Source organism: Pistacia vera, unplaced genomic scaffold (assembly GCF_008641045.1).
Source record: "Pistacia vera cultivar Batoury unplaced genomic scaffold, PisVer_v2 Contig163, whole genome shotgun sequence".
Taxonomy (NCBI): domain Eukaryota; kingdom Viridiplantae; phylum Streptophyta; class Magnoliopsida; order Sapindales; family Anacardiaceae; genus Pistacia; species Pistacia vera.
Window position 1 is genome coordinate 501639 of NW_022195716.1, and position 118585 is coordinate 620223.

General features: G+C 32.2%; 6 protein-coding genes, 1 long non-coding RNA gene, 1 other non-coding gene and 2 pseudogenes across 8 annotated transcripts; 3 read left to right on the forward strand and 7 right to left on the reverse strand.

Moving 5' to 3' along the window:
- The first annotated feature begins 11389 nt into the window (after positions 1–11389).
- Positions 11390–14040, forward strand: LOC116125360 (purple acid phosphatase 3-like). Its single transcript, XM_031411099.1, has 7 exons — positions 11390–11619; positions 12591–12747; positions 12822–12929; positions 13082–13209; positions 13314–13442; positions 13521–13588; positions 13677–14040. Exons 1-7 carry the CDS (start codon positions 11425–11427, stop codon positions 13888–13890), a joined length of 999 nt encoding a protein of 332 aa, XP_031266959.1. The 5' UTR covers positions 11390–11424; the 3' UTR covers positions 13891–14040.
- A 7114-nt stretch (positions 14041–21154) lies between these two features.
- LOC116125351 lies at positions 21155–26615 on the reverse strand. The gene is given in 11 exon segments (XM_031411085.1): positions 21155–21400; positions 22264–22604; positions 23309–23680; positions 24249–24299; positions 24721–24816; positions 25654–25726; positions 26193–26268; positions 26356–26392; positions 26394–26480; positions 26554–26582; positions 26585–26615. Coding segments are annotated over 11 exon segments (1221 nt in total). The 3' UTR covers positions 21155–21372.
- Positions 26616–31622: 5007 nt separating this feature from the next.
- Positions 31623–44673, reverse strand: LOC116125337 (RNA demethylase ALKBH10B). The gene is made up of 9 exons (XM_031411074.1): positions 43993–44673; positions 37823–38264; positions 36998–37123; positions 36700–36797; positions 36491–36608; positions 34185–34304; positions 33962–34074; positions 33723–33877; positions 31623–32645 (listed from the first exon to the last, which is right to left on the reverse strand). The coding sequence occupies exons 1-9, from the start codon at positions 44446–44448 to the stop codon at positions 31916–31918; spliced, it is 2358 nt and encodes a 785-aa protein (XP_031266934.1). The 5' UTR covers positions 44449–44673; the 3' UTR covers positions 31623–31915.
- Positions 44674–60642: 15969 nt separating this feature from the next.
- Positions 60643–64151, reverse strand: LOC116125367. Its single transcript, XR_004127315.1, has 5 exons — positions 63983–64151; positions 63185–63314; positions 61047–63075; positions 60909–60952; positions 60643–60816 (listed from the first exon to the last, which is right to left on the reverse strand). It is a non-coding gene; the product is annotated as an uncharacterized LOC116125367 (long non-coding RNA).
- A 5000-nt stretch (positions 64152–69151) lies between these two features.
- LOC116125338 (anthranilate synthase beta subunit 1, chloroplastic-like) lies at positions 69152–72441 on the forward strand. Its single transcript, XM_031411075.1, has 7 exons — positions 69152–69359; positions 69486–69643; positions 70105–70175; positions 70298–70335; positions 70439–70549; positions 70734–70833; positions 72348–72441. Exons 1-7 carry the CDS (start codon positions 69269–69271, stop codon positions 72439–72441), a joined length of 663 nt encoding a protein of 220 aa, XP_031266935.1. The 5' UTR covers positions 69152–69268.
- A 2641-nt stretch (positions 72442–75082) lies between these two features.
- Positions 75083–78887, reverse strand: LOC116125339 (annotated as a pseudogene).
- A 7085-nt stretch (positions 78888–85972) lies between these two features.
- On the reverse strand, positions 85973–89567 carry LOC116125340 (annotated as a pseudogene).
- Positions 89568–90919: 1352 nt separating this feature from the next.
- LOC116125363 (anthranilate synthase beta subunit 1, chloroplastic-like) lies at positions 90920–95198 on the forward strand. The gene is made up of 8 exons (XM_031411103.1): positions 90920–91073; positions 91200–91357; positions 91819–91889; positions 92012–92049; positions 92153–92263; positions 92448–92547; positions 94063–94195; positions 94940–95198. Exons 1-8 carry the CDS (start codon positions 90983–90985, stop codon positions 95045–95047), a joined length of 810 nt encoding a protein of 269 aa, XP_031266963.1. The 5' UTR covers positions 90920–90982; the 3' UTR covers positions 95048–95198.
- A 1330-nt stretch (positions 95199–96528) lies between these two features.
- LOC116125362 (probable xyloglucan endotransglucosylase/hydrolase protein 28) lies at positions 96529–98900 on the reverse strand. The gene is made up of 4 exons (XM_031411101.1): positions 98598–98900; positions 98402–98502; positions 97995–98203; positions 96529–97387 (listed from the first exon to the last, which is right to left on the reverse strand). Exons 1-4 carry the CDS (start codon positions 98791–98793, stop codon positions 96889–96891), a joined length of 1005 nt encoding a protein of 334 aa, XP_031266961.1. The 5' UTR covers positions 98794–98900; the 3' UTR covers positions 96529–96888.
- Positions 98901–111553: 12653 nt separating this feature from the next.
- LOC116125382 lies at positions 111554–111659 on the reverse strand. The gene has a single exon (XR_004127322.1). It is a non-coding gene; the product is annotated as a small nucleolar RNA R71 (small nucleolar RNA).
- Positions 111660–118585: the final 6926 nt, after the last annotated feature.

A 118585-nucleotide genomic window follows, 5' to 3' on the forward strand; every position in this document is an offset into this window, starting at 1 on the left:
TAATGAAAAAAAAAAAAAAACTTAACAGTGGAATGACATGAACAGAAACAACAATTGTGAATACAGGACCAAGTTTCAATTCCTAGGGTAAAGAAGAGGAGATTGAAGGAGGCTCTAATACCATGTCAATAAACACAACTGTGGAATAATTTTCTGATAATTTCATTCATTGTAATTCTACAATAGATAGGATAGATACAACAACATTTACGAGGAAAGAATAACATTTACAAGGAAAGAATAAATGAATTAATTACAGAATATTACATAAAATGTTCTATACTTATTAAAGAAAAAATATCCTATAATTAAGAATATTGACCATATCAATCTCTTAATTATAGGATATCTTATAATTATTAAAGAAATAATATCCTATAATTAAGAATATTGACCATATCAATCTCTTAATTATAGGATATTCTAACACTTTGTAGAGAGAGTATTCAATTAAATAGCATTAGAAAAATATTTTAGTTAACAAATCTAATTAGAAAAACAATAATGCTATGTACACTACTGATTCTTACTAACCAGTTTACAACATGACATGCAGATGACATGGCAATGCCACCTCATCTGCCACGTCAATCACTTCCTAGATAAGTCCCAAAAAAGAAAAAAAAAAATCAAATGTAAAATCCCATTTTAGCAAACGAAATTTTGCCTACCCTAATCCCAAATTTCAAAATCTAAATTTTGAGTTCTCTCCCAAATAATATCAATCCCTAAACCCAAATTATAAACCCTAAATTTTGAATTCTCTTCCATATGCTTACTAACCAGTCTTCAAAACTGTTCATAGCAAATCTCTGACATTTAGATGAAAATATTTTATTTCTCATTGCTCTAACTGCACCCCTTTTTCTCTTTCATTCCCCCTTGGAGTCACTGAATCGAATCCAAAATTGATTTTTGTGATTGGGCAATATGAGTTTAGAATCACAATTGCAATCGCAATTACAATCACCATCTCCTCCTCCTCGGCGACGGTTATCGTGCATAAAGTGTTTCGACGCTCTTGGGTTCTGCTATTCACCTGTTGATCAGATGCTGCTCTTGTAGACTTTTTAATTCTCAAAACCAAACCCGCTTCTTGCGTTGAGATAATCAATTATTCTCCTTTTCCATCCTCATTTTCATTTATGATGGCCCTGGTTCATGGGGTTATGGGATGAGGAAGAAAAAAAAAATTACTTATTTGAAGGATGTCTTCTGATAATTTTTTTCTTGCTTTTATCTTATACAACACATGTTTGCTTGAGAGGCATGCAATTGGTGACCAGAGTTTGTCATTGATCCTCTCTGCTCTGCTTTTCTTGGTTATTGGTATGATCTTTAGAGGAAATTATGAGGATGGATGACATATAAATAATTGGACCAACTCCTGACGAGTTGAAGTGGCCTATTTTGATTTACTGGTGTGAGGTGTGAGGTCGTTGTTGAGCTGTCCTCTGCAGAGCACTACCTGTTGTGCTTGTTTTGCAGGAGCTGTTCTTGAATTATGTCGATTCTTGGTTGTTGTTTCTTCTGGCTTATGGAATTGAGTTAGGCTCGGTTGAGGGCAAGTGTCCAGCAGTGAAGGTTGTATCTGGCAGTTTGATCTTCTTGTTGTTTGGGGGCCCTCCTTTGCATAGAAAGTCTTGCTTTTTTTTTTTTTTTTTTTTTTTTTTTTTTTTTTTTTTTTTTTTGTTCTCTTAAGAAGTTTGGATGGTGGCATCTAACCTGCTACTTTTTGTTTTGTTGGTCCTTTTGCCTTGTGGATAGCTGATGTTTTTAGGTAGGATGGTTTTTATGTATAACACGTGTATATTGTATATACTTTGTGATTAATGCATTTACCGTAATTGAAATGTGAAATGATGTTTTATTTATTTAGTCCTTGAATATTCATCCACTTGACTTTGTGATTGCTTAATTATTGTCTGCTATTTATTTATCTATCTCCTTTGCAATTTAGTATAACAGAATTGATGCTTTTATGTAGATTCTTCCAAAGAAACATAACGACAGATTTTCTTAATATATTATCCACATATTCACTTTGCACTAATTTCATCGTAATTAACACAAAAAATTCAGCACCATTTCCATTCCAAAAGATTTACACAGTTCAATTGTTTCCAAATTTAATGGGAGACAAATGAAAGAGAAATGGCAGTTAAGCTTATCAGCCTATGCCACTTCATCAAGCCAACATAGAAATGAACTACCTAGGTGTCAGCCAGAAGTAATCAAACTAATTGTGGTAGTTTCAAATATAATCAAATTGAATAACACTGAATAACAACAAAAGTTTTTGCCTAGACTTGCAATTCATCCTCAAACCAGCTGCTCCACTTGTTTGCTGAGGAGATTTCAGTTCAGGACGGCACTCTCACAAAAAGGATGGTAATAAGCTTTCAATTTCTTTCGTAAAAAACAAGCATCCAGAATTTCATCATTCATTCATTCATTTTATTTCATCTATATGTCCAAGTAGCCTTTCCAATTAAATGTGGCTTCTTCTGGCATTCGGAATGTCCACATGTAGGGCTTCTCCTTCTCAAATGTTTCCAGAATTTCCTGCAACAGAGGTTCTGTTTTTGTTACTTGGAGGGCATAGCCAAAAAAGAAAGGTAGCCAAAGACATAACCAAAAGTTATAATTTGAGCAGATATTTGTTAATGGTAAAATGGAACTAAAGCAGCTTGATATGAAGATAGATTTTTGTTCACGTGAAAAACATGAATAATAGCAGCATTTTATTCAGGAAGGATTGAACTTCACAATTTTCCCATCCTGGAGAGGTTTGTGATAATCAATACACAGTCCCTCAAACATCACATTTCATCAACAAAGAAAAGATACACAATCCACCAACAAAACATTGAAAATGCAAATTCTTTTTCTCACAATAATACAAGTACCAATAAAACATTGAAAATGCAAAATCTTTTACTCAACAATAATACATCAATAAAAGATGGATTTCAAAACTTGTTACAACTTTAGATCCTACGTTGAACACCCAAAAGAAAAAGAAAATAAAAAATAAAATAATGGATGCTCAAGTTGAAAATTGAAGAAAATAAATCACAAGCAAGATACAATGTGAATTGGTTGTGAAAAAATTAAAGTCCAAAAAGTATATTGATTTGGAAGTAAGTTTTTCCCTGGAGATTGAATATAACTTAAAACAAGCGATGCGATAAAAATATAGTAAAAGAAGAATGGATCCCAAAACAAATACAAAGTGAACAGCTTAATAGATAGAAAATGAACCAGTGCCATCAAAAGTATGTAGAAATTATTTAGAGTATATGAAAATGGGGATGGAAAAGGAGAATAATTGATTATCTCAAGTTCTCAACGCAAGAAGTGGGTTTGGTTTTGAGAATTAAAAAGTCTACAAGAGCAGCATCTGATCAACAGGTGAATAGCAGAACCCAAGAGCGTCGAAACACTTTATGTACAATAACCGTCGCCAAGGAGGAGGAGATGGTGATTGTCATTGCGATTGCAATTGTGATTCTGAACTCTTATTGCCCAATCACAAAAATCAATTTCTGATTCGATTCAGTGACTCCAAGGGGGAACGAAAGAGAAAAAGGGGTGCAGTTAAGGCAATGAGAAATAAAATATTTTCATCTAAATGTCAGAGATTTGCTATGAACAGTTTTGAAGACTGGGTAGTAAGCATATGGAAGAGAATTCAAAATTTAGGGTTTATAATTTGGGTTTAGGGATTGATATTATTTGGGAGAGAACTCAAAATTTGGATTTTGAAATTTGGGATTAGGGTAGGCAAAATTTCGTTTGCTAAAATGGGATTTTACATTTGATTTTTTTTTTTTTTTTTTTTTGGGACTTATCTGGCAAGTGACTAACGTGGCAGATGAGGTGGCATTGCCACATCATCTGCCATGTCATGTTGTAAACTGGTTAGTAAGAACCAGTAGTGTACATAGCATTATTGTTAGAAAAAATACTATTTATTATAGTTTATTAAAGAGTAAACGACTTCTTCCCACCCAAGGTTTGCCGTAATGACCTTTCCCAACCAAAAAGTTTCAAAATACCACTTTCCTACCCAAAGTTTATATTCCGTTAATACCCAAATACACTTCACTTTCTTAGCTAGCGTTCAGCAAGTTACCAAGAGCTAGGGTAAGAGGAGTTTTGTAGAGTGGAGGCCGGTGAATTAAATGGTGATGACCGATTGAATATTTGCCGCTGGAATCAGTTAAAAATTAGCTAAGAATAAGAAATCCTAGCCTTGCGGCGGCTGACAATCGATGAGAAATTAGGTGCTGAAGTTAGAGGGGTTTTTTAGAGCGAAGATCAAAGGTTCAAATGGTAGTGACAGAATTTTTGCCACTGGAAATTGGCCAGAATTGGTTCTGGGTAGTAACAGAATATTAACTTTGGTTGAAAAAATGGTATTTTGAAACTTTTTAGTGAGAAAGTGTCATCAAGGCAAACCTTGGGCAGGAAAAAATGGTTTACTCTTTATTAAATTGAAACCCTAAAGGCTTCTCTAACACAATTGTTTTTTCTTTAATGGCTTATATTAATTTTAATTATACATTAGAAAATAAAAACAATTCAACAGGAGAAATTATTTGTGCAAATGAGGACCATATGCATGTCGTTAACTAAATTATGTGTTTAATATTTTGTTCATTCGACGACAAATATCCTTCAAAATGTTGATTGGATGTAGTTAGAATATTAAAAATGGTTGAGACATTAAAAATAATAACATAATTTTTTGGTTATCAATTTATTGAAACCATCAATTTTTGGAGGGGGAAATTGAGACATCCCATGTTATAGATAGGGGTGAGCGGTTCCGGGTACCCTGCGTTTTCCGGGGGAACCAGAACCGGAACTGCACAGTGCAGGTTCCCAAAAAAAGGAACCGAAACCAGAACCACACAGTACAGGTTCTTCAATTCAAGGAACCGGAACCTAAAATGCAGGTTCTGGTTCCTTTCCGAGGTGCCCTATAAAAAATCAATTACCCCCCTATTAGTTTAAAAAATAACAAAAACACCTTATAAGTTTACAAATACACCCCTAACAAATTTTCATTATTCATTCATTTGTGTCCAATGTAACTCATAACCTGTAATCTCTAGCACACTTGAATTCAATCAATCATCACAATTCACATATAATTCGTCAATCAAAACCAAAAGAAAGCACCAAATAATGAAGTTATTAAACCATTTAGTTAAGTATTGAGATTATTAAATAAGCACATACTATAAAGGAATTTTATAAACGACCAAGACTTGCAAATTCTATAGACATGCGGTGAATAACCAACTCTCACTCTTCAGCCACTCACCGCCCACTCTCTCCTCTTTTCTCAATGAAGACCCGTAACCATCAACTAACTCACTAATTTTATTAAAGGCTAACTCTCACCCAATTTTGGAACTGCTACAATTTGCAACGTTGCTGCTGCAAATCACCTGCTGCTCTGCTGCAATTTGCAATAGCAGCTTGCAACTACCGTAAATTGCAGCAGACATGCACCCTTTAATCTAAGTAATAAATTTATCAATACATAGCAACAATCATAATTCATACATAGCATTGTGCTTCGTTTCATATCACGCAGATACGCACCTTCAATCTAAGTAATTGCCGCGAAGAATCAACACTTGAAGTTCTAGAAAAGTAGGAAACACAAGAGAAAAGACGGCAGAGAGAATGGAGAGGAACCAGAAAAGTAGACAAACAAAAGAAGACGGCAGAGTCGTAGAGGCCAGAGAGATGGAGAAGAGGAGAATTTGTCAATTTGAGATACCCTAATCGAATTGGCATTTTGCTTTGTTGTAAATGTAAAATTACAAAGATGCCCCATTCTTTGTACTAATTTCTAACATTGCCAGGTGCTTTTGAAAATTAATAAATTATTAAGTTTTAAATTTATTAATTTAATGTTATAATTGGTCAATTGGGTATTTATATATACCAAATATAATTTATAAATTAATATTAGAAACTAGTAATGTTATAATTAAATAAGTAGCATACTACAAGGTAAATTATAATGTTTAATTAATTAAGTGATCATACTACAATGTAAATTGTAATGTTATAATTTTAAGTATATATTATTATTATATATAATATTATAATTAATTAAATTGTTAATTATTTAATTAGTATGTAATATTGTTTATCATAGAATGTTATAATTAATTAAATAATCATACCATATTTAAATAATGTTATAATTAAAATTATAATCATTGATTAGTATGTGTAAATTAAATTACTAATGTTTATTATTAATGTCATAATCAATTAAGTAATCATTTAATTATGTAATGTTATTAATTATATGACATACTATAATAGTATAATGTAATGTTATAATGTTAAGTAATCATACTATAAATCTATAATTTAATATTATAATTAATTATTTCAAATCATTTATTAATAATAATGTTTATAATGGAATGTTATAATTGATTAAGTACATCATATAAATATAATAGGTAATGTTATATTAATTAAATTTTTAATCGTTTAATTAAGTAATGTAATAATATAGTAAATCTAATGTTTATAATTTAATGTTATAATTCATAACTATTGTAATTATGTAATCTTTAACTATGTAATGTTATAATTAAGTAAGTATCAAATATTTAATGTATATATAATATTATAATTTAATTGTTAATTATTTAACTATAATGTAATGCTTAATTAATGTTTTATAATGAAATGTTTATAAGGTAATGTTATAATTAATTAAATTTCTTTCTTTAATTAAGTATTATGCTAATGTTTTGTAGTAATTAGTAATTACTAATATCTTAAATATGACATAATCTTAAGTAATTATTTAATTATGTAATGTTATAATTAATTATATAATCATACTATATGTAATGTTTAGTGGATTAACTATTAAGTAACATACTATAAATTTTTAATGTAATATTACAATTAATTAAATTTTTAATCATTTAATTAAGTTTGTACTAATTGTTTATAATAAAATGTTATAATGACTAAGTAATTATAATATAATCTATAACTTAATGCTATAATTAATTAATTTCTAATTATAAATCAATTAATTAACTATTTAATCATGTTATAACTTAAAGTCAATTAATTAGTAGTAATCAATTATGTAATGCTATAATTAATTATCTAAAATCATAAGTAATGTTTAAATTATAATTAATTAAGTAATCATTTAACTATAATATAATGTTATAATTGATTAGTACGATATTTAACTGGTAATTAAATTTTTAATGTTTAACAATTTATCATATATAATTAATTAATTACTAATTTATTATAGATATCGTTAAAACTTATAATTGAAGTAAATAACTAAATATATTATTACTCAATCAAATATACTATTTTATTCAAAATAATTCTTTTAATAACATTAAAAGGTAAAAACCTTTTAATTGGATCATAATTCCATTATTCACTTAATTGATCAAAACTTAATATTAATGTATTATAATATATTAAAGCTTTTAATATGGTGTAATTTATATGTAATAAGTATAATTGTATTTGTATTTTTATTAATTAGGTTATTCTAAAAATTTAACTTTTTCTATTTTAATTTTCTTATATGTAAATAATAGAACTCCATCATTATTTACATTTCACAAATATTTCATTATAGTCCAGGTTCCAAAATAGGTTCTAAACAGTTCTAAAACAGGTCCAAACAGGTTCCAAATAAGTTCCAAAACAGGTTCCAAATAAGTTCCAAAACGGTTCCAAACAGGTTCCAAACCGGGTACCCCCTACATTTTCAAACAGGGTACCCTTTTTACAGGTTCCGATTCCTCCACATACAAGAACCGAACAGAACCGCACAGTAGCGGTTCCAAAAAATTGGAACCGGAACCTACCTGCACAGTGCTGGTTCCGGATAGTTTCGGTTCTGGTTCCGGTTCTTACCCTCGGTTCCGGTTTTACCCCCGCACCCGTGCTCACCCCTTCTTATAGATATACTATGTCCAATAATTCAAAAGCACAGACCTTCTTTAAGGCTTTTCCTCTCTTCAAATCCATTCTTTATTTTATTCATCCATTCAAATAATTATTCGACTCTTCGGTTACCTAACTTTGTATATATCATTTTTTTTCTTCACGAGAGATCGTTATCCAGTGTAGCAGTGAATACAAATATGAAATTAATTCTTTTTTTTTTTTTTTTTTTTTTTTTGCTAATAAAAAATTGTTATAATATTTTAACACACACCAGACATCCTAATTAATCATTGGACCTTAATTTGACTACTTTATACTCAGCTTGCAATTATAACTATAATTATTTTTTTTAATTTATAAAATTAATCGGACAAACTATAAATTTACTTTAAAATCTCGGAATTCATTCGTTTAATGATATTATAACTCAGCTTGCTATTTATACTTAAAGGCCAAATAGCTTGTAGTTTATTATTTTTAATTTTATAAAATTAATCGACAAACTATAAATTTACTTTAAAATCTCGGAATTCATTCGTTTAAATATATATATTAACTATCATACATTGAGACGCTTGAATTTATTTTTATATATTTATTTATCATACATCGATCAGAATTTATTTTTATATATTTATTTATCATACATCGATCAGTACTTATTTTAATATATATACATATATATATTAAGTAAAGAATAATTCATAATCAATACATTTACAAGAAATTATGCCAACTATATGGTTTTGTTTTTATTCATAAGCACCATTTTGAGTTGTTATATTTAAGTTATTAATTCACCTAAAATTTAAGCTTGTAAGTACGGGGTTCAATATTAACTGGCAGACCTAGAGCTGGGCATTGGGACCGGGCCCAAAGCCCAGCTCTAAACACTCGGTCCTAGGACCGGTCCTGGAGAGGACCGACCTAGGGGGCCTGGTCCCAAACGGACTAGCCTAGGAGGAGGGCCCGGACCCTCCACTGGGCCCTCCTCCAGGCCCGGGCCTGGGACCGGTCCCAGGCCGCTGGGCCCAAAAAAAATGTATTTTTTTAATGTATCCTGCCAAATTACATAAAACCCCCGTTAATTTTAAAATAAATATAATTACAGGGTTAAAATAAATATAATTAAATAACAAATATAAAAAAAAAAATCTTCCAGGTCTAAAAAATTATAAAATTTATAAATTTTACCTCTAAAAATACTAAAAACCCCCTTAAAATTTTGTTTTGCCCCCAAAATATAAAAAATTGAGGAGGAAAATAAAATTATCCAGGCCCATGGGACTGGTCCTAGGACCGGTCCTGGGCCCATGGGACCAGTCCCGACCAGGCCTAGGCCGTTTCGGTCCTGGTTTTCTTAGGGCCTGGGACCGATCCCAGGCCCATGAGTGACTGGTCCCATTTGGGACCAGTCCAAACGCCCAGGCCTGGGCCCGCAAGGGACCGGTCCCTTGCCCACCTCTAGCGCAACCCAAATTCAATCTTGATGGGGTTGATCCTTATAGCGGAGCTAGCTAGGGATGGGGCCTGGGGGGGCGGCAATTGGCCCCATGATTTTCAAAATGTTTTTTTATATTTATGCCAAAACATTTGATATTTCATTTTAAATTTTTTTCATTTTCTTAATTTTTATTATATTTTAAATTATATCATTCAAATCCTTTTTGTTTTATTTTAGTAGTTTTTTTTTCAATAATCTTATAAATTTTTATTTAAATAATTATTACTAAATTAAAAAAAAAAACATTATTGAATTGACAAAAGATAGAGACAAACAAAGAAATTAAATTTTCATTTGCCTCATAAGTCATGTCAAGTGATACAATACTTTAAAATAGTGAAATTAATAAATAAGTAATGATTAAACAATTTGGCTTTTTTTTCTAATAATCTTAATATTTTATAATTGTCCCTCTTATATAATAAAAATATTTTATAAATTTAATGTGATTTGTTCTAAAAAAACTCCCAAAATCTTTAGGGGTCGCAATTGAATTTCATCTAAAATTATACATAATTTTATTAGAACCCCGGGCTTAAGGGGTTGCTCCAGTTCCACCGTTGAATATTAATATTCATTCCAAATTTCTAATAGAAATCAAATCGGCTCAAACATGACCCGAACTTGATTTTACTCTCCCCTAAACATAAGAAACCTTAGCTTCTTTTATTTATTTATCTTCAACAGAAAAATATCATATACATGTAAGTATTGTAAATGATAAATACTAAATTTTTAAGTGGAAATTTGAAATATAAACAAAAAAAAAAAAAAATTGTTTGGTTCTAATTATATAACTTTCGAAGGTGCAGTGGCCCATTATGTGACAATGGTAAGCTAAATCATTTTGAGATTAATCCTACTTTTACCAACCGAGGGATTGATGATCTAAAACAGAAGTGTAGCGAAAGAAATGAGAAGAAAATAGATAATAGAACACATACCTACTTTCTACTTTAAACTTTAGAATCATCTTTTAATAATAAAGAGCCACGTCTACAGATTTTTTCATTGTGCTTCACTTTATGATAAAGATTCAAACCAACAAAAAATAGCATGCCTTCTTACCCACCTAATATTAATAATCAAAAACTAGGTTAAGTTTTATAAACAAATATATATTCTCAATTATTTTGACAAAACGTCTCAAAGTTTTGTATCTCAAAATTATTATAATCTGGCCCAATTAATTAAAAAAAATATAAATCATTTAGAGTCTTCTGGATGGCAACGTGCAACATGTTTACAGAAAAGGCCATACTATTTAATTTTGATTTTGACTCATCCCCATATCCTGTGTGAAAAGTTGAATGTTGAAGGACAAAAAACACACAATTAATTAATTAGTTTTTAACTCAATTATGGCCTTCCCCCTGTACATTGAGATGATATATATATATATATATATATATATAACAAGAAAACACATTATCCATAAAAGAAACACAAATAATGCAATCTTGTCTGGTGACCCAGCCAAAACAAAGAAAATTATCCACAATGTGTGGTTTTCAATGCAGAGAAATTCGAATATGGGTTCCTAGCCAATGAATCAGTAAATAAATGTATGCATAAAATGTATATGGTTATCCAGAATATAAATAAATAAATTCAAGTAAAAGGTCTGTGGAAATCTCTTATGGATCCTAGCATCTGAGGGCACCTTCAAATGGAACCCATTTCTGGTATGAATTTTGTTTGTCCATTTGTGAATTAATGCCGCTTAGACATCAGGGCCCTGGAATATCATGGGCTAGCGTAACACTATTCATGTTATTGGCATTCTTGTTATTGTCACACCCCTTTCACTTCACCCCCTCTTATTATTTTAATTAATTATTGTACCTCATTCGAGCCATATATAAATAAAGGAACTTTTGCCTTAAAGTTCCCCATACACATTCAGTAAACCAAAGTTTCTTCTCTCTCTGTATTTTCTCATGTCTGCTCAGTGGAACAAAACCATGGCCTTAGCTCTCATGCTCGCCGCTCTTCTTCCGTTGTGTTTTGTTCCCTGCTCGGCTGAGCTTCAGCGATTCGAACAAGACGCTAAAGCCGATGGATCGCTTAGCTTTTTGGTCGTCGGAGACTGGGGAAGAAGAGGACTCTACAACCAAACAAAAGTTGCTCACCAGGTGATCATCCTATTTGATTTTATTTCCTCCTTCTATACAATAGTTTTCAGAATCAAAACATAAGTTTTTTTTTTTTTTTTATCATTTTTAACGCATTAATGTTTCTAATTCAAGAACTCGGAAGCATAGATTATCTTTCCTTCTAAAAATCAATTACTTAGAACATTATTTAATTAGCATTATTAGTTTATCATATTATTTCAACTGGTGCATAATCTTCTGGGGATAATCTGAACGGCCTAGTTATTTACTAGAATCAAAGCATTATATTTTAAGAGAATAAATTCTTCTGACCAATGATGTAACAGGACGTGACATCCAAAGGGATGACACATCATCACTGTCAATTTCATTCTTTATATTATATCAATTTATCCCTCGTCTTTTCTTTTGTTGTTTTCGAATAAGTGTAAGTATAATTCCATATAGATTCCAGATCCTCTCATTATACATAAAATAACAAAAAATAAATAAATTTTATAAATAATTAAGTTTTAAATGATAAAAAGACATTTTGATAAAATCTATTAATTTATAATAATATAAATTTAATGTTTAATTAATAATATGAAAAAAAATATATTTCAAAAATCTCAAAATTTTTATTATTATATCACACCTCGGTCTATGTTCATTGGCAAATTAATTAGCCAACCAAGGGGAAACGATGCATAGCCTGTATAATTGGCTAGCATGCCAAAATTATTTATATCATAAGTCCAAAATAAAATTGATATAAATCCAGTCAAAGTTTCTGTTTCTTCTTCTTACATTCTGACACAGCAGAAGGAATAGAAATAAAGAAGAGATGGCGTGTACTTGACTAATTACTCAGAACCTTTAATCTGAAGATGAGATGAGAGCCACTAGATTAATATTCTCACTCCAGTAAAGCTTTCTTATCAGGCTACGTGAGATATATTTACTTTATTAGAACTTACTTTTTTCATGAATACAATAACTCTATGCAGATGGGAATAATTGGAGAGAAGCTAGACATTGATTTTACAATCTCAACTGGAGATAATTTTTATGACAATGGATTAACTGGTGTGGATGATGCTGCATTTTTTGAGTCGTTTGTCAAAATATACACAGCTCCAAGCCTCCAAAAACCATGGTACACTGGTAATATCCGGACCTTATATTATTAATTAATTAGTTTTAACAAATAATATTTCTTTATATCTATTGAGTTTCAGTTCTGGGAAATCATGATTATCGTGGTGATGTTGAGGCACAATTGAGCCCTATCCTTAGAGAAATAGACAGCAGATGGATTTGCCTCAGATCTTTCATTGTTAATGCTGGTAAGGCTTCACCATGCACCTTTCAAGTTTCCAAATTAATATTTTATCTATAAAATTAATCATATGTAACATTTTTAATTATACATTAAGTTCCATAAAGAAAATACTGATAATTTCTTATTTTGTTGTTATTTCTTTTATGAAATTGGCAGAAATTGCAGAAATTTTCTTTGTGGATACCACTCCTTTTGTTAAGAAATACTTCGCAGAACCAGAAGACCATACTTACGACTGGAATGGTATAAGACCCCGAAAGCAGTACCTTTCAAACTTCCTGCAGGTAATTTTCAACTAAATTTACCACAATAATATATAAATGTAACATGTATAAATAACATAAATTAAAGATTTAGTATATATATTTTGTAATTTGTATTGTAATAGGATTTAGATTCAGCTCTGAGACGATCAACGGCTAAGTGGAAGATAGTAGTTGGTCATCACACAATCAAAAGTGCTGGTCATCATGGTAACACTCATGAACTTGCTCTGCAACTTCTCCCAATCCTTCAGGTAATTAATAATATAACCAGTTTTCACACTTAATTAATATATAACTTGTACGCATTAATTGTTGTTTTAATTCCTCAGGCAAATGATGTCGATCTTTACATTAATGGACATGACCATTGCTTAGAACAAATTAGTAGCACTGATAGGTACGTAATATTTTCGTACTGATCAAGTATCCATCTAATTTTTGATGATATTATTCCTATTAATAATATAAAGTTTTTTTACGTGCAGTGGAATTGAATTTTTAACGAGTGGAGGAGGATCAAAGGCATGGAGAGGTGATGTAGGGTGGTGGAATCCCAAGGAAATGAAGTTTTATTACGATGGGCAAGGCTTCATGTCGGTCCAAATTATCCCTACACAAATCGACATAATTTTCTACGATATTTTTGGTAATGTTTTGCACAAATGGTCTACTTCGAAACAACTTTACTCTACCATATAGAAATCCTAACCTGTTCAAAATGAATTGCTCATCTTTCTACTGATGTTGAACATTGATTGAGATTGTCATTCTAATGTAATGGGTATTTTTATTGATCGAGTTACTTGACCCTCGAAGTTTAATTCAATAACAAAAATCCCTCTTAAGATTTTTGAAATAACAAAATTCCTCTAAGCTAAGGAAATATTTACTGCAGTTACTCCAACTTTCAAGGGTAAAATATAATCAAATCATTTACATATTATAAGACTGATATCTGCCCTGAATTTATGAAAATAATGCACATAAAGTTCCTACTAATTTAGTAATTAACAGTATTCTAATTTGACACCCTTTATTAAAGATTAGGGCACTATAATTTGGTGATGGTTTATGAGTCAGATTAAATTAAGAAACGTCAATTGTAAAAAGGCATAATCCAAGCATATTCTAAACAAATTCCTATATGTTTAAAGCCGCAATATAATTTCTCAACATATCACTATAAAAGTTCACATCAACGGACCAAAAGGAGATGCACAATGAATAATGATGTATTTGTAACGACGAAAAGGATTATCCCATTTAAAGGTTGAAATCAATTAATTCAGTTTCCCTACGTCTCCGTATAACTTTGCGTGCTATATTAACAATATTTCTTTACGTGCCAATCCCTTATTGGTTTATTGAGTACTGTCCATAAACGAATGATGTTGATGTATATCCATGCAAATTGTTTTTGCGAAAGTAATTGAATATATAAAGATTAATAATATTATCAAACAAATAAAAATGTAATGTCACACCAATTTAAAATTAATTTATATAGTATTATATGGGTAATTTTGCCACTTTTATGCTTTCCAGCCCATAATATAAAATTCTTTGCTGAGATAACTTGTATTACGAAAAGAAATTTAATCCAGTCCATAATGGTACAGGACAATATTTTAAAAAATGTGCAAATGACTTAAAACAGAAACTTTAAGAACTGAAATTAATTAGTGTAATCCCAATTACTCTACAAATCATAAAAATTATTTAAAGTTGGTATTAATTAATTAGACTTATTTTGATATACCATTTCCATATTGGCATCAATGTTGATGTTAATACTTAATAAAGCATATTCTGATGTAGATATATACATCAATTTGTTTAGCTAACCTCAATCCATTATTAATAAATTCAATTGTATATTTGACTTTCTAATCTTATATTTATGAAAGCTTGAATCACCACTATTTATGATATTGATTGTTTATCTGTTTAATTACTTAATTCACCTAAATACATCATTAATTCCATATAACTTAATTCTTCTAATTAATTAAATTTAATTAATATCATTAAGTGGATAAAATTAAGTTAGCGTAAGGCTGAAGAAATATATGTATAATAAAAATAATCAAAACCATTGAAGTTTTCTTTTAACTTCTTATAAAATTCCGATTTAAATTATGATGATTTTCTTGCTTTAATTATTAATTTCATTATACAATAAGACCTCTCTATAGTCATAATGATGGGATTAACCAATTTTATTACTATGAGGAGATTATAACTTAATGAAGGTGTTATTACAAAAATTATTGTTTTGATTTTTTATTTTATAATTCATATTTTAGTAGTATATTATTAGGATTTCAATTTATATTTTAGTAGTATTAGGATTTTAATTCAGTGGTTTAATTGTCCACTTTTGAAATGGATAGAAGATCATATCTTAAAACCAGTAAAGAAAAGTATCATTGATGAAATTATAAATGCAGTTGATGCATGGTCAATTAATGTGAAGCCACAAACAATTGTCAATGGTTTTAAGCATTACAAAATTAGAACTCTCAGTGTCGATGAATTGCAAGTTATAAATGAAGTAGATGAGAAGAATAAAAGAGTCATTGCAAAATTGAGGGATCAGATTCGACAACTTCACTACACTAATCGAATGGATATTAATGTCTTCTCGATCATTCAAATGAGCAACAAATCGTGTATGTTTTAACAAAAGAAGAAATCATTGCGACAATTAGACAATAAGAGAAAGGAAATAGTCCTAAGGATGATAGTATGGAAATACAAAAGTTTTCATGCCATGAAAGTCTAAACATGCTTGAGAAGCCAAAAATATTTTGGCTTTAACAAGAAAATGTCCATGTTAGCGAGTTATTACGTACTCGCAAGGTAAAAAATATGGTAAGAACTCTAAAACATAAATCATTGTCTCAAACAACTTTAGATAAGTATTTTATTTTATCTTAAATCTTTAATGTAACGTAACATATATTTTTTTATAATATACATATAATTATTACTATATAGAGCCAACTTTCCTTAAGACAGGAATTAAAAAAATTATAACTTATTATAATGTGGCGTTTATTCTTATTTATAACTATCCCAAATTGGGACTATAATTTTTTATAACTATGTAGAATTTATTCTTATAGAGAATACCACTATAAAGAGGTTTTACTGTATAATATTTAAATTTTTGCTATCGACTGCTTGCCTTCCATAACACATTGATCCTCAAAATCTTCAATACATAAAATATGGATTATGCTTGTTATAATAAATAGTAGCCCTCTGATTTTACTATTAGTACTTTAAAAAAATATAAATATATATATGGGAGATGCCATTGCTTGGTGAGGTTATTAAGCCAATAAGGACCACTTGATCATGGCCAAAGGTTTAACAACAATTTAATTGTGATAATTGGGCCAATGGGAAAGTATGCCCCTAAAAATAAATGATATATATATATTGGGTAAGTAAATTGTTATTAATATATTGTTTTGATTGTTAATTGATAGCTTTTGAAATGTAAAGGAAGTGAATGAAACATTAAGGGAATCAAACAGCTAAATGGAAAATAGTAGTGGGTCATCATGACCATACAATCAATAAGTGCTGGACATCATGGTGTCACCCAAAAGATTCAGTTTCACCTTCTACCAATCCTTGAGGTAAATATTTTCAAGACATTTTTAACAATTCATAACGTAAGAACAATAACAAAATCTACCTATCTATCTTATAAACCAAAATTCTCATACATATATTTTCATTTTTTTAGGAAAACAATGTAGATATGTATATACATTGTTTGGAACATACAAGTAGATGTTCCAAAGGCTTGGAACATACAAGTAGCTCAGGAATTGAATTTTTAACAACTGCAGGAGGATCAAAGGCTTGGAGAGGAGATGTAAAGTGGCGGAATCCAGAGGAATTGCTATGATGGACAAGGCTTCATGTCTCAGCAAATCAATCAAAGTGAAGCTCATATTTTAAATTATGATGCTTTTGGTAACATTTTGCACCAATGCAGCATCTCCAGAAAGCTTAATGAAGCTGCTTAGAATATCTGATTTGCTAGTTGTGGCCTGTGGGAGATATTGGAATATCAAATGAGAGAATTTTAGATGTTATATCTATGGAAAGCAAACGATACATATATAAGTGAATTTTATAAGTACAAATAAAATAAAGGAAGATTAGATAAATTTCCTCTAACCTCTGCAATTAGTCACTAGGGGGGAATTATGACAAATTTAATAAACACAGCCCTTGATTACTAACACCCGATAAGTCTGTCACCTTTAAAATTGACTATTTTGTAGCCCACAAAGATTTACAATCATCAAAAGAATCAAACCATCTAACCCTCAAAGGAACATCTTATAAGTCAGCCATGGCAATAGTAGAAGTTCATATATGCTACCAATTTTAAAGTTCACTTCTTGACAGGACCGGGATTTGATCCCTCTCTCTCTTGCTTCGACAACAAGAGATTGAAACAATTACGGTATTCCCTTCACAATAAACACATTGTTTTAATTTCTAATCTTCTCATGCAAATTTGTTTCCTAAAAATCCTTACCTTATGGTTCATTGTCAACGAGATGGTTCCTAATTTCAATTACAGGAATTCACAGTTAGAACCTCGTCAATCACATGAAACTTATAATTATATTAAGATTTTTATGTCCAAGCACAATTTTCATCCTGTCACCCAGTGGTTTGTTCAAAAATTCCTTGTTCTGTTAAGCACAAAACATTATACATTAGAGCACACGAAGCTTCAAAATGAATGATGAATCTAAAATATTAGAACCGAAATTACCAAATAAGCAACAACATTCAACCCTAATATTCAAGCATTTTCACTCATTAGTAACAACACAAAAGATTAATTTGATTAGAGATCAGACCATCGCACAGTCCAAGTAGCTAACAAGAAACTAACCTTTCTTCTCGAGACCCATTAAATGGAATACTGAAAATTGATTGATGAGTTCTCCAACATGGTAAACTAAATAGTAGTTCTTTATGTAACTTGCAGATATAACCTTCCCATGCCATAATAGCAGCAGAAAATTTAGCCCAATCAAAGGAATGGTGCTCATTCTCATCGATAGAGACAAGGTGGAAAGCTGACCCAGCACATAGATCATCCTTAAAAAAAGTAGACTTTAGCCCACTGATTTTCTCCCGCTGTGATTGTGATAATTGTAACACTTTGTCAGCTCCTATTTCAACTTTGGAAGTTGGGAATTCAGACGCTTTCCAATGGAAAAACTGCACTACCTATTTAGCATTACAAATTAGTTCAAGTCACTAGTGGCAGAATACACTTCATCGAAGTTTCTGCTTTTTCTTTTAAAAAAATAAATATTAATAATTGAATAAAAATGTTACAACTTCTGGTAGGGCTAGAGCACCAGCCCCACTTGCGCACTTACACATAACTAATATTTCAGGAGTTAACTAATTAAATATGGGTTGTCTTAACATGTGTCCTAAGACCACTAAAAAACAAAATGTTTACTTATCTCGATGTCTATATGTACAAAAAGACAAAAAAAAACTCTAATGCAGTGATATGCTCATTTTTTTTCTACTGTAATGTCACACCAATTTAACATTAATTTATATAGTATTATATGGGTAATTTTGCCACTTTTATGCTTTCCAGCCCATAATATAAAATTCTTTGCTGAGATAACTTGTATTACGAAAAGAAATTTAATCCAGTCCCCGTCTGTTCTGTCCATAATGGTACAGGACAATATTTTAAAAAATGTACAAACGACTTAAAACAGAAACCTTAAGAACTGAAATTAATTAGTGTAATCCCAATTACTCTACAAATCATAAAAATTATTTAAAGTTGGTATTAATTAATTAGACTTATTTTTATATACCATTTCCATATTGGCATCAATGTTGATGTTAATACTTAATAAAGCATATTCTGATGTAGATATATACATCAATTTGTTTAGCTAACAAAATGCCTCAATCCATTATAAATAAATTCAATCATATATTTGACTTTCTAATCTTATATTTATGAAAGCTTGAATCACCACTATTTATGATATTGATTGTTTATCTGCTTAATTACTTAATTCACCTAAATACATCATTAATTCCATATAACTTAATTCTTCTAATTAATTAAATTTAATTAATATCATTAAGTGGATAAAATTAAGTTAGCGTAAGGTTGAAGAAATATATGTATAATAAAAATAATCAAAACCATTGAAGTTTTGTTTTAACTTCTTATAAAATTCCGATTTAAATTATGATGATTTTCTTGCTTTAATTATTAATTTCATTATACAATAAAACCTCTCTATAGTCATAATGATGAGGACTAACCAATTTTATTACTATGAGGAGATTATAACTTAATGGAGGTGCAATTACAAAAATTGTTGTTTTGATTTTTTATTTTATAATTCATGTTTTAGTAGTATAGTATTAAGATTTCAATTCATATTTTAGTAGTATTAGGATTTTAATTCAGTGGTTTAATTGTCTACTTTTGAAATGGATAGAAGATAATATCTTAGAACCAGTAAAGAAAAATGTCATTGATGAAATTATAAATGCAGTTGATGCATGATCAATTGATGTGAAGCTACAAACAATTGTCAATGGTTTTAAACATTGTAAAATTAGGACCTTCGATGTCGATGAATTGCAAGTTATAAATGAAGTGGATGAGAAGAATAAAAAAGTCATTGCAGAATTGAGGGATTAGATTCGACAACTTCACTACACTAATCGAATGGATATTAATGTCTTCTTGATCATTCAAATGAGCAACAAATCGTGTATGTTTTAACAAAAGAAGAAATCATTGCGACAATTAGACAATAAGAGAAAGGAAATAATCCTGAGGATGATAGTACGGAAATACAAAACTTTCATATCATGAAGGTCTAAACATGCTTGAGAAGCCAAAAATATTTTGGCTTCAACAAGAAAATATCCATGTTAACGAGTTATTACGTACTCGCAAGGTAAAAAATATGGTAACAACTCTAAAACATAAATCATTGTCTTAAACAACTTTAGATAATTATTTTATTTCATCTTAAATCTTTAATGTAACATAACATATATTTTTTTAATAATATACATATAATTATTACTATAGAGAGCCAATTTTCCTTAAGATGAGAATTAAAAAAATTATAACTTATTACAATGTGAAGTTTATTCTTATTTATAATTATCTCAAATTGGGACTATAATTTTTTATGACTATGTAAAATTTATTCTTATAGAAAGCATCAATATAAAGAGGTTTTACTGTATAATATTTAATTTTTTACTGACGCTGCTTGCCTTCCATAACACATTGATCCTCAAAATCTTCAATACACAAAATATGGATTATGCTTGTTATAATAAATAGAAGCCCTCTGATTTTATTATTAGTACTTTAAAAAAATATAAATATATATATGGGAGATGCCATTGCTTGGCGAGGTTATTAAGCCAATAAGGACCACTTGATCATGGCCAAAGGTTTAACAACAATTTAATTGTGATAATTGGGCCAATGGGAAAGTATGCCCCTAAAAATAAATGATATATATATATTGGGTAAGTAAATTGTTATTAATATATTGTTTTGATTGTTAATTGATAGCTTTTGAAATGTAAAGGAAGTGAATGAAACATTAAGGGAATCAAACAGCTAAATGGAAAATAGTAGTGGGTCATCATGACCATACAATCAATAAGTGCTGGACATCATGGTGTCACCGAAAAGATTCAATTTCACCTTCTACCAATCCTTGAGGTAAATATTTTCAAGACATTTTTAACAATTCATAACGTAAGAACAATAACAAAATCTACCTATCTATCTTATAAACCAAAATTCTCATACATATATTTTCATTTTTTTAGGAAAACAATGTAGATATGTATATACATTGTTTGGAACATACAAGTAGATGTTCCAAAGGCTTGGAACATACAAGTAGCTCAGGAATTGAATTTTTAACAACTGCAGGAGGATCAAAGGCTTGGAGAGGAGATGTAAAGTGGCGGAATCCAGTGGAATTGCTATGATGGACAAGGCTTCATGTCTCAGCAAATCAATCAAAGTGAAGCTCATATTTTAAATTATGATGCTTTTGGTAACATTTTGCACCAATGCAGCATCTCCAGAAAGCTTAATGAAGCTGCTTAGAATATCTGATTTGCTAGTTGTGGCCTGTGGGAGATATTGGAATATCAAATGAGAGAATTTTAGATGTTATATCTATGGAAAGCAAACGATACATATATAAGTGAATTTTATAAGTACAAATAAAATAAAGGAAGATTAGATAAATTTCCTCTAACCTCTGCAATTAGTCACTAGGGGGGAATTATGACAAATTTAATAAACACAGCCCTTGATTACTAACACCCGATAAGTCTGTCACCTTTAAAATTGACTATTTTGTAGCCCACAAAGATTTACAATCATCAAAAGAATCAAACCATCTAACCCTCAAAGGAACATCTTATAAGTCAGCCATGGCAATAGTAGAAGTTCATATATGCTACCAATTTTAAAGTTCACTTCTTGACAGGACCGGGATTTGATCCCTCTCTCTCTTGCTTCGACAACAAGAGATTGAAACAATTACGGTATTCCCTTCACAATAAACACATTGTTTTAATTTCTAATCTTCTCATGCAAATTTGTTTCCTAAAAATCCTTACCTTATGGTTCATTGTCAACGAGATGGTTCCTAATTTCAATTACAGGAATTCACAGTTAGAACCTCGTCAATCACATGAAACTTATAATTATATTAAGATTTTTATGTCCAAGCACAATTTTCATCCTGTCACCCAGTGGTTTGTTCAAAAATTCCTTGTTCTGTTAAGCACAAAACATTATACATTAGAGCACACGAAGCTTCAAAATGAATGATGAATCTAAAATATTAGAACCGAAATTACCAAATAAGCAACAACATTCAACCCTAATATTCAAGCATTTTCACTCATTAGTAACAACACAAAAGATTAATTTGATTAGAGATCAGACCATCGCACAGTCCAAGTAGCTAACAAGAAACTAACCTTTCTTCTCGAGACCCATTAAATGGAATACTGAAAATTGATTGATGAGTTCTCCAACATGGTAAACTAAATAGTAGTTCTTTATGTAACTTGCAGATATAACCTTCCCATGCCATAATGGCAGCAGAAAATTTAGCCCAATCAAAGGAATGCTGCTCATTCTCATCGATAGAGACAAGGTGGAAAGCTGACCCAGCACATAGATCATCCTTAAAAAAAGTAGACTTTAGCCCACTGATTTTCTCCCGCTGTGATTGTGATAATTGTAACACTTTGTCAGCTCCTATTTCAACTTTGGAAGTTGGGAATTCAGACGCTTTCCAATGGAAAAACTGCACTACCTATTTAGCATTACAAATTAGTTCAAGTCACTAGTGGCAGAATACACTTCATCGAAGTTTCTGCTTTTTCTTTTAAAAGAATAAATACTAATAATTGAATAAAAATGTTACAACTTCTGGTAGGGCTAGAGCACCAGCCCCACCTGCGCGCTTACACATAACTAATATTTCAGGAGTTAACTAATTAAATATGGGTTGTCTTAACATGTGTCCTAAGACCACTAAAAAACAAAACGTTTGCTTATCTCGATGTCTATATGTACAAAAAGACAAAAAAAAAAATTCTACTGCAGTGATGTGCTCATTTTTTTTCTACTGGTCTCAACGTATACCCTAAGGGCACACGTTAAGGCAACCCATCAAATATTCAGGAGGAGACCTATCGAGACTTCACCTATTTGGAAAGTTCATTTAATAATTCCTACATGTAATATGAATGAAAATTCAGCAGGCTTATTAATATTTTCTTGGTTAGGTACAATGCTTCCTGAATTCTCATAAAATGGAAACTAAATAAATCTCTACAAAGGGATAGTGAGTGAAATGGTGAGGAGACACAGAAGAAAGCATAGCTTTTCGATATCGACAAGAATGTTAGATGAAACATACATGACATCGTTATGGTGCCTCAAGTCAATATATGCATCAGATTAAATCTTCTTTTATCTACAATAAACATTACAAGAGGAAAAACTTAAAAGTACCTGAAGTGCATGCAAAATGTTGACGAACTCTTTGCTGAACAACTCATCTGCCCTAGCTAATTGCAGTGGCTCCAACAGTAGTTCAGAGAAATCTGAGAAATTGTCCATATCTTGAGAAAAATAAATACTATATCCCAGAACAAGCATTCTTGCCCAGCATATGTTAAACCCTAGCTCCTGATCAGAAGATTGATTGGGAGCAAACCAGTACATGTTACTGGATGCTGGTAAAGGTAGGCACGTATCAAACACGTTATCAGATCTATGCAGAACGCTTTGTTGTGAAAGAATAGAAATAAGTTTAGCATCCTCATCGTGGGAACTATCACGACTGAACCATAATGTAAGTGTTAGTCTTTCCCCATCCGTTACCTGAAAAAAAAAAAAAAAATTAGCATCAGAATACCATGAGATCCATAAACGATGCAGTTAGAAACCAAAGTGCAGAACCATAACTCTCTGGCTTTGAAGAATAAAATAAATGCTTTAATGATTTATACTGATAGAAGATTATCATCAAAGGAATAATAAAAAGTACAGTGCTAGTTTATCGTGTAAAGTTTGTTTGGGTCCCCCTCTTCAAGAAAAACACTCAAGTCATTCTGATACAACATTCTTCTAATATGTATCAGTGCAGAAATAAAATTTCATAATTTCCAATCTACTCCTACTACTAGTAATAATCAACATGCAGAAGAACCATGAATATGAGTGAAGAAATAAAAAGATGTAAAAATTAAAAAACCACACTCATAGATAGGAGCATTATACGCATAAATTTTCATCACATTACCATCATATGCCTCACCATTCAAAGGATGCTCACATATTGATACCAAAACAAACCACTTAATAATCTTTTACTTAAAAAAGTGGAACATAGTACATAATAATTGGAGAAAGCGATGTACACGAGAGAGAAAGAACGAGAAAAATGAACCTCATCAACGGAATGAATATTGCGGCTGTCAGCTGTGTACATCACAACATCCTGATAAAAGAAAAAAAAAATCAACAAGAATAAATCCAGTGGATTGGACCTTACATGACAAGCTACCAATACGATGAGAACCAAAACAATTACAAGTTTCTACTATAGATGATTAAACCACTGCATTAAAATGTCACCTAAGTCTAAACATGTACTTTCACTTACTAACAAAAACTGCCACATTCTATCTGCTTTTTCGGAAATTCTCATATAGGCATGTGTTATCATACTGTATTTTAATGTTGAAACATTACTGAATAAAAGGTTACATTTTGTGCTCTTTCTTCCCTAGAAAATGGTGTACTAAACATTCTTAATTCATGATTACGTATGAACATGAAAAAACCCTCTCTTAAGTCTTCATTTATACTTAATGTGGTGAATGCAAATATCTTGAGAAGCATTCAGTGACATCACTTACTCCAGCCATAGGTGCAAAAGTTTTTGGTTCTCCTTCCTGGAAGTTAAAAAGTCCTCCTTCAAAATCCTTTCCATAACTATTCAAATAACAGACTGCCTTTTCAACAACAGAAGCATGACAACTGTGAGAAGGAGTCATAAAGATTTATATAAAAAAGCAGATGCCACAACCATGAGAATAACTTAATTCATACATCACTATAAGAATATATTTGATCTATGAGGAGAGTTATAATTGATGCAAACTACCGAGGCTAAAATGAAAGATAAAATGATGTTTTTCAGTAGATAGCTGCAAACCATGGTTTAAATATCACCTACACTAATTAAATTTGACTTAGAATACCAGTCTCTGGTAGAGAATATTAATCTTTATTTTCATATATTTTCAGCACCATATAACCAAGCAGACTATTTTTCCGCACTAATCTTAAAGATTTTCAGACCATCTAATAGATTTATTAAAATGAAAATCAGTGAAAAAAAATGTAAAGATATTGATATCTTTGTTCCTGCTTATTTATTTTTTCTTGTTTGTTTTTCAGATTTTCCTAACTTCAAAGTATGTAATAGCATTGAAAACTCAAGTATTTTGGCAGTTAAAATCTCATTTACAATGGATAAATCTCCTCAACAAACAGTATTAAGCCGTGCTTCTCATAAGCTTAATTGCACAAATCACTAGTACCATACTCCCTGCCATTTCCAAATTTATACATTTCTTTTTTTCCCTTTTTTAAAAGATGCATTTCATGAAACAATATTTGTAAAGCTCCAACAAAATTTTGTTCATTAAAATAATAACTTGAATCAGTACCTATCACTTCCTTCTCATATTGATATATATACATCATTTTGAATCTCAATCTATCCCTTGACATCAAAATTCAAGAACTTGCTAAAAATAAACAAAGTAAACACGAGCTGCACTCACCGTAAAGTCCCGTTGTTTGAGATAGGGTCTGTTATCATCACTGTGCCACCCAATGCTAGCTCCTCTGGTCCAGCTGATCATTGATAAACGCTATAATCAGATTTTTAAATGGTAATCACTAATAAAAAAACTAAAAGAAATATTACTACTCTCTAGGGAAAGCACGATCAAACACATAACTATCACAACATTGCAAAAGAATGCAGATGAAAAGACATCACAGTATAAACCCAAAAAAGAAACTATATTCTCAATAAGTCAGCTCAAATAAGAGCCACCATGTCCACATTTCCACAAGTAAATTCTTTGTCTGCATAAGGGTTTTTCCTAACAGCATCTCACTACAAGGTTCACTAATTTAAAGCTTTTCACCAGTAATACTGAATGCAAAACTTGTAACAATTTGAGCTGAAAAAAAAATTACAAATCTGATTAATGCTATTAAAATATGAGCTTTAAAAATAACAACTGCAAAAAAAAAAGAAAATATTACTAGAATATAAAAAATAAAAAAAAAATAAAAAAAAATAAAAAAAGACCTTATTAAGCCGGTGAATTCCACAACAAGCTCATACTCACAGCCAAAAAACTCCTCAAGTTTTTCTTTCAATCTCTCTGCCATTAAAAACGAAAAAAATAATTATTTATTTAGTAAATAAAAAAAAGAAAAGAAAAGGATGGTGTTAAAGTAGATGGTCTTACCTCTGATGGGAACAAAAGGCATGATGAAATGAGCAGAAATTAGTGGCGATGAGATGAGAAAGAGTGGTTGAGAAGACGTTGGGTCTATACCCCATGTGCTGCAACTTGTGGTATGAATTCAGTTCCTATAAATCAAATTTCGGAAATTCAAAACAAAAAAAATGAAAACCCATAAAAAAAAGTTGTAATACTAATGACCTTGCATTCTTCAGTGCTTAGGAAATTCTTAGTATCAGTCTGGGATGATCGCTCTCCGCCATTAACACCGTTCTGGTCTTTCTGGTTCGTTTGATTTCAGTGTTATGAGGAAATTTAACTGTCGGCCATCCCAAGTTTCCATTAACAAAATGTCATAAGAATCTTTTTTATTTTTTTAGGTTAAAAAATATGACGTGGCATACTTAAGTGTAATTAAAGCAGTAAAAAGGATTAGGGTGAAAAGATTTAAAAATTTAGGGTTAGAGTATAATAAAGAGAGTGATTTAAAATTTGAAAGGCAGAACACATTTCTCTATGTTCTTTCTCTCTCTCTCGTTTTTTTTTCCAATTTTCTGCAATTTCTCAATTCTTTGCTCTTGCATTTTATTCATTCATTGTCATTCCGATTAAGTTATAATGGCTGAGTCCTTAAAGAAACAGAAAAAACCACCATATACTCCCAAATTTTAGGCATGATTGGGTCTACCAAAAATGGAGAAGAAGAAGTTGTGGTGGGAGTAACTTCCGATGACTGAAGTTGCTCCACTAGGAGAGGAGACGGTGTCGACGGACGAATATTCTATGGTGAAACAAGGGAGGGCAAGAGTTGAAATTGAAACTGAAGAGGAGGATGCTGACGCAAATCTAAGCGTCAGACGTCAGACATGATCGCTTAAGCGATCTAAAATCGCTTAAGGACGACCAAGAGTAAAAGCAAAGGATCGCTTAAGCGATCTGGTATATGACAGAAGATCGCTTAAGCGACTATAGTATAAGCGATTTTAGATCGCTTAAGCGATCATGCATGGGCAGAAGTTGATTCTGCCTCGGACATGATCGCTTAAGCGATTATAAATCGCTTAAAGCGACCAACGTTAAAAGCAAAGGATCGCTAAGCGATCATGCGTCTAGGCACTATTTATTGTCATTCATGATCGCTTAAGTGACCAACAATAAAAACGAAGAATCGTTTAAACGATACTTAAGCGATCCTGCGTCTCGGCATTTTTTATTGTCTTGTTCATGATCGCTTAAGCGACCAATAGTAAAGCGAAGAATCGCTTAAGCGATACACTTAATCGCTTAAGCGATTGTGCATCTAGGCAGAAGTTTATTCTGTCTCGGACATGATCGCTTAAGCGATTTGTAATCGCTTAAGCGACCAAGGTTAAAAGCAAAGGATCGCTTAAGCGATAGAATAAATGCTTAAGCGATCGTGCGTCTAGACACTTATTGATTCTGTCTTGTTCGTGACGCTTAAGCAACCAAATGTAAAAGATAGAATCGCTTAAGCGATAACATAAATACAACCAGATCGCTTAAGCGACTAAGTCTAAATACACAGGATCGCTTAAGCAAGAAATGAAATCTCTTAAGCGATCCAGTGTATTTGGATTATTTTTATTGTACTTCACTAGATTGGTTAAACGATTAACGCTATCTTAGACATATAAGGTGTACGATTCATTCAGTGGACCATTACCGTTATTATATTTTGATTAAATTAGTTCTTTTACGGCTATATTAAACATATATTGGAGAAGTTTATGTCTATATAAACATATCAGGTGTACGGTTTGTTTAGTGGGGATCATGACCGTTATTATATTTAATTAAATTAGTTCTTTTACGGCTATATTAAACATATATGGTGTAGAATGTTTACGTTATATTAAACATATCAGGTGTACGATTCATTCAGTGGACCATGACCGTTGTATATTTTAATTAAATTAGTTCTTTTACGGCTATATTAAACTATATGGTGTATAATGTTTTACGTCTATATAAACATATCAGGTATACAATTCGTTCAGTAGACATGACCGAGTTATATATTTAATTAAATTAGTTCTTTTACGGCTATGTTAAACATATATGGTATAGATGTTTACATCTATATTAAACATATCATGTTATGTTCAATAGACTATGATCGTTATATATTTTAATTAAATTAGTTCTTTTAAGGCTATATTAAACACATATGGTGTAGAATGTTTACGTCTATATAAACAATCAGGTGTACGATTCGTTCAGTAGACCATAAACGTTATTATATTTAATTAAATTAGTTCTTTTACGACTATATTAAACTATATGGTGGTATAATGTTTACGTCTATATTAAACAATCAAGTGTACGATTCATTCAGTGGATCATGATCGATATTATATTTTAATTAAATTAGTTTTTTTACGGCTATATTAAACATATATGGTGTAAATGTTTAGTCTATATTAAATATATCAGGGGTACAATTATTCAGTGGACCATAACCGATATTATATTTTAATTAAGTAGTTCTTTTACGGCTATATAAACATATATGGTGTAGAATGTTACGTCTATATTAAACATATCAGATGTACGATTCGTGCAGTAGACCATGACCGTATTATATTTTAATTAAATTAGTTCTTTTACGACTATATTAAACATATATGGTTAGAATGTTTATGTCTATATTAAACTATCAGGTGTACGATTCGTCCAGTGGACCATGACCGTATTATATTTTGATTAAATTAATTCTTTACAGCTATATTAAACATATATGATGGAGAATGTTTAAATCTATATTAAACATATCAGGTGTACGGTTGTTCAGTGGTCATGATCGTTATATATTTTAATTAAATTAGTTCTTTTACGGTTATATTAAACATATATGGTGTAGAATGTTAAGTCTATATTAAACATATAGGTGTACGGTTTGTTCAGTGGACTATGACCGTTATAATTTTAATTAAATTAGTTCTTTTAAGTCTATATTAAACATATGTCCATAAACTGGAAAATAAATATTGAAGTAAATTAACTTAATCGTTTTAAGCGATCTCGTCTATTTAGCCTGGTCTACAGAGTGCAGAATAGATGGTTGCAGAGTTCAATTTTATATCAATATTATATTTTTTTATATTACTTTCTTGCCAAGAACTAACACAAAATAATAGAATAACAATAGATTTTTCAGTTTTATGTATGGTGCTTATGACAAAGAACGAAGTGGTTCTTTTCACATTCTATTGAAATGAAAAAAATAATTAATAATTAATAAAAAAAGACTAAATATTAAATAAACATTATGGAATATATTTCTTACCGAAGTATATTGCTTACTGCATGGCTAAATTGCTTACTGCATCGCTTAAGCGATCCAGTATATCGCTTAAGCGACCTAGTACAAATAAGTCTGATCGCTTAAGCGATGCTGCTATATACTGATCGCTTAAGCGATCTGTTGCATATACTAGACTTTAACCAGATCGCTTAAGCGATCTTCATCTATACCAGATTGCTTAAGCGATCTGGTACCATATACCAGACTTATACCAGATCGCTTAAGCGATCTCTGTCATATACCAGATCGCTTAAGCGATCCATCAGATCCAAAAATACATTTTCAGCCATCTCCACCTGCAATCGATCCATCATACCCAGAACACATACCCAGAACAAATTTTCAATAAATTTCACTCCTTTCAACTTGCATTACATCAAATACAACCCAACAACCTAAACAACTAAATCAAAATCATAACCTAAACCCACCATTATAAACTTTGTAAATCTAAATATAAAATGTAAAGAGAAGATACACATATTTACACGAAATGTCAGGAGGAGGGGGATTGCGGTGAAGATATAATGGTGGAGGAGAAGAAAGTGTTAATGGCGGAGGAACAAGAAGAATAGAGGAAGGAGGAAGAAGAAAGATGTAGAGGAAGGAGTAAGAAGAAGATGTAGAAGTGAGAAGAAGATGCAGACGAAGAAGAAGATGTAGACGAAGCTGAGAAGAAACAGTAACCAAGGTGGAGATGCGTTAATGGTGGGAGGGGAAGAAGAAGATGTTTGGGTTTGTTTGCAAGAATTTCAGATTTTTGAGAATATAGTATAATTTTTAAAAGATTATATAATACTTCATTAATCCTAATTACCCTTAATCAATAATATGACTATCTAGTAAAACTTTAAAACTTGATAGCTTTTTAATTAAATCCAAACTTAAAAGGTTGTTTTAATAAACTGCCCCTTCAGTGTTAAGTATATAAAAGTATAAATGAGATTATGAGAAGACGAAAATACGCCTAGAGGAGTTTTATTTCATTATAATTATTTATTTATTTTATTTTTTGGGAAGGTAAATTATCTTCAATCCACTGATATCAAATTATGTGGTTTATAATAAATGATCAACTGTCCTTATTTAGTACCTTTGGATAAACTTTGATATCCATAACTTCTTATAATTATATCAAAATAATTTTTAATGTAAAAAATATAATTTCAATTTAACAAATAAATTTATATTATTTCGGTCCAATGAATAGACATTCAAACATATTGTCTATTGTGGGACAATCCTTGACTAAAGAATTGCCTATAGATATTAAAATATATATCTACTGTTTTATTTAAGAAAGTTTTCTTCTCGTTTTTGATTTTATTAATGCTTGTTATGGTGCAATGAATGTATCCCCTTGATGAAACCAAGAATCATTCTCATATTATAAATTTGTTATGTTTTGGAAAAAAAAAAAAAAATGATATCTTTACAAAGACTCATACAAAGAATGTTACAAAGTGACATCATCCAGAAGAAAAAAACAAAAAAAACAGAAAAAGAGAAAGAGAGAAAGAGAGAGAAATCATGCAAATTAAGGGTAGAGATTGTCTTTGTATGCCCACTTTGTATGTGTCTTTGTAAAACTAGCATTACTCTTTTACAAAACAGTCATATTTATAGTAACAGAAGAAGCTTTGCACTGGGTCATGTTTGGTTTGGTTTGATTTATAAAAGTTGCATCAGAAATAAGAGTGGTGTTGGATCCCTCCCAAACTTGGGAAGAATGTCACCCATCACCAATAATGAATAACTAAAATACCTCTTCTTTAAATTGTGATCTCTCATTTTACCCCTAAATCAATTTATTTTATAATTCAATAATTATTTTTATTAAAATATTAATAATTAAATATTTTAGAATCTTAAGAAAATTTCAAAAATCTTTAAACATGAAAATGCACATTGCAAGGATTATGGTGATGTATCCAGCAACAAAGAATGAAAGAAGAGGCACATCTAAATTAAGAATGACTTGTTCCAACAAGTGTAAGAGTTTTAATATAATAAGACAACAAAAACGGAATAGAGAACTACAAGGGAAGGATTTGCAAGGAAAACTTTGCAGTTCGCAGTTCCTCCTCCCCTTTGTGTCCTCCATACAAGTATGAAATCTCAAAAGTCATGAATTTCGCCGCTCTTTACATTTGCTTCAAACTCATTGAAGTTCGCAGCCTACTCCGTTTCCCCTCACCTTTCCGCAAACATATTACTCTCTCTCTCTCTCTTTGTTCTTTATACTGTACTTGCTGTCTTGCTTGCCACAGTACCGTCAACATTTTGATGTTCTTCCTTCATTGCAGCTTTAATGCCACCAGTTCCATCGTCACTTCCGTTGCAGTCTTGTCCTTGTGTTTTTGCATCTAGCTTCTCCTTTGGAGAAGCATTATGATGGTTGGATTTCTCAACACCATTTTCTCTATCTGGCAGGGAAGCCATTTCTGTGGTTGAGTTCATCTCGGGTGCAGTTGTTGATAGTTGTTGATGAGATGATAAACTAGCTGAGCCTGGTGGAGGAAGGAAAACTCCGGTGCCAGGAACAGGAAGGCGAGGAGCAGGAGGATGCCTTGGTGGAGCTGCAGCCCATCCAGTTGATCCAGCTGGAATGGGGACCGGTGCTGGGAAAGGCATTCCTTGGGCAACTGGGGTGGTAACAAAAAGGGGCTGAACACCATTTGGTGGAGGAATTTGTGTCCGAATTGGAGCTGGCAATACACCAGTTGTTGGAACTGGGGTATAATGCTTGGGGCCAACAGGCTGGCGAATAGGATTTGGGGATCTACTGGGTGGTGGACCCCAGTGCGGCAACGGGGCTAATGCAGATGAAGGAAGACGCTGACTATCACTTGCGGTAAATTTCTTTGGTTGAGACTTGGTGAAAGTAATAAGTATGCGTTGTTTTCGGATGGAAGGAATTGCATGTTTAGCAAAATCTGCAGATTTTCCTTGCATCACAAGCAGAGATCTGTCATAAAGAACGAGAGAACCAAGAATGTAAGGCATCAAGGGAAACTAAACTAATGAATTAACAAATAAATAAAGATGCTGATACCAAGTAATTAAATATCAAATCAAATCATTGATAAAATGTTAATTTATACGCGCCTTGGTTCAAAAAATTGAACACATTTCTAAGCTCCATTCTACGGAAAACCTGATAGGACAGCTCTTAATTAGAGCTAAAACTGAATAAAGGGGATGGCTTAAATCGGGTAAGGATTTTGTTTTTTACCAAAAATTCCTGAACTTTTCCTGTATGTTCACCAAGTTCTAAAACTAGAGTTACTTCCAAACTTGACAACTTTGATAGCCAAGAAACTACTAGTGGGATATAATATCCCAAGTAGTCCCAAGCAGATTTTGAACCCTTTGCCCTCTTTGTTGAAACCAAAAACCCAGTAGGTTCAGGACTATAATTGTGTCACTGGCTACCACCAAGAGAAACAAAACAATGGTAGCAAATGCCTCAAATAGGAAGTTTATGGGATATATTGCAGCTGTGGTTCAAACTTTAAGGAAAATTTAAGAGCTTTTTGTTGAGAACTTCAGGGATAGTGATCATACAATCATAGGTGATTTCTCCATCCAGCCTTCATTGATTGCACAAATCAGTAGATGACTCAAGGTACTGATTTCACAAGAAGAAAACGTTGGGTTGTGTATCTATTGGAAAAAGACAAATTTCAAAATGTCTAATGACTACAAGGCATTCAATATTTGAAAATTAGGTTCCATGTCATGATATGGGATTCATATAAAAAAATTAAATAAAAAAAATTGTACAATCTTAAGGCCCTGGGAAAGCAAGCATTGGGGAAGAATGTATTTCGAAGGCCCCAATCAAGGATGTAGCACCTCTGACACTGATATGCAATATTACCTGCTCGGTTTAAGACTGAAAACCATTAAGCTAGTTCCAGATATTGGCCCTAGGTTGAGAAACGTCAAACATTCAAGTTATGATAATTCTTTTTCCAAAAAAGCTCAAGTGTTACAAACAGCAACAAGCTAGAAAGGCAGAGTAGAGGTTTAAGATGAATACCCAGGAGCAAGAGAAAGCTTAAGAGCGCCTTTATAATCTCCAGGATGGTCTGCTCCAATCATTCTGCCAAAAGTCATTTCACATTCTGTCAGGAAAAGGGTGCTAACTGGCCGTCCAAACCAATGTGGCCAAATGTGAGGCTGTGAGTGATCACCCTACAAAAATACTAACATGATTAGCTTCGCTTTCACCTTGTACGTTTATCTTTAACCATTAAGCAAAATCCTAGAATTAGCAACCTCATTATAGACATCAATGATGCATGAATCTGGCTTTACTGTCATAATTTGCATGCCAACTAAGCGTTCAATAACATCTTGCAGCAAGGCAGGAATGGGTTCTATTCTCCGATCTGAAAAATTTATTGATGCAAAATTGTAAAACAAAGATTAATGGGTCTTTATTGTTCAAAAACTACGAATTACAGAACAGAATAGAAGCTCCTCAGAAAATGGCACTTGCATTTAGAGGTCCCCACTGCATTTTCATCTTCTGGAGGTGCATCTGCAATTGGGAGGCCCAATTGAATCATCTCTCTTCCATGTCCCTTCATTGGCCTCTTTGAGACCACATATGCTTGACCTGTGTTAAAGGATTGACTTTTTAACGGTTTACAACCAAATCTAAAGCTTTAGAACAAAAATAATTATTAGAGGAGCAATTGTAACACTATCAAGCTGTCCGTCATCAGGTTTCAGAGAGTGCACATGAATTATCAGCATCAGGATTCAAATTGCATGAAAAAATTAAGTGTTCTAGCCACTGTTGCTGCAAAATCGACATACTATTGACTTCACAAGATACAACTTTTACATGCCATAACATCAATAAAAAATATTCATTAAATGGAACAAGACAAGCACACCATCATTTATCACATGCCTAGATTCTCACTTCAGTGAAACTATAAGAAAACCTTTAATAACAATCGATCAATGGCCTTAAAAAAAAAAAAAGGAAAAGAAAAGGCCTAAATGAGTTCTTTTTCCTAGACACAGAAAAGAAACGTTCAAACCTAAAGACAATGGTAAGTAGCAAACACGAAGCATTGAATCATACTGCTGAAACTTTTTGGGATCAGTATGTGGCTAATACATACTAGCATGGGCATGAAAGAATATATCTTTTGCTTTCTCTAAATCAATTTACCATCTATTTGCAGAACTTTTTACTATTCTAAACACCATTGCTTACCTGTCACCGCTTTGACAAAGGGTGGGCAGAATAAAGTGTGGATCCCATACCAGAAGACGAATTTTAAGAAAACAGTGATAGGATGGTGCAAATGGCATGTGCAAAAGTACTTATTATGAGAGTAGATACAAGGCTTATCATGCCAAGACTGGTTTGGAATATCAAGGGACACAACTACTCAGCTCAAACATTCTTACTGAGCATCCAATCTTATTTCAGGTAATAATATAAGTGGATCCATTCTTCTTTCTTCTTTGATACAACCACCCCTTTCTTACAATTGGATACATTTTGAAAAATCAAAGTAATTTCTCAGGGGCTTTGGGGCTGAAAATCCAAGAAATTAATAGACAAAAATATCTAAAACACATAGATGTTTTTGTAGGAAATTCTTTAGGCTCAAATCATGCACAACTACAACTCAGTCTGATGCCACCACACAATAGTTCTTAGGTCCATATCACCAAAGCCCACACTCTCTAGAACCCACATAATGGATAATAGATAAATATTCCCACCACCCAGTGCTATAGCAAACTATAGTTACTCATGTCACCACCAGCCAAAATAAAAGATAGTGTCCAATGCTTCTTTATCAGGAAAATTTCAGGATTTGTCTTCGACATCCTAGAAGCAACATGAGGAGAGGCATATGATGACATGGGAATAAAATCTCATGCAATACCGGACATGGCAGCACAAGCATTGAATCTTTCTGATATCAGAATCAACAAAAGTGTACTTACCGTCACTCCTTCAATAATGTATGCCTTTAGAAAGTCCTTTTACTCGAACCACTAAGTCTCATACATGTATCAAAGTGTTAACTAGGAGCAAGTATGAGACTGTAAAATCAAGCACGTTAGAACTAGAACTATATATACCACGTTTAACCAAGTTCAAACAAACCTTATGACAAGTCTAGACGAAATAAATCTGCCCGAGCAATCTTAAAAATAACTTACTAACAGAGCAAAGCCATGGAGGGGGTGTTAAAAGGATAGCCCGAATCACTGTAATGGAATGTGAATCATACACAATATTTTTAAATTTTATCTTTCTATAAAAGTAACGGCATCCATTAGCCAAACTATGTTTCCAGAGATAAAACTCTCATGTCTTNAGAACTAGAACTATATATACCACGTTTAACCAAGTTCAAACAAACCTTATGACAAGTCTAGACGAAATAAATCTGCCCGAGCAATCTTAAAAATAACTTACTAACAGAGCAAAGCCATGGAGGGGGTGTTAAAAGGATAGCCCGAATCACTGTAATGGAATGTGACTCATACACAATATTTTTAAATTTTATATTTCTATAAAAGTAACGGCATCCATTAGCCAAACTATGTTTCCAGAGATAAAACTCTCATGTCTTAACCACCACCGGGTGGCCTAGAGGTAAAAGAACAAAAGGAGGTTCCCTAAGCTCCTGAGTTCAAGTCCCCCTAGACCCTAATAGGGGTGACCCCGGGAGATTAGTTAAAGTGCATGCAATCTGGCCCGGACAATCCCGGTGATTAAAAAAATAATAATAATAAAAAAAAAAAAAAAAAAGTGAGCAAACTTGCCTTGAATTTGACCTCTTTTCCCTGCAGCTCTTAAATCATTAACCATTGAAACAAGCTTTGAAACTTCTGAATTAGCACATAGTTCTTCATATAATTTCAGTCCATCAACCACATTAACCTTAAAAAATAGAATACCGTAAGAGCTTAGCAGCAGACAAAACAAAAGAAATTGTACAATTATATCCAAGAAATGTGTAAATTCTCACTACCGTCTTCCCATCAAACATCTCTGAACCAACAAAAGTTTTTGGAGCTGCAGTGAGATTCTGCTTCTCATTCTGATTTTGAACGGAATGTGAGTCACTCTCTGGGAGAACATTCAAAGATCCATGTAAGTGGAATAAATAATGTTATTTTGCATAACAACTACAATGCCAAAGAAAGCCAGAGCGTGTAAGGAGCATATAGACACACACATAACATACGAGTTTAAAATAGAATGTGTTATTAAGTAACAATCAAAGTTGAAATTAAACACATGATGAAGATAAACAATAGTAGGTATACCTTTAGGGCTTGGGGTGCATCCATCATCTGATGCCTCAGCTTTAGGATCCAAATTGCCAGATTTAGTCATTTCTGAATCCCCTAAATTCGTTGAGCTGCCATCTTCAGCAGCTTTTGTAACAGCATCTGCTCCACACAATGATTTTATAAATTAAAAAAAAAAATATGCTTAAATCAAATTGATCTAACACACTCTGAAAAATTGAATTTAATTATTTTCTTCTCTTAGAACTTTCATCAAGTGCTTAATAAACCACAAATCATGCAATTTAATTTTATTATACAAACATACAATTACATGATATACGGTTAGAAGCAAACTTCATGAAAAGATACTGCCATTGATGATTGAATTTAAGACCATAACTAGGCTCTGAAAGGTGAAGGTATAGGTATCTTTCAAATGAAGGAAGAAGAAAAATTAAGAGAAGAATAAACTTAAAATGATACAACACAAGAAACCAATTACCATAATAGAATGTCCTATTTATTAAAATAAACTTAAAAGGATAGAACACAAGAAACCAATTACCATAATATAATGTCCAATTTATTAAAGTTGCTTCAAAGTAAGATAGTAATCCACAGGTAACCCAATTTACATAACACACAAGCTAAATTAATAATTAATATAAATAAACCAAATCTACTTTCCAGAATTGTAAAACATAATAACGGATAAGAAACATACAAATATAGTCAAAAGTTAGTCCCGCAGTCAAAAGAACACAGATGAAAATCACAAATCCAAATCCATCTCTAAACCATTAATCAAAACAGAGCAAAATAAAATAAACCCATTTACATTATCCAAAAAGCAATTACCTTTCTTATAATTACTATCCAAAGCTGAAGAATTTGCATCAACGGAATGATTATCCTTATCCACACTAGAATTATACACATCCTTCTTAACAAAGCCACTAGATCTCTTACTATTCTTGTTATAGGTGAATGGATCAAAGAACCTCGATTGTTTTTTCCAAGTCACTTGTTGCAAAGCAAACAACACATCCCCAACAGAAAAATACTGCTGCATATGGAGCACTTGGGACCAATTAGACCTCCTGTTCTGAATGTAATTCAAAACTACATCATACTCTCCACCCTCACCAACTGAACGCAAATGCTGACAAAGAGCGTCAATTATAGCATTAGCAGCGGCGAACTCACTCCTCAACCAAAAAATAAACCCATCTCGCTCATCAGGGAACTGCATTTTGTTATCGGACAAAACCACATTCCCGGATGGCATTGCCATAGCCAACTAAAACAAGAACATAAATTTAGATCCAAGTTAAACCAAAATGAAATCTTGGGATCAACCCAGAATGAGGAATTGTACAGATCTGAAAAGGGTATGTTTGGAAGAGTGAATAGTTGAGAGTGAAGAGATCTAGGGTTTGGGATTGAATGGAAATGGCTTATGAAGCACGCATGTGTATTGTCTTAAATGGTGGCTCTCTCTCTCTCTGGAGTTAAAGTTTGGTTTTGGCTTTTGGGAGCTGAGTACCACACAGAATATTCTTTTATACGTAGGGGTGATTTCGGGATTTCCTTAATGTTTAATCAACACTTAAACTACTCAGTTAAGAGTTTCCAACTTTGTTAGAATTTCTTTTTCGAATTTTGGAATTTGGATTAGAGATTAAATTTTGTTAACTTATCTTCTTCTTTTAACTTTCAAATTTACAACTTTGAGATGTAATATTTATTTCTTTTTAAGTATGTATGATATTAATATTGGATTCCATTCAATATCTTTGGTCGGATTTATTTTAAGAAAATAGATATTTCATAAGATCGAATATTGTTAATTTTGTGTATCTTTGATATTATTGATAGGATTTGATATCTGATTCTATAAAAAATATGAATTGCAGACTAAGAAGTCATTCAAAATTTCGAGTATATTTTAAGAAATAATGATGATATGATACAAGTAACATGATTTATACTTCTAAATTCTAATATGACGTTCAGAGTTACACTTTTATTTAAAGTGTGTATGATATTAATATTGGATTTGATTAGAGATATGTTTTTGTATGAAAATGCATCTCATGAGGTGAAGTTGTAGTTGTTCGGATTCATTTTAAGAAAATAGATGTATTATAAGATATGATATTATTGCTAGAATTTGAAATCTAATTCTACAACTATATATACATTCTAGGACTAAGAAGTCATCCAAAATTCCATATTGATGATAAGATATAAATAATACGTTTTATACTAATGATGTAACGTTTAAAGTTGCACCTCTCGACAGCATAAATGTCATATTTGATTTTGTTAATTTGAAGTATGGATGATTTTTTACTAGAATTTGAAATCTGATTTTATATTAAGACACATATTAAGGGATTGCATAGATCCATTTTGAGAAAATGTTTTCTCATTTTCATTTAAAAAAAAATAGGCAAAAACTTGTGTTCAAATTGGTGTTTTGGAAAAATGTTTTGACAAAATGCAATCCCAATAGACTATTTTTAATAAAAGAAAGACAAAAACAAATATATGCATTTATATCTTCAATGTTCATTTCTCAAGCTCTATACTATTTTAAAAACAATACCAAACATATTATTTAATATTGAAAAATATAAAATTAAATCTCTTCTATCCATTTATTATCTAGCATTAATTAAGAGCAAATTGTATAATTTTTTATCCAATCACATGAAGTCAAATTATATATAGATGATAATCACGATTACCTAGTGTGAAACAAATGTTATCAACACAATCCAATGCGTAATTGCAAACAAAATAATTCAAAGTAAACGATAAACTTTAACCAATTTCAACTATTTGTTGTCCAAACTTACAAAATTAATGCACCACTAAATATGGAATTTGACATTAAGCCAAACTCATTTGCAAGGAATAATAATAGTAACTACTTTTAGTCTAAACCAGTGTTTCTTTTATAGAACTTATGTAATTAATGTGTATTTTTATGTAAAAGTTCTTTTTATATAATACACTAAAACAAAATTTTGAGTTAATTAATTATTCCATTACTTGTAAATCTTTTGCAGTAATATATTACTAAAAAGGAGCATTAGTATAAAGAAGAAATAAAGTAAACGTTTTTAAAGAAATATAAGAATAAAACTCATTTAAGAATAAGTTTAAAGGGAGCCAAAATATTTATTGTGCCAGGATATAATGACTTCAATTTTGACTTAAAATGGTGACACAATTTTTTAGCCTTTGGGTGCATTTGGTTCAGAGAATGTTGTATTATTGAGAATATTAGAGCATCTCCAAATGACTTTTTATATGACCCAAACTCTTTATTATAAAAAGTCTATCCATAAAAACAAAAGTCAGAGCATCTCCAATGATGCTCTTTATTTGAAGAGCATCTTTTATATAAATAAAGAGCATCTTTATTAATTTTTAAATATAAAGAACATAATTTTTATTCAAATCCAATAGACTCTTTAAATTTAATGAAGATGTTCTTTATTTTTAAGAAAGAGACTTAATGGGAGAGAGAATTAATAAATAAAATGCATAGAAACTTGTAGTATATTAATTAAAATTAGGATAGAGAGTAAAATTTGACTCTCTAAATGTGAAGAGTCAATCAAACTCACTCTCTAATTTATATTTTAAAGATAAAGAGTCTATTGGAGTCTTGTTTTTATGAATAGACTCTTTATAATAAAGAGTTTGGATCATATAAAGAGTCATTTGGAGATGCTCTCAAACATACTCTTTATCCTTTAAATATAAATTTAAGAGTGAGTTTAGCTCTCTATATCTAGAAAGTCAAATTTAATCCTAATATTAATTAATAAAATACAAGTTTCTATACATTTTATTTTTAAATTCTCTCTCCTATTAAGTCATTTTCTTGAAAATAAAGAGCATCTTCATTAAATTTAAAGAGTCTATTGGATTTGAATAAAAAATTTGTTTTTTATATTTAAAATTAATGAAAATGATATTTATTTATATGAAAGATACTTTTTAAAATAAAGAACACTATTAGAGATACTCTTATATTACGCGATAGAAAGATTATCTTGAAGATTACTGGGAATATTTAAGAAAATGTGTTTGGTTATGTTGGAATAAATTTATGAGTATGTTATATTGATATGTTTGGTTGGAAAGATAAATGGGTGGGTAAGTTATATAGATTACTAAATTACCCTCCTTTTTAAATATTAATATAATATCATTTTTATTAAAAAAATTTGAATCATTTCTTTTAACCCCCTCCATTTGAAATTTTGTTAAAACACCGTAGCCATATAAAATTTAATTTGTAACAAAATCACCCCCACCCACCCAAGGGACTGTCGGTCACCACCTTCGGCAGTCGCCGTAACGGCACACTACCGACCGAATCTGGCTGATTGTGTGTCGTTCAGGTCGTTCAGATCCATGGCCAGATCTAGCTGTTTGACGGCCAAAGATGTGGCTGTGAAATGGTCAGATCTGGTTGTTTCTGTGTGATCCATGGCCGAAAGCAGCCTGACTGGCGCACGACTAGCCAAATCCCCCAACTGTGCATCGTTCCAATGGTGGTCGGCAATCCCTTGGCTGGCTGAGGTGGTGGCTAGGGGTGGCTGTGGCCTTGGGTAATTTTGTCTTAAAAATCCTAAGTATGAGGTTAAAGTTGTCCATAAATTTTATTGTAAATTATTTAGTTAACAATGGCATTTTTGTCCAAAATTTATATTAATAAGGGATAAAATTATAACAAAAATAAGATTACCAAGTAATCTTAAAATACCTAAAAAAATGGAGGTAATCAAATTATCTCCTATATTACTAGCAGTAATTACTATTGGTTTTGGAAGATTATTGGAATCTTATACTACTTGACAATCAAATGTGATAATCAAGTAATATAAGATGACATTACCTCAGTAATCTCATACTATCCCCAACCAAACACACCCTTGATATTTTACAATCTTGTTGATGCTAAAAAATCGTACTCCTAGCTCCATCAATAAAGATGGAGTATTTGAGTTTAGGATCTGGTGTTATAGATCTTTCCCTTCTTCTCCAAAGTTTTTGAAGAAAATCCTAGGTACTATAACTTTGAGGAAGCTCCAACAGTGGCTTTAATGGTAGAAAATGAGAGAACAAGTGGTTAATAGCTCAAGTCGGTAGGGTGTTTTACTGGTGTAGGCCCTCCAAAACTCAAGGTAGCACGATATACAATGGAGAAGCTTGTAAAAAGAGCATATAAAGGATAATCAATAGTAACGGAAACTTAGTAGGTCCAAAAATGGAAGTGCAATAACTCCACAGAGACATGCAGAGAATGTTTAGTAAATAAGAAAGGGGGCAACCTCCAAATCTAGAAACTTAATCCAAAACATACCTTCCAAGGCAAACAACTTTTAATCCTTCATATAGTGCTAGGGATTTGGTGGTTTGTTGCCAAGTGGCTCGCTTGAACACTGACAAGTGGCATTGTGAGCCTTTTAGGGCTAGACCACCAAAGATTCCCTAATAATGTTGAGTTGTGTAGATGATGATGTGGTAAACCCCTTGTGGAGTGTCTATTGACAACTCTACACATGTTAAGTGTTTTAAGGAGATAAAGGAGTCTTGCGCTCCAAGTAACATGTCAGTGAAAGCCCATTAAATCATGGAGTGATAATTGGAGCAACCCTTGCGGTGTTGATGATGTCTGGCAACGAGGGGCGACTAGTGGACTAATTACCGTTTTGGCTCTCTCTACTATAGCATAACTTATGGTGCTGGTAAGGCAACAAGTGCAAGTGGGCAACGCCGCACTTAACTCAATAACAAATTATTTCATGTGCACTTCTCTGCTATGGTAGATAACGAGTGGAAGTGACATTTACACACTTTTTCTGTCATTGATTTTCTATCGATGTTGGGTGACCAACAATGTTGGTATTGATTGGGCGATCAACAGAGTAATGCTACTAGAGCGATGTTCATTTTTCAGCAACAAACGACATTTTCTTAGTGCTTGGAAGATTTCACCCATAACAAATCTAATGGTCGTAAATTAGAAGTAACAAGTGATTATTTCTTATGTTGTGTTAATACCAAAAAACTGCTACTCTAGCACTAATAACAGAGGTGAAGTAATAAGCATAATAATTATTCCATTACTTGTAAATCTTTTGCAGTAATATATTACTAAAAGGAGCATTAGTAAAAGAGAAAAAAAGTAAACGTTTTAAAGAAATATAAGAATAAAACTCATTTAAGAATAAGTTTAAAGGGAGCCAAAATATTTATTGTGCCAGGATATAATGACTTCAATTTTGACTTAAAATGGTGACACAATTTTTAGCCTTTGGGTGCATTTGGTTCAGAGAATGTTGTATTATTGAGAATATTAGAGCATCTCCAAATGACTTTTATATGACCCAAACTCTTTATTATAAAAAGTTATCCATAAAAACAAAAGTCAGAGCATCCAATGATGCTCTTTATTTGAGAGCATCTTTTATATAATAAGGCATCTTTAAATTTTAATATAAAGAACATAATTTTTATTCAAAACCAATAGACTCTTTAAATTTAATGAAGATGTTCTTTATTTTTAAGAAAGAGACTTAATGGGAGAGAGAATTATAAATAAAAAAGCATAGAAACTTGTTGTATATTAATTAAATTAGGATAGAGAGTAAATTTGCTCTCTAAAGTGAAGAGTCAATCAACTCACTCTCTAAATTTATTTTTAAGATACACAAGAAACCAATTACCATAATATAATGTCCAATTTATTAAAGTTGCTTCAAAGTAAGATAGTAATCCACAGGTAACCCAATTTACATAACACACAAGCTAAATTAATAATTAATATAAATAAACCAAATCTACTTTCCAGAATTGTAAAACATAATAACGGATAAGAAACATACAAATATAGTCAAAAGTTAGTCCCGCAGTCAAAAGAACACAGATGAAAATCACAAATCCAAATCCATCTCTAAACCATTAATCAAAACAGAGCAAAATAAAATAAACCCATTTACATTATCCAAAAAGCAATTACCTTTCTTATAATTACTATCCAAAGCTGAAGAATTTGCATCAACGGAATGATTATCCTTATCCACACTAGAATTATACACATCCTTCTTAACAAAGCCACTAGATCTCTTACTATTCTTGTTATAGGTGAATGGATCAAAGAACCTCGATTGTTTTTTCCAAGTCACTTGTTGCAAAGCAAACAACACATCCCCAACAGAAAAATACTGCTGCATATGGAGCACTTGGGACCAATTAGACCTCCTGTTCTGAATGTAATTCAAAACTACATCATACTCTCCACCCTCACCAACTGAACGCAAATGCTGACAAAGAGCGTCAATTATAGCATTAGCAGCGGCGAACTCACTCCTCAACCAAAAAATAAACCCATCTCGCTCATCAGGGAACTGCATTTTGTTATCGGACAAAACCACATTCCCGGATGGCATTGCCATAGCCAACTAAAACAAGAACATAAATTTAGATCCAAGTTAAACCAAAATGAAATCTTGGGATCAACCCAGAATGAGGAATTGTACAGATCTGAAAAGGGTATGTTTGGAAGAGTGAATAGTTGAGAGTGAAGAGATCTAGGGTTTGGGATTGAATGGAAATGGCTTATGAAGCACGCATGTGTATTGTCTTAAATGGTGGCTCTCTCTCTCTCTGGAGTTAAAGTTTGGTTTTGGCTTTTGGGAGCTGAGTACCACACAGAATATTCTTTTATACGTAGGGGTGATTTCGGGATTTCCTTAATGTTTAATCAACACTTAAACTACTCAGTTAAGAGTTTCCAACTTTGTTAGAATTTCTTTTTCGAATTTTGGAATTTGGATTAGAGATTAAATTTTGTTAACTTATCTTCTTCTTTTAACTTTCAAATTTACAACTTTGAGATGTAATATTTATTTCTTTTTAAGTATGTATGATATTAATATTGGATTCCATTCAATATCTTTGGTCGGATTTATTTTAAGAAAATAGATATTTCATAAGATCGAATATTGTTAATTTTGTGTATCTTTGATATTATTGATAGGATTTGATATCTGATTCTATAAAAAATATGAATTGCAGACTAAGAAGTCATTCAAAATTTCGAGTATATTTTAAGAAATAATGATGATATGATACAAGTAACATGATTTATACTTCTAAATTCTAATATGACGTTCAGAGTTACACTTTTATTTAAAGTGTGTATGATATTAATATTGGATTTGATTAGAGATATGTTTTTGTATGAAAATGCATCTCATGAGGTGAAGTTGTAGTTGTTCGGATTCATTTTAAGAAAATAGATGTATTATAAGATATGATATTATTGCTAGAATTTGAAATCTAATTCTACAACTATATATACATTCTAGGACTAAGAAGTCATCCAAAATTCCATATTGATGATAAGATATAAATAATACGTTTTATACTAATGATGTAACGTTTAAAGTTGCACCTCTCGACAGCATAAATGTCATATTTGATTTTGTTAATTTGAAGTATGGATGATTTTTTACTAGAATTTGAAATCTGATTTTATATTAAGACACATATTAAGGGATTGCATAGATCCATTTTGAGAAAATGTTTTCTCATTTTCATTTAAAAAAAAATAGGCAAAAACTTGTGTTCAAATTGGTGTTTTGGAAAAATGTTTTGACAAAATGCAATCCCAATAGACTATTTTTAATAAAAGAAAGACAAAAACAAATATATGCATTTATATCTTCAATGTTCATTTCTCAAGCTCTATACTATTTTAAAAACAATACCAAACATATTATTTAATATTGAAAAATATAAAATTAAATCTCTTCTATCCATTTATTATCTAGCATTAATTAAGAGCAAATTGTATAATTTTTTATCCAATCACATGAAGTCAAATTATATATAGATGATAATCACGATTACCTAGTGTGAAACAAATGTTATCAACACAATCCAATGCGTAATTGCAAACAAAATAATTCAAAGTAAACGATAAACTTTAACCAATTTCAACTATTTGTTGTCCAAACTTACAAAATCAATGCACCACTAAATATGGAATTTGACATTAAGCCAAACTCATTTGCAAGGAATAATAATAGTAACTATTTTTAGTCTAAACCAGTGTTACTTTTATAGAACTTATGTAATTAATGAGTATTTTTATGTAAAAGTTCTTTTTATATAATACACTAAAACAAAATTTTGAGTTAATTAATTATTCCATTACTTGTAAATTTTTTGCAGTAATATATTACTAAAAAGGAGCATTAGTATAAAGAAGAAATAAAGTAAACGTTTTTAAAGAAATATAAGAATAAAACTCATTTAAGAATAAGTTTAAAGGGAGCCAAAATATTTATTGTGCCAGGATATAATGACTTCAATTTTGACTTAAAATGGTGACACAATTTTTTAACCTTTGGGTGCATTTGGTTAAGAGAATATTGTATTACTGAGAATATTAGAGCATCTCCAAATGACTCTTTATATGACCCAAACTCTTTATTATAAAGAGTCTATCCATAAAAACAAGAGCCAGAATATCTCCAATGATGCTCTTTATTTGAAGAGCATCTTCATTAATTTTTAAATATAAAGAACATAATTTTTATTCAAATCCAATAGACTCTTTAAATTTAATGAAAATGTTCTTTATTTTTAAGAAAGAGACTTAATGGAAGAGAGAATTAATAAATAAAATGCATAGAAACTTGTAATTTATTAATTAAAATTAGGATAGAGAGTGAAATTTGACTCTCTAAATGTAAAGAGTGAAACTCACTCTCTAATTTATATTTTAAAGATAAAGAGTCTGTTGGAGTCTTGTTTTTATGAATAAACTCTTTATAATAAAGACTTTGGATCATATAAAGAGTCCTTTGGAGATGCTCTCAAACATACTCTTTATTCTTTAAATATAAATTAAAGAGTGAGTTTAGCTCTCTATATCTAGAAAGTCAAATTTAATCCTAATATTAATTAATAAAGTACAAGTTTCTATACATTTTATTTATAAATTTTCTCTCCTATTAAGTCATTTTCTTGAAAATAAAGAGTATCTTCATTAAATTTAAAGAGCCAATTGAATTTGAATAAAAAATTTGTTCTTTATATTTAAAATTAATGAAAATGATATTTATTTATATGAAAAATACTTTTTAAAATAAAGAATACTATTAGAGATACTCTTATATTAATGGATAGAAAGATTATCTTAAAGATTACTGTGAATATTTAAAAAATGCATTTGGTTATGTTGGAATAAATTTGTGAGTATGTTATATTGATATGTTTGGTTGGAAAGATAAATGGATGGGTAAGTTATATAGATTACTAAATTACCCTCCTTTTTAAATATTAATACAATATCATTTTTATTATTAATTTTTGAATCATTTCTTTTAACCCCCTACATTTGAAATTTTGTTAAAACACCCTAGCCATATAAAATTTAATTTGTAACAAAATCACCCCCACCCACCTAAGGGACTGCCGGTCACCACCTTCGGCAGTTGCCGTAATGGCACACTACCGATCGAATCTGGCTGATTGTGTGCCGTTAAGGTCATTCAGATCTATGGCCAGATCTAGCTATTTGAAGCGCCAAAGATGTGGCTGTGAAATGGTCAGATCTGGCTGTTTCTATGTGATCCATGGCCGGAAGCAGCCTTACTAGCGCACGACTGGCCAAATCCCCCAGCTGTGCATCGTTCCAATGGTGGTCGGCAATCCCTTGGCTGGTTGAGGTGGTGGCTAGGGGTGGCTGTGGCCTTGGGTAATTTTGTCTTAAAAATCCTAAGTATGAGGTTAAAGTTGTCCATAAATTTTATTGTAAATAATTTAGAATAACAATGGCATTTTTGTCTAAAATTTATATTAATAAGGGATAAAATTGTAACAAAAATAAGATTACCAAGTAATTTTAAAATACCTAAGAAAATGGAGGTAATCAAATTACCTCCTATATTACTAGCAGTAATTACTATTGGTTTTGGAAGATTATTGGAATCTTATATTACTTGACAACCAAACGTGATAATCAAGTAATATAAGATGACATTACCTCAGTAATCTCATACTACCCCCAACCAAACACACGCTTGATATTTTACAATCTTGTTGATGCTAAAAAATCGTACTCCTAGCTCCACCAATAAAGATGGAGTAATTTGATTTGAGTTTAGGATCTGGTGTTATAGATCTTTCCCTTCTTCTCCAAAGTTTTTGAAGAAAATCCTAGGTACTATAACCTTGAGGAAGCTCCAACAGTGGCTTTAATGGTGGAAAATGAGAGAACAAGTGGTTAATAGCTCAAGTCGGTAGGGTGTTTTACTGGTGTAGGTCTCCAAAACTCAAGGTAGCACGATATACAATGGAGAAGCTTGTAAAAAGAGCATATAAAGGATAATCAATAGTAACGGAAACTTAGTAGGTCCAAAAATGGAAGTGCGGTAAATCCACAGAGACATGCAAAGAATGTTTAGTAAATAAGAAAGGGGGCAACCTCCAAATCTAGAAACTTAATCCAAAACATACCTTCCAAGGCAAACAACTTTTAATTCTTCATATAGTGCTAGGGATTTGGTGGTTTGTTGCCAAGTGGCTCGCTTGAACAGTGACAAGTGGCATTGTGAGCCTTTTAGGGCTAGACCACTAAAGATTCCCTAATAATGCTGAGTTGTGCAGATGATGATGTGGTGAACCCCTTGTGGAGCGTCTATTGACAACTCTACACATGTTAAGTGTTCTAAGGAGATAAAGGAGTCTTGCGCTCCAAGTAACATGTCAGTGAGAGCCCACTGAAGCATGGAGTGATCATTGGAGCAACCCCTACGGTGTTGATAATGTCTGGCAATGAGGGGCGACTAGTGGACTAATTACCGTTTTGTCTCTCTCTACTACAGCATAACTTATGGTGTTGCTAAGGCAACGAGTGCAAGTGGGCAAAGCCACACTTAACTCAATAACAAATTATTTCATGTGCACTTCTTTGCTATGGTAGATAACGAGTGGAAGTGACATTTACACACTTTTTCTATCAGTGATTTTCTATCGATTTTGGGTGACCAACAATGTTGGTATTGATTGGGCGATCAACAGAGTAATGCTAATAGAGCAATGTTCATTTTTCAGCAACAAACGACATTTTCTTAGTGCTTGGAAGATTTCACCCATAACAAATCTAATGGTTGTAAATTGGAAGTAACAAGTGATTATTTCTTATGTTGTGTTAATACCAAAAAATTGCTACTCTAGCACTAATAGTAGAGGTGAAGTAATAAGCATGAGTTTTGGATTTGATGCAGCAGTCCCTTCCTTCTTCTTCTTCTTCTTCTCCTCCAAAGTTCTTGAATTAATTTTCCAAGTGTTGTAACTTCAAGGAAGCTCCAATAGTGGTTGTAATGGCTGAAAAGGGGGAAATAAGAGGTCGATAGCTCAAATCGACAAGGGACCTTGTTAGTGTAGTTTGTTTCTCCAATGCTCAAGTCAACGTGATACTTAATGGGGAAACTTGTAAGAAGAGCATAAAAAAAAAGAATCAATTATGTCTAAAACTTAGTAGGTCTAAAAATGGAGGTACAGCAAGTTCACTGAAATTCCAAAGAATGTTCAATGAAGAGGAAGAATATGGGCAACCCCCAAGTTTGGAAACCTAAAGATTACTTACCTTGCAAGACAAATCATTTTATTTATATATGACTAGGGTTTTGGTGGTTGGTTGCCAAGAGGCCCATTAGATCAATGACAGGTGACACTTTAGGGTATGACCACCAAATATTCCCTAATAATCATGAGATGGGTAAATATTAAGGTGCCAAAACTTTAATTCACGTCAGCTAGCAATCATACACGTGTACAATGTAAGATGGAAAGGATGGAGACTTGTGCTCCAAGCAATTGGATAGTTAGAGCCCACTGAAATATAAAGTGAGCACCAAGGCGATCCCGTTGTGTTTATAATGGCTAGCAATGAAGGGTGACTGGCAGAGTGATTACCTTTCCAGCTCCCTTAGCTACAACTTAAATTCTGGTGTTGTTACAACCAATGTTTTAAAACCCAACCTGGGGTGAATCCCGGCAAAGTTGTCGGGTCCCAGGTTGACTGGTTTAGTGGTCAAACAGGTTTACAAAAACTTTTAAAATTCAGCAAATGCACCTTTAAAAATTCGTTAAGTCCCTATAGGTTTGAAATTTAGCAAACACACCCAAATACAAATCGGTCGGTGACTGGTTGGCGGCGACGACACCCCAGATGCAACCTCAATCGTCCCTTGAGTCCATTCCCCTTAAAATATACCCAAGATCTGGTCGAAATATGTTCGATTTCGGCCAGATCTCACCGATGCCTACATTGGCATTCTAGGCCAGATCTCATCGACGCCGGCGTTGACAACCCTCCCCATCATCCAGAAATTACTCCCTACTTCCTCCCAACCAAAACCCACTTCACTCCCCCCCCGTTAGCCTCGCCAATTGCCAGCAAAAGCCGGTTGTTGTCGCTGCCAATTTTGTTCAATTTTCAGTCGATTTACTCACGAGAAATCAAATCCATCACCACCATTGCATTCACCGACACTTTATCTTCAAAAGCCCCAACATCCCAGTCGTCAATTGTTCACCGATCATCCTCTCAAATCTTAGGGTTTTGGGTGAATGGGAAAAATATAAACCCGATCCGTTGAAGTTTCTGAGTCCCGGTTAAACCGGTCGGACCGGGTTTTAAAACATTGGTTACAAAGAATAAGTGCAAGTGAACAACCGCTACACTTGACTTGACACTTTTATTTTGGAGATGTCTTCTTGCTACTACAAATGATAAATGAGATGATAATCAGCGCACTTTCTAGTGTCGTTTATAGAGCGGTTAGTAGGGTACCACCAATAGGGCGATTAGCGGAGCCTGGTGGTACTACTTTTTAGGAGATGAGCCAGACGTAGTACCCTTTCGGTGCTTGAAATGCTTTGCCCAAAATATGTCACTAATCACCTTTTCAACCTTAGGATCACAATTCATGAATGACTATAAATTAGTGTCTCAAAATAAGTAAAAAAATTAAAGTTACTATAGTATGAAACATGCATGTGTATATAAATAAGCGTCAAGTTGGTGTAACTTGATTTTTTATACAAATTTGTGACACAGTTTGATTCATGATAATCCAATGGCTTAGAACTTAATTGACGTAAAAAATAATTAATTGTATTTGATAATGTTATATTTTATCATATGTAATCATGTTACTTTAACAAAAATTCTTAGCCCTTGATTCAATGTAATCTAATGAACTTGGATGAGAAGATTACCAAAACCTCATTACAATGATACACATCTCATGTTATAAACTAAAACGAATTAGGAAAAGATTGAGTAATACTACAGTTACCGATGGGTGTACACCGAATTTGTACACCGAATAACGTGACAAAATCCTGACCGTTGATTTATTATCAGTTAATATTAATCAACGGTTAGGATTTTGTCACGTCATTCGTTACACAAATTCGGTGTAAACTTTTCGGTAACTCTATCATTTTCCGAAAAGATTACGTGATTTGATCTTAAACTCGTTTTGCTTTTAAATGTAATTGAGTTATAGTTTCTGTTGATTTATTATATATATTGTATAAATAAGATTGCTGTAGACATGATTAGAAAAAAAAATATATGTTGTAATCATATTGTATTGTTATGAAGAGAAGAGTTTCTAGGTACAAAGGAGTTTATAATTGTTATCATGGAATACATTATCTTGTCTAGTGTAACCTTATGAGAGAAACATTCTAACAAGAAATAATCATAACAATAAAAATGTTTAAGAAATCATCACAAATATCATTCATATTAGAGATTGTTCTGTAATTTGAAAACTATAATACAATTGAAAAACCTTATAAATGCATTGGAAACACCCAACATTGTCCTTACCTTGTAGTACAAATTAAATAAATTTTCTAATCGTATTATTTTCATGTTGTGCTTATAACAAGTTGATATATTTTTTTATAATATAATATCAACTTGTTATAGATGAAGACCCTCAAAACATATTTCATGATTACTATTAGGTGATAGATTTAAAATAAGAGTCTTCACCTTCATGATATTTTTGAAAGCACAAATGCATATGAATACTTTTTATCTTTAATTGAGAATTAAATAAAGGCACAACAAAATGAAAGAAAGAGAGAATTATACAACAAACAATACTCACAAGAATAAGGAAATAATTACAATGGGAAAGAATCATACAAATGGTGCATAAATTGTTGTAATTAGAATTTCACATGTTTCATCCTACCAACTAAATCAAAGCATTTGTTTAAGGCAGTACAATCTATATATATATGATGAGTCCAGTTGATGTAAATCATCATAAAAAAATTATAATATAATATGGTTTAATTTACTTATCAAATTGATTTATAAATAAATGACAAAAAAAAAGAAGTTTTGAGTAATCTTTAAACTCATCAAAATTTTGCTAAGTTCACAAACAAATTAAATTTTTTAAATCAAATCAACTTTCAACAAAGTTTGTGGTTCTTATTATATTTTGCATTCAATTAAGTGTTAATTTATTGGTTTTTTTTTTTTTTTTTTTGGTAAAAATCATAAAGATATATTATATATATATATATCTTAGAGAAATTTAATTATTTATTTCTTTAAATAACAAATGGCACTTTTAAGATTAGTTTATCACTATTTTTTAGACATAATTCATTTATAGTTTCATAGTACAATGAAATTCATTTCATAATTTAAATCAAGGAAAAGAGAAAGAAAAAAGTGCAAAAAGAAAAAAAAAATGTCAACATATCTATAAATTTCATAGTTTTGATATTCTATAACATTTAAATTTTTCATAATATTAACATTTAAATTACTTTCATGCTTAAACAAATCAGTTGCATGGGTAAATTACTTTCAATTCATGTAAATTGCTAAATACTTGTTAAACCATTCACTTTGTTTTGATCCTTAAACGTTAATATTATGAAAAATTGAAATGTAAAGCTATGTGTGATGCGTTGTACTATACAATACAATATTGTATAGCATTTGCATCTAAATTTATACTTTAAGCATCTAGTTTGCTAAGTACACACGTAATTAAAATTTTAATAATATTTTAAAGGAAATTTCAACAAAAATTGTAGTTTCATTATATTTTTTATTTAATTAAACATAAACTTCAATGATTTTGTATTTGAATTATTAAAACATGTACATAAGGTATAAATCTTATTTTCAAAAGTTTCTTAGAGGAGATTTGTTTTTCACATGCAAATAATCTCATCCATAAACGTTTATGAGATTTTATTATTAGTTTATGTAAATATCAAATTGTACACTATTAGAGTTAATTTATCATTATTTTTTAAACATAATTCTCTTATCAGTTACTTGGTACAATGATATTTAATTTTCATAGCTGTGATATTTTTTAACATTTAAGTAAAAGAAAAGAGAGTGGAAAAGGAAAAAATGTCAATATATCTATAATTTACTTCACTTTAAATTACTTTCATGCTTAAATTACCAATAAAATTACTCTATCATAATATTTTTAGAGAACAAAATTGTAATAATTCTGACTGGTTGAAGAAAAATGTTTTACACATGGATCCCAAAAGAAATAAGAAAATTATTAATTATGCACAAGTAGATGCATGTGCATTGGAAAACAAAATCAGATTATATTTTGTGATGGACATTTTTCAGTTCAGTTTGGTTTCACTAAACTTGTACCCAATCAACAACCATTAGAAAAAAAAAAATCGAACCGAACAATTAAAGAGTTAAAAGATTAAGAGTCCGTTTGATACGGCTAATTTGAATAGAGCTTATGAAAGAAAAGCTTATTTAAAAAGAGTTTATGAGAGTAGAACTTTTGTAAAGTTTTTGTTAGCTGTTTGGTCAAGAAATTATAAAAAAGCTTTCTAACATTAATTTATTAAAAAAAAAATGTTTTAATAAATAAAAATAAATCACGCCAAATTTATTAAATATATAAGAATATTTTTGAAATTTCTACATTTCAAATTAGCTCAAAACGAGCTTATGGCAAAAGCTTCAAATTTGAACTTCTCCCATATGCCTTAAAATATTTATGAGCACTTTTAAAATGCAACCAAATAGCCTAAAAAAAATTCAAAAGTGCTTATAGCTTTAAATAAGCTCTTTTAACTATTGTAGACAGTTAAATCTACGGTCAAGTCGAATGAATATTATTCTGTAAAGATGAGGTCACTAACAATCTTGTAGACTTGCAGGGACAAAGAAAAATGAACGCAAAGGACTCAGGGGACACCGGTGTGGTGTTGGCCCACTCTGATGCTCAAGTCATACACAATGAAAGGAATTTAGTAAAGCTGGGAGTGGGAAAGGGTTTATCGAAGTGTTTGGCTAGGGCACAACTTATCGGTGTAGAGTGGTCGCAACTCGGCTCCACAACAATTATTGGAGTAGAGTAATTGGAACTAGACTCCATGACGAGGAAAGGCGGTGGTTTTTCGAAGTAATAACTTAGTAAACTAAAGAGAGGGTTGTGATTAAATGAATAATGAGAGGTTTGACCTCTACTTTTATAGAGAGCTCAAAGGGGTTGAGTCCTTGTAGAATTAGGTGTTCTCATATTAGGAGTTTGAATAAATAGGAAACCGTAGTACTAGTCTAAGTAAGACTAGAAGTACTAATTCAGGTTCGGGGTGGGGATAATCCGATTAACCGAACCGGTTATTCGGTTTAGAGAAAATGCAAACCGAAAACCGGACTGGTTTTGGTTATAAACCAGTTGTAAACCGAACCGAATATTCGGTTCGGTTACCAGTTAACCGGTTTTCAAATTAATCCCTAAAAGTCTTCAATGTTTCATTTAAGTCCCTAAATTCAAATATTTATTATTTTATATATAATTTCATAATATTTTTCCCTTTTATTTTGGTATTATTGTTGTATTCTTCATATGAAAAATACATTAAATTACTTATTGCAGATACTAAATCCAGAATATGAAATAAAAATATAAAGAATTCAATTACACATTACTCAATAGTCAATACTCATTAAGAAACTCAAATACATAACATAAATTTAATTTGGCAATATTAAACTAAACATAACATAAAATTACAAATTAAAAACTTAACATAACATAAATCATCTTCTTGGTGATAGTGGAGTCTCTTGATTCCACACTCCCCAGATTAATTAATGGCACACGAAGAAGATCATCATCTGCAATTAACAATTATAAATATTAATAAATGAATAGCAAATACTCCCTAAATAAATCTAATGACAATGAATTGAAAAAACTCTATAAGATGAAGCAATGATTAAAACAGAGCACAGACAAGCAAAGCAAGGAGAGTGTATTAACAATTGAGGCATCTAATAACAGAGAGGTGACATAAATTAAGCAGTATTGTCCGCGGCCGATGACATCTACAATTCCATCAAATAAAAATACGCATTAAGTAAATAAGACATCCATATAAATCATATTCTTTTATTTATTGACAATAACTAAAAATAAAAGAGAAATTTAGGGTATGTAAATTATAAAGACATCCATCAATTAATAATAAAACATAAGACCACCAATTTACACATAGTATGGCAAATCATTTCCTTTAATTATTGTGCCACCAATTTACGTATTGCCGAACCGAATATTCTATTATTTTACCATAATATTATAATATAAGAACAAAAGCACGTATCAATTTAAACAACTAAGACAACATAATATTATATTTCAAAATGAATGTTTAATTATTTTTCCATTAGAATAAAAGTACTACAACTTATTAAACACCGATCTTGATAACATAAACTTAACATAATAACTATTACCAGACAATTCATTGCAATTTAGAATCATTTCAGGATACTCTAATCACCATTACTCTCCTAAACTTAGTTTTATATAATCACCAAACAAAGAAAACAAAACAAAAAATTTACAACCACAAACCAGCTCACAGACCACAGCAAACAGGACACCAAAACAACCAGCAAAGAAACCATCCACGAAGGCCTTACGCTAGCAAAAAACAGAACAAACAGCCAGGACAAAACTGCCAAAACCCCAACAGCCCAGAAGAAGAACCTACAGCAGGCAAGATCACCCAAAAAACCCACTATACCAACAAACAACATCATCAATTCACCCACATTGAGCTCACAATACAGGCCAATCATCAATTAGATAGACAAACAAAGATAGACAACCAGCAGAGAATGCTTTTTTTACTTTTTTATGGTTTTTGTCTTTGTGAATTAGATAGACAAACAAAATTAATATTGCTGGGGAATTGTATTTATTGTATCCATGTTTGGTATTAAAGAATTTCGATCATCAATTTTTGTCCCGTTAAGGTATTAAATTAACTGTAACTTGTAAGTGCTCGAATCTTAGCAACAACGGTGGAGACTGCTGGGTGAGTGGGTGCTGGGTGGTTGTTGTGGACACTACTGCTGGCGGCATGGCCCTGCTGGGTGCTGGCAAAGTGCGACGATTGGAGACTGTGAAGTGTGGACTGTGAAGATCGGAGCTTGGAGAATGGAGTCTGCTCACGATGGGACAGTGGCGTGACTGGAGAGCGGAGTTTGCTGGGTGCTGGAAAACGTGCGACGATCGGAGCTTGGAGAGTGGAGTCTGCTCACGGTGGGACAATGGCGTGACTGGAGAGTGGAGTCTGCTAGGTGCTGGCGAACGTGCGAACTACGAAGAAATGAAGAAAGAAGATGGAGTGGTGACTAGACAGTGGAGTGACTGATGAAGATTGAAGAGTGGAGTATTGGAGTCTGCTCACAGTGTGGATGGAGTGTGCACTGTGCACTGTGAAAGACTAGAAGTGTGGAGATTTAGAGGCGGAGAAGAGTCTGAAGAGAAATAGAGAAGAGTAAAAAAAAATTTTTGTTTATATAGTTAGGGTAAAACCGATTTCGGTTAACCGGTTTGTAAAAAAACCTAATTTTCGGTTCAATTTCGGATTGGTTACTAGTTCGGTTCAGTTTTCAGATTATTTATCCCACCCCTAATTCAAGTAAGACTAAGAGTCTTGGATGAACTAGGATTTGTATAGGACTTAGAGTCCTATTGTGGGATGAGTATAAACTAATGGGCTAGAGTCTGGTTTAGCTTAACCTTTAGAAAGGTCCAACTCATGGAATGGCCTAAAATGTAGGTTGACCCAATTCGTAGGGTGGTCTTGATCGTAGAGTGATCTAACTTGTACAGTAGCCCAACTCATGGAATAAGCTGACTTGTGGTGTAGACCACTCGTATTAATTAATTACAACATTATATTATAAACATTACATTATAAACATGAATAATTTACTACATTAGTACATTACTTAATTAAATGATTAGAAATTTAATTAATTATAGCATTACATTATAATACTTAATTAATTATAACATTACATTATAAACATTAGTAATTTACTACATTAATATATTACCTAATTAAATGATTAGAAATTTAATTAATTATAACATTACATTATAGATTTATAGTATGATTACTTAATTTATTATAACATTACATTATAAACATTAGTAATTTACTAAATTATTATATTACTTAATTAAATGATTAGTACATTATAGTATGACAACTCATGCCTCATAAGTCACGTTATATTAAGAAATCATTAAACAAACTTAAAGTTAGAGTCATACTAATTATTTAATTAAAGATTGATAAATCATATTAATATTGATATTTAGTTTTATTCTTTTGTCACAAATTTACAATTAATTTTAATTTAACTTTATTTTCACTCTAGTAATTATAATATTATATAATATTTGTATTTTAGGATAATAAAGTTTTCCAAAATTTAATTCCCAAAATTATTTCCATAACTATACTTTGTCAAATATATATTGTTATGCCTAAAAAATCATGGCTGACGTGAGCTTGCATCAGTAAGCGCCAATCAAAGTTCAGGAAGGTTTTGTGTCATCCAAGAGCTGTCATGTTGCCTGAAGACAGAAAGAATATAGTTGTCATCAACTTAACAAATTCAGGTTTTGTCTATGAGTGAATAAGGGGTGCACACCTGTCCAAGCCCCACGCGATTTAAGGATATCTCCTATGTAATCAACCAATGTGAAGTAAGGTAGAAATTGTACAATACCTGCTCACTTGCAGACTTGTAATCATTACCTTGAATCCCTCGACTATAAATAGAGGACTCCCCCTCTCATTTTGGGGATCCTAATAGCAAAAAACTATACTCCAATTGTATCTCAGCTCGCTATACGCAACCTGATTGTAATCTCTCATATATATACAAAAAAACAGTGGACGTAGGATTCACTTTGAGCATCCTAATCACTTTAAAAATCATCTTCCATTTATTTACTACATTAATCATTCACGTGTAATTTCTAAGAGCATATTAGCACTTTGCACGTGCGAGTCATTGGTGTCGAAATCAAGCATCAGCAGTTTGGCGTTAGAAGGAGGGCGCATTTAGCATCCGCTCTTCATCAAGAATCTCTGATCAATCAGTTCTACTTGCTAATGAATGGCTCGTGGTTTTGAAACCGAGCAAACTAGTACCAACATCGAGGAGATCCCCTGGGGGCAGAATGATCCTATTCCCGAAGTGCCTCATATTCCACAGAATACCGCAGCGGATTTTCCCTGAGCTCACAGCTCGATCCAGTTATGAGAAGTTACTTGGAGAGGTTCAACAATACTCTCCAAATAGTTAGCCAAAGGCTAGATCGTTTGGATCAGGTCGTACCACCCGAGTCATACAAGAAGGTGTGTTTGTCATTTTTTAAACTAATAGGGGGTAACTAATTTTTTATAGGGTACCCGAGTAAGGAACTAGAACCTGCATTTCAGGTTCCAGTTCCTTTCCTAGGAACCTGCAGGTTCAAGTTCCGATTCTGATTCTTCCAAAAAACACAAATTACTCGAAACCACTCACCCCTATTTATGCATACCACCTCTTATCTTTATTACTTACATTCCAGAAGAATCAAAGTGGCTGCTGTAGATCAACAATCGTTAGATAGAGATGCAATGCTCAGATTGTTAAAAGATAATTTAAACCAATCCTAAAATAGAATGAAGCAACAAGCTTATAAGCACCGATCAAAACGAGAATTTGAGAAGGTGACATGGTTGTAGATGCAACCTTTTAAGCAAACTTCAATGGCTTTAAGAGAAAATCAAAAGCTTCTCTCAATAAATTTTTGGCCATATAAAATTTTGCAAAAAGTTGGGAAAGTAGCTTGCAAGTTAGAGTTACCTATTGGCAATAAAATCAACCTAGTTTTTCATGCTTCTTGCCTTGAGAAGAAAGTTGGAGATTATGTTGGGCCTCAAATGGATATGGATGGACGAGTATGATTAGAATCATCTGTTTTTTTGGATCATTGGGTGGTTAAGCAATCTAACCGTCTAATTACTCAAGTGTTGGTTCAATGGTCAAATTCTTTTTCCTGAAGATGCCACTGGAAAATTTTGTTTGAGCTATAGTAAAGGTTTCCATATTTTTAGCCTTGAGGACAAGGCCTTTTTTTTTTTTTTTTTAAAGAGGAAGAGATTGTAACGTCTCTTTTCTATATAAAGAATACAATAAAGATAGGCAGACAAACTCTTCTTATTAACTTTCTTTCACAAACACGACGTGACGGCTCGTAATTGATCAAATCACAATTGATCAAGAGGGATCCATTGTTGGGCAGACGGGACCCATTGTGAACTGACCAATTGCGAGCTGTCACATCGCATTTATGGGAGAAAATTAGTGAGAATGATTTGTGAGCGTAGTATTACCTTAAAGAATAAGTGAAGTATTTTCTACCTAATTCCCTTACTATAATCTACACTTGTTTTTGCTAAAGTTTGGGAGTAAGTCTTGCTGTAAGTTGAGAGTGTTATTGCTTAATTCTAAGTACTCTAGACAAGTACAACATGTATTTATTAGAAAAAAGTCTGATGGTTGTATTCAGTCTGTTTATTAATAACAATTCAGTATTTTTCTAGTTTGGAAGTGTGTTTCTTCTCTTTGTTCATAACAGGTCCCAATAATAAAAAAATTAGAAAAAAAAATTAAAATATTTTATCCTCATCCTCAAATCTTTTCATTTTCCAGATCTAAGAGCTGAAATGGTGTGGTTAATGATGGATGTCTCAGCTGAAACGCTTGGAGCAATACCTTGCCAAGCCACATGGACCAGTGCTACGCCAAGCCACATAGAGCAGTGCCACGCTAGGCCACGCGATGGCTAGACTAGACTAGGCCTGCAATCGAACCGAACATGAACGAACAGCCCTGTTTGAAACTCGTTCAATAAGCATGAAGGAGTGTTCGATTTCGTGTTCGAACTTGAACGAACACAGGATGACTGTTCGTGTTTGTTCGATTAACAAAATGCCAGTTCGTAATCATTCGACTAACTTGTAAATACCTGATCGAATAACTCGTTCGAATACATGTTCAAATAAAAAATATACAGCAACTTTCCAATTCATGCTCTAAAAACAAATATACAACAATTTATAATTCATACCCATTTAATTTAACATTTGAAAATAAACCAACTCTCTATCTATATTTATATTTTAAATAAATCAATAAAAACTCAGTAAATTAAAATAACTAACCATCATAAATAATAAAACTTCAAAATAAATTTAACATAACAATAAATCGTTCAAAATAAATTTGGTTTCATATCAAACATGACACAAACAAAAGGAATTTGCATTTTGCATAGACATTACAGCACAACCAAAAGGATTCCAAGGAATGAACATGCCACTATATGGTATATAGTGTGAACCTACAAAAGAAAAAAAAATTGAAAATCATTAGTAATAATAGACTTATTTTAAATATGGCTACACTTAAAAAAGTAATCATATATCAATATACTTGATTCAATCGATGGAAAGATCAATCTCCAATTTCTCCTCTGTCTAAAATACACAAAGGAAAAAAAATTAAGTTAGAATAAACATCAAACCATTAAAATAATTAAATACTTATATAACTTATAAACATGGATCTTACTTTGCTCTTTTTCTTTACTCCATGGAGATTGCGACACCAATCTCTACCACAAAGTAGCACTTCTACAGTTGTCGGAGACAAAGATGATTGATAAAGGTCAATAACTCTGCCACCAGCACTAAAAGTCACCTCCGAAGCCACCATGGTTATAGGAATGGGTAGTATATCACGAGCCATCCTCGATAAAATCTTATGCTTCATGATGTTCCCCTTCCACCACACTAGTGCATCAAATGTGTTTGGGCCTGGTTGACAAACATAATGTGACTCCTCCAAATAACAATCTAACTCTGACTTTTCTGAATGAATATCTTTATCCTCAATAAGATAATGTTCTAAATCAAATTCTCCATAAGTAGGAGCTCCGGTTCCTACATTCATCTGAGTAGACATGTTCATTCCAACATTTTCTTCATTGTTGGAAGAATGGAATTCCTCCACATATTCCTTGTACAACTCATACAATGCATCCCATACTTTGGCAATATTTGCTCGTGCTTCAGACTCGGGATACAGTCTAGGGAAAGAAATTTCAATCACCTTCATTTTATATCTTGGATCCAAGACAACGGCAATCGACATCAACAAATTACATTCACCTCAATATTTATCAAACTTCTCTTTCATCTTTTTCACCATAACTCGAATGAATTCATTTTCATCTGTTGCCTTTTTATCAAGCATTTTTTTTATCTAGAAAACCTCATTCAAAAATATATTAGAAGTAGGGTAATCACTCCCAGAGATTAAATTGGTCACCGTACTAAAAACTCCCAAAATATCACATACCGTCTAAACTTTCTCCCAATCCTCGTCGTTAGGAGAATAAACAAACCCATAGTCTCTACATTTGAATCTCAGAAACACATTTTTAAATTGTAGTGCAATTACCATCATCTCATACGTCGAATTCCATCTTGTTTTACAATCTAAAATCAACTTTCAACTAGGCAACTATAGCTGTTGCACAATCTGTGAGAAAATTTGGAGCCTGCTCTCCGATTGGTTGATGTACCACACACTATCATGGATTTTTTTTAACAATATCCTTAATTTTAGAAAGGCCATCTTGAACCAAAAGATTCAAGATATGTGCACAACACCGCACATGGAATAGCTTCCCTCCACAAACCAACCGCCTGGTTACTGAAAAATTCTCTCTTAATGTTTTGATTGCTACATCATTACTGGAAGCGTTATCAACAGAGATAGTGAACACCTTGTTTTCAATACCTCATTCCTTTAAACATTTGTACACCAAATCATCAATTTGAATACCCGTGTGAAGAGGATTAATATGTACAAAGCTTAATACCCTTTTCTGCAACCTCCAATTACCATCAATAAAATGTCCAGTTAGAACCATATATTCTATATTCTGGTTACTTGACTTCCATAAATCTGTCGTCAAGCTTATCTTGTTGACATTCTTCAAAACATTCATTAACTTCTTCTTCTCAATCTCAAACACAGACACACAATCTTTTTTATTTATTGTGCGCATTATTTTTTCCCCCTCAGGCATCTCAGTTTTTTGCATTAGATTAAAATCTTCTTCCTTCACAATGGTAAAAAGATGCTCATGCATCATGACCCACTGCGCAGCTATTTCCCTCATCCTCGCCATATCAAATTTTCCATCCCAAAGAACAGTGGGTTGTGAGTCACCACTACTTGAACTTGGCTGGAAAAATTGTTGTCCACTACTAACTTGCCTTTCGTTAAGTCTTTTCTTGAGACATTCCTTTAATGTCATTTAAGTTGAGTAGTGGGCCTCGTTTTTGGTAGCACATAGATTACCTTACAATGAATGCATTGTGTCTTTACTTTTCCGTCGGGCAGTTGTAACACATCTTTGAAATCATTTCACATCGCCAATGTCTTTGCCCTTTTCTTCCTTCCAAATGAGTTAAGATCACCCCCCTGGACCTCCTCTTGTTCTTGACTTGTTTCTTGAGTAACCAAGTTAGAACTAGTTGTATTTGAATCCCTTGTGGTTGGGGCTTCGATGGAGCCTTCCATTATTTCACTGATATTTATATCATGAGAGAAAGAATTCACAAATTGAAATGATTTACAACACTTGAGCTGATGATAACACAAAAATTGGAAAATGATTTCGAAATAAAATTTAATACCTTCTAGAAGCAATGGATGTTGAAAATGCACAAGCGAAACACCCTCCTCTTGGCCTTCTCGACTTGATCTACATGTCACAGTGCTGCGTTGATTTCTTTTGGCCTCTGAATCTCCTTTAGTTTCTGTAGACTGATACAAGAAATAATATTTTTATCACTCATGCCAAAAAAACTAATAACAGAAGTACTTCTAACTTCATCTAATTTCTTCACTCAAGTAATCAAATGTTGAATTAGCTTTAAGTGTTGTGTGTTTCATTATCAATTCCAGGTTTCCAGCTACTGTAGTAGGCCTCCCCTCCCAACCGCATTGATTGCTTTATAATTTTTTTCTGCACAGCCTTGATTAACATATGATGTATATCAATTATTAAATAAGCAAACACATAAATCTGAAGCATAAGTCGGACTTCTATTCAGAGAGCATGAAGTACTTCAGAAATCAAAAGCAAGAATGTAATTACCAGTAAAAATTAAATATATAATAAAACATGTAAAACCAGAATATTGTAGTTTCATCTTAAATCGCCATTAATCCAGCTAAAACTAATTAATCAATGGTATATTATGATTCATCCTTACCTGTAACAAACCTCTAAAACGAAGTAAAAAAATAAAAAAGACATCGAATGTCTGACTCTCTGTATATCTAGCTCACATAATTTTATAGCAATACAGATATAAAAACTGAATTCAAGATCTGTTTGTTCCGGAGTAAAATGAGCGAAATTAAACGAATATGGACTTTTCTCAAGATCCAAACAGCGATTCATGAAAACAGAAAGCGAAATAACTTACGAGAATCAACTGCAGCTTCCTTGAATCTGAGTTTACGAATTAAAACTGAAATCTCTCTCCTTTAGTCCTTTATACTCTGTCTCTGTTTGTTTGATTATCTTATTCCCGCCTAACTGCTGAGTGTTGAGGCAATGGGGCTATCGCGTTGAGCAAGCTCAAATTACAAAAAAAATTAGGGCTGTGAAGTGTGAACTGTGATGTGAGTGAGGGCTTGAGGCTGTCGCAATTAGGGAAAGGAAAAAGGTGGAATTGGATTTGGACTTTGGGCTAGGTATGGGAAAATGTGGAATTGGGTTTGGGCTTCGAATTTTTGTTTTAAAATTTGGGCTGGGCCTGGTATGAGAAAATGTGAAATTGGCTTTATATATATATCTCTGTGTGTGTATATGTATAAAATGTGTAATTATGTATATACAAAATTATTATCATACATATATTAATAATAAATAAAATATGTTTAATATATTAAAAAATTACCAAAATGATAGGTTATCATATATTTATTATCATTACATAAATTATCATAAATATTTTAAATGTTTACATATATATTTTGTAGGGGTGGAAAAAACCGGTTAATCGAACCGGTTTATCCTATATTTGAACCGAACCGAATTCCGGTTTAAGTAAAAAACCGAACCAAAACCGAACCGATTTTTTACTTAAATCGGTTTGTAACCGAACAGAAAATCCGGTTCGGTTAACCAGTTTTAAAAAATGGTCTGGACCAGTCGGCCCAATTCAATAGAACCCTCCAATTTGGCCCAATTTATGTTTTTGCTATCTGGTTGATATTTGCTAGATATGCTATAGTAGAAGAACTAGCAGGATTTGGAGCAATAGTACACACATGTTCACGTAACCAAACAGAGCTCGATGCCAGAATTCAGGAATGGATGAGTAAGGGGCTAAAAGTAAGCGGCTCAGTTTGTGACATGGAAATTAGAGTTGAGCGAGAGAAGCTGATGGAAATTGTCTCTTTGATGTTTGATGGCAAGCTCAACATCCTTGTAAGTTTTTAGCACCCAAAAGTTGTAAGTCTTCCACTATATATGGCAATCGAGACAACTGAAAATTCAACCAAAAAAACAACCGCTGGTGGTAAAGAAAATCATAAAGTATATAGGCTTATGGTTTTGACGATGAAGTTTGGTAGCATGAATAGTAAGGAACATTGAAAGTTGAAATGAAGTTGTAGAGAAGGAAAAGATACAGAAATGGTGGATGCGTATTTGCAGAGAAAGGGAGAGAGAGAGGAATTTAATAAAAGAGAGTTTAAAAATAAGAAGGAGAAAGAGAGGTATTTAATATAAGTGGAAGATGAAGATTGAAGAGATCGAGAAAGAGAGAGAGAGAGAGAGGCATTTAATAAAAGAGAAAATGAAGAAATCGAGAGAAAGAAAGAAAGAAAGGCATTTAATAAGGGAAAAAGGTGGAGAAATCGAAAAAGAGAGAGTGGTATTTAATAAAATAAAATATGGAGAAACCGAGAAAGAGAGAGGGATTTAATGAAAGGAAATAATTATTTTTTTTTTGAAAAAATTGGTTTCATAATCCGGTTTCGGTTAATCGGTTTATTTTTTTTAAAAAACCGAAACCGAATCGAATATTCGGTTTACCCATTATTCTAAACCAAAATTAAACCGAATTCGTAAAAAAACCTAATTTTCGGTTCGATTTCGGTCTGATTTTTGGTTCGGTTCGGTTTTCGGTTTTTTTTTCCACCCCAAATATTTTGTATCAACGCCCATAAATTCATAGTAGAATGAGGGTCTATTGTAATATATAATCAATACATATGTGTGATTAATTTGTTATATATATATGTGTGTGTGTGTGTGTGTAATTGTGTATATACAAAATTATTATCATACATATATTAATCATAGGTTAAATATGTTAAATATATTATGAAATTACCAAAATTATAGGTTATCATATATTTATTATCATTACATAAATTATCATAAATATTTAAATATTTACATATATATTTTGTATCAACATCCATAAATTCATAGTGGAATAAGGGTCTATTGTAATATGATCAATACATATGTGTGATTAATTTGTTATATATATATGTGTGTGTGTCTAATTATGTATATACAAAATTATTATCATACATATATTAATCATAGGTTAAATATGTTATTAAATTATCAAAATTATAGGTTATTATATATATTACTATCTATATATATATTTTGTTTCAACACCTATAAATTCATAGTGGGATAAGGGTTTATTATAATAAATGATCAACACAAATGTGTGATTAATTTAGGTTTAATTAAGTTATTATGTTATTAAATTTGTTATGCTATATATCACTTGATTATACAATATGTTATGTTCATAAATTTGTCATATTGTATTTAATTAAGCTATTATATTATTAAATTTGTCATGCTATATATCACTTAATTATACAATATGTTATATTCATCAATTTACCATATTATATTTAACTAAGCTATTATATTATTAAATTTGTTATGCAATACATCACTTGATTATACAATATGTTATGTTCATCAATTTACCATACTATATTTATTATTTATTAATTGAAATGATATATTATAATATTTAATTATTGATTACATTTGGAAAAGTACGAAGTTATTATGTTATTGGATTTACTATATTATATATCACTTGATTATACAATCTATTATGTTATTAAATTTGTCATCCTATGTATCATAATAATTTATTACTTTTTAATTAAAATGATATCTACTTATATATTTAATTATTGATGACATTTGGAAAAAAAAAAAATCTAAACATATTATATATATAAGAAAAAAAAAAGTATCATAATATTTTATTATTGATTACCATTAAAAAAAATTCATCCAAACTAAACCAAACATAATATAAAAATAAAAATAAAAATGAAAAAAAATATAGAAATTATAATAATGCATACCATGTTTTTCGAACATAAACAAACGAACAATCGAATAGATTGTTTACGAACGGATGGATCAGTCGAATGTATAATGTTCGTGAACATAATCGAACGAACAGCCCCTGTTCGAACTCGATCGAACATATTATCGAACGAATATCGAACTGTTCGCGAACAATGTCGAACAGTTATCGAACGAACATCGAGTTGTTCGCGAACTGTTCTGTTCCTTTGCAGCCCTAGACTAGACCACATAAGACCATTGAGCAACACCAGGGTAGATCGTGTCTCTATCTTGTTTAGGTTCGATAATGATTTTGATTCTGAGTTTGTATATGTTTCGACTTGATTTTGGTTTTGGTTTTCATTTTGGTCTTGACTTTGTATGGTAATATGTTCTTTGAAGAAGAAAGGGGAGAGAGAGAGAGAGAGAGAGAGAGAGAGAGGAAATGAGGTTTGAGTATTGAGTATTGAGTATTGAGAAAGAAGAAGAAAATGAAAAGAAGATTTGAGGAAGAAGAAAGGAATAATAAAAACAAATGTTTTATGTATTTTTGTCGTTGTTGGGCTCCGAAAATGTAACTCCCGTGATCTATCTTTAATTTCGGACATTTTTTGTTTGATTGTTAAGTAATAAAAATTAAAGATTACCCATTTTGCTCTTAATTAAATACCATTTCAGATACAATTGCCCTCAAATGTCTACCAAATAATAATCACCTAGACCCCCTTCATTTGAGAATTTAGCTAAAACACCTTATCCATAAAAAGTTTAAAAATTAACAAAGTACCCCCAGCCACCAAAGACCATCACCGGCCGCCAACAACCACTGCCGACCACCCGCAATAATTGTCAAATTGACGCACGACCAGCAGGATCTGGCTGACCATGCGTCGATCTGGCTATTTCCGACCAGATCGAAGGCCAAAAGCGGCCAAATCGCCATGGATCTGGCTAGAAACAGTCATAATAGATCTGGTCGTTTTTTACCAAATCCACGTGGATTTGGACGGAAATAACCAAATCGCCATGGATTTGGTCGAAATGGTCAGATCCACGGTGATCTAGCTGTTTTTGGCCTTCGATCTGGCCGAAAACAGTCAAAACGGGCATGGCTAACTAGATCTCACTGGTCGTGCGCCATTTTGGTGATAATGCCGACCGACGGTGGTGGCCGGCGGTCGGCAGTGGTCTTGGGTGGCTGGGGGTATTTTGTTAAAATGTAAACTTTGTTGATGGGGTGTTTTAGCTAAATTCTCAAATATAGGAGGTTAAAAGGAATTTAATTAAATAATAATGATACTAAAAAGGAAGGGCAATTCAATAAAAGCCTTTGTCGATAAGATTTTATTCTTTCCAACCAAACATCTTAATTATTTATACCCACTAATCTAACCAAACATATTGATATAACATTCCCTCGTAATCTTCAAGATAATTTACTGGGTGGTAATCCTACATTTTCAACAATAAAGCATTCTCCGAACCAAACGCACCCATAATGTTAATTGCAAGGTTTTTTAAACTTGTGGAAAAGTTTGAGGTGTTAAGAAATAAGCTATTTCTCAAAGAGGAATTTAGAATTAAGAACCCCTAAACAAGGCGAGATTATCATAGACTACCCTTAAGATTTCTAAATTTATCATTCGGATGACAATTTTTGCATTTTTTACCATAGACTATCCTCAAAGTTTGAAATTGTATCACGGATACTTTTTTGCCATAACTTTTTTATGTTGTCATTTGTAGTAAATGTGTGAAATGGTAACTTTGGTGTTATAAGAAAGTGTTAGAGTAAAATGGTAAGTTTAATCTTATTAGAAAGTATTCTGCAAACCTAACGACAAAATGACGGGGTTAGTGCAAAGGGGTAAAAAAAAAATAAATAAATAAAAAAAAAATAATTCCTTTGAGGGTCCATTTGATGACAAAAAGGGGTATTCATGATATGGTTTCAGACTTTGAAGGTAATCAATGATAAAAGCGTGAAAGTTATCATCCAATTGATAAATTTGAAAACATGGCCTATGGTAATCTCCCCTAAACTGGAGGTACGACCCCCAACCTCATCCTCATTCCCTTAGCCCCCACCTTAGCATCGCTTATTATTTATAGATTTTTATTTTATGCTTTATGTATTCCAAATAAATATAGGTTAAATAAGTCTAAAACTAAAAATTGCAATAAATAGGAGGGTATTTATTGTCACTTTCGTGAAACGGTTCCATCCTTAACTCTCTCACAAGAATAAAAAACAAAACCAACAAACTAAAGCTAAAATGAAAAGCACCCTTTTTCTCTTTCAAACATCAAAGCACGTGCTTGTGAAATCAATTTCTCACTCCCGCACGCTCTGTCAACAGTGATGGCTGCTGCTCTGCTTTCTCATCCCAGGCACTCTCTCTCCCTCGCAGCTCATAAAAAGCTTCAATTTTTCACTTCAACACCACCTTCAGGTAACTTTCTTACTGTTTTTTAATGTGATCCTAATGGTGAAATTTTTAATGAAACTTTGAGGGATTTCTAATGAAATTCGAAGTGGGTTTGTGTTGGGGAGTGTTAAAATTTGTTGATTGTTGCAGGAGTGCCTTTGGTGGGCAAGAAGGGAAATGGGTTTGGAAAATTGTTGATGGCAAGAGCAAATTCTACATCTGTTGTTTTGGATGACAATAAGAAGAAAAGTAACAATCCCATTATTGTCATTGATAATTATGACAGTTTCACTTACAATCTTTGCCAGGTTTGGTCTCTTTTTTATTTGTTTCTTAATGGCGAATTTTTTTTTGTTTTTTTCCATTTGAATGGTTGTTTGTGTAATATATGTATTTTACATGGGCCAAATGTTTGAGTTTAATAGCCATGATTTGGTGAATGTTGCTGGGAATTGAAATTCATTTGTAACCGTATTATATTTTAAAGTTCTATTTTTTCTATAGTCTACAAATTATTGGTTTTAATTATTTGAAGTTTCTCTATATGGTCCCATGCGCCTTTTAATTTTTACTGAACTTCTAAGGAAATTCTGGTAGAATGCTGCTATTAGTTATGTTTATTGTCATAATTTGTAAAAGTTCAGGCGTAATGTGTTTTGAGACAATTTCTTTACCATATATTTTTCTTGGTTATTCTCTTTCTCCCTCTCTCATATTCTATTAATAGATCAAAACTTATTTTCTGATACTTTTTCCTATGATTTTGAAGTACATGGGAGAGTTGGGGTGTCATTTTGAGGTTTACCGGAATGATGAGTTGACTGTGGATGAGCTAAAGAAGTAAGAACTTGTGCTTTGGCAAATACATTATAGTTGCCTATCTCCTAGATTAGTTCTTTGGTCTGACCAATTAATTATGTGTATCATGCAATTGGTGTTGACTATTTTATTACTTATTATAGGGAAAATCCAAGAGGAGTGCTTATTTCCCCTGGACCAGGTAATTATATTTTTAAATGTATTCTGTTTAACTATATGCACCAACATTCCCACTAGTAAAAGAAAAAAGTTGAAGATTGTCATACTCCATGTCCTATATGTAGGTGCACCCCAAGATTCTGGAATATCATTGCAGACTGTTTTGGAGCTAGGACCTACTGTGCCTTTATTTGGTGTGTGTATGGGTTTGCAATGCATTGGAGAGGCTTTTGGAGGTGAGTCTTCTGGGATGTGTAAAGCTCTTAAACCTTGTTTCATGTTGCATATATTTTTACATGATGTACTACCTTTCTATATGACATGGAAAAATAGATTGAGCAATCTAGTGCTTCTAATTTATTGTTGCTGCTAAGATACTTGCATGCTGGTCTCTAATCATTTGGTTCTGATGTGTTTTAGGGAAGATTGTGCGATCTCCTCTAGGTGTCATGCATGGAAAAAGTTCTCTTGTATATTATGATGAGAAGGGGGAGGATGGCTTGTTCACTGGATTATCAAAGTATGTGAGCATTTCCTTCTGCAACATTCAGTAATCTTCATAATAAAATGTGTTAGATCCACTTCCTATGTATAATTTTGCTATTAGAGTATGTCCTTTTTCTTATCAAAACTGTTAACTAGAGACATCTTAATGTCTTTTTATGCTAAGTACCAGATTGTTTGCTGGGTGTATAATCAGCTAACCCATGGCTCCTTGCCTTCATTTTTGCCACTTTTTCAGTCTCCCTTCCTCCAGAATTTCATCTGTAGGATTTTTTATATGGTTAGGAATCTTGTAGGGATGTATGCGCCTTTTTGAACATCTCAAAATTTGTACTCAGCCTAGCATGAAACTTCTTAAAGTAGGTTATAGTATGTTTGATAGGTTCCTAGATTTGGAGCTTGGTTCTCGTTTAGCAAAGAAGGTCATTTTTTTTAGTGGTCTATATGTTCTTTTTATTTGCAGGTGTTAAAAATCATTGATTTACTAGTGAATATTCTGTCAGTTTTTTAGCAACATGCTTATAGGGCATGCAATATTTTATGTCAAGAGTAACATTGCCAGTAATGACAGCAACTTGTGTCACTCATCTAATTGATGACTTGATGATCCATTGCTTATAGCTCTGTATTTGCCTAGATCGATTTGATGATATAACTTGGACCTTATTGCCATATAGTTTGTCCTTGAGAACAGCTCAGTTTGCTAACTCTATGTTGTGAGATAATATTAGTATTTTACCTTTACCGATTACTATATGCAGTGTTAGGGAATAATTGAGAAGCTTTTTGCACAGTTTGATTCTAGTTTTTGATTAAAAAAAAAGCAAAAATCTAATTACCATATGCATTTTCGTTATCAATAATTACACTGTAGGAAATAGCAGTAGGATTAAAATATGAAAAAAAGTAAAAAAAAATTCCTCAGATGTGCTTAGATCATTATGTCTTCAATAGTCAAGTTTTTAATAACAATAACATCTTCAGTTCTTGCTTGCATGCATTCTGTGAGAGATGATATGGTATTAAATTTGCTTAATTTCTAATTGTCTTATTCCCTCTAAAGATAAATTGGAAAAAAATTTATCATCAGAATTTTTTTATTGAAGTTGATAATTTTTATTCAAAACTTAAGAAGCAAGCAGAGATATATGCCTGAGACACTAGGTGCAGTAAAACCTGGCCATTTAAAATAGATAAGGCTCTGAATTCTAGGCTAGATGCAACTTAACAATAGAGCCAGGCTTGTGTATTAGTCTCTGTGCTGTCAGGGCTCTGAAAATTGGCTTAGCTTGGTTGACAAAATGTATCAACGTGCCGAATTGGTTTTCTAATGACAATCTATACCTATATTTTCTATCTTCATCTTGTCTTTCTATTATATAAATGAACTCTTTTATTTTATTTTAAGTGGAAATGTATTTTGAGGCAGTAATTTACCATTATGTAACCTTTTTTCTGTTTATTAATTTTTTCACTTACATGATAGCAATGGTAGATATTTTTATTATTTACTTCTGTGTACCTTTCCAGTCCTTTCACAGCAGGTAGATATCACAGCCTTGTGATTGAAACAGAAAGCTTTCCTAGTGTGCTTGAGGTTACGGCATGGACGGAAGATGGCTAATATGGCTGCTCGTCACAAGAACATAAGCATCTTCTGGTAAAACACTGTTCTCTTTTATAACTTTAAAGTTATTTATATCCAACTAGAAGAGATGATGAGAAGTTTCTGGTATTGGGGAATGATGTCTTTGTGTTAGGGAATAAGTGACAACAAATATAATGATTGTGTTAGTAAATGTGAAATCTTATAGTTTGAATACGTGATTACCTTCCCTGCTTATTCCTTTCCCATGTCTTCCTCGGTTTGTACTCTTTTCTGGTCTATTTTTGGTTGAATATAAGTTTTTGCTTGGTTGTGACATCTAATAAATTAGGCCATAATGCATATCTTCCACAATGGGATGGGAAGTTGACTGATTAACTGTTAGTCCACATGAATGACTATATAACAAAATCTACATGAGGGTGACATAAAGAAGTGATTTGTTAGAAACAATCATTCTCCTTAGGTTAATATAGGGATTATTGACACGTATACTGAAAGGCACTGATATTGTAAATTGAAGATTGTATATACTACATCCCAGAGATGTGTTTTTTGTTGAATCGTTATTAAACACATTTTCCCCACTAGCTTTCATTTGCCAAATCATAGTTTTCTTGCCAGATGATATTTAATCCTATATGGCTTGTATCATCATATTGTGCCAAAGATATTCTCAAAAACATCATTCAGTTCCCATAAAATATTTTTTTCTCTTTACATTTTTCTTAGTCTAACCATAAGCGCAAATGGATACTACAATCGTAACTAAGTTGCAAAAATCTTGCAGGGAGTTTCAGTTCATCCTGAAAGCATTATAACCGCAGAAGGCAAGACAATTGTTCAAAATTTCATCAACTGATAGAAAAGAGGAGGCAGCTGAATCCCAGAACTAGAGACATAATGAGCAGCACTTAATCTAGCATGTATCTTAATATGCTATTAAAAAGTTGAAGTTAGTGTGGCATTTTCCCTCCGATTGCCTCAATTTATTTATATATAAATAAACCTTTTCCTTTGAAAATATATTTCAAAAGTTATGCTCCCATCTCTGCTGCAATTATGTGTCTCTTGAGATTTGAAAGCAATTGTTCTGGGTTTTTAGGCCTTATTATTGAAGATAAAATAAAGCAAAAGTAGATAACATTACTTGGTGGCCAAATTTAACATTTTCTTTTAAATGAATTATGACAAAGCAATTCAATTCAAGTTGCAATCATCTATAAGTTAGCAAAAAAATAATGAAAGGCTTATGGATAGTGGTTGTGCTTTTCCATGAATTCTGTGACAAAAATGAAAAGCCTTGCGGATAAGTAACTATCATGAATTGCAATCTAAAAGATTTGTTGGTTAAAATTTATTTTTATTTTTTTAAAATTTCTGGGTTTTGAGTTCCAGTTCAAAGGTGGCTGGCTAGAAAAAGAAAGTGTAGTGATGTAGAAATGTTCAACTAATTCTTCAAGATTTTTATCTCCTTAAAGCATGACCACATGGTGTGAATTTTGCAATTCATTAACCCCAAGAACCCTGATTTTCAAGCGACTTTCATGAAGATCATGGGAATAGTTTTTTTCAAACCTTTCATCAGGGTTATTTTATTTTTTATAAATAGTTTTTGTGGATTATTATCACACACACCCAAATTACCAAAGGGCCAGATATTCTTGATTTGGATTAAACCCACTCTATAAGAAAATTACACAAAATAAATGTGAGGTTTAATTAAGTAGAAAAATCAGATGAGTGCCGTAAAAGGCAAATTTTTAATATTGTTGATTTAAATAAGTTATTGAATTACTTGCCAAATAACATAGACAAACAAAAGCCCAATCTCAGCAGCTAATAATATGTGGGGTTAATATTGGTTTATTAGTCTTTACTGAAAATGACAATTACATTTTATGCTTGCTACTTTATCTTTTTTGGCACCTTTCACCAAAATTTTTTCTCCATTGGCAGCCCTTTAAGGCACAGATTATCTAATCTCTTACAATTTTTCCTTTCTTTTTTTTTTTTTTTTTTTTTTTTTTTTTGGTTCTTTGAAATGTGGAAGAAATAAAAGCATTGTAATATATTTTGTAGACTTGACATGTGAAAATAGGTCCCATGTCTTGTGGTTTGCCCACCACTACATTACAAGTTATCATAATTTAACTTAATAACTTCAAAATATTCTTTCCATCAAAAGACAAAAATTCTTATAAACTTAAACCATTGATTCACTTGTTAAGACCAAACAAAAATTTTTCAAATCCAACTGACTCATCCATTCCCTATTCCAACTAATAGTTGACAAAAGGTCCTCTAAACATGACAAAGTTTCACCTTATAATATTTACACATTTTATATTTTTATCAATTTAAACAATAACAAATGAATGCTACAATACCTACACATTTCTAAAAACTAACTCCCATGCTAATTATATATATTTATTCAACCCATGAGGGTGTTCATAAGAGTACAGAAAATTATCACAGAATTCAATAACTTTCAAATTAAAAAAAAAAAAAAAAAAATACCAACATCATCAATGATAAATCAAAACGTAAGAACTATAAACATACCCACCACCACCATCCATCAACCATAGAATTAAAGAAAACTCTCTTATCACCCTCAATAAAATCCCTTCTGTGCCTTCTATCTCCCTGTCTACTACACAAATAACTTTATCCCAACTAAATCAAACTCAAGGACCATAATATGACCTATCATAAATATAAATTTGTACCAGCTTTTGTCAAATGCATCAGTGGACCGGCTAGCGTGGCTTCGATGTGGTGTTTGCCGTGGCGGCGTCGACCGCCCTCCAAATGTAACTGGATCATAGCTTTGAGGCTTCAGCTTCAAGGGGAATAATCACACACTCGGAAAGGAACTTGTATCGAATTTGGTCATAGCAATAGGAATACGTCATATGTTTCCTCCTAAGTTGTCCATTTTAATTCTTTGCGATGGGGTAACACCAGTAGGGATGAGTCTGGTTAGATCGCACTGATGATGTTTGTTCCATGGGATCGCCTGCACAGCCATAGGATGAAGTTGGAGAACTCCGTGACATAAGGGGCGTATTTGTAATTCACTCTATATTGGCCACCATTGGTAGCCCAATCAGACCATCCCAATTGTTGCATACAAACATTGGCTTAGAAGGAAAATCCCCTCCCATTGATTCTGTTCTCTTTAACTTCTCTAATGGGAATATTGTCTACATAAAATCTGCCACAGAAAAGCATACCACATAAGAAATATAACACATAAATCATCAAAGCACAAAAAGAATTAAATCCAAAACATCCAACATGCTGATTCTTTAGATATCATTCAGTTCAGACTTTCGCATTCATGCCCACAAATACAGCAGTGACCACTAGTATCACTAACATTGAATTGATGTTTTGTTAATTCACAAATGATATACCATGGTGAAGGAAAGAGGATCTCGTGAAGCAAAATGAAAGTGAAAGGTCACTGTTAAAATAAACTCTTGTCACTGTTAAATAAACCCTGAACATGAAACTCTAGAACTTCAATCTAATATCTAATCCTACCCATAGCTATTGCTTGAAAGCAAACAGAGGATTGTTAAAATTAGTTAGAAAATTAAGGAAAAGTGGTATTGATAAAACAGGGGATGCAATAATTGGAAGAACAGAGCACATGCTGTAAGAACCACAAACTTTCCTGAAAAAGAAACTCCAGATACAAAAACAACATACAAGAGCATCATGTCATATCTCAAATCTTAAATTCCATGCCGTTTAAGGATGGACATTATGACTGAAATTTTGTTAAAAAAACAAAAGAATGGTGGCGAATGCTTACATGATCTGAATCAGTCCAGAGAATACTATAATGATGGAATCATCGGAAGATCAAACCAAGATTGTATCTTTCTTCTCTGCCTACACTGGTGCTTCCATTGCCATAAATATTTGTTTGAATTCTCCAATCTTGCCTCTTATTGTTACCCAAGAACTCAAAGTCTACTCATCATGGTTTCTTCTCAAATATGTCGCCATTTGACATCTGCAACCAAATTTTAAAACTTTGTCCAGAAAGCAAAATTTGCATGATCCCATCTGGTTATGTCAAGAACCTTGTTGAGAACGTAAACTTTTTTAAGTAAGAGAGTTGCAGAACCAGAGGATTGAGAAGAGAAAATAATATTTTAGAAATTTAAAAAAAAAATAGAAATATAGAGAAGAGAAACTCACATAGAAGCAACAACAATTCCAGCCTATAATCTGATGGAATTAATTGAAGTACTGAAGAACCCATGAAGATAAAGATCCTGTGACACAAATCCAAACCTGTAAAACAAACAAAAACTTGTAAAAACCACAAAACAAAGAAAGAAAAAGAAAAGAGCACAGGAAAAAAAAAAAAAAAAAAAAACCAAAACCTGTGGATTCATCTAAATTAAATGAACAGATTTTCCATCTTTATGAACAACAAGATTATCATTTCCGAACAAATGTGTTAGCCTCCATCAAAGAGTACAAGAGGGGGCTTTTGTGAAACCCGAGAAGCCAAACAAGAAGGGGAGAAGACAAAGAGAGAAGAACCATTTGAGAAGGAGGAGACCCCATCCTGGACTATTTTTTTCCGAGTATGGAATGAACTGTTGAATGTGTTGTTTCAATTCATATAGAAAATGAATGATTTTTTTTTTTTTTTTTTTTGAGTTTTTTTAGAAAATATGTGAAACGAAATTGTGTGAATATGAATAATAGGAACAAGAAAGAGGAGTGTTGGAAAGGAAAGGAATATCATCTCTGTACAGCTAGCTCTGAGTGTGAAGAGAATAAGTTAGAGAGGCCTGATTATAGAGATGAAAGACAAGAGTTGTATTGTTTTTTAAATTAAATTTTTATTATCTTCAACTTTTACTCCTTTTTGTCTTTTGTTTTGGTTTTTCTTAAATATTTATCTGAAATCTCCTCAACCAAAAAAGTTAAAAACCCATGTCTTATTTATTTTTATCATCACCTTTAAGAAACTCATTTTAATTTCAAAATTCAAACATTCCACACAATATAAATGCAACTATACAAATATTATTAAATTTTCAAATTAATAACAAATATTCTTCATAATATTTCATATTTATAAATAAAAATAATTGTGAAAATAACTAGTTAATATCATGAATTTATTGTAAGAGGGATGAAATAAATATATAACTAAACACAATCTTATTTAATAACAAATTTTAATTGGAAACTATATATTCATCAATGTAAACTAGTATATAATTTAAATCAAACAGTAGGATTTAACTTTAAATAATTATTGCAATTTAGTTAAAAATCTTTTGATTATATTAGTAAACATATATTCCATGTATAAAATGAAAAATAAAACATTTTTCATGTATGATTATCATCAAATTGTTCATTGTAATGATGAATAGGTGAAGATCATGAAGATGTAAATTAATTAATTATAAATTTTGAAATAAAATGAAAGATAATCATACCAATGGAAATTATTTCTTTAATAATAATTTTAGTAGTCACTTTATCCCTCCTCCAAGACTTTGAAATATTAAATCAAAAAAGCTTGGAAATCAAACTTTCTAGTCTTCAAAGAGGGATAAAGTACCCAAAATTATAATAATCAAAATTAGAAAGTAGAGGACAATAGTGATTGTGGAAGTAGCACAATACAAGAAAGTATACATCATTAGGGGTAAAAATAATGATTTATAGACTTTTGGGGCCGAAAAGAGCTTCTCCTTTAGTATGTCTTTCAATAAAGGGTGATGCTTTGGGTACTAATGGATGAGTACTAATATGTGTATTAACTAAAGCATAGTATCCGTACTATGCGCATAGTACGGGTATTATGCTTTAGTTAGTACACATATTAGTACTCATCCATTAGTACCCAAAGTATTATTCTTAAATAAATATTATCAAAATCAAACCAAAACCCAAAATGGTTTAGTGGGTCCGGGTCGGCCGTTGGGTGCGTTGGAGCCCCTCGCCGCCCCGTTTCAGGTTATCCATTGATGCCCTCGTTGACCCTCAAAATTACTATTCAATAGTTTTTTGGCCTATTTATCTATTCATTTTTTTAATTATTTAAACTATAAATTTATATTCTATTTATTTTTTGGTAATAGAATAATAACATTTAAGGTCAATATTTTTAATTATACTGTAATACTTTTCAAAACTATTGATAATAAATTTTCAAAATTGTTTAAAACTAAATATTAGATTTTAAATAAAATCATTTTTTATATAAATAAACTGATTGGATATGATAATGAAAGAATTAAATGGAACAAAAAGCGAAAGCGGAAGGGCTATTAATGGAACAAAAAGTGAACGCTCCCATCAAACGAAAATCTCGTGGGCCAATCATCAAACTTGGGCGCCCGGGCACTTGACACGGATTTCTCACGTGGCTCGTTTTCAGCTATGCTCTTTATGTCTGTTCTTCCTCCCATGCTTTTTTTACTTTTTTACCCAAAATTCATATTTCTTTTCATGTGTTCTGTCAACAGTAATTTTTTCACTTTTATCATTATTATTTTTAACTTTGAATTCAGGGAAATATTAGTAAAAAATAAAAATAAAAAAAATTATTTTTACATATTAAATTTAAGATTTGATTAATATATTATTTGTTTTAACTTAAAATTTTGAAAAATACCCATTTTATTAGTTTATTATTTTAATAGTATGTTCATTTTTATTTTTATTTAGGTTTTTAAAATTTATTTTATTGTTTTATTTATTCCTCTTGATTTGTGGGTACAGATGTTATCCTAGTCTCTACACCGCAACAGTGAGTTTCTGAGCTGACGTGACCTCTTGTCTCCTCCCCGTCAGCACCTCCTAGCCGTTGGCCCATCTGGGTCCCATTCAGATATGCCGCAATTAATGGGCCAAGCGTACCACGTTAACGCCGTTAATTATGGAGCTCAGTCCGATATCTCAATCCCCTTTAAAGTTTGTCTTGTACAACGTCCGTCGAGAAAGGCGTCACTTTTTGTGGGCTCCACTTTTTACGCGTTTATTAAATTAAAATAATTTATCGACTTTGTTAATTTTTTAACTTATAGGGAAAAGTGCACACTGCCTGGGAAAGGACACAACGGTAATCTGAACTATGCTGTCGAGTGAGGTGTATGTTAGAATTAAAAGGGAAGGAGGTGGCTAACGTACGCATGAGGTGAATCTCCATGCATGCATGCATGCATGCATGGGAACTTTTACTGATCGAGAGATCCCGAGGTTGCATTGAGGATGATGCTAATGCTGATCTATGAGTTGAATTTTCTATACAATAATCAGAATCCCAAGAAGTAGATTCTCTAGCCAATCTCAGCCGTTTATTATCAATAATTTTTCAGTTTTAACCCAAGTGAGTAACTTTGTTCTTTCAGTAGGTAAATCTTTTGTCAGATTTGTATTTTAGGTGATACGACAATTAAGTGCATAATTACAGATAAATTATATTAATTAACTTTTTTTTTTTTTTTGTGGGTTTTGAAATAATTTATTTAAAAAATTGAAAAATAGTTTTATTTCAAAATTTCAACACGGATTAGACCAAATTTCCAAAGTGAACTTGTCACTTTCGTGAAACGGTTCCATCCTTACTCTCTCACAAGAATAAAAACAAAACCAACAAACTAAAGCTAAACAAATGAAAGGCACCTTTTTTCTCTTTCAAACATAAAAGCACGTGCTGTGAAATCAATTTCTCACTCCCTCACGCTCTGTCAACAGTAATGGCTGCTGCTTGCTTTCTCACCCCAGGCACTCTCTCTCCCTCGCAGCTCATAAAAAGCTTCATTTTTCACTTCAACACCACCTCAGGTAACTTTCTTAATGTTTTTTATGTGATCCTAATGGTGAAATTTTTAATGAAACTTTGAGGGATTTCTAATGAAATTCGAAGTGGGTTTGTGTTGGGGAGTGTTAAAATTTGTTGATTGTTGCAGGAGTGCGTTTGGGCAAGAAGGGAATGGGTTTGGAAAATTGTGATGGCAAGAGCAATTCTACATCTGTTGTTTTGGATGACAATAAGAAGAAAAGTAACAATCCCATTATTGTCATTGATAATTATGACAGTTTCACTTACAATCTTTGCCAGGTTTGGTCTCTTTTTTATTTGTTTCTTAATGGCGAATTTTTTTTTGTTTTTTTCCATTTGAATGGTTGTTTGTGTAATATATGTATTTACATGGGCCAAATGTTTGAGTTTAATAGCCATGATTTGCTGAATGTTGCTGGGAATTGAAATTCATTTTAATCGCATTATATTTTAAAGTTCTATTTTTTCTATAGTCTACAAATTATTGGTTTTATTATTTGAAGTTTTCTATATGGTCCCATGCGCCTTTTAATTTTTACTGAACTTCTAAGGAAATTCTGGTAGAATGCTGCTATTAGTTATGTTTATTGTCATATTTGTAAAAGTTCAGGCGTAATGTGTTTTGAGACAATTTCTTTAACATTATTTTTCTTGGTTATTCTCTTTCTCCTCTCTCATATTCTATTAATAGATCAAAACTTATTTTCTGATACTTTTTCCTATGATTTTGAAGTACATGGGAGAGTTGGGGTGTCATTTTGAGGTTTACCGGAATGATGATTGACTGTGGATGAACTAAAGAAGTAAGAACTTGTGCTTTGGCAAATATATTATAGTTGGCTATCTCTTAGATTAGTTCTTTGTCTGACCAATTAATTATGTGTATCATGCAATGGTGTTGACTATTTTATTACTTATTGTAGGAAAAATCCAAGAGGAGTGCTTATTTCCCCTGGACCAGGTAATTATATTTTTAAATGTATTCTGTTTAACTATATGCACCAACATTCCCACAAGTAAAAGAAAAAAGTTGAAGATTGTCATACTCCATGTCCTATATGTAGGTGCACCCCAAGATTCTGGAATATCATTGCAGACTGTTTTGGAGCTAGGACCTACTGTGCCTTTATTTGGTGTGTGTATGGGTTTGCAATGCATTGGAGAGGCTTTTGGAGGTGAGTCTTCTGGGATGTGTAAACTCTTAAACCTTGTTTCATGTTGCATATATTTTTACATGATGTACTACCTCATATGAAATAGAAAAATAGATCGAGCAATCTAGTGCTACTATTTATTGTTGCTGCTAAGATACTTGCATGCTGGTCTCTAATCTTTTGGTTCTGATGTGTTTTAGGGAAGGTTGTGCGATCTCCTCTAGGTGTCATGCATGAAAAGTTCTCTTGTATATTATGATGAGAAGGGGGAGGATGGCTTGTTCACTGGATTATCAAAGTATGTGAGCATTTCCTCTGCAACATTAAGTAATCTTCATAATAAAATGTGTTAGATCCACTTGCTATGTATAATTTTGCTATTAGAGTATGTCCTTTTTCGTATCAAAACTGTTAACTAGAGACATCTTAATGTCTTTTTATGCTAAGTACCAGTTGTTTGCTGGGTGGATAATCAGCTAACCCATGGCTCCTTGCCTTCATTTTTGCCACTTTTTCAGTCTCCCTTCCTCCAGATTTCTCTGTAGGATTTTTTATATGGTTAGGAATCTTGTAGGGATGTATGCGCCTGTTTGAACATCTCAAAATTTGTACTCAGCTAGCATGAAACTTCTTAAAGTAGGTTATAGTATGTTTGATAGGTTCCTAGATTTGGAGCTGGTTCTCGTTTAGCAAAGAAGTCATTTTTTTAGTGGTCTATATGTTCTTTTTATTGCAGGTGTTAAAAATCATTGTATTACTAGTGAATATTCTGTCAGTTTTTTAGCAACATGCTTATAGGGCATGCAATTTTATGTCAAGAGTAACATTGCCAGTAATGACAGCAACTTGTGTCACTCATCTAATTGATGACTTGATGATCCATTGCTTATAGCTCTGTATTTGCCTAGATCGATTTGATGATATAACTTGGACCTTATTGCCATATAGTTTGTCCTTGAGAACAGCTCAGTTTGCTACTCTATGTTGTGAGATAATATTAGTATTTTACCTTTACCGATTACTATATGCAGTGTTAGGGAATAATTGAGAAGCTTTTTGCACAGTTTGATTCTAGTTTTTGATTAAAAAAAAGCAAAAATCTAATTACCATATGCATTTTCGTTATCAATAATTACACTGTAGGAAATAGCAGTAGGTTAAAATATGAAAAAAAGTAAAAAAAAATTCCTCAGATGTGCTTAGATCATTATGTCTTCAATAGTCAAGTTTTTAATAACAATAACATCTTCAGTTCTTGCTTGCATGCATTCTGTGAGAGATGATATGGTATTAAATTTGCTTATTTCTAATTGTCTTATTCCCTCTAAAGATAAATTGGAAAAAAAATTTCATCAGAATTTTTTATTGAAGTTGATAATTTTATTCAAAACTTAAGAAGCAAGCAGAGATATATGCCTGAGACACAGGTGCAGTAAAACCTGGCCATTTAAAATAGATAAGGCTCTGAATTCTAGGCTAGATGCAACTTAACAATAGAGCCGCTTGTGTATTAGTCTCTGTGCTGTCAGGGCTCTGAAATGGCTTAGCTTGGTTGACAAATGTATCAGTGCCGAATTGGGTTTCTAATGAACAATGCTATACCTATATTTTCTATCTTCTTCTTGTCTTTCTATTATATAAATGAACTCTTTTATTTTATTTTAGTGGAAATGTATTGGTGAGGCAGTAATTTACCATTATGTAACCTTTTTTCTGTTTATTTAATTTTTCACTTACATGATAGCAATGGTAGATATTTTTATTATTACTTCTGTGTACCTTTCCAGTCCTTTCACAGCAGGTAGATATCACAGCCTTGTGATTGAAACAGAAAGCTTTCCTAGTGTGCTTGAGTTACGGCATGGACGGAAGATGGCCATAATAGGCTGCTCGTCACAAAGAACATAAGCATCTTCTGGTAAAACACTGTTCTCTTTTAAACTTACAAAGTTATTTATTATCCAACTAGAAGAGTGATGAGAAGTTCTGGTATTGGGAATGATGTCTTTGTGTTAGGGAATAAGTGACAACAAATATATGATTGTGTTAGTAAATGTGAAATCTATAGTTTGAATACGTTATTACCTTCCCTGCTTATTCCTTTCCCATGTCTTCCTAGGTTTGTACTCATTTTCTGGTCTATTTTTGGTTGAATAAGTTTTTGCTTGGAGTTGTGACATCTATAATTAGGCCATAATGCATATCTTCCACAATGGGATGGGAAGTTGACTGATTAACTGTTAGTCCACATGAATGAACTATAAACAAAATCTACATAGGGTGACATAAAAAAGTGATTTGTTAGAACAATCATTCTCCTAGGTTAATAAGGGATTATTGACACGTATACTGAAAGGCACTGACATTGTAAATTGAAGATTGTATTAATACATCCCAGAGATGTGTTTTTTATTGAATTGTTATCAACACATTTGTCCCACTAGCTTTCATTTGCCAAAATCATAGTTGTCTTGCCAGATTATTTAATCCTATATGGCTTGTATCATCATATTATGCCAAAGATATTCTCAAAAACATCATTCAGTTCCCATAAATATTTTTTTTCTCTTTACATTTTTCTTAGTCTAAACATAAGCGCAAATGGATATTACAATCGAAACTAAGTTGCAAAAATCTTGCAGGGAGTTCAGTTTCATCCTGAAAGCATTATAACCGCGGAAGGCAAGACAATTGTTCAAAATTTCATCAAACTGATAGAGAAGAGGGAGGCAGCTGAATCCAGACATAATGAGCAGCACTTACTCAACATGTATCTTAATATGCTATTAAAAAGTTGAAGTTAGTGATGCATTTTCCCTCTGAATTGTCTCTAATATATTTATATATAAATAAACCTTTTCCTTTGAAAATATATTTCAAAAATATAGCTCCCATCTGCTGCAATTAGTGTCTCTTGAGATTTGAAAGCAATTGTTCTGGGTTTTTAGGCCTTATTATTGAAGATAAAATAAAGCACAAGTAGATAACATTACTTGGTGGCCAATAATTTACAATTTCTTTTAAACTGAATTATGACAAAGCAATTCAATTCAAGTTGCAATCAATCTATAATTAGCAAAAAAATAATGAAAGGCTTATGGATAGTGGGTTGTGCTTTTCCTGAATTCTGTGACAAAAATGAAAAAGACTTGCGGATAGTAACTATCATGAAATGCAATCTAAAAGATTTGTTGGTTAAATTTTTTTTATTTTTTAAAAATTTTCTGGGTTTGAGTTCCAGTTCAAAGGTGGCTGCTAGAAAAAGAAAGTGTAGTGATATAGAAATGTTCAACTAATTCTTCAAGATTTTTTATCTCCTTAAAGCATGACCACATGATAAGTGTAATTTTGCAAAATTCATTAACCCCAAGAACCCTGATTTTCAAGTGACTTTTATTGACAATGAAAGATCATGGGAATAGTTTTTCAAACCTTTCATTCAGGGTTACTTTTATTTTATAAATAGTTTTGGTGAATTATCACACACACCCAATTACCAAATGGGCCAAGATATTCTTGATTTAGATTTAAACCACTCTATATGAAAATACAACAAAAATAAATGTGAGGTTTAATTAGGTAGAAAAATCAGATGAGTGCCGTTAAAAAGGCAAATTTTTAATATTGTTGATTTAAAGAAGTTATTGAATTACTTGCCAAATAAGCAAGACAAACAAAACAGCTAATAATATGTGGGTTAATATTGGTTTATTAGTCTTTACTGAAAATGACAATTACATCTTATCTTATCTTTTGGCACCTTTCACCAAAAGTTTTTCTCCATTGGCGCACAGATTATCATAATCTCTTACAATTTTTCCTTTTTTTTGGTTCTTCGAAATGTGGAAGAAATAAAAGCATTGTAATATAATTTTGTAGGCTTGACATGTAAAATAGGTCCCATATCTTGTGGTTGCGCCTACTTTTGAAGAAACAATTGCCCACCACTACATTACAAGTTAATCATAAAATTTAACTTCAAAATATTCTTTCCATCAAAAGAAAAAAAACTTAAACCATTGATTCACTTGTTAAGACCAAACAAAATTTTTTCAAACCCAACTGACTCAGGCATTCACTATTCAACTAATAGTTGACAAAATGTCCTCTAAACATGACAAAGTTTCACCTTATATATTTACACTATTTCTATTTTTATCAATTGAAACAATAACAAAATGAATGATACAATACCTAACCATTTCTAAAAACTAACTCCCATATGCTAATATATATATTTATTCAACCCATGAGGGTGTTCATAAGAGTACAGAAAATTATCACAGAATTCAATAACTTTCAAATTAAAAAAAAAAAAAAAATACCAACATCATCAAATGATAAAATCAAAACGTATGAACATACAACATACCCCCACCACCACCATCCATCAACCATAGAAATTAAAGAAAACTCTCTTATCACCCTCAATAAAATCCCTTCTGTGCCTTCTATCTCCCTGTCTATACACAAAATAACTTTATCCAACTAAATCAAACTCAAAGGAGACCATAATATGACCATATCATAAATATAAATTTTGTACCAGCTTTTGTCAAATGGCATCAGCTGAGGACCGGCTAGCGTGGCTTCGATGGTGGTGTTTGCCGGCGGCGTCGACCGCTTCCAAATGTAACCGATCATAAGCTTTGAGGCGTTCAGCTTCAAGGGGATTAATCACACACATCGGAAAGGAGAAACTTTGTATCGAATTTGGTCATAGCAATAGGAATACGTCATATGTTTCCTCCTAAAGTTGTCCATTTTAATTCTTTGCGATGGGGTAACACCAGTAGGGATTGAGTCTTGGTATATCGCACCTTGATGATGTTTGTCAATGGGGTCGACTGTACAGCCATGGAGGATGAAGTTGGAGAACTCCGTGACATAAGGGGCGTATTTGTAATTCACTCTATATTTGCCACCATTGGTAGCCCAATCAGACCCATCCCAATTGTTGCATACAAAGACATTGGCTTAGAAGGAAAATCCCCTCCCATTGATTCTGTTCTCTTAACTTCTCTAATGGGAATATTGTCTACATAAAATCTGCCACAGAAAAGCAATACACACATAAGAAATAAATAACACATAAATCATCAAAGCACAAAAAGAATTAAATCCAAAACATCCAACATTGGCTGATTTTTAGATATCATTCTCAGGTTCAGACTTTCGCATTCATGCCACAAAATACAGCAGTGACCACTATTATCAGCTAACACTGAATTGATGTTTGTTAATTCACAAAATGATATACCATAGTGAAGCAAAGAGGATCTCAGTGAAGCAAAATGAAAGTGAAAGGTCACTGTTAAAATAAACTCTTGACCATGAAAACTCTAGAACTCAATCTAATATCTAATCCTACCCATAGCTATTGCTTAGAAAGCAAACAGAGGATTGTTAAAATTAGTTAAGTTTAAGGAAAAGTGGTATTGATAAAACAGGGGATGCAATATTGGAAAAAAACAGAGCACATGCTGTAGAAACCACAAACTTTCCTGAAAAGAGAAACTCCAGCTACAAAACAACATACAAGAGCATCATGTCATGTCTCAAAATCATTAAATTCCATACCGTTTAAGGATGGAAATTATGACTGAAATTTGTTAAAAAAACAAAAAAGAATGGTGGTGAGATGCTTACATGATCTGAGAATCGGTCCAGAGAATACTATAATGATGGAAATCATCGGAAGGATCAAACCAAAGATTGTATCTTTCTTCTCTGCCTACACTGGTGCTTCCATTGCCATAAATATTTGTTTGAATTCTCCAATCTTTGCCTCTTATGTTACCCAAGAACTCAAAGTCTATCTCATCATGTCTTCTCAAATATGTCGCCATTTGACATCTGCAACCAAATTTAAACTTTGTCAAGAAAAGCAAAAAATTTGCATGATATCCCATCTGGGTATTGTCAAAACCTTGTTGAGAAACGTAAACTTTTTTAAGTAAGAGAGTTGCAGAACCAGAGGATTGAGAAGAGAAAATAAATTATTTTAGAAATTAAAAAAAAATTAGGAATATAGAGAAAGAACTCACATAGAAAGCAACAACTTCCAGCAGTATAACTGATGGCAATTTAATTGAAGTACTGAAGAACCCATGAAGATAAAGATCCGTGACACAAACCAGAACCTGTAAAAAAAAAAACAAAAACTTGTAAAAACTAAAAACCACAACAAAGAAAAGAAAAAGAAAAAGAAGCACAGGAAAAAAAAAAAAAAACCTGTGGATTCATCTAAAGTTAAATGAACAGATTTTCCATCTTTATGAACAACAAGATATCATTTCCGAACAAATGTGTATGCCTTCATCAAAGAGTACAAGAGGGGGGCTTTTGTGAAACCCAGAAGCCAAAACAAGAAGGAGGAGAAGACAAAGAGAGAAGAACCCATTTGAGAAGGAGAGGAGACCACCATCCGGACTATTTTTTTCCGAGTAGTGAAATGACTGTGTTGAATGTGTGGTTTATTCATATATATAAAATTGAATGAGTTTTTTTTTTTTAAGTTTTTTTTAAAATATGTGAAACGAAATGTGTGAATATGAATAAATAAGGAACAGAGAAAGAGGAGTGTTGAGAAAGGAAAGGGAATATCTATCTCTGTACAGCTAGCTCTGAGTGTGAAGAGAGATAAGATTAGAGAGGCCTGATATAGAGATAGAAAGACAAGAGTTGTATGTTTTTTAATTAATTTTTTATTACCCTTTTTGTCTTTGTTTGGTATTTTCTTAAATTAATTTATCTGAAATCCCTCAACCAAAAAGTTAAAAACCCATGCTTATTTATTTTTATCACACTTTAGAAACTCATTTTAATTTCAAAATTCAACATTCCACACATATAAATGCAACTATACAATATTATTAAATTTTCAAATTAATAACAAATGTAAATCAATAAACATTCAAGCCATTCATCAAGTCTTAACTACGTACCTCAAGTAGGGCATTACATGCTATGTATCATAATAATTTATTACTTTTTAATTAAAATGCTATCTACTTATATATTTAATTATTGATGACATTTGGAAAAGAAAAAAAATCCAAACATATTATATATATAAGAAAAACAAAAGTATCATAATATTTTATTATTGATTACCATTAAAAAAAATTCATCCAAACTAAACCAAACATAATATAAAAATAAAAAAAAAATATAGAAATTATAATAATGCATATCATGTTTTTCGAACATAAACAAACGAACAACCGAATAGATTGTTCGCGAACAGATGGATCAGTTGAACGTATAATGTTTGTGAACATAATCGAACGTATAATGTTTGTGAACATAATCGAACGAACAGCCCATGTTCGAACTCGATCGAACATATTATCGAACGAATATCGAACTGTTCGCGAACAATGTCGAACAGTTATCGAACGAACATCGAGTTGTTCACGAACTGTTCGGTTCGTTTGCAGCCCTAGACTAGACCACATAAGACCATTGAGCAACGCCAGGGTAGATCGTGTCTCTCTCTTGTTTAGGTTCGATAATGATTTTGATTCTGAGTTTGTATACACTTCGACTTGATTTTGGTTTTTGTTTTTATTTTGGTCTTGACTTTGTATGGTAATATGTTCTTTGAAGAAGAAAGGGGAGAGAGAGGGAGAGAGAGAGGGAGAGAGGAAATGAGGTTTGAGTATTGACTATTGACTATTGAGGAAGAAGAAGAAAATGAAAAGAAGATTTGAGGAAGAAGAAAGGAATAATAAAAACAAATGTTTTATGTAATTTTGTCGTTGTTGGGCTCCGAAAATATAACTCCCGTGATCTATCTTTAATTCCGGACATTTTTTTGTTTGATTGTTAAGTAATAAAATTTAAAGATTACCCATTTTGCTCTTAATTAAATACCATTCCAGACACAATTGCCCTCAAATGTCTACCAAATAATAATCACCTAGACCCCCTACATTTGAGAATTTAGCTAAAACACCCTAGCCATAAAAAGTTTAAAAATTAACAAAGTACCCCCAGCCACCAAAGACAATCATCTGCCGCCAATAACCACTGCCAACCACCACAATAATCGTCAAATTGACGCACGACCGGCAGGATCTAGCTGACCATGCGTCGATCTGGCTATTTTCGACCAGATCGAAGGCCAAAAGCGGCCAAATCGCCATGGATCTGGCTAGAAACGGTCAGAGTAGATCCGACCGTTTTTGTTCAGATCCACGTGGATCTGGACGGAAACAGCCAAATCGCCATGGATCTGGTCGAAACGGTCAGATCCACGGTGATCTAGCTGTTTTCGGCCTTCGATCTGGCTGAAAACAGTCACAAACGGGGCATGGCTAACCAAATCTCACTGGTCGTGCGCCATTTTGGTGACTAATACCGACTGACGGTGGTGGCCGGCGGTCAATAGTGGTCTTGGGTGGCTGGGGGTATTTTGTTAAAATGTAAACTTTGTTGATGGGGTGTTTTAGCTAAATTCTCAAATATAGGACATTAAAAGTAATTTATTTAAATAATAATGATACTTAAGAGGAAGGGCAATTCAGTAAAAGCCTTTGTCGATAAGATTTTATTCTTTGTAACCAAACATCTTAATTATTTATACCTACTAATCTAAACAAGCATATTGATATAACATTTCTCCGTAATCTTCAAGATAATCTATCTGGGTGGTAATCTTACATTTTCAACAATAAAGCATTCTCCGAACCAAACGCACCCGTAATTTTAACTGCGAGGTTTTTTAGACTAGTTGAAAAGTTTGAGGTGTTCAGAAATAAGCTATTTCTCAAGGAGGAATTTAGAATTAAGAACCCCTAAACAAGGGGAGATTATCATAGACTACCCTTAAGATTTCCAAATTTATCATTCGGATGACAATTTTTGCACTTTTTATCATAGACTATCCTCAAAGTTTGAAATTGTATCACGGATACTTTTTTGCCATAACTTTTTTATGTTGTCATTTGTAGTAGATGTGTGAAATGGTAACTTTGGTGTTATAAGAAAGTGTTAAGAGTAAAATGGTAAGTTTAATCTTATAAGAAAGTATTCTGCAAACCTAACGACAACGTGATGGGGTTAGTGCAAAGGGGTATCTATGATAAAAAATAAAAAAACTTTGAGGGTCCATTTAATAACAAAAGGGGGTATTCATGATATGTTTTCAAACTTTGAAGGTAATCTATGATAAAAAGCGTGAAAGTTATCATCCAATTGATAAATTTGAAAACATGGTCTATGGTAATCTCCCCTAAACAGGAGGTACAACCCCCAACCTCATCCTCATTCCCTTAGCCCCCACCTTAGCATCGCTTATTATTTATAGATTTTTATTTTATGTTTTATGTATTCCAAATAAATATAGGTTAAATAAGTCTAAAACTAAAAATTGCAATAAATAGGAGGGTATTTATTGTCACTTTCGTGAAACGGTTCCATCCTTACTCTCTCACAAGAATAAAAAACAAAACCAACAAACTAAAGCTAAACAAATGAAAGGCACCCTTTTTCTCTTTCAAACATAAAAGCACGTGCTTGTGAAATCAATTTCTCACTCCCTCACGCTCTGTCAACAGTAATGGCTGCTGCTCTGCTTTCTCACCCCAGGCACTCTCTCTCCCTCGCAGCTCATAAAAAGCTTCAATTTTTCACTTCAACACCACCTTCAGGTAACTTTCTTAATGTTTTTTTATGTGATCCTAATGGTGAAATTTTTAATGAAACTTTGAGGGATTTCTAATGAAATTCGAAGTGGGTTTGTGTTGGGGAGTGTTAAAATTTGTTGATTGTTGCAGGAGTGCGTTTGGTGGGCAAGAAGGGAAATGGGTTTGGAAAATTGTTGATGGCAAGAGCAAATTCTACATCTGTTGTTTTGGATGACAATAAGAAGAAAAGTAACAATCCCATTATTGTCATTGATAATTATGACAGTTTCACTTACAATCTTTGCCAGGTTTGGTCTCTTTTTTATTTGTTTCTTAATGGCGAATTTTTTTTTGTTTTTTTCCATTTGAATGGTTGTTTGTGTAATATATGTATTTTACATGGGCCAAATGTTTGAGTTTAATAGCCATGATTTGGTGAATGTTGCTGGGAATTGAAATTCATTTGTAACCGTATTATATTTTAAAGTTCTATTTTTTCTATAGTCTACAAATTATTGGTTTTAATTATTTGAAGTTTCTCTATATGGTCCCATGCGCCTTTTAATTTTTACTGAACTTCTAAGGAAATTCTGGTAGAATGCTGCTATTAGTTATGTTTATTGTCATAATTTGTAAAAGTTCAGGCGTAATGTGTTTTGAGACAATTTCTTTAACATATATTTTTCTTGGTTATTCTCTTTCTCCCTCTCTCATATTCTATTAATAGATCAAAACTTATTTTCTGATACTTTTTCCTATGATTTTGAAGTACATGGGAGAGTTGGGGTGTCATTTTGAGGTTTACCGGAATGATGAGTTGACTGTGGATGAACTAAAGAAGTAAGAACTTGTGCTTTGGCAAATATATTATAGTTGGCTATCTCTTAGATTAGTTCTTTGGTCTGACCAATTAATTATGTGTATCATGCAATTGGTGTTGACTATTTTATTACTTATTGTAGGAAAAATCCAAGAGGAGTGCTTATTTCCCCTGGACCAGGTAATTATATTTTTAAATGTATTCTGTTTAACTATATGCACCAACATTCCCACAAGTAAAAGAAAAAAGTTGAAGATTGTCATACTCCATGTCCTATATGTAGGTGCACCCCAAGATTCTGGAATATCATTGCAGACTGTTTTGGAGCTAGGACCTACTGTGCCTTTATTTGGTGTGTGTATGGGTTTGCAATGCATTGGAGAGGCTTTTGGAGGTGAGTCTTCTGGGATGTGTAAAGCTCTTAAACCTTGTTTCATGTTGCATATATTTTTACATGATGTACTACCTTTCTATATGAAATAGAAAAATAGATCGAGCAATCTAGTGCTACTAATTTATTGTTGCTGCTAAGATACTTGCATGCTGGTCTCTAATCTTTTGGTTCTGATGTGTTTTAGGGAAGGTTGTGCGATCTCCTCTAGGTGTCATGCATGGAAAAAGTTCTCTTGTATATTATGATGAGAAGGGGGAGGATGGCTTGTTCACTGGATTATCAAAGTATGTGAGCATTTCCTTCTGCAACATTCAGTAATCTTCATAATAAAATGTGTTAGATCCACTTGCTATGTATAATTTTGCTATTAGAGTATGTCCTTTTTCTTATCAAAACTGTTAACTAGAGACATCTTAATGTCTTTTTATGCTAAGTACCAGATTGTTTGCTGGGTGTATAATCAGCTAACCCATGGCTCCTTGCCTTCATTTTTGCCACTTTTTCAGTCTCCCTTCCTCCAGAATTTCATCTGTAGGATTTTTTATATGGTTAGGAATCTTGTAGGGATGTATGCGCCTTTTTGAACATCTCAAAATTTGTACTCAGCCTAGCATGAAACTTCTTAAAGTAGGTTATTGTATGTTTGATAGGTTCCTAGATTTGGAGCTTGGTTCTCGTTTAGCAAAGAAGGTCATTTTTTTTAGTGGTCTATATGTTCTTTTTATTTGCAGGTGTTAAAAATCATTGATTTACTAGTGAATATTCTGTCAGTTTTTTAGCAACATGCTTATAGGGCATGCAATATTTTATGTCAAGAGTAATATTGCCAGTAATGACAGCAACTTGTGTCACTCATCTAATTGATGACTTGATGATCCATTACTTATAGCTCTGTATTTGCGTAGATCGATTTGATGATATAACTTGGACCTTATTGCCATATAGTTTGTCCTTGAGAACAGCTCAGTTTGCTAACTCTATGTTGTGAGATAATATTAGTATTTTACCTTTACTGATTACTATATGCAGTGTTAGGGAATAATTGAGAAGCCTTTTGCACAGTTTGATTCTAGTTTTTGATTAAAAAAAAAGCAAAAATCTAATTACCATATGCATTTTCGTTATCAATAATTACACTGTAGGAAATAGCAGTAGGATTAAAATATGAAAAAAATAAAAAAAAATTCCTCAGATGTGCTTAGATCATTATGTCTTCAATAGCCAAGTTTTTAATAACAATAACATCTTCAGTTCTTGCTTGCATACATTCTGTGAGAGATGATATGGTATTAAATTTGCTTAATTTCTAATTGTCTTATTCCTCTAAAAGATAAATTGGAAAAAAATTTATCATCAGAATTTTTTTATTGAAGTTGATAATTTTTATTCAAAACCTAAGAAGCAAGCAGAGATATATGCCTGAGACACTAGGTGCAGTAAAACCTGGCCATTTAAAATAGATAAGGCTCTGAATTCTAGGCTAGATGCAACTTAACAATAGAGCCAGGCTTGTGTATTAGTCTCTGTGCTGTCAGGGCTCTGAAAATGGCTTAGCTTGGTTGACAAATGTATCAAGTGCCGAATTGAGTTTCTAATGAACAATGCTATACCTATATTTTCTATCTTCTTCTTGTCTTTCTATTATATAAATGAACTCTTTTATTTTATTTTAAGTGGAAATGTATTGGTGAGGCAGTAATTTACCATTATGTAACCTTTTTTCTGTTTAATTTAATTTTTTCACTTACATGATAGCAATGGTAGATATTTTTATTATTTACTTCTGTGTACCTTTCCAGTCCTTTCACAGCAGGTAGATATCACAGCCTTGTGATTGAAACAGAAAGCTTTCCTAGTGTGCTTGAGGTTACGGCATGGACGGAAGATGGGCTAATAATGGCTGCTCGTCACAAAGAACATAAGCATCTTCTGGTAAAACACTGTTCTCTTTTATAACTTATAAAGTTATTTATTATCCAACTAGAAGAGATGATGAGAAGTTTCTGGTATTGGGGAATGATGTCTTTGTGTTAGGGAATAAGTGACAACAAATATAATGATTGTGTTAGTAAATGTGAAATCTTATAGTTTGAATACGTTGATTACCTTCCCTGCTTATTCCTTTCCCATGTCTTCCTAGGTTTGTACTCATTTTCTGGTCTATTTTTGGTTGAATAAGTTTTTGCTTGGAGTTGTGACATCTAATAAATTAGGCCATAATGCATATCTTCCACAATGGGATGGGAAGTTGACTGATTAACTGTTAGTCCACATGAATGAACTATATAACAAAATCTACATGAGGGTGACATAAAAGAAGTGATTTGTTAGAAACAATCATTCTCCTTAGGTTAATATAGGGATTATTGACACGTATACTGAAAGGCACTGATATTGTAAATTGAAGATTGTATATAATACATCCCAGAGATGTGTTTTTTATTGAATTGTTATTAAACACATTTGTCCCACTAGCTTTCATTTGCCAAAATCATAGTTGTCTTGCCAGATGATATTTAATCCTATATGGCTTGTATCATCATATTATGCCAAAGATATTCTCAAAAACATCATTCAGTTCCCATAAAATATTTTTTTTCTCTTTACATTTTTCTTAGTCTAAACATAAGCGCAAATGGATATTACAATCGAAACTAAGTTGCAAAAATCTTGCAGGGAGTTCAGTTTCATCCTGAAAGCATTATAACCGCAGAAGGCAAGACAATTGTTCAAAATTTCATCAAACTGATAGAGAAGAGGGAGGCAGCTGAATCCCAGAACTAGAGACATAATGAGCAGCACTTAATCTATCATGTATCTTAATATGCTATTAAAAAGTTGAAGTTAGTGTGCATTTTCCCTCCGAATTGTCTCTAATTTATTTATATATAAATAAACCTTTTCCTTTGAAAATATATTTCAAAAGTTAATGCTCCCATCTGCTGCAATTATGTGTCTCTTGAGATTTGAAAGCAATTGTTCTGGGTTTTTAGGCCTTATTATTGAAGATAAAATAAAGCAAAAGTAGATAACATTACTTGGTGGCCAATAATTTAACAATTTCTTTTAAACTGAATTATGACAAAGCAATTCAATTCAAGTTGCAATCAATCTATAAGTTAGCAAAAAAAATAATGAAAGGCTTATGGATAGTGGGTTGTGCTTTTCCATGAATTCTGTGACAAAAATGAAAAAGACTTGCGGATAAGTAACTATCATGAAATGCAATCTAAAAGATTTGTTGGTTAAAATTTATTTTTATTTTTTAAAAATTTTCTGGGTTTTGAGTTCCAGTTCAAAGGTGGCTGGCTAGAAAAAGAAAGTGTAGTGATGTAGAAATGTTCAACTAATTCTTCAAGATTTTTTATCTCCTTAAAGCATGACCACATGGTAAGTGTAATTTTGCAAAATTCATTAACCCCAAGAACCCTGATTTTCAAGCGACTTTCATGAAAGATCATGGGAATAGTTTTTTCAAACCTTTCATTCAGGGTTATTTTTATTTTTATAAATAGTTTTTGGTGAATTATCACACACACCCAAATTACCAAATGGGCCAAGATATTCTTGATTTAGATTTAAACCCACTCTATATGAAAATTACAACAAAAATAAATGTGAGGTTTAATTAGGTAGAAAAATCAGATGAGTGCCGTTAAAAAGGCAAATTTTTAATATTGTTGATTTAAAGAAGTTATTGAATTACTTGCCAAATAAGCAATAGACAAACAAAAGCAGCTAATAATATGTGGGGTTAATATTGGTTTATTAGTCTTTACTGAAAATGACAATTACATCTTATCTTATCTTTTTTGGCACCTTTCACCAAAAGTTTTTCTCCATTGGCGCACAGATTATCATAATCTCTTACAATTTTTCCTTTTTTTTGGTTCTTCGAAAATGTGGAAGAAATAAAAGCATTGTAATATAATTTTGTAGGCTTGACATGTGAAAATAGGTCCCATATCTTGTGGTTGCGCCTACTTTTGAAGAAACAATTGCCCACCACTACATTACAAGTTAATCATAAAATTTAACTTCAAAATATTCTTTCCATCAAAAGAAAAAAAACTTAAACCATTGATTCACTTGTTAAGACCAAACAAAATTTTTTCAAACCCAACTGACTCAGGCATTCACTATTCCAACTAATAGTTGACAAAATGTCCTCTAAACATGACAAAGTTTCACCTTATAATATTTACACTATTTCTATTTTTATCAATTGAAACAATAACAAAATGAATGATACAATACCTAACACATTTCTAAAAACTAACTCCCATATGCTAATTATATATATTTATTCAACCCATGAGGGTGTTCATAAGAGTACAGAAAATTATCACAGAATTCAATAACTTTCAAATTAAAACAAAAAAAAAAAAATACCAACATCATCAAATGATAAAATCAAAACGTATGAACTATACAACATACCCCCACCACCACCATCCATCAACCATAGAAATTAAAGAAAACTCTCTTATCACCCTCAATAAAATCCCTTCTGTGCCTTCTATCTCCCTGTCTATACACAAAAATAACTTTATCCCAACTAAATCAAACTCAAAGGAGACCATAATATGACCATATCATAAATATAAATTTTGTACCAGCTTTTGTCAAATGGCATCAGCTGAGGACCGGCTAGCGTGGCTTCGATGGTGGTGTTTGCCGTGGCGGCGTCGACCGCTTCCAAATGTAACCGGATCATAAGCTTTGAGGCGTTCAGCTTCAAGGGGATTAATCACACACTCGGAAGGAGAAACTTTGTATCGAATTTGGTCATAGCAATAGGAATACGTCATATGTTTCCTCCTAAAGTTGTCCATTTTAATTCTTTGCGATGGGGTAACACCAGTAGGGATTGAGTCTTGGGTAGTATCGCACCTTGATGATGTTTGTTCAATGGGGTCGACTGTACAGCCATGGAGGATGAAGTTGGAGAACTCCGTGACATAAGGGGCGTATTTGTAATTCACTCTATATTTGCCACCATTGGTAGCCCAATCAGACCCATCCCAAATTGTTGCATACAAAGACATTGGCTTAGAAGGAAAATCCCCTCCCATTGATTCTGTTCTCTTAACTTCTCTAATGGGAATATTGTCTACATAAAATCTGCCACAGAAAAGCAATACACACATAAGAAATAAATAACACATAAATCATCAAAGCACAAAAAGAATTAAATCCAAAACATCCAACATTGGCTGATTCTTTAGATATCATTCTCAGGTTCAGACTTTCGCATTCATGCCACAAAAATACAGCAGTGACCACTATTATCAGCTAACACTGAATTGATGTTTGTTAATTCACAAAATGATATACCATAGTGAAGCAAAAGAGGATCTCAGTGAAGCAAAATGAAAGTGAAAGGTCACTGTTAAAATAAACTCTTGACCATGAAAACTCTAGAACTTCAATCTAATATCTAATCCTACCCATAGCTATTGCTTAGAAAGCAAACAGAGGATTGTTAAAATTAGTTAAGTTTAAGGAAAAAGTGGTATTGATAAAACAGGGGATGCAATAATTGGAAAGAAACAGAGCACATGCTGTAGAAACCACAAACTTTCCTGAAAAGAGAAACTCCAGCTACAAAACAACATACAAGAGCATCATGTCATGTCTCAAAATCATTAAATTCCATACCGTTTAAGGATGGAAATTATGACTGAAATTTTGTTAAAAAAACAAAAAAGAATGGTGGTGAGATGCTTACATGATCTGAGAATCGGTCCAGAGAATACTATAATGATGGAAATCATCGGAAGGATCAAACCAAAGATTGTATCTTTCTTCTCTGCCTACACTGGTGCTTCCATTGCCATAAATATTTGTTTGAATTCTCCAATCTTTGCCTCTTATGTTACCCAAGAACTCAAAGTCTATCTCATCATGGTTCTTCTCAAATATGTCGCCATTTGACATCTGCAACCAAATTTTAAAACTTTGTCCAGAAAAGCAAAAAAATTTGCATGATATCCCATCTGGGTATTGTCAAGAAACCTTGTTGAGAAACGTAAACTTTTTTAAGTAAGAGAGTTGCAGAACCAGAGGATTGAGAAGAGAAAATAAATTATTTTAGAAATTAAAAAAAAAATTAGGAATATAGAGAAGAGAACTCACATAGAAAGCAACAACAATTCCAGCAGTATAATCTGATGGCAATTTAATTGAAGTACTGAAGAACCCATGAAGATAAAGATCCTGTGACACAAATCCAGAACCTGTAAAAAAAAAAACAAAAACTTGTAAAAACTAAAAACCACAAAACAAAGAAAAGAAAAAGAAAAAAGAAGCACAGGAAAAAAAAAAAAAAAACCTGTGGATTCATCTAAAGTTAAATGAACAGATTTTCCATCTTTATGAACAACAAGATTATCATTTCCGAACAAATGTGTATAGCCTTCATCAAAGAGTACAAGAGGGGGGCTTTTGTGAAACCCAGAAGCCAAAACAAGAAGGAGGGAGAAGACAAAGAGAGAAGAACCCATTTGAGAAGGAGAGGAGACCACCATCCTGGACTATTTTTTTCCGAGTATGAATGAATGACTGTGTTGAATGTGTGGTTTAATTCATATATATAAAATTGAATGAGTTTTTTTTTTTTAAGTTTTTTTTAGAAAATATGTGAAACGAAATTGTGTGAATATGAATAAATAAGGAACAGAGAAAGAGGAGTGTTGAGAAAGGAAAGGGAATATCTATCTCTGTACAGCTAGCTCTGAGTGTGAAGAGAGATAAGATTAGAGAGGCCTGATTATAGAGATAGAAAGACAAAGAGTTGTATTGTTTTTTAATTAATATTTTTATTATCTTCAACTTTTTACTCCTTTTTGTCTTTGTTTTGGTTTTTTCTTAAATTAATTTATCTGAAATCTCCTCAACCAAAAAAGTTAAAAACCCATGTCTTATTTATTTTTATCATCACCTTTAAGAAACTCATTTTAATTTCAAAATTCAAACATTCCACACAATATAAATGCAACTATACAAATATTATTAAATTTTCAAATTAATAACAAATATTCTTCATAATATTTCATATTTATAAATAAAAATAATTGTGAAAATAACTAGTTAATATCATGAATTTATTGTAAGAGGGATGAAATAAATATATAACTAAACACAATCTTATTTAATAACAAATTTTAATTGGAAACTATATATTCATCAATGTAAACTAGTATATAATTTAAATCAAACAGTAGGATTTAACTTTAAATAATTATTGCAATTTAGTTAAAAATCTTTTGATTATATTAGTAAACATATATTCCATGTATAAAATGAAAAATAAAACATTTTTCATGTATGATTATCATCAAATTGTTCATTGTAATGATGAATAGGTGAAGATCATGAAGATGTAAATTAATTAATTATAAATTTTGAAATAAAATGAAAGATAATCATACCAATGGAAATTATTTCTTTAATAATAATTTTAGTAGTCACTTTATCCCTCCTCCAAGACTTTGAAATATTAAATCAAAAAAGCTTGGAAATCAAACTTTCTAGTCTTCAAAGAGGGATAAAGTACACAAAATTATAATAATCAAAATTAGAAAGTAGAGGACAATAGTGATTGTGGAAGTAGCACAATACAAGAAAGTATACATCATTAGGGGTAAAAATAATGATTTATAGACTTTTGGGGCCGAAAAGAGCTTCTCCTTTAGTATGTCTTTCAATAAAGGGTGATGCTTTGGGTACTAATGGATGAGTACTAATATGTGTATTAACTAAAGCATAGTATCCGTACTATGCGCATAGTACGGGTATTATGCTTTAGTTAGTACACATATTAGTACTCATCCATTAGTACCCAAAGTATTATTCTTAAATAAATATTATCAATACCAAACCCAAACCCAAAATGGTTTAGTGGGTCCGGGTCAGCCGTTGGACCGCCTCGCCGCCCCGTTTCAGGTTATCCATTGATGCCCTCGTTGACCCTCAAAATTACTATTCAATAGTTTTTTGGCCTATTTATCTATTCATTTTTTTAATTATTTAAACTATAAATTTATATTCTATTTATTTTTTGGTAATAGAATAATAACATTTAAGGTCAATATTTTTAATTATACTGTAATACTTTTCAAAACTATTGATAATAAATTTTCAAAATTGTTTAAAACTAAATATTAGATTTTAAATAAAATCATTTTTTATATAAATAAACTGATTGGATATGATAATGAAAGAATTAAATGGAACAAAAAGCGAAAGCGGAGGGGCTATTAATGGAACAAAAAGTGAACGCTCCCATCAAACGAAAATCTCGTGGGCCAATCATCAAACTTGGGCGCCCGGGCACTTGACACGGATTTCTCACGTGGCTCGTTTTCAGCTATGCTCTTTATGTCTGTTCTTCCTCCCATGCTTTTTTTACTTTTTTACCCAAAATTCATATTTCTTTTCATGTGTTCTGTCAACAGTAATTTTTTCACTTTTATCATTATTATTTTTAACTTTGAATTCAGGGAAATATTAGTAAAAAATAAAAATAAAAAAAATTATTTTACATATTAAATTTAAGATTTGATTAATATATTATTTGTTTTACCTTAAAATTTTGAAAAATACCCATTATTATTAGTTTATTATTTTAATAGTATATTCATTTTTATTTTTATTTAGGTTTTTAAAATTTATTTTATTGTTTTATTTATTCCTCTTGATTTGTGGGTACAGATGTTATCCTAGTCTCTACACCGTAACAGTGAGTTTCTGAGCTGACGTGACCTCTTGTCTCCTTCCCGTCAGCACCTCCTAGCCGTTGGCCCATCTGGGTCCCATTCAGATATGCCGCAATTAATGGGCCAAGCGTACCACGTTAACGCCGTTAATTATGGAGCTCAGTCCGATATCTCAATCCCCTTTAAAGTTTGTCTTGTACAACGTCCGTCGAGAACGGCGTCACTTTTTGTGGGCTCCACTTTTCACGCGTCAATTAAATTAAAATAATTTATCGGCTTTGTTAATTTTTTAACTTATAGGGAAAAGTGCACACTGCCTGGGAAAGGACACAACGGTAATGTGAACTATGCTGTCGAGTGAGGTATATGTTAGAATTAAAAGGGCAGGAGGTGGCTAACGTACGCATGAGGTGAATCTCCATGCATGCATGCATGCATGCATGGGAACTTTTACTGATCGAGAGATCCCGAGGTTGCATTGAGGATGATGCTAATGCTGATCTATGAGTTGAATTTTCAATACAATAATCAGAATCCCAAGAAGTAGATTCTCTAGCCAATCTCAGCCGTTTATTATCAATAATTTTTCAGTTTTAACCCAAGTGGGTAACTTTGTTCTTTCAGTAGGTAAATCTTTTGTCAGATTTATATTTTAGGTGATACGACAATTAAGTGCGTAATTACAGATAAATTATATTAATTAACTTTTTTGCTGTGGGTTTTGAAATAATTTATTTAAAAAATTGAAAAATAGTTTTATTTCAAAATTTCAACACGGATTAGACCAAATTTCCAAAGTGAACCATACCCACCAATAAAAACTTGATAGAATTATCGTTGGTCGAATAGAGGTTTTTTTTTTTTTTTTTTTTGAGAACTAGTTTTTATTGGTTTCTATCAATCACTTTGGATTTAATTAGAAAAGGTATTTTGGACCAATGGGTTCTAAAATTTTAAAATAAAGTTATCTCCCCAGTTACTTTCATAAATATGTTATTTTTACAGTTAGAATCCCCAAAAGTATGTTATTTAATATAATTTTCCTAATTATATCATCGAAAATTAATTTATATGATAGCATTAAATTTAGTTATGTTGGTTAAAATGCAAAGCTCATATGTGCATTTGAATAGGAGATAAAAGGAGACGAATTAAAGTATTTAAAGAGATATAATTCAATGGTCAAGATGTGGGGCAAAGAATAAAGATGAATTGGTTGGTTAATTATTGTTGAAATTTAAGGCACAATAAATATATTGTTGACTAGTGAATAGTTTGGCTACAACATTTCTACACTTTCCGTATAGAGATATAATTCATAACTAATTACTTTACCTATTTCAGAAATTATTAATTGTCTTAATCATAATCAATTATGGACCTTAATTTTTGGAAGTTGTGAAAGTTTTCTTTTACTATATTTTAACGGCATTTTTCATAAAATATACTGAAATTGACTCCATATACATTTTGTTTTGTTGTGGTAAATTAATATTTAAAAAAGTAATTCATTTGGAAAGAAACAAAACTACAAGGCTAATTTCTGACTGGACAAGACAATAACGTTGAAAGTAGTTAATAAGTGCACGTGGAGAATCTGTGACAGAACGGTAATATTGTTAAACAGAAGAAATGCTTTGGATAATTTTCAATAGGATGAGATAAATTTAAAAAAAAAATAATTAATTTATGAAAAAGGTTCCCAAGTTCTTTGCTTGAGTCCCCAAAAGCCAAAAATAGAAAATGTTTTCCTTGTTCCAGTCATAAGGGGATGTTTGCCTGCGCTGCGCTATAAGAAATCGAGCCTTTTATTGATTTAATTATTCAACCAACTGGTGTTCAACACGTGTCAACGGTTGGATTTTTATCAGCTTTTTGAATGATGATCTATATCGGAGGTATCTGGACACGTCACCAGAAGGGCCTAGGGGTTTATCCAGACCACACCCATCTTTCTTCTATCCTACTCATAATAAATTTGTAAAATGTTTATATAAGTACATTTATCTAATGGTGGGATACAGCCGATAATGTAGAATCAAATAATTGTAGAGGGTCAAAACAAAGCTCGTGATGGTAGTGTAATTCTCAAGGTTGGGCAGCTAGCAGAGAAGACAGATTAAGATGATTGTTATGAAATTTAACGTGACCCTACAGCCACATTCTACTAACCCTAACTCTTTAATCATTTCTTAAAACCTGGTTAATTGTCATGTGCTTCTACAATCTTTATAATTGATTTTGTATCCTAATTCACTCACAAATTAAATAACAAACACCAATCTTAATAGAAATTAATATTCTTTTTGTCTTTAATTTAACCAGAAAATTTCTGATATCAGGATTAATGTAGAAATTTAGAATAAAACAAAGAATTGGTTGCACAATCCTTTTTATTCTGGAATAGAACAAAAGAATCCCGAGCAAACAAGGCATTCATAGAACAAAAGTATTTTATTGAATAACTTTCGGTTCACAAGACTGCTACTTAAGTCAAGCATTGTCTACTCAAACCATATTATATAATACTTGTGCCAATTGAAAGTCTAACCTAGCTAAAATAATGGTAGTACCATCCCGTCTTTTCTTGAACTTAGATTTATTTATGTATCATGATTTAGGATGATAATTATATTAAAAGAAAGGGTTATAATGAAAGCATGGTGTAATATCATATCATATGCATAGAAATGAATAGATTCCAGTTCCACCGAATAAAGCTAGTAAGAAGGGGCCGAAAAGCAAGTGGTGGGGTACTTGTACATTTGATTCAACAACTCTTATTATTAATTTTTTTTTTTAAATTGATAAGAATAATAGTAACAATGTAGGTCCATATTCACATCATTTATTCCCGACAGAGCAAATATATAAGACACAGTAGCTAGGGTGGTGTTTCCATGATAGTGAGTCTAGGGTTTATTATGAGAAGCTTCTTTCATTAGTTTCTTAATTTTAATTGATTTTCAATTTCTATGGTTTGCTTAACTTATCGAAAATACAATTTGTACTTAAGATAATATTTTATATGAATATAATTTTGAATTTTCAAAAGAGTGTGGGTCAAATTGTCCCCACACGGAGTGAGAATATAAGGTGGAAAGTGGAGCCAAGTGTTTTTCATTTCTAACATTAGCCCCCATTTTGACACCTCGCTTTCTTTCTTCTTCTTTTATTTTTAATATTCTGAGGATATTTACTAGTCTTTGTCTTCAACAACTGTATATAAAAGAAACAGAAATGGAGATCAATATCATACAGCCATACTGAATTTTGGCATGGGCCAACAGCTGCCAAACACTCTATCACCACTTACATTTTCATCCATTTTTTAGCTCCATTCATTTTACTATGTTACAAGTAATATATACCAAATTTCGTATTTTACTATGAATTAATAAGATGGAAAAACAAATTTTATGAATACATTATTCATGAATTTCTGCAAGTTTAGATTACAATAAATAAATAAAAAAAAAATCATACTCATTTTAAAAACATATAAATTTATCTACATGGTTGAGCACTACATGAACAGCCCATGTTCATAGAAGAAATGTCCTAATCAAGCAAAGGGAAAGAGTATGTTGTTTATTTACTTAACTTAGTAGATATATTATATTTATATGGGGTAGGGGGTGGCCACAAAACCAAATTCATAATAATTTAAAATAAAAGCTACATCAATGTGTGTGTATTGTTTTCAACCACTTAGAAAAGACTACACCTTCTTTAATATTTTGGCTACTTTTTTAAATAGCCTAACTTATTAATTAATTTCTTGACTGTGATATTTGCGTATTCTCCAAGTAAGTATGGTCTTGTTGGGACTTGTTCAAATGTTTGGAGAAAGATACATACATGGGTACAAGTATGCTGATTGTTCTTGAATTATCTCTACTTTCTGCCCATCATCACATTATTTTTATAGTTTCATGATTTTATATAATCTTCTTATATGTATTAAAATATATAGTTTCATATTGTGTAGAACATCTTGAAATCATGACTAAGAATGAAGTTCAATGTATTTTTAGAAAACCAAAAGATAATAATGTACATATATTTATATGGTTTTGTATATACGTTTTGAGATTAATTATTATGCATCTTGTATACATCATGAGATTATATATACATTTTTTTTTTTTCAAAACAAAAGGAAGAAAAATAGTGAGATTAGCTACATATGTATTTTGAGTTTTACTATGACCCTTCACATGCCTTGGTGCTTTACGATATACTAGACAATGTTATAGGAAATTGGTCAAGTTAAAACCATGCAAATTAAACAATGAATCAATGAATACAAAATCAATATCTTTAACGTGAAAAACAAGTTTCTAAACCAAAATATATAAGAACCCTAATTCCAAAGTGAATAATAATTGTATAGCGAGGTGATGGGATGGGAGCAAGAAAGTCTTCATCAAAGGCTCAGAAAAGAATGCTTATCTGACAAACACTATATGTTGCCATGATTTCTTTCACTAATCCCACCATAAATTCACCAAAAAAAACAAAAAAAAAACTGAGAATTGGGGATGCTTTAATTTATTGGGTAATGCTCCAATCATAGCTATTCTTTTACTCTCATTTTCAATATTTTTTCCCTCCTTCATATTCTCCATGTTTTGGTTGAAATAGAAAGGCTCATAGAAAGAATATTTTACCCAGAATCATTCATTCACTGTTGAGATTTCTACAATATTTACAAGAGTCGATCACTTAAAGGTGTGGTCCTGCCCTGGTTTTTGTTGACCCAACTGCATGCAAATTCACAAACACAATCAATACAATTTACCACTTTTGTGAAGGAGTTTTTGGTGTGGCCAAATGAGCTTCTAGCCTGGATATGGTTGTTTACCACTATAGAAAAGCTTTGGAATCTTTCGATTTATTAAGCTTCTTGGACCGTGATAATATTGTCTAAACATTTTCAACATGTTACATGATATTTTGATCCAAGTTGGACTTTTATTTGATTGAGTTGAACCCCATAAAAGTTAATATATATTTTATAACAAAATATCGTCAACCTTATCAAAACTTTTAAAAAATTATTAGATAATGGGAATTCTAGTCTATGAGATGAATTTTCCGAAATAATTTCTCTTGGTATACATTTTCTTGGAAGACGTATTGAGCAAACATTGATGGTAATAGAGTTCGGCCCATATAGCCAATAGAGCTATGGTTCAATTAAAGTTGAGACTCTAAATTAGGCCCAGTTTAGACCAAAAGCCCAAAAGTGTACAACGTTAATTTGTGATTGTATTGTTGTCAGTGAAATGTGAAGTTTTTAGAACTATGATAGACTCTGATGGTCTTTAAATTTAGAGACATTATGTTACTTATAATCAATAATTAGCATATGATTTTTTGTCTTCACGGATTTCATTAAATCTAGGTTTAGTTTCCAAAATAATAATAATAAAGTGAAAGTGTACAAGTTTTAGAGGTAGCTAACATTTGATAAATTTAAACATTAAAACAAAAAAAAAGAAAGATAAAAACTCTATTATATTGCTCTCAGTTGAATGTAATGCTTTAGTATGAAAATAACCTAAGCTTAGATAACTTTATATAGGAGTTTATAGATAGATCTGACGGTTAAGCTTTGTACATATCCATTAAGATGGAATACTATAGTTAATTATATAAGGAATAGAATCCTAATCCTATTTTGTTGCCTTTTTGGTAAAAGAACATTATGGAAAGATTTTTTGACATATTCTTTGATGCTTTTGTGTCAAATCTGGATCAAGCCTTTTGAAGTGAATATTGAGCCTCATAAATATGCTATTTTTACGTGGAAGGTCTTTTGAAGTGGATACTCACGACTCGGACTATAATTCTGTTTGCGAACCACCCTTGTGTCTAGAATGACATTGATGTCCTTGCTGTAGGCAAAAGTGGTGCCAAATGGTACTTGCTTGGGCTCATTTTTATTAGGATTTTTCATGTTTACATGATAAGGCTTCAAAAAACTCACATGGAAGATTGGGTGAAAGTTAAGTCTCTAGGGTAGCCCCAACTGATAAGTGACGCTTCTAACCCTCTTGACAATAGGAAATGGGCCCTCATACTTTTGTAGTAGTCCCTTATGAATTGAGTGTGTTGATTTGGGTTGACCGGCCAAGATCTTCACAAACACCATGTTCCCTATAAGGAACTCAATATGTCTTTGTTTACAATCCACCTATTTCTTCATTTTCTTGGTTGCTTTGCTAAAAAACAATCGAGCAAAATTTGCTTGCTTATGTCAAGTCTTGGCAACTTTGAATGCCACAAAACTCTTACCACTGTAAATCTTTGCAATGGTATGCGGTGTAAGAGGTTGCTTTCCCATAATCGTCTCAAACGGACTCCGATTGGTAGCTTCACTCTATTACAAGTTCTAAGAAAATTACACACTATTTAGCAACTTCATCCAATCTTTCTCGTAGACGCTCACAAAATGCCTCAAGTACAACTTTTGTAGTGCATTCATTCTCTCGGTTTGCCTATCTATTTGCAGATGAAAGTTGGTGGAGAAATAGAAAGTGGGGCCTATGAGTTTGAGCAACTCAGTCCAAAACTTTTGAGTCAATCGTGAGTCTCGGTCAATGACGATGGCTTGCTATAGTCCCAATACTTCACTACATGCTTGAAAAACAGTCGAGTTGTTTCTTTGATTCCACATAGTTTTGGTGCTGCTAACTTTCATTGGAATGAGACTTTTTAATTCCCCCATCTTTGTCATACTTAGATTTGGAATGTTTCTGTTTAGAGAAAGAGTCACTTCTTCGGTAATCTTGGAGAGTCTCTGTTTTCAATTATCATGGCTTAGGATACATCTTTCACTCCTTACCTTTGCCCCATACCTTCTATTTCTTGTTGAGCCTAATTTTGGAGTCCATTCATGAAATTGAAGAGCAAATTGTCTTCACTTATGTTATTGATCTGCAACATTAGTTCAAAAAACTTTTCGACATAGTTTACTATAGAACAAGTGTGTTTCAACTCCTTCATTCTCTTCATTGCATCATGAGCCACATTCTTGGGATAAAAGTGGCGTTTCAGCTCATTTTTCATATCCTCCCATGTCTCAATTTTGGAACTCTCATTCTTTACCTCAACATACTTTCTATGCCACCAACTAGCAGCAAGGTCATGAAGATACACAGTGGCTTGATTTACCTTTTCCTTTTCGTCGAGCAGCTTGATTGCATCAAAGTAGCACTCCATGTGCTAAAGGAAATTGCTCAGCTTTTACTCATCTCTCCTCCTATTATACTTCTTGGGTCTAGTAGTTTCAACACGTGTTGTCCGCACTGTAGATGAATAGATGACTGGTCTCGCAACTATCTATTTCTTGTAAATAGCCTGGTTTGTCTTTATCTCTTCTAAGCCCATTTTCACCTTCTCAACTTGAGCTTAATGCTTGGCTAATGCTTCGAAAACTTTGATAAAGTTGGTGATCGTCTGACAACTCTCTACAGTACTCATGTTAACAACATCGAGGATAAAGTCTCCAAGTCCCTCTAATTGTTGTAAACTTCATCCAAAAATTGATCTAGTCGATCTAGCTTCTCAACATGGTCCGCCAACACTAACTCAAATTTAGTCAACTTGGCTTCCACGGATCTCAACGCATTATGAGATCGATCTCGAATGGCCATGAGATTTTTTCCCTTGCTTGTGAGCATCCTTTTTCCCTATGCTAGCATCACTCAAGTTGTCATTGCTTCCTATCATCATTCCCTCCTTTGAGATGTGATATGAAAACCAATGCTCTGATACCAACTGTCACGACCATAGAAGAACCATACCGCCTTAGTGCACAAACAAGAGATCAATCACTAAGTAAGCCTAAATAAACAAAGATTGAGAGACAAACTCTATTGTATTGCTCCTAATTGAATATAATGCCTGGAATATGAAAATAACCTAAGATTAGCTAGCTTAATGTAAGAGTTTACAAGTAAATGTAGTGGTTCAGATCCGTACGTATCCATTAAGATGGATGATTAGGATTAATTATATAAAGGAATAGAATCCTAGTCCTATTTTGTTGCCTTATTTGTGAAAGAACATTTTGAAAGCTTCTAGAAAGATTCTCTAGCGTATTCTTTGATGCTTATGGATCAAGTCTAGGTCAAGCCTCTTGAACTGGATATGGGGCCTCATATGGACTTGGGCTTGCGCCGAACGTAACACAAGGTAGAGATTTGGCCTAGCTAGATGCAAAGCCGTGCTTGATATGATGGTTTTTATTTATTTTTTTTTTTTTTTTCTTCTCAAATATATATTTTTGTCCATATTTTGGTTTAAGATGTGTTAGGCTTTGAGATGTTTTTTTGTTATGTTATGTTGATAAGAGCTTGAAAGTATATATTTTGTTAGTGATTTAATTGGATTATTTGTGGAAAAATGTGTTTAAATTGTGGAATTTGAATTAATTATTTCATAAATACCTTTTACGGGATCACGTGTGTATTTTAAGTATTTTCAGGTTCAAACCAATATGTGAAGGAAAAAGAATGATGTCGATGGAATTCATGACGAGTAGGAACAAACGGTACAAGAATCGGAGTTAAAACGACAAAGTTGTGACGTGTCGAAGATACAACGTAAAATTTGGAAATTCTTCAAGATAAACATTAAGCATGCTTCGCTGTTTGGATCATAACTTGAGCTGTAGAAATCGGAATTAGACGATTCTTGTGGCGTTGGAAAGATTATTCAGAGACCTACAAATTTCATGTTGATGACTTTACCAAATTCTGAATATCAAGGACTCATTGGACAGAAAAAACGATCATCGCAGTGACGATTCTTATCGCCGCAGCGATGGGTCACGGGCCTGTTTAAGTTATTACATTCTCCTAGTCCGAATCTAAATGGGTGAAGACATTTAATTCTTTCCTAAGTAACCTCCAAACCCTAGTACTATAAATAAAGGTCTTTAAGTAGTTTTAAGGGAGATTTGAAGGAGGAGAAAGGACGGCTACTACTTTGGAGATCGGAATTCTTGCGATTCTCGTTCACAAATTAGAGAAGTTTTTCTATTTTTCTTTCTTGAACTCATGTTATTAAATACAATGGTTATTTTCATTACTGTAATTATGAACTAATTCTTTTTTCTAGGGCTAAAGATGTAGCCCAATTTATGAATATGTGTTGATTTAATTTGTTGTTAATTCTTATTGAGCATTTAATTCTAAGTTTTATTATTGTGCATAATGCTTTCAATTCTTAAGGATCCAAGAGTTGAATGATATCATGAGTTGGGTTGAGATCGAGAGATGAAACCTGATTTGTCTAAGGTAATAGAGTTGAATGATATCATGGGTTGGGTTGAGATCGAGAGATGAAACCTGATTTGTCTAAGGTAATAAAACTATAGATTGAGCAAACGCTAAAGATAGGTTACTGCGATCTATGAGGCTCTGGTAAATTCTATACAACTTAATGATCTCTTAACTCCTAAATCCAACTTAGATGTATTTTGGGTTGTTACTTAAGGGTTAATTCGCTAATTGTTCGAGAGAAAATTAGTGGAATATCAGGGAATTTGGCCTTTAGAATAAGCTTAATTAGGTTAACAATAATTATCAATGTATAGGATTAAATTGGTGTGAAATCTGTGCCCTAGGTTTAGTCATATTGATTTGTTTACCATAGTATTAATAAAATTATGACTTTGTTTAATTTTTAGTTTGTTATCTTTTTCATTAAATTCATTCTTAAGATTCTGTTTCATCAAATAGCAATAAAATAGACTAGTTTGGTACTTGATAGATAGTTCTCTTGGGATTCGACACTCGTTTACTCGAGCTTTATTACTTGAGCGATTTCATACACTTGCGAATAGTTTGTCAAGTTTTTGGCGCCGTTACTGGGGAACTATTTTTTATTTTTTTATTTTTACCAATATCAATACGAAATATTTAGTTGCTAATTTGATTTGTTTTATTTTTGTTTACTAATTAATTTTTATTTTTGTTGTTTTCAACTAGAATCTGGAGAGTTTACGTTCAAGAGGTGTTGGTGATCTTAATTCACTAGATTTTGAGATCGAGAGAACCGCTAAACAGTTGAGGAAAGAAAAGAGGCAAGCTGACTCTGAAAAATCAATGGCCAACACAAGAATTGTGAATCCCAATATGGGAAATCAAGAGAATGAGAATGAGGATACTTTAAGAGGAAATGCAAATGGTGGAGTAGCAGTGGTTCAGAGAGCATTGAAGGACTAGGGTGCTATTCTAGCATCAGGAGACCACCAGTTTAAGCACATAATTTCGAGATCAAGCCAGCCATCATTCAAATGATTCAGCAGATGGTTCAATTCGCTAGGTTGGCTAATGATGATTCCAACTTGCATATCGCTAATTTTCTGGAGTTGTGCGACACATTCAGACATAATGGAGTCTCCGATGACGCAATTAGGCTAAGGCTTTTCCCATTCTCTCTTCGGGATAAAGCTAAGGCTTGGTTGATTTCTTTGCCATTTGGGAGCATCATAACATGGAACGAGTTAGCTCAAGCATTCCTTACTAAATACTTTCCACCGACCAAGTCTGCCAAGCTGAGAAGTGAGATTACCAATTTTTACCAACAAGACTTGGAGTCATTGTATGAAGCATGGGAAAGGAATAAAGATCTCTTACGGAGTGCCCTCACCATGGTTTACCAATCTAGTCGCAAGTGCAAACATTCTACCAAGGGTTGCCACCGACTATTCAAGTTATGATTGATGCTGCAAGTGGTTGAGCCTTGAACAATAAAACACCAGAGGATGCATACAATCTGATTGAGGTGATGGCGAACAATAACTATATGAGGACTCTAGAGAGAACTTCAACGAGGAAATCAGCAAGAGTGCACGAAGTTGACAGTTACACTGCAATAGCTGCTCAACTTTCGAACATCCAGAAGCAATTAGGTAATGTGTTGAAAATAAATGCTATTGAATCTTCTTCTCTAACATGTGGCCTTTGTGCAGAAAATCATTCATCGAAGGATTGCCAAGAAAGGAACCCGTTTGCTCAGCCTGAACAAGCCAATTATGTCAATAATTTTCAAAGGGGGCAAGGGAATCCATATTCCAATACATACAATCCAGCATGGAGGAAACACTTGAACTTTTCATGGAGAAACAACAATAAGCAAGAAAAACCTCCTGTTTTTCAAACTCAAGAGCCAAAATCTAATTTAGAGAATGTGTTGACCAAGTTCATTGAAGAGACAAGCAAGAGGTTTGAGAAGACTGATGTCCTAGTTCAAAATCAATCAGCCTCTATTAGGAACCTTGAGACTCAAATTGGGCAAATTCACAACATATTAGCGGGAAGAGTTCAAGGAGTTTTGCCGAGTGATACAGAAAAAAATCCCAAGGAACAAGCGTATGCAATCACCTTTAGGAGTGGACGAAGTTTGAAAAATTCAGAGAGTGAAAAACCGAGGCAAGAACAAGACCTGAAGGATGAGCAGAAGGACGATCGCCATGGCGATGATGACGGTGGCCGCGGCGGGCGTGAGAATGCGGAGAAATTCGTCAGAAAGAGGGACGATCGCCGTGGCGATGAATCCGGTGGCCGCGGCGAGCGTGATCTTGCTCCGAATGTGTGAAAAGTTTCAACTCATCGCTGCGGTGATGAAGCTGGTGGCTACGGCGAGCGTGCATTAGCAGAAACTTCCTTCAAGCCAGGCAAACCTTCCGTACCCAAAACGGTTGAAAAATCAGAAGTTCGATAAGCAGTTCGGTAAGTTTATTGACATGTTTCAAAGTTTACATATTAATATCCCTTTTATTGATATGCTAGAACAGATGCGGAAGTATGCGAAGTTTCTGAAGGAGATCCTCACGCACAAGAGAAAATTCAAGGAACACAAGAAAGTTATGCTCAGGAGGAATGCAGCGTGCTGATTCAAAAGAAACTACCACCTAAACTACGAGATCCAGGGAGTTTTACTATCCCTTGTATTATTGGTAGTTGTTATTTTGATAAAGTGTTATGTGATTTATGGGCAATTATTAACTTAATGCCGTTTTCCATCTACAAGAAGCTTGGATTAGGAGAAGTGAAGCCAACCACCGTGTCTCTTCAATTAGCTGATCGATCGATAACATATCCTAGGGGGGTGGTAGAAGACGTCTTGATTAAGGTAGACAAACTGATTTTCCCAGTAGATTTCATGGTGTTAGACATGGAGGAAGATCGGGAAATGTCTTTAATCCTAGGACGACCTTTTCTAGCAACGGGTAGAGCATTGATAGATGTTCATTAAAGGAAACTAATCTTAAGGGTAGAAGATGAGCAAGTAGAGTTTAATGTTTTTGATGCTAAGAAGCGTCCATCTGACTTTGACACATGCTTTGAGATTAGTATCCTTGATAACATAGTGAATAAAAAATTATAAGAAAACTACCCTAGTTCACCCGTAGAGAATTGTTTAGTCAACTCTAGGACTATGGAGGCTGACTTTAAGATGGTAGATGAACAACGATTAAAGCCCTATGTGAATGGTGAAATTAAGAATATGAGGGCTTGGATTCTCCTAGATGATCCGGATTGAAGAAAATGAAAAGTCAAGCTTATGACTTTAACCAAGCGCTTTTGGGAGGCAACCCAAGCTTTTTATTTATTTATTTATTCTCTTTTATTGATTAGTGTGTTATTTTTGCAGGAGTTAATTTTCAAGTATGTTTATTTATTTATTTTTTTTCTGTTTAGTGTAAATAATTTTGATGTTGTGTTTGTTTCTCTAAATTCATAATTTTAACACGTGATGTGTGTTTCCAATGAGGTGCACCGCAAGCTTTTTTGTTTTGACAGAATTAAAAGGCAACAATGGAATGAAACGAGTTGGTGATCGAATTGTCACGCGTATTCGCACTTCACTATTGCAAAAAGGGGTAACTTTTCTTTTTCTCTATTTCCTTTTGTTTACATTTGTACATTGGGGACAATGTTGATTTTAAGGTTGGGGGTAGGAATTTACACCTTTGTGCAAATTATAGACATATGGATTTAGGGAGCAGATTTTTTTTTTTTCTTTTATAGTTTTTTTTGTTTTATTGTGTTAGTTTTTTTCTCTTGGATTAATTTATATGTCTATGATAGGAATATGATTGCAATAACATATAACAAGTAGAGGACATTAATTTTTGCCTTTAATTATGGATGATTGTGAATATTAATGACATTTAGTTTGAGACCTTAGCGGTTTGTGGATTGAAAGTGGTTAAGTTTACTTACTTAGAGACGTTTTATGTGTGAATATTTCATGGACATTTTTGTGATCTCAACAAACTCTAGAACTTATTTGATAACCACTTGAGGCGAATTCCTAGAGTTCACATCACTTAGGAAATGATTTAGGCTGTTTTTGGATCGATTGAGCCTTTCAAGCCGACCCTTTTTTATTGTCATCACTAGTTAACCCTTTGAGCCTTTTAAACACAATTTAACCTTCTTTTTCTTTCTTTGAACTTAATTTTTACCCTACCCTGATTATGAGCCTAAAACACAATCCTATCCATTTTATCCTTAAGAGACTTAATTGTTATTCAAGCTTAGTACGAGTATTGGTGAGGAAGTGTAGTTCTGCTACAACCCAAGTTTATGCGATAAAATTGGTTGGGGGTTGTGGAGGGCTTGTAAGATCAGTGAGGTTGTGTGTGTGTTTTTTACTTTCTTCCTATTATTGTTGCGAAAAAAAAAGGAAAAAAAAATAAAAAGAAAAAAAAAAGAAAAAAAAAAGAAAAAGAAAAGAAAAGTGGGCATTGAAAAGCATTGTAAAGATTTGGAATTATACAAATGGGTCTATATTACTGTCGAAAAGAAAGAGCTCGATAAAGGTTGGGAAGCTACTGACTGAAAAAGGGAAGTGTTCTTGTAAGAATAAATGAAAATTAAGTCTCTTAATTTGATTTTTGTTAATTTCCCTTTTCGTTCCTTCATGATCTCATACCCTAGCCTAACGTTACAACATTGACAAATACCTAATGATCCAAGGTAATGTTAAATTCTATATTAGTGGAGAGTGGTTTGAAAAGTGAGCCTATGGAGTTTGATTCCATGATTCAAATATAAGTCATAACCTGAATACTAAAATCAAAATTTTGTTCATGAATTTTATGCATAAAACCATCCGGGTTTGTCTACTAATGGTTTGTGGTTGTATGGATGTTCTAGGGTCAATAACAAAAATGGAATTGATGTTTGCATTGTCTGTGAGTTTAGGTGATATTTAATTATTCTATTTGTTTTTGTGTATATGCTATTTTTGAGACACCTTTATGAATTGATCCAAGAATTTTTGTTAGTTTTTGTGGTTGTATGGATGTTCTAGGGTCAATAACAAAAATGGAATTGATGTTTGCATTGTCTGTGAGTTTAGGTGATATTTAATTATTGTATTTGTTTTTGTGTATATGCTATTTTTGAGACACCTTTATGAATTGATCCAAGAATTTTTGTTAGTTTTAGTTCTTTTTATGTTTATTTTTATTTTTGGAGTTTATGATTAGTTTAGTATGGATGTTTGTGGGTATCATCGCTGGAAACCCTCATGAGACTACAACTCGTCCAACTAGGGCCGCCTAGGGGTTTAAAGGTTTGTTGCATACGCTAAATGCAATCGTGTCAATCTACGAAAGTGATTTAGGATAATTTAGATATGAGTTTTCATTGGTTTTTTTATTTTCAAGCTTAGAGACTTATTTTATCGCTTAGTTTGCTAGGGACTAGCAAAAACCTGGTTGGGGGTTGTGATAAGAGCTTGAAAGTATATATTTTGTTAGTGATTAATTAATTGGATTATTTGTGGAAAAATGTGTTTAAATTATGGAATTTGAATTAATTATTTCATAAATACCTTTTACGGGATCATGGGTGTATTTTGAGTATTTTCAGTTTCAAACCAATATGTGAAGGAAAAAGAATGATGTCGATGGAATTCATGACGAGTAGGAACAAACAGTGCAAGAATCAGAGTTGACACTCGTTTACTCGAGCTTTATTACTTGCGCGATTTCGTACACTTGCGAATAGTCTATCATATGTAAAATCCCAAATCAAGGTTGTAGTCGTTAGATCTGGTCCAAATTCGATAGTTGTGGTCTGTTTAAATGTTTTTAAATTGACTAGTATTTGTTTTAAGGTTTAGATTTTTATTAAAAAAAAATTGATTTTGTTTTTAATTTTTACATAAATATATAAATTTAGCTTTTATTTTATTTTTTAAAGAATTTACATAAATTATTTTAAGTTTAGGTTTTTGTAAAAACTAAAAGCTTGTCTTCTTTTTTGGTCCAAAAATGTCATTTCCCCCTATTTCTATCAAATTTAACTAAGGAAACTAATAAAGGGGTTGCGTTCGGTTGTTTTTGGAGTTCTTGAAGTCTAAGTCTATTTCTAGATTTTGACGGGGTTTAATGGTATCAACCCAGGTTGGGGACATGTATCCATGATGGGGTTGTTTCTAGAGATTTCTAAAGAGTCTTTTATCATGAGTTGGAGATGAAGTAAATCAACAGTTAATGGGAGTTCTTACGGAAAAAGGATGAAGATAATCATTCTGGAGAAGACGAGTCAACAAAGGTTAGGTAAGACTATGTTGATACCGTTTAGCTATTTAACGGTTTTTTTTATGGTGACAAGTGTAAAGGTGGCAAATGTTGAATTTTTAAAAGTATTGGGCGTTAAATATGTTGAAAAGGCTCATACATGCATTTATCTAGAACTATTCAAAAACTTAGGGGTAGTTTGTGAATTAACTCCCTCCAACATTAGGGAGGTAGTTAGGACACAAATATAAAAGATGAAAGTAATAGGGCAAAATGTTATTTGTAATATAGATGATTTTGTCTTCAATGTGTTATTCCCGAGTCTACTTGAATAAAGGACTACATATTCAATTTTTTCTAAAAAAATTAGTAGCATTGCATATATCTATAACTTATTCCCCTTGAATTCCTTGATTTATAATTTATATTAATTTGTCGCGGATCCAATGAATGACAAGTGGGGACCACAATGCCCACTTAATTTTTAATCCTTACAGAACTTTGAAATTTTTGGAACGAAACGGCCCCCCCGATAAGTTTGGATTTTGTTTTTGTAAAACCCCGTTTTAATCCTAATATGTATATATATTTTATATTTTTTGTGATTTTCATTTTTATCCAAGAGAATCTGTTAGTTTTTAAAAGTTTTATTAGGAGTGAAAATGAAATGAATAAGAGCTACTGGGTTTGCATGTAATTGAGAGGAGAAATCTTGGCATTTTTACAACAGAAAGCTGATGTGACGGGGTCATGGTGATAAGAAGAGAATTTTGGGGTAATTTCATAATTCAAAAAAGTTGTTTTATATATAAACTGGATTGTTCGCCCAAAATGAAGAAGAAATGAGAAAAACTCATAAAGAAGAAAGGAAGAAGAAGCAAAGGAAAAGGAAAAAGAGAAGAGAGGGAAGAATGGGTTTGGCCAGGTTTCTCCATCTGATTTTTCTGCACTTGAATTGATGGTACTTAAGAACTAGGCTAAGACTTATGTTATTGACATGCGTTCATGTGATGAATTTGCTAAGTTACAAGGAATTTGTGATTTGGCTAAGAATTTAGTTCGGTTTAAAAAAAGAAATTTTGTATCCGTTGGTATATAAGCTTGTGAAAGTTGCATTGGTTTTACAAGTTGCGATTACGACCGTTGAAATGGTTTTTTTTGTAATGAATCTTGGGAAAAGTTGGTTACGCAATCGGATGGGAGATCAATGAATAAATAATTGCTTGATCACCTATATTGAGAAAGATGTATTTGATACAATTGACGATAAGATGATTATCTAATGTTTTCAAAATATGAAAACTCGTCAAAGACAATTGTAGAAAAAAGTTTTATTTTTACAAAAATTGTGTTTTTTGAAGATATTTATCTGTATTTTGTAACTTTTTGTTGAAGTTCATCATAATGAAAAAAAAAAAAAAAGTATGGTTATGATTGATTTTAATTTTTTTTTTTAATTTTTTGCCCCCATAGAGTGAAATTCTTGGATCCACCCCTGAATTTTTTGACTACATGATGCCTTTTCCTCTTGATAATCCACCATACGATTTTTACACCTCTTGATTCCTTTTGTAAATTTAGAAAAGTTCAATTAATTCATTCCTTCAGCATGTAATCTTTTGTGTACTATGTTTAATTTTTTCTTTACTTCTTTTTCTTTTTGTATCCTTCCCTTTCCGCTAATTCATGGACGTCATCCATGCACCAAATCTACTTATTCACAATTTCTTTAAGGCTGCTGTAAAAATATATAAAGTATTATTCCATATCTAAAGTAGCAATAATTTGTCTAGAATAATATAGATTTCAATATCCCAACTTGGGTTATCTCTTTGTCTTTTTAAAAAATGAAAATTTTTATTTTATTATTAATATGTGAGCTAATTGGTTCGAATTATATAGAGGTTTTTCCGAATAAAATATATATTTTAAATTATTAATAAAAAGTTATATAAAGCCCTTCCCATTTCCAAATAAGAGTATCTCCAATGGTGTTTTTTATTTTAAAGAGTATTTTTCATATAAATAAATAACAAAATTTTT

What these genes read in the sequence shown, in the direction of transcription:
- LOC116125360 (XM_031411099.1), top strand. Translation starts at nt 11,425, where the DNA reads ATGTCTGCTCAGTGGAACAAAACCATGGCCTTAGCTCTCATGCTCGCC. An exon ending in AAACAAAAGTTGCTCACCAG is followed by an intron (nt 11,620 to 12,590) that starts GTGATCATCCTA and finishes AACTCTATGCAG; the next exon opens with ATGGGAATAATTGGAGAGAA. An exon ending in AACTTCTCCCAATCCTTCAG is followed by an intron (nt 13,443 to 13,520) that starts GTAATTAATAAT and finishes TTAATTCCTCAG; the next exon opens with GCAAATGATGTCGATCTTTA.
- LOC116125337 (XM_031411074.1), bottom strand. Translation starts at nt 44,448, where the DNA reads ATGGCAATGCCATCCGGGAATGTGGTTTTGTCCGATAACAAAATGCAG. An exon ending in GGATAGTAATTATAAGAAAG is followed by an intron (nt 37,124 to 37,822) that starts GTAATTGCTTTT and finishes TGTGTGGAGCAG; the next exon opens with ATGCTGTTACAAAAGCTGCT. An exon ending in TGCAGTGGGGACCTCTAAAT is followed by an intron (nt 34,075 to 34,184) that starts GCAAGTGCCATT and finishes TAAATTTTTCAG; the next exon opens with ATCGGAGAATAGAACCCATT.
- LOC116125338 (XM_031411075.1), top strand. Translation starts at nt 69,269, where the DNA reads ATGGCTGCTGCTCTGCTTTCTCATCCCAGGCACTCTCTCTCCCTCGCA. An exon ending in CATTGGAGAGGCTTTTGGAG is followed by an intron (nt 70,550 to 70,733) that starts GTGAGTCTTCTG and finishes GATGTGTTTTAG; the next exon opens with GGAAGATTGTGCGATCTCCT. An exon ending in TTGTTCACTGGATTATCAAA is followed by an intron (nt 70,834 to 72,347) that starts GTATGTGAGCAT and finishes GTACCTTTCCAG; the next exon opens with TCCTTTCACAGCAGGTAGAT.
- LOC116125363 (XM_031411103.1), top strand. Translation starts at nt 90,983, where the DNA reads ATGGCTGCTGCTCTGCTTTCTCACCCCAGGCACTCTCTCTCCCTCGCA. An exon ending in TCACTTACAATCTTTGCCAG is followed by an intron (nt 91,358 to 91,818) that starts GTTTGGTCTCTT and finishes ATGATTTTGAAG; the next exon opens with TACATGGGAGAGTTGGGGTG. An exon ending in ACTGTGGATGAACTAAAGAA is followed by an intron (nt 91,890 to 92,011) that starts GTAAGAACTTGT and finishes TACTTATTGTAG; the next exon opens with GAAAAATCCAAGAGGAGTGC.
- LOC116125362 (XM_031411101.1), bottom strand. Translation starts at nt 98,793, where the DNA reads ATGGTGGTCTCCTCTCCTTCTCAAATGGGTTCTTCTCTCTTTGTCTTC. An exon ending in GAATTGTTGTTGCTTTCTAT is followed by an intron (nt 98,204 to 98,401) that starts GTGAGTTCTCTT and finishes ATTTGGTTGCAG; the next exon opens with ATGTCAAATGGCGACATATT. An exon ending in TGGACCGATTCTCAGATCAT is followed by an intron (nt 97,388 to 97,994) that starts GTAAGCATCTCA and finishes TTTCTGTGGCAG; the next exon opens with ATTTTATGTAGACAATATTC.